The sequence below is a fragment of the Aristolochia californica genome, unplaced genomic scaffold (genome assembly GCF_029961685.1).
Source record: "Aristolochia californica isolate CCGP_79_NKW_82.1479 unplaced genomic scaffold, dmAriCali1.0.hap1 SCAF_12, whole genome shotgun sequence".
Taxonomy (NCBI): domain Eukaryota; kingdom Viridiplantae; phylum Streptophyta; class Magnoliopsida; order Piperales; family Aristolochiaceae; genus Aristolochia; species Aristolochia californica.
Window position 1 is genome coordinate 26,600,382 of NW_027181793.1, and position 121,565 is coordinate 26,721,946.

Below are 121,565 nucleotides of genomic sequence, written 5' to 3' on the forward strand. Positions count from 1 at the left end.
GGGCAGACAAGGAATATTAATCAATTTAAAATATTGTTCTAGAAGGTCATCAAGTTAATGCAGCAACGGAGTTAATTAACTCTAGCTAACTAATGCTACCAACAATCAAACAAAAAGATATATCTTATTTGAAAATTTTCTGGAGAGTTTGGAGCGTTCATCAGGTGCTGCGAGTTCCCTACAATGTCACCTTCATAAGATCTCTTTGATATTGTTTAAGAAAATATCAAAGTCATGTCCGTCTTCACTAACTCCGTCCGTGAATTGCAGATTTTTTATTAGTTCATGTCCCCAGATTAATTAACCAAGGGAGGAGAATCCCTCCCAAAGTTTCTGCTTCGGCTTCTGCTTCTGCTTCTGCTTCTGGGAAAGAGAATAAAAATGGATGGGAAAGGTGACCTTCTAATCCCACTCTTTTCTCGTGTTTTTGAATCGCATGCCCATTCTTTTCTCGTGTATTCCATCTCTCCAACACTTGAACGGAGCACAGTAAGAGTGGAATGATCCCACATGTGTTCTCCTTCTCTTTTGAGCAGAATTTGTTGGGACAAAGAAGGTCTGGTATGGAGATCTGAATGTGTAGGAACTAGGACGAATTGGATTTATTAGTCAGGATTCGATCTTGTTTAATTATTCCCGAGGAAAAACGTTTGGAGTCTTGTTGCCTGCCGGTGCTAAGGAAGAATCAATGCAATCCACCATGACTGCCGCAACGCCCACAACTGAGATTTTTTAGTTTCCGTGGTTGCTACTCAAAAGACAAAGAACTAAAAAGAAACAACAAAACGACTGATGCCAGTGGCAAAACTTCTGCCTGCAGTGCGGTCGAGATCCCATGTGACAGCAATTTACTGGCAAAATGGCGAAAACTCCAACTGTAGTCAGACTCAGACTCGGACTCGGACGGAGTCTTGTTGGAAGATGACAGAAACAGCCTGCTTCGGCAGCTTTCCACCTCCCACGCATGTCTCGTGTGATGCAGGTGGCCATGGAATCCCCGTCTCTTTCCTCCCATTATTAAACTAAATTTACTGGAATGGACACGAAAAAGGACCAAAAGTGGAGCAGAAGGGACCTACAAAATATCAGAGTTAGATGGATGACGACATGCTACCGCCCTTCCAGTAATTGTAAACTCAAGATGGGTTAGTCTCTCCACACACAGCTACCAGTTCTCGAGGGAATTATAATCATGAAGATCAATGAAGAGAAAAAAGAGAATCGTAGGAAAATTAAGATTAATGCACGAGCTCTCAATTGTCTCCAAAAGAAAAGAAAAAGAAAAAAAAGTAAATATAAAATTTAAGAATTCCATCTATATAAGAACCAAGTTAAAGGAGGAGGCAATAGAAAAAAAAAGTACCCAACCAGCATATAAACTCTCGCTCCATTGGCAGCGATCTTCTTCAGCCAGAAAGATGGCTTTCAGAGGGAGTGACAGTTCTTCGGACGACGATTTGGAAGGGAGCCCATCGAGGGTCGCTCGGCAACTGCAAACTCTACAGACGCTCGTTCCGAACATAAATCAGGTTGAAAAAGTACTTGAGATATCTGCACATTACATTCTTTCGTCTTTCTTCTTTCTTCTTTGTTCATCTGGGTCAAACTTATGAGTGACAGAAGTCAATCGATCGTCACAGAAAAATTCCGATAATTATATTTTATTCCGATATGAATTCTTTTTGAATCGAGTCAGACATGAAATGGCCGGGTAGACCTTTTTGTTTAAATTCTTGATTTTGGGAGCTCCACCTTTCCTTTATCCCAAGAAGAATTCAGACAAAACGACGATATGATTTTAGAGTCTGTCCATGTCTTTGAATTTATTTTTATTTCGTCCGCCTTGGTATATATATCCCGATCGGGAATTAAAACTTCAGATATATAATTAAGTTGCCCACGAGGCATTCGTGATGTTTTGAGTTGCAGAGGGAGGAGAGATCGATCCTGGAAGACACCTGCGAATACCTGAAGAGAATCCACGCGGAGAGTGAGCAAATCGAGAAGGAACTATCACAGAGCTCAACGTCCGGGGAAGGCGGGAGGCCTCGCATTATCAGAGTAAGAGTTCCCTTCCTGGAAGAAGAATTAAGCACCCTCTATGATATGTAATTCGGTAGATACTGAAGGAATATAAACGGGATTTTGGGAAATTGACAGGTGGAGACGGAGAAGGTGGTGGGGAGACGATTCGTGGTGAAGATCGTCTGGACACGAGGGGCCGGGATTGCAGGTGCCGTGCAGCGCGTGATCGAGTGCTTGGATGTCCAGACAATCTCTGTGGTCGTCAATGAAACCAAGCCCGGAGAGATGCTCAGTACCTCCTTCGTTAAAGTAACTTTCTCCCACCCATTTTCTTCCCCATTATTCCATTAATTACATCCTATGGAATCGTGGATTGTAATGTGACATTACGCCCTGCCTCAATTCCTGCCTTTAGCAACTTTGCTTTAAATGAATTTTAAAAAACATTTTCCTACCGAGATTTTTATATAATAAAATACAAATAAATAGGTTTCCATCCTCTTCGATTGTCTTCTCTTGGCCGTCTTCTCCACAGACGGTTGCGTAGGTAGAATTAATGCGAATATCAGATTGGATTGGAATCAGAAAGAAGGTCGCCGATACCTGTAGTTGCGTTCAACTTTTATTATTATATATTCTGTATCTGAGAATCGTAGCTTTTTAAGACTCTGCTTCTTTGCATCCCTGCCTGCATCGACTGTGACTCATCTGAACTGCTGACGTTAAGCTTTTTTTGGGTTTAAAGGTAAAGAAAGGGATGACGACGACGGAGGAGGAGCTCCATGATCTGATCACAAGTGCTGCTGAAAGATACGGATTGCTATCTTAATTAACACCAGATCAGACATGAAAAGAATCGACAGACAAGCAGATGAGGACATCGTGCATGGCGCCGTTATTTGTTGCTAGTAGCTTTTTTTGCATAGTGTCCGAAGAAAGAAACTGGAGATTCTTTACCCCATTCTTCCTCATAGTTACTGACATCCCAACAGACTCAGAAGAAATTATAAAGACGTAGAGACTGGATGAAGGGATAAGATGATTATCGCATCGGTGTCTAGCGAGAAAGAGATCTTGAGTAGCTAAAAAAATTCAGCTGTTTTTTTCCTTTTAAACTTTTTCATAAGTTTTTACTTTTTAAAATTTTAAATTTATATTTCTTATGAGGCAAATAAAAAACTCCAGCGGAACCTCGAAAGTCACCGATGACCGCACCTGAGCCATTGCTCGGCCTCCCAATGCCCCGCACTAGCAGTTATAATAACCACACCAGCAGCCACTACTTTTTTTTTTTCTTTTTGTTGTCTCTCTGTTAAACTCTTGCCCGAGCCACCACCGCCGACGATCCCACTGTTGCCGCATTGCCCCTAGTGCTGTCGACGGTATCTCACCACTACAACCATCGACAATAGCTTCCCGTTGGCGTCGCTCAGCGACCATCGCGGGCCATCCCACAGTCGCCAGTACCGCGCTAGAATGCACCCTTCCTTTCCCGCAGGTATTCCCCGACCCTCTTCTGATGTATTTTTTTCCTCCCCGACCTTCGGTTTAATCCGAGGTTTGATTTCATTTAAACCTAGGAAGAAGAAGAACGCGAACGTGTGACTCTCACACATGCGAGTCAAAAAAAAAGGCTCCAAAAACTCAAGTTATACTCATAATACCTGAATATACTCAAATCACTAGTCCCAATATGCCCATGACCCAAACACACCACTTACGGTACTCCACATCCTCAATTCAGTCAAACTCACCTCCACCGATTATTTTGGCTGGAATGTTCAGATGGAAGTTATTATTTTTTATTATGATACCCTCAACTTCATTGATGGTTCTTATCCGTCTCTTCAGCCACAAAGATAGTCAATAATATTGTCACTCTCAATCCATCCTGAATACACTATATGGTTTCGTCAGAATAAACTAATTTTTTGTGTTCTTATCGATTTTCTTCGTGTGATCATATCAAACAGATCAAGGAGTAACTCAAACATACCATTAAGGGGTCTCAAACAATTTCGGAGTATATAAAATCGTGTGATGATGAGTATTTCTAGAAGGAGTATTTCTTACATAGTAATAATATAACAACCTTTTTTAACTCACGAGTGGTCAAATTTTTTCAATAGAGCGCTCAAGGAGTTAATCTTAAGCAATACCTTAAAAAGTTTTTTATTTATAATAATTACTTCGTCCAAACGATCTGCCGACATGGATTTACTAGGAACGCATATACATTGAACTTCAACCCAAAACCGACTCAAGTTCTTCGTCCCAGGGGAACCCGCAGAGCCAGCTCTTCTCTTCCAAATCTTTCAAAGCTGTGATGACCTCCGCGAGCAGTACGTCAGTAGGCTGGCTGTCATCAACCCCAGCCATGTCAGCCAATAGCCTGAGTTTCTCTGTAACGCTCTCCTCCCCCAACACGGACAGATCCTCCTCATCAAAACCATAATAATCATTCTCCTCGGAGTCCTCTCCGTCTGGTAAAGGGTTGACATGACACGTCGCTGCATCGGATTTGGTATCAGGATCCTCGTCCTTCGGTAGAAGAAGATGGTTGTCTGCTTTGGCCACGGGTTCCGTAAATACTCCTTCTTCAACGATTCCGGCCTGGTAGCCATTCCCGACGAGAGACAGAGATCTGCTGGCTCTCGCACTCTCGAGGGCCTGCAAACCCAGAGCTTTCAAGTACTCGTCGGACCCCTCGATCCTGTTTTCGGGTCTGGGGTAAAACGCGGCGAACGATTCACCCTGGTCGAAAAACACGTAATCGGAGCTCTGCAACGCATTACCTTCCGCTTCCATGGTCACCATTCGAAGTGGTGAGGGAGAGTGAAGAGCTGCGGCGTTTTTAAAAGCTTTAGAAAGGGAACGGGGGGGGGGGGGGGGGGTCGAGAGTAAGGTAAAGAGAAACGTTACGGATTAAAGGTAATAAATATGATAAGTAAAGACACAAATTAGGACAAAAGGCTACAGAAAGTAAGTAATAAATTGTGTGAGACGACGGCCGGAACCGTTAGGGTATGACAGGAAGAATCCGGCTCCTTTGTACTTTCGCTGGAAATTAAGGACGTAGGTGTCTGTTTAGTTGACACCTGTCTCTTACCAGTAAATACTAAAACTGAGCAAAGTATCAAACAGTTGTTCCGAGTTAAGTGGGGTTTTTTCCTATTTTATCTCCTTTTATTTCTCACACAAACTTAAATTATTTCTCACCAATAAAAAGAATAACACTAACTATGTTCGAAATAAATAATTTTACAAACAATTAATGTACAATTATCTATTTTTTGTATTGAACCAAAATATAAAAACCCATAAATTAGTCCCAGATCACATCCAACTTTATTATTCAATTGAGTTCGTGACTGCACCTCATGCGTCAAAGACTTGCAATTGTTTAATATTGTATGATTATAACTTAAGATATTTGTCGAAGTTTCTACAACATCTCCTTATATTATACTAACATAATTAGTTCACGTGCACACATTGTACTCTGTTACCAAAGCCCACTACATACTAGTCGACAATCTTTGAGAGATGCATACAATAATAATATTAACATATACATTACAATCTTTTGAATAGACAGTCACAGTTGAATCTAACAGGATAAATACAAGACATTAGATGCTCGTGGGAATTTACCATACTATGAACAACAAAAGACTCTTATGAGGAAGGCTAGTGATGTCCCCAACTACCTTAGCTAAAATTTGATCGAGCATTCTATGTGTTATGCACAATGTTATGATTTATGCTTTCATTTTATCTAAAAATTTACATGTTAGTCCTACGATTAGTTTGAAAATGCTCCTTATTTTAGTTTCATATTAAAAATAAAATTAAAATTTGTATTATGCTTGTTTTTAATGCATTATGTCAAAATTCGTGGCTCTACAAATAATTATCTTCTTATACAGTTATATTGTAATTATGTTATATTTATGTCATTATTATTGTAGTAATCATTTATATCCTCATTTTTTTATTACATTATGTCCGTTCAAACTTCCTAGTACTCTACCTTCCACCACCCAACCTAGTAAATGACTACAGTCAAATCCATGCAACGGTCCCATCATATTCCCCCTCCTTCACATTGGGTGTTTTCTCTTTACCATATGGAAAACATTTCAAATCACTTCAATATCTCAAGCAACATAATTAAAAATCATAACAGATAAAGCTTTAAAAGCATAATTAAATTTGATTAAAAACATGATTAAATAGACCAAACGGCCAAAAAGTACTTATTCACTATAAGTACTCCAACTTTTGCATTGATTTTCGATTAAATCTCTCAGATGAGTGGAGATGCTCTACCTCAAAAAGTATTTGACTATTAAAATAATTAGTCAACTTGTACAACCCAATTTTGAAAATATGAAGATCATTTCCAACACTTTGTTACTAATTGTTAAATTGGTGTGTCTCCCTGCATGCGCACACACACACACACACACCAAGGGTTCAATCGGCACCTCAGCAAGTTGGTATTCATAAGGCTGATCTTATACTATCAATGCAGTCACCATCATTATCTAGAAATTCTTAGCCTCTCAATGTTAGAATTACATTATTTTTCAAAATCGGATACATGTTCCTTCTCAATATCTTCTTGACTTGCCATGATCGATTCTAACAGTCCATACAAAAGAGAAGAAAAATAGTTTATCCTAGAAACCACACCATCCTATTATTCCAACAACACCGTTTGACCCAACAAGAGAAAAGAAAAATAATTTTGCAAATAGCCATATAGAAAAGGCAAGATAGGATAAAATAGGCAAAAGGAGTTGACCATGTAAGAAGTCAGCTACTTTAGCTTGAGAATTAAAGACATTAAGTGCTAAGGGAGTAAAACGCATGCATAGAAATCAAGAAGATCAAATAAAAAGATACAACCCTAAAAGTGGAAAGACAAAATAAGCAAAAGGAGTCGACCCCTTTAGAAGGATTTGAACTCTTCAGGGAGTAGGACTCGAATCCAAGGACTAGAGGAATTGTGAAAAGAAGAAAGGATTCAACCACAAACAATAGGAGTCATCCTTCAGGCAACCGGAAAAGAAAAATGAGCCAAGTCCTAGTTATAAAAACTTTCAAAATTAGAAGTGGATTCGAACCCTATCCTAAAGGAGCATATTGTACACTACAAGAAAATTTACTTTTCTCCCTGATTTTTTTCTTGGCAAAATTAATTTGGCTAATAAAACCACATTTCTTAGCACACATGAATGTCAGAGACAAAAACTAAGAACTAATCCCAACAAAATGTTTCTCCAAAAAATTGTATTTGTCTAAAAAATTTGAATTTCGTTAAGGAATAGATTCTTGCTAAATACCAGAAACGACTTACTCTCAATGAAATTCAAAGATTCTTGGTGAAATTATTTTTTCCAAGAATAAGGAGGAAAAAAAATATCAGTAATAATACTTACTCTTGGAGAAATTCAAAAATCATCGATAGATGTAGTTTATTCTCGGCAAAATTAATTTCTCTTAAGAAGTAGGAAAAAGCAAAAAAATAGCAGTAACAATTTTATTCTTTATTAAATTAAAAAAAACATCAATAAGTGTAAATTGTTCCAGGTGGAATTAACTTCACTGAGAATAAGTAGAAAAAACAACAAATATGGTAATTATACATTTATTCTCGATGAATTAAAAAATCATCGATAAATATATACTATTCTTGATAAAATTATTCCCCCAAAAAAAACTCAAAAAAATAATAAAAAACATCGATAATTATACACTTATTATTGATAAAATTCAAAAATACTAGTAAATGAATACTATTCTCAGTAGAAAATGTTATTCAATATTAACTAAAAAAAATATCATTTATAATTATACACTTATTTTCTAAGAAATTCAAAATTGATCCATAAATGTACACTATTCTACCTGAAATGAATTTCATTGATAATAACTAGGAAAAATCATTGAAAGTTATACACTCGTTGTCGAAAGGAGGGGAGCAGGAGGGAGGGCAGGTCTTTATTTAGAGTTTTTATTATTTCATTCTCTCTACTTCTCCTTCTATTAAATTAAAAGGTACTTTAGAACTAGTTCAAATGAATTGATGTCAGCTAGAGATTCAAAGAGGAGTGTCATAAGCTTTTGTTTTTCTATGAAGTCATTTGTACTTTGGACAAGGATAACAAAGGGGCTTCCAAGATTGATGATAAAAAAGAAACCATTTTTTTAATTGAATTTTTGTTTGATGTAGGTATGGAATAAGTTATTTCTGAAGTAAAAATTATTGTCCTTAATGATCCATTAGAGTGACCCTTAAGTCATTTTATCTTATGGGAAGTACCTTAAGAGTCACCCTTAAATTCATTTTATCTCATGGGTAGGATCTCTAGATTTCATTTATTTTCTTGCATTTTTGCTTGGAAGCTCGGTAATTTTTGGTGATTGGAAGGGGCGACCCATATTTAATGCAGAGACTTATTACTCATGCCCTTCTCTTGGTAAAGAAGTTCATTTCATATGGTTTTCTTGACAAGTGCTATTACATAGCACAAGTATGTACCCCAAAGGGTGATTTAAAGATGTTATGAACTATCACAATAGCTGAGTGGAATTGGAAATTGGTGTCATAACTCAAGAGCCGATTTTCGATGGAATCCTTAAGGGACTGTTTGGAACTCATAGAAAAAAAAAAAAAAAAAAAAAAAAAAAAAAGAGAATTTAACTATTATTATTTTCAAAAATAGTTAGTGAAAATAAGATAATGATCAAATTCTACTTTTCACTAACTGTATCAACTTTTGTCCATTAGAGGACTTCACAGATGACATTTATATTTTTTTTTATATAATCAACCATATAAATATAGTTCTGAATTTATATTTGTCTAATATGTATAATTTATTTTATTAAAAAATTTAAACAGCCAAACAAGAAAATAGAAATAAAAATATAAATATAATAATATATATGTAACTATATATCTATATATATTTTCAATATTTCCATTGACCCTAATCTCATTAGTTTCCATATTTCTTCTTGGGAATTTTACTAAATTACATATTTTTAACAAATATTAACAAAAATAACTAACTTCCAAACTTAATATAAAAAAAAAAACCAACTTTGATCGATCAATTGCACGTGTATAGTCCAAGACGCCATGTCAGCTTTGATTGCTTATGTGGTACAAAATCAGCATGCCATATAACCAATCGAAGGAATTAAAGCCATTTCATCTTACATGTGTATGACATATCATCAACATACCTTTTTTCTCCCATTTTTTTATTAATGATTTAAGTTCTTTTGTAATTTAAAAAAAATTATAAACATTAATTTCTGGGTTTAAAAATCGTACACAATTCATTACCTTCTATTTAATATAATAAAAATTAAAAAAATGTTTATTAATTATTTAAAAAATAATAATGTAATTAATACCTTATATTATAGATTAAAGATATTATTTAATTTAATACAATATTTCATAAAAAAATTAATGCAATTTTTAATTTTCTTAATCGTTGGTTTATATTTTATTACCTTCTTTTAAAAAAAATAAAAAAAATAAAACAAAAACTTAAATCAATAAAATGAGTAAAAAAAGTATATTGGCATGGAGTGCTGACGCATCACATTGATGACATGTCATGATGAGATGTCATACACCTGTCTAATGATGTGGAGTTGTGATAACGTGTCTCATGAAATGGCTTTCATTAATAAGGGGTTAAAATGAATAGTTGACCGGTCAACGTTATCCATTTCTTATATAAAGTTTGGAAATTGTTATTTTTGTTAATATTTATTAAAAAAATAGGTAATTTAGTAAAATTCCCTTTCTTTCTTTTTAAGTGAGTGAAGTACTCAAACAAGTACCAAGGAATAAGTAGGTAATGTTGCCTGTTCAAATAATTGGGTCACGTTCTGGTCCACCCAATCTAGAGCATGTGGGAATTACTGCCATCCCATGCAAAACCATGAATCCAACAGATGAAAAAACACTGATAGAAACAACCAGTGGATGCAACAAATGGTTCAGAAATTCTAGCAATAACTGCTGCTCGTGGTTTCATTGAGCTGACAAAATCAATCTCGCCCCTCATGCACACTCAGATTTGGCACTCAATACGATATAGATTTCATCATCAGCAAATGCAATGAAAACCATGTCTGCTGCTACTACAACCTTTCTAATTACACCTTCAATCTGAAGAGGCCAGAAGGGAGAGTTATTTGCAATGAATGGACGTCCAGAAAACCATGTCTGCTGCTACTACAACCTTACTAATTACACCTTGAATCTGAAGAGGCCAGAAGGGAGAGTTATTTGCAATCTGGAAACTAACTATTGGCAACTATTTTACATCTCAAAGAGCTAATCTCCAGTCACCTACCATTTAGGCTATCATGCAGCAGACAGTGAAAACGGTGCATGGCCTTTTCTACAGTTGGTGCATACCTGCCACTGCAGTATGCCGGAGATTCTAGGCCTTTCTGAACTCTTTCACACAGTGATATGTCTTCAATCTAGAACACATCCCACTTCTATTAGAAATGACCGAGTTCCGTGCCACAACTGTGAATGTCTTCATTGAAGGTAAACACACTATACCTGAACTCTTTCACTATCTTCCAAGCTTTTCTCGATAAAGTCTTTGTCGTCCTGAACAATTGCAAGAAACAGAAACTAATAATTGCAGACAAATTTCTGAATCAACCTAGCTAGGTCTTGACTTCGTTTAGGGAATTCAGAATCTCACCGATACAGTTAATTTAACTCTCCATAGAATATGCACCCTTAAAGAGTTTCTAAGCATGACAAGATGTCGGGGAAAAAGAAAATAATTGATCCATGTTGTGAGCCCTCATCTTCTTTCTCAATCTCTGGAATCAGCATGCTCTAAAATAGCTTGCATCCCAATGAAGAAACTATGAGAATCATCACAAGAAGCCCTCAAATTCTCTCCATTGGAGGGTTGTTTTTTTTTGGTAGGAAGCATGTGGAAGGATTTCATGATGTCCAAATTGAAATTTCTAACCGGCTTTTCAAGATTCGGACTTTTCACCACCGTCTTAGAGAAAGATAGAAAGGAGGTAAGAAGTACTACGAGTTCATGAAATTAAACATATAAATAAAGCAAGCAACTTTACCTTTAGACTGGCTTCAAGAAAGTAGTCAAATATCACTAGACATTTACTGTGGCTCTGTGGAATAACAAGATTAGTGTCCATCCAAGGACCGTACCTAGCAACACCCCAAATAGTCAAAAACAGTGAAAGAGTAATCAGAGAACAAAACCACATGTAAATATATCAGAGAACATAGTTTACCTGTTAATCATAAAATTAGGGTAAATAAAAGCATACACAGCTTTCGAACCAAGTCTATCAAAACCATCTCCTCCTGGTGGAGTGCTTTCACAGCTTTGGATGCTAACCTTATCAAAATTCTACACTCAGCAAAAAAGTAATCTGTCAGACACTTTCACTGAATTTTCAAGTGCCACCATAAATGAGAATTCCTACAATCTTCATGATAACCAGATAACTATACTAACAAATTAAGGTAAGGCAGTGGTGATGAATGGAATAGTTAATAGATCAACTTTAATGCTAACCCAATTTCTTCTAAATATATAAGGATAAACCAGGAAACATTCGAGTAATATGTTGACAACCAATAAATTCAATACAATCACAAAAACACTAGAAAGAATAATAAGGTAAAATTACCACCCCTAAATACAATATTGATATATGGAATCACCTCATCCCATAACCTACACTAAGGTCACTATGCCAAAATCATTTTCTACCCCCATTCCTACATTGGTATGTCAAAACTTCATCTAAGTAACTAGGTTAAAAAATGGTGAAACTTCACCTACCAACAAGAATGATTCAACATATTTATAGACATAAAATTTAATCATCAAAATTATAACCCCGATCAATGCCCAGATCGTCAACATTGATCAGCATTCAAGGTTAATCAACATTCAACCTAATCGCCAGTTGACTAATGGTCAAATCAAAGCTCTCAACGATCAAAGCATAGAGGTTTAGTATGTCAAAATCTAAGTGTCAATGTACCTAAGTACCACATTAGAAAATGAGAGGACACATAAGTGACATGTGGTGCTGCAAGAGAGTTCCACTCAAGTAAAGGAGGTGGCACATAGATGACATGTGGCATCGTAAAAATGCCCCACCTAAAGGAAAGAGGTGGTACCATTTTCAAATGGATAAGATCAGGTGTTATACTCTCATGAAAGAAGAAAAGATATTGCCAAGTGTTCTTCTCCCTTAGCACATGTAACTCATTAAAGGGAGAGGGAGAAGATAAGGGAGAAAAAAAGGTGAGGGTAGTTGAACCACCTCTACCACACGGTAAATAGGGATCTCCTATAGAGTTAAGGAAAGGTCTTTTAGGGGAGAGGAGAACTTTTTGAGAGAGAATAATTGTTAGATATTTTCTCTTCGCTTCGGAGTGTCAACACACTATTTGTTAGAAAAAAGAAATTTTATTGTGATCTGAGCTCTTCAAATCTCAAATTAGTTTGAAGCCCTACGAAGTTTTTTCAGTAAAGGCAACAACAAGCATTCATCCTTGCCCCTACTTCGACACTATCCTTGGATCGGCCACACACTGTACATGATCAACCTTCTTGTCAAGCACCAAGTGAAGGGCTAGTTAAAAAATGAAAGTTAGTCAACCAAGGGAATTCTAATACATCCTTCAGATTAAACAAGGCCTTAATTAAGTTCTTATGGGGAGATCAAATCAAAGGGCTCTTCAAATATCAGAACTTATATCACTTGAAATCTTGTAAATTTTCTTTGTTTTACTAACACTCGTGTTGCTTCACATACTGGATCCTTTTGTATGTTTGTTGTATTATATGTTGTATTATATGTTGTTTTAATAAGATAGATTTCACATGATAATGATGGAAATACGTTCACTTCCATAGTACACAAGTGTGTTCTCACCGACGAAAAACAGGTGTATTTTTACCATAGCTAAGAGAGGGCTCTGATATGAGAAGGACATTAGAAAGTCATGAACTCTCAAAGTATGGGCAGCTTAATACACAAACATATGTTATTGAGTTGCTATGTTTTCAGGCTAACTAAATTTCTATATCCTTTGAATAAGTCACACTCAAGGTCCTTGAAGCACTAACAAAGATAAAAAAGTTCCCAAATGACAACAAAAGTCCAAGTCAAGAACCACTCTACTACTTGCGGAAGACACAACTTACATAAAAAATAAGAGAGAAAAATATGTTGTGTTACTCTAGAGGCTTAAAACACAGGTTTAACACAACACAACAAAACTAATTGTTACAAAATCACGATCTATAAGAAAGCGTGGGAATACTCATTGGTATGAGTGAAAGTGAATGCAAAAAACCTACAGTGATAGAGTAGGACTCAAGTTTGAGACCAAATGCTAAACCTTTGTGCGCATATGGGACATGATAACCACCATCCAAGTAGTTGTCACAATACACCTGCTTTCAGAATCAAGAAAACAAAACAAAAGACATCTTGCATATTTAGAGAAAAATACATAAGATTTACCGGGTCTAACGCAGTTGGAATCAGAAAATATTTAAGAAGATCAAACCTTCCAATTGCACTCAATCGTATATTCGCGTCTACACACATGCTTTAGGGAAGAATTAAATCCAATAGTCCCCAAGATCTCTAAAGAGTTCCCTAGCCATTCACTGCCCACGGCCTTGCTACTAACATCCTTCTGAGGTAGAATGTCTTTGTCCAAATTGATCAGTACAAAGGGGCCCCAAGTGGCAACATTAATGGGTATAAGCCCAAATTCCTGTGAGGCAAAGAGGCGACAATCATCAAACTGTAAAAATAGACCAACAGAAAAAGGACAGCAAGTTAACATCATGCCTTACATTTACTTTGAAGTTATGTAATCCGGAGATACGAGTAGCCTTTAAGAGTGTGCCATCCAACCCATAAGTCCATCCCTACAAAATAACAGAATTTACACCATTAAATTATAGCTTCCAAACTAGCTTGGTTGATATGTTAATTGGCTGGAGCTTGAGAGGCAGTATTACAAATAAGTAATTTCTGCCCTTTAGTATGTCCATTCCTGCAAGGTATTATTCATCATTCATTACATTATCGTTATTAGTAAGAACATCATGAAGCTCCAACAATATGAAAAATGAACATATCATAGTTTAAAAGACAGAGACGGAGAGGAAACTAAAGATATATAATGACAACTCACATGATAAGGACATATATAGCAAGATTTCTTCCCACTTCCAGATGCAAGAAGTGAAGCATGATGGCGACAAACATTGTGAAAAGCATGGAGATTCCCACTAGCATCTCGACAAACCACAAACTCTACACTTCCCAATCTGCTGACTTTCAAGAGGTAAGGGATGATGAATGAAAAGAAAAGAGTTCTAAAAATTAGATTCATCATGGGTATCTATAGTTGTTTGCCAGGGGTACAACTTAGAAGAAACATTCAAGAAGCCAAATCAGACCATTCATTCTGTCCACTCAAATAGACGAACATATAACCCAACAAATCTACTTGGCTCGAGTCCACACATGTAATTGGGCAGCTATTTCTCCTCTTGAGTCTTGTAAGTTGGAAAAAAGCTCAAAGGCATTTCTCCTTTCTTCTTTTAGTTTTGTCTTAACAAATTAACCTAATATAGAATAAATCCAATCCTAGCTATCAGTTACATGTATGATAAAAGTGTAGGATGAAACACAATGGCATGCAGACTAATTAAAAGGTCCAACAATGTTAATGTGTTCACTATTCACTGAAAAGAAAAAAAAATTAAAACATGGTATTCACCCTAACAAAAGTAAGACACACCTGCCAGTGAAGAAGTCCATAGAGTTCGCGATTTGTTCAGTGTACCCTGAAAATCAGTGGCTACACTCATGAAATCTTCAATTTTCCTAATGATAGACCAAAGTAAGACAGACATGGAATGTACAAAAAATTTCAAGATATAAAATATTGTTTTCATACACTTACATATTTTCATCATTCAATACCTATATAAAAAAAAAAAAAAAAAAAAAAAAACCCTCTTGTAACTAAGAACTGTTTTAGTGTATCAAGTTTCGAACGCTCAAGGAAGTTTTGAACACACAAAACCAGTTCGTTTTTGTTCGTCTCAACGAAAACGTCCGACAAGCTCTTTGACAAAAAGCCAGAGCACTTTTCGAACGCTCACTAGTCATACCTACAGCTTGCCACCCCTTGTAGAACACGCTCTCCATTTCGAGATCAAGGAAAGAGGGCTCAGTATACCAACAACTGGGGGGCGTCATGGCTTCCTGCAATGGAATCCCAGGGTCGAAAGCTTCCACCATACGCCGAATATCAGCAGAGACGGCCGAAGTCGCTTTACAGAAAAGCGACGGAGAAGGGAGATTACGGATGACGGGTGCTTTGAGTCTATGGAACTTAGAAAACTCCGTCAGGATCAGAGGCTTGAACGGCTTGAGCGTCGCCATTGATAGTGATTGAGCGAAGAGAGAGGGCGTTCTGATTGATAGTGATCAGTGAAAGGCGAAACAAGTGAGTGAATGAGGAAGGGGGAAGAAGGAGGAGGATGGCTAGCATCGAATTTTTAGATGAAGAACCTGTCGGTTCATCTTCTAAGAACCCAAATTGATTCTATTAGTACCCTTTTTAATCTTTTTAATGAGTGATGATAATTGCTTTTATAGCATGCACCCACAGTCCCTCTTCCTTTTCTTTATCGTTGGAGATTGCGTGTGTTTATGCCAATTGTAAAGAGTAAGAAACAAATTTGTTATCCCTTTTTACCAAAAATTTCAAGAGTTTATGTCATTTTTAGGGAAATTTTCACTTGTTGATGTTTCTTGCATTTGAGAATTGTGAAAAAAAAAAACAAGAAAACGAGTTTTCTATTACTTTAATGATAAACTACAAGAAAATGAGTTCTTTGGGTTTGAGTTGCCATCGGAAACAATAAAATATTGCTTCTTGGGTAGGTCACGAACCCTTGATTGGGCTTCGTGTTCTTGGGTAGAAGCGAGAAAAGAGGTCCCAAGGGGAAGTTATTTGCCATTATTTTGTATCTCACAGAGCCTATCTCCCCTCATTTACCAATGAGGTTCTTATGCAGCCAAGAGTGGAAACGATGGACAGCCTCTTCTACGGCTGGCACATACCTGCCACTGCAGTATGCCGGTGATTCCATGCCTTTCTGAACTGCTTCACACAGTGCCATGTCTTCAATCTGGAACACATCCCACTTCTATTAGAAATTGCTTAGCTCTGTGCCACAACAACAGTAAATATATTCACCGACGGATAATCAGGTAAATTTATCACCCTTAATCCTCCTACTTTCGAAATGCTTAGATCAGAAAGGCACTCCCATTGAGAGACCAGCCCACACAAGTAACTCAAGTACACTACATCCACGGTTACCTGAATTTTGTGACTTTCTTCTAAGCTTCTCTGAATAAAGGATTTGTCATCCTGAACAAGTAGAAAATACAGAAATTTTTAACTGTAGATCAAGGCATCTGATAGCAAGAGTAGTCAAAAGTACCTTTAGACTGGCTTCAAGAAAGTAGTCGAAAACCACTACACATTTGCGATGACTCAGTGGAACAACTAGATTAGTTTCCAGCCAAGAACCGTATCTAGCAGGACCCATAGAAATCGAAAAATACCAGTAAAAGAGTTGCACATCATTACAGTAAATGTTCAAGAATAAAGAAGCAGAAAAAAACATCTCAAATATGATAGAGAACATGTAGGCTTTACCTGCTAATGGTGAAATTAGGGAAGACAAAAGAGTACAAAGCTTTTGAACCAAGTCTGTAATGATCATCTCCTCCTACTGAGGCAGTTTCACAAGTTTGGACGCTGACCTTGTCAAAGTTCTATATTCAGCACAAGGCGTCTATGAGACACTTTCAGGAAATGGAGACTTACAGTATCATCACAAGTGTAGAAATTAGCTTACTGTGATAGAGTAGGAGTCAAGTTTGAGACTGGTTGTTAAACCTTTATGCGCATATGGGACATGATAATCACCTTCCAGAAAGTTATCGCAATACACCTACACAAAATAATAGAAGATTTACGGACTTTGAAGCAGTAACGAATGAGTGATCGTTCAACAAGATCAAACCTTCCAATTGCACTGCATCGGATATTCGCGTCTATGAATGTGTTTAAGGGAAGAATCCAATCCAATGTTACCCAAGATTTGTAAAGAGTTCCCTAGCCATTCATTGGCTACGGCTTCGCTGCTGATATCTTTCTGGTGTGGAATGTCTTTGTCCAAATTTATGAGCACAAAGGGACCCCAAGTGGAAACATTAATGGGGACAAGTCCAAACTCCTGTGAGGCCAAATGGAGTAGATAAAAAGGTGAGCAGAAAAGGAGAATGAAGGAACGACGTTAGTTACATACATTTACTTGGAAATTTTTTATTCCAGCAACACGAGTAGCCTTTTGGAGTGAACCATCAAACCCATAAGTCCATCCCTGTAAATTCAAAATTTTATTACATGCGATCGAGAGTAATAATAATCACATAAGAAGAAATAATCAAGTACGAACACAAAATATTTATACAAGTTCGCTTCAAGGTAATAATTCACTATGATGATAAAGAAATTTACAAGAGAAATTGCATACACTGGAGTGTTTTTTCTCTAACCTCTCTGACACTTAACATATGATCTTCAATCACCCTTATAACAGCACCCCAAATGGTAGGAGAAAATTAGGGCAATCGAAATGCAAGTGTGAAAATTTTAAATTACCCTTAATGAAACAACAATCAATAAATCGTGGTCGATTTGCATATTGACTCTACATAAGGCGTTAAATAGATTCTACAACTTAACAGACTGAAGAAGTATAATTTTAGAAAACTCACATGATAAGGGCATACAAAGCAAGATTTCCTCCCACTTCCAGACGCAAGAAGAGAGGCCCGATGGCGACAAACATTGTGATAAGCATGGAGATTCCCACCAGCATCTCGACAGACAACAAACTCTACATTTCCAAGTCTGGATCACCCACAAAAAGAAGTTCTTATATCATCATAGGAGTGAATAGAAAAAAAAATTCTCTACTAGAGAAATCTCATATCATGGACTCTATTCAAATTCATAATTATTGATGAATAAACTTAATTAAATTAATAAATTATGATAACATAATAAATAATATAATAAATTTTAATATTTATTGAATATTTAATGATCAATTGTAAATGAGAGTTAAAATTCAGTCATATTAATAGAATTAAAATTATTATAAATAGTGGATAGAATATGCGTAGTCCATGAAGAAGCCCTAAACAAAAGCAAGACATACCTGCCGGTGAAGAAATTCATCGACTTCTCCATCTGCTCAGTGTACCCTAAAAATTAGTGCTTAAAGTCATGAAGTGTGCAAAAATTTATCAAGTAAAATTTTCTTTTCAATCTTAGACTACAAGAGCAAGCACATCAAGAGGAAGAAACTAAAGGTCTATTTGGAACCCTATGGAAAAGAAAATGAGAATTTGTCGATTATTATTTCCAAAAATAATTAGTGAAAAAAAGAATAAAGGAACATGTCAAATAAAAAATATTGATTTAATAATATATAAGGATACAAATAACTTATATTTTAATTATGTATAATATTTAGTAATTACTTGCACGACTCATCCAATAAGAAAAGTCATTTGATATGAAATATGTGAAATGACTGAGATAACTATTGATTGGATGACTGAGATAGTCGTCAATACAAAAAGTGGAATTTATAGAAGATAAAAGGTTTTATTGTCTTTAAATATTTTACCTCATGTGACAACAAATTTATGAAGAATTTTAAAAAATTAAAATACATGATAAAGTAGAATTTTCATGAGTTTAAAAAAAAAATGAAAGCCAGTCGCATGTTCATAATAAATTAGAATTTAGATCAAAATCTTCTCAAATGAAAAACGTCTTCTAGCTCACTCTGATTAGTCTATCTGGTTGACCGACGCCACCCGTCGGTCATCATACCTATGACTTGCCATCCCTTGTAGAAGATGCGCTCCAATTCGAGATCCAGGAAAGAGGGTTCAGTATACCAACAACTGGGCGGCGTCACCGCTTCTTGCACTGGAATCCTGGGGTCGAAAGCTTCCACCATACGCCGATCATCAGAGCTCATAACCGATGTCGATCTGCAGAAAATAGGCAGAGACGGGAGTTTACGGATTGGCGCTTTCAATCTGTGAAATTTGAGAATCTCAGTCCGCAGAGGATTCGGTTTGAGCGTTGCCATGTCTTTCTTTGGTTCAAGGAGAGAGGGGTTCTGACTGCTGCCGCTTGAGATTGCCTGGCTGACCGGTTAATCAATTTATTAGCTTACTACAATTGTCATGATGGCAACCGGTGTTTCATCAAAAGTAGTTCTTAGGCACCCAAAAAACATTTTCCCCCCCCGAGGCACCATTTATGAAATTCATTCCTTCCTGAAACCTTGTCGCTATTCTGAGATAAAGCCGTGTTCGGTGTAAGCTGTTTCGCCGTTTCTCTCCCCTTGTCATACACCGCGCTGAGGGGGAATCTGACCTCTCCATTGCGAGGATTGTTTTGTGTTTATTGAGGGTACGTATTGAACCTCTCAATCTTCCTTTTCGTTTTATGCTGGATTCTCTTTCAGAACATGTTTTTTATCATCTGGGTAAAAAGTGTTTCGGTAATATTTGTGTCTCATTCTGGACGCCATGGTTTTGTTCATTTAATCATTTAGGTCATCTTCCCTCTTCTTTTCAATTAAATCTTATCAGCTTTTTTATTCATACTGATCTGGGTCCTTTCAAGAGAAATTTTGCTTTAACACCGATGAGTTCATATTCAGGTTCTCCCTGTGCTAGTCCACGAGTGATTTCTCATATCATGTGGTTGGTCTTATTTGAATTTAATTAAAAAAAAATTAGAGCCTCTTTTAATAATTTACATTGTAAAGTGGCAGTCTCTCTCCTTGCTTTGGGTGCATCACTTGCTCTATCCATTAACCTTAATCATTTATTTTTTATTGAAACGAGTATTATCCTTTAGCTCGCGCTGGTAAGATTTTACCCATTCGTGGTGAAGTGAGACTATTGGTCTTATGATAGTGGTCGTGATTTCTAGGGGCCTGTTTGGAGCCTACAGTAAAGAAAAGAAAAGAAAAGGGGAGAGAAAGGCATTTTTGGTTGTTTGGCAGCAGAGGACCATAGAGAGAAAAGAAAATAACTCTTACGGTCTGTTTGGAACCCATGGAAAAGAAAATGAGAACTTGACCATTATTATTCCCAAGAATAGTTAGTGAAAAGGAAAATTTGATCAGTATCTCATTTTTACTAACTATTTTTGGGAATAATAATGGTTAAATTCTCATTTTCTTTTCTTTTCATTTATTTTCTAGGGGCTCCAAACAGACCCTTAGGGTCTGATTGGAACCCAGAGAAAAGAAAAGAAAAGGGGAGAGAAAATTATTTTTTGTTGTTTGGCAACAAAGAATCAGTGAGAGAAAAGAAAATAAAAGAGAAAGTCATTTTCTCTCTTAGTTAATAAACTTTCTCTCACAAAAAGATGGATTTTGGAGAGAAAATAAAAGAAATAGGAACTTGAGAGAAAATTTTAATCATCAAAATTTTAAAATATTACTGATTTTTTTTCATTTTCTACGTGTATCCAAACAAGAGAAACTATATTTTTCTTCCATTTTCTCTCTCATTTTCTATGGGCATCCAAACAAGAGAAAATAAACCGTTTTTTCTTTTCTTTTCTTTTATCTTTCTCTTCCTCTTCTCTTCATTTTCTTTTCTATCCACTTTCTGTGTTCCAAACACTGCTTTAGTTAATAAATTTTTTCTTACAAAATGATGGAATTTGGGAGAAAAGAAAAGAAATAAAAATTTGTAAAAAAAATTTAATCATCAAAATTCTAAAATATTAGTAATTTTCTTTTATTTTTCATTTTTTGTGTGTATCCAAACAAGAGAAACTATTTTTCTCTTCCATTTTCTTTCTCATTTTCCATGGGCATCCAAACGAGAGAAAATAAACCTTTTTTCTGTTCTTTTCTTTTTCTTTTCTCTTTCTCTTCTCTTTCTCTTCCTCTTCTCTTCCTTTTCTTTTCTCTTCACTTTCTGTGTTCCAAACACAGCTTTAATGTAGAAGAGCTTCTTGCTCCAAAAGTATGTCCTCTCATTATGTAGAACATGTGTCTGCTGTATCAGAACTGGGATAATGCAACATTTGTCCTTTCAATAAAGTGCATAAGCAAGCTTGTTGATTAGTTTGTACGTGTAGCGATATCCATATAGGATAATCATAATAATCCGTTCTTAGAAAATGTTCTGACATTTGCTATTGAAGAAGTATTGCTATATTCCTTTCTTTTCTAGGTTATTGCACCCTTCAGAGTATGAAACTTGATCTTTCTCTTCATTGTTTATCTTGATAGATCTCTCAACGGTCAGTCTTTCTAAAAGTTTTTTGAGAAGATAAATCATCCTGTTGGATCTGTGATAATGGCTAAGGCTGGTGAAGGGGAGGAGCAACAGGTGTACGAATTGCAAGGAGAGCCTGCAGTTGTTATCAATGGAGTCCCACCTCTGAATGCTGACCTTAATGATAGTGCTGCCAACAACGCCTTGGACATTGACACTGTGTCTCACCTTAAAAACAATCATGGCTTTGGGAAAGCATTGGAAGGACGGATTATCAGAAAGATGTTTTCGAATCAATATTATTTTGGTAAAGTGGCTGAATTTGATGAAGAAAGTAATTGGTATAGAGTGGTTTATGAAGATGGTGACTTTGAAGATCTTGAGTGGCATGAGTTAGAAGAAGTGCTCTTGCCGCTTGATGTTTCAATATCTTTGAAACAAGTTGCTATGAATAATTACAAGTATGATAAATCAATTTTTGAGTCTGGACAAGCTGCACCTAAATTAAAAGATAGACTACCTAAAGGTTTAGAGAGTACAAAGATGCCAGCAGACATACAGGAAGTGACGCCAGTAGTCAAGAAAAGGGGAAGGCCGGCGAAGAAGAGTGTGCATCAGGAAACACCTCAGAATGTAGAGAAAAGGTCACGAGGAAGACCCAGAAAATATCCAAAACCTGAGATCCTAACGCAAGGAGAAAAATCTTCATATGAGAAGAGGCCGCGGGGAAGACCGAGGAAAACTCCTCAGCCTGAGATCCATATGCAGAGCGAAAAATCTTTAGCACAGAACAGCTTGTTGCAAGCGATGGAACTTCCTGTAGAAGTGATCTCCACTGAGAAGGGAAGCAGCTAAAAATCAAATGATTCGATCAATCCAATCCATGCATCTCTCGTGCAAGATGCAAGTATGAGTGTAGGGGTCATTAGCAGTTTTCTTCAAAACTTTACTCTTTGTGCTTTTATCAGGATTCCAGATATGTGACACCCCAGTATGCTACCCATAGCTGACATATTGATGATCTTGTGAGTTACACCCTTGTTGTAAATGTACCATGAATGGTCTTGTCCTGATTTAGGCATATATCTAGCATCTATCTAATATTGAGTTACAATTGAACTTGAACGTTTGAGTCTAATTATCTGCTTCGGTATTGCCAATTGAGAAAGTATTACTTGAATAGTGAGTTAGCTCGATTGAGAGCATACAGTTTGGATGGGTGAAGATTGGAGAAAGAAAAATCAGAATGCAGAAGTGAAGGAGAAACAGAGGATCAAGAATAGCATTCAATTACAAGTAGGCACAGTGGACACTTTGCCCAGGTAAGAGAATTTAATTTTTGACATGTTCTACTATTAAATAAATTAATGATTTCCTTCTTTTACTTTTGTATTATATTCAGGCCGTATGGTTGCACAAACTAGAGAAGTGCATACCCTGTCATTCTTTTTACTCAAAAATCCGATATCTACTGCTTAATGCATGGATTGGAGAGACAGGTTGAGTTTAGGTCGGGCTTTTGAAGCCTTGAAGCCCAAAAACCAAACCCTAAACCTGAACCTACTACCCAAATCTCAAAAAAACTCAAACAAGGTTGGAAATCCATCCCTGTTCCCTGCCCTGTGGGTTGATGGGAAAACCTGCAACTGTCTTTCTTCTGGAGTTTGGTTGTGAACAAGGAGAAAGAGAAGGGATTCAGCTGCAACAATAAGGGTCCCCCCCTACCTCCCTCCGGTTCATTGTTTAAGAGACAAGAACTTTTTAACTCCAGCTTTCCTTTTTGTCTTGTACAAAGAGGAGATGAGAAGAGAGTGGTCCTCAACCTTTTTTTTTTTTTTATTTTTTTTTTATTTTTATGCACCTCCCCAGTTTCCACCGTTTTGGCATATCCACTTTCATATTATATATTTCTCCAACCAATTAACCAGACTTTATATAACCATTGGCTACAGATTCTGTAAGCAGGTATTTGCAGCATAAAGTGATCAAGTAAATGTAATGGAAAGGCCAACTATTTACATTTTTTTATACACATCGATGCTATAACTTATTATGGTAGAGAATACTTACTTTTGAGTGCATCAAAGTTGTAGGAACGCAAAAGAGAATTTGATCATTATTATTCTTAAAAATAATTAGTAAAAAAAAGAATTTAATATTATCTTATTTTTATTAATTATTTTTTAGAATAATAATGGTTAATTTTTATTTTTATTAATTAATTACATTGACCCCTTCATCCGTAACATAAAGCCTCTGCATGAGAGGTGTTTTTACCCGCCCACAGGGCTTTTAAAAATGGATTATTGGGGAGTGCAGATCTACGTTATTTATGGGCTCCCGCTGCGAATTTAAGAGCTCATGGACGTGTGAGTTGTGAAGTCAGTAGTCCCACTCAACCCAGTGAACCACTGAATCGGTTTCCGTATAGCTCAAACGAGATTTTGAGCTTAGAGGTCAACGGTCAACCTTAGGTTCGGAATTTGTCTCTCTCCCTCTTGCTCCTGCTTAATTACCTTAAAACGCTCTCCTTTCTTCCATCTGCTCTCTCCCCCTCGGCCAATCCGCAAGCAAATCTTTCTTCCTTGTCACTCTCAGATACACACCCGACGAGTCAAAGAAAGGCAAGGAGAAAAGAAAAAAACAAAATCGCCCGTGGAAGAAGACAGGCAGCTCCTTCACCGACTTCTGCTCCGTTTTCCGACCATGATTACGGGGAAAGACATCTACGATGTCCTTGCAGCGCTCGTACCCCTCTATGTTTCCATGATCTTGGCCTATGGCTCCGTCCGTTGGTGGAAGATTTTCACCCCCGATCAGTGCTCCGGCATCAATCGCTTCGTGGCCGTCTTTGCCGTCCCGCTTTTATCTTTTCATTTCATCTCTGAGAATGATCCTTACGCGATGAATTTTCGTTTCATTGCGGCTGACTCACTCCAGAAGGTGGTCATCCTTGCGGCACTCTTCCTCTGGCAAGCTTTTTCCAGGCACGGGAGCCTGGACTGGTTGATTACCTTGTTCTCCCTCTCCACTCTGCCCAACACACTCGTCATGGGGATCCCACTCCTCAGGGCTATGTATGGGGACTTCTCCGGAAACCTCATGGTGCAGGTGGTCGTATTGCAGAGCGTCATTTGGTACACCCTTATGCTGTTCATGTTCGAGTACCGTGGCGCCAAGACCCTCATCTCTGAGCAATTCCCGGAGACTGCCGGTTCCATCACCTCCTTCAAGGTGGAGTCCGACGTTATGTCGCTCAATGGCCGGGAGCCGCTGCAGGCAGATGCTGAACTAGGTGAAGATGGGAAGCTCCATGTGTTGGTAAGGAAGTCGACTTCATCGAGGTCCATGATATCTTCTTATAACAAGTCCCATGGATTGAATTCCACGACTTCCATTACGCCCAGAGCTTCCAACCTCACCGGGGTAGAGATCTACTCACTCCAGTCGTCCAGAGAGCCCACACCAAGGGCTTCAAGTTTCAATCAGACGGATTTTTACGCAATGTTTTCTAGCAAAGTCCCCAGCCCTCGAAGTGGGTATACGGGAAACTTCCATGGCGGTGGTGGGGATGTCTACTCGTTGCACTCCTCGAGGGGACCTACTCCCAGGACGTCGAATTTCGAAGAGGACATGGTGAGATATGGGAAGCACAGAGGAGGCCGAAGTATGAGCGGTGATTTCATGAACGGAGGGCTGGGTTCCTATCCTCCACCAAATCCCGCTTTGACAACTTCGGCTAGCCTCGGAAAGAAGAAAGAAGGAGGAAACCCCAACAAGGAGCTTCACATGTTTGTGTGGAGCTCCAGTGCCTCTCCTGTGTCCGAAGGGAATTTGAAGCATGCTGTTAATAGAGCCGCTTCTAATGATTTTGGAGCCATGGAGGCTTCTAAAGTTCTTCACAATGAGATCAGTGGTGCCTCCAGAGGTAAAGAAAATAATAATTATAATAATTCCAAGATTTCTGTCTCTTCCTCTTTCCATACTTCTTTTTCGTCTTTCCCCTCTGGAATCTTTGTTACTTTCCGGTCGTTCTGCTCTAACCTTGACCAAATCTTTGTCAGGTTTGCATGAATCTGCAAGTGTAGACGCTAGTCCTATTAGCAAGACAGGAGTTAATGAGGAACTGGAAATAGAAGATGGTGGCCGCCGGAGCCCCAATCAGAAATTTCCTGCGAGTTCAAAGGCTGGCGTGGGAGGAGACGACAAACTGGTTGGCGGATCGCACCAAATGCCACCTGCAAGTGTCATGACAAGGCTGATACTTATTATGGTGTGGCGGAAGCTCATCCGTAATCCAAATACCTACTCTAGCCTCATCGGCGTGATCTGGTCCCTGGTATCCTACAGGTGAGAACCGAGAACAATATCCTTTTTCCCTTGCATTTCGAGAACTCTTTACCAGCCACAGTCCTCTTCAGTATGTGGTCTTACAATCCCAAATAATTTCTAATTTGTTTCCGCAATAACTAGAAGAACCCAAGAAATCTCTTTTCAGGCTTTTCCTTTTTGGGTGGTTCCCTTCAGTAAATGAATTTCTAGTATTTGCTCAGGTGGAACATCCAGATGCCATCCATTGTGAAAGGATCGATATCAATACTATCAGATGCAGGACTGGGAATGGCTATGTTTAGTCTAGGTAACAATAGTAGTTTACCCAGTGACACGAAAAACTTGCAATGAATTAACAAGCTGAGAATCGAACAGGTCTGTTCATGGCTCTGCAACCAAAGATCATAGCCTGCGGAAGATCCGTGGCAGCATTTTCTATGGCAGTGAGGTTTCTGACGGGTCCCGCGGTGATGGCGGCAACCTCTATCGCCATCGGAATCCGAGGCGTGCTTCTACATGTTGCAATCGTCCAGGTGCATCACTTTCTCAGAAAGATCTCCCCTACTGACTGTCAACTTAAATCCCCAGAAACAAAAACGTTAATCCCAATGAATCTGATTTTTATGTATTCTTTCCATTGTCATTGTTCTAATTTTTTATTTTTAACGCCCTTTCACTTCATAAACAAGATGCCCAGAAGCAGATCATTATTCAATTCTAATCTGTCCAAGTTGTTTGTGTTTAGGCAGCTCTTCCTCAAGGGATTGTTCCCTTCGTATTTGCCAAGGAGTATAACGTCCACCCAGACATACTTAGCACCGCGTGAGTCCCAAATCTCTCTCTCTCTCTCTCATCTCTCTCTGTGCGTTTCTCGGATCAAATCATCCCATCAGAACTGAAGACAGAATTGTTTAATTCGTGCAGGGTTATCTTCGGTATGCTCATTGCTCTTCCAATAACTATACTGTATTACGTGCTTCTAGGGCTCTGAGCACATGGAAGAGAAATTTATACTATATTTGAAGAAGACGTAGGAGAAGAAGAAAAGGAAGAAAAGAAGAAAATGAGGATGAATTATGGGAGAAGGAAAGTAAAACGGCCTAAAATTAGCAGAAAACGCCATTGCATTCAACATAAAGCATTATCCGTGTAATACAGTGAGAGTGATGAAACTGTTTAGGTTTGTTATTATTTATTTTTAAAGAATTTTTTAAACCTTGAAGGACAGGCATGTGACTGCATGTGTAGAAACCAGGAAAGGGATTTGGATTAATGTAATATTCAAGCCTTTTAAAGCAAGATAAGGATAGAAAATTTTGGGGTTTAATTTAGCTCAGATTATTAATTCCCTAATTCGATGTTTTAAATGTTCTTGTGCATGTGATTGGATGGATAAGAAAGGGTGTTGGCTCTTATGCTTTTAACAGTCCCAACATGCTCTAATATTAAAATCGTTGCATTAAGGCCAAGCCATTCGATCAGCCGAAGATTAAGTTGAGGAAATTAAATTATGGGTCTAATAGGTTAAGTTACTAACATCACATGCCATGCACATTTACAAATTCGAAGAAGAAAAAAAATGAAAATTTGATTATTATTATTATAAAAAATTAAATCTGACAAGATTGGAACAGAAAAAAAATCAGTCATGTGCCACGATTAGTAAAATAATGGATTCCCTCCTGGCTTTGTAGAAAAAAAGGTCGTCGTTAAACAGATTTGGTTGGCCTGAACCGGATGGTCATCACATGTCAGCCTCCTTCATCTCCGGCGGCCTCTGTAAACCACCTTTGTAGAACATATGTTTGTCAAAAAGCCGACAAGAAAGCCAATAAAAGAATCGAATGGCAGCAAGAGCCGGCAAATCGGAAACGCCCCAATCTCCTTCTGTTTGAATTCCACCCCACTCCATCTGCCTTCTTTCTCTCTCCCATTTTTAATTCCTGGGTACAGTTCCGTTGCCTTTCTCTACAGGTTCTGGTTCCGAGGTTCTGACTCTTTTTGCTGTTTTGGATAAACAAATGAGGGGTGGGTTCTCGGTACAGGATCACAGTACGTGCACTTTGAACTTGTTTTGGCAGAAACATAAAAAGGGAATCCGTGGCCTTCTCTGGGCCGTATATATGATTGAGGAAAGCCTCCAGAGATTTTGCTTTCTTACTTCTACGCGGGTATTCGCTAAAAACTCAAAAGTTTGACCGTCAGCAAGCGTAAGAGTGAATTGTGATTTTTTTGTTTTTCAGGATTCTTTGTTCTGTCGTATATCCCCCAGCAGCAGCTGAAAGTTTCCTTTGATTTTCTTCTTCTCTCATTTTTTCTCCCATTGTTTTCTGTTTCTCTAGTTTAGGTTTTCTTCATTGTAGCAGTTCTACCTATTCTCTCCAATGGCTGATGAAGCCAACAGATCCGTATGTCTTTGGGTTTCTCATTTCCTGTTAGATTTGTTTTTGTGGTATGCTCAAATTCCTGATACCTTTCCAACGTTTTCCTGGCAAAAGCACTAACAGGGCCATAATGTCTATCGGGGCCCTCGAAGGACTTTGCCCAGTAGCAAAATGAGTGTCACAAGCTCTTAACTAAGAGAATGTAGGTCATGGACAAACTAAAATTTCAATTTGACATTTTCTAAACAAATTCTTCGCTTACTTTATATAAACAATTTAACTAGACAATCTTTACAACTATAGGATAACTGAAATGCTTGTTTAAACACGAACCTTTCTGTATCCTACTCCAACGAGAGAAACTTCGAGGTAACCAGAGGTGATCGCATCAAGAATCATGTGAAATCTTCAGTTGTCACAATAACACGAATAGGCCATGTGATTCTTCTTTGAGATATATGGAGAGACAAAATTGGTTGCAGGTGCTGAGGAACCTTGTATTTGAGACGGAACGAGTGTGTTGCCCGTGCCTGAAGCAATTCTTCTTCCTGCAACATTCGCATAAAATAGACCAGAAATGGCGGGCACAAACACATCGCTTTGGGAGCAGATGTGGAAGTCCAGAACCTTCTCAAGATGGGGGCTTTCTAAATCCAGGAATTTTTGCTTCTTATCAGCTGGGACTATACTTTCCTGCAACATTTATAAAAAAGGAAACAGTGACACTGTGTGTTGAAGATATGTAGCCTAATTGCATTCAAGTTTCAATTGTATTGAGCGTCAAGACTATTTTTTTCTTAGGGATCTCCCATCAACTGTATATATGTTATTTTAATCATTCACTTCTAAAAATAGTGCCAATTCTATAGTAAACAAATTGAGAAGAAGCAAGTAACCAGTAACATGTAGTAAAGCAGAGAAGGGTTCCTACCTTTGTATAGGTATTCGGAAACTTGTCTTTCAGAGCCTCCAGACTTTCATGCCACCTAGGCTGGGTCACATAGATGGTGGTCTCCCTTTCAAATCCTATTTTTTGCAAGAAAACTGCAGTTTCTTCTGGAGTATAGCAACTTTTACCCTTCATTCCAGTGTCTTTGCACCCCTTCCCCTGCAATATATCAACCCTCAAATCCACTGCAACAAACTGGCCATCTGATCTGCGGCTAAGAGTTCTCAACCTTGCCAACATCGAGTCAACAGTTTCAATAATCTCCTTTTGCAATTCAAGAGTCCCAAACATTGCCAAGCATGCAACTGAATCGGCTTCCTGATCTGTTTCTCTTATTTTCATATTTATAGAAGGGAAGAATGTTACAAGCCTTATGTTTCTCTTTGTTCTGAGCAGGGGTTCAATGTGTTCAGCAATGTACTTTTCTGTCACCCTATTGGGTATCTTCACAACTGCAAGCTTTCCTGCAGCTACTTCAGCTGGTTGCTCCTTTGCTATCTTGACCACTCCATCCAAGCTCTTTACAAACTTCTCAACGTCATAAATATCCGCAAAGTTCCTAAAAGAATAATTGCTTCTTTATGAACTAAAATTATTTTTACAGGAAATATTGCTTCTTTATAAACTAAAGTATTTTGACTGGAAATAAGAATATAATTAATCAGCACACACAGGACATTACAATGTTTAAAAAATAAATATGGATGTATAAACTTTTGGTCTAGGAAAATGCAACAAATAGTTGTTTCTTTTGTTGCATTACTTACTGGTTAGGAGCTATAGGCATTGAGATTAGAAAAGAGCATAGCCCCAATATTCTTCCAAATTGAGTGGGTGGCCCACAGCATTGTGAGAAATCGTGAATGCCTTTATTATAACACCCTAATGTCTATCTCTATCTCTCTCAAAAAATCTGTGCAACGTTGTCATTGGCTTAAACTTTACAATGCATGTGGCTAAAACTTAATGATTTGAACTCTCTCTCTCTCTCTCTCTCTCTGACTTTCTCATCAAATCAGTGTAACATAGTCATTGTATAAAAGTAACAATTCATGTGTCTCTTTGTTTGTAGTTCATAATACAAACCTCTTGTCACCCAGCTTACTTCCTCTGATGTCAGGGATTACAAGCGTGGCCCCCAGATATTTTGCAACCATCACAGCATCAGCAACCTAATAGAGGAAAACAAGAGAGGAGATAATTTTAGACAACTCACCACAGTCGAGTTCTATCAAGATATAACCGACCTAATAGAGGAAACAAGAGAAGGGATAATATCAGATAAGTCATCAAAATCAATTTCTATCAAGAGTTAACCCTCAATCCAGGACATCATGCATGAAGAAGAAAAAAATAAGCAAAGAACAAAAGGAGAAATTTTAAGACTATGCTCAATCTATGGTTTTCTTTATGATTTTAGTTCATCCCATTCTAACCTTTATAGGGTACCTTGTCCAATATTCATCATCTAATTCACCTTCTTTTATGGATTTGCTACAATTTTAGTGACAGAATAGAAACAGAGAATGCAGCATCTTAATGTTTTACTGTAAGAGAACTCATCATTAAGGATAGAGGACTAATTGTCACCAAAACATGGATCAATTCTCCTAGTTAATTCAAAAAATATATCAAAAGAAATGAAACATTGTAGGCAACTGATGCAGACAAAATAAACCACCATTAAAGTTGACCGGCATAAGATCAATTAGCAGACAAGTTTATTCGAATACCTGAGCTATGTGGTATTCAGGACCATTAGTTAATGAGAATGTAACATAACCCCTTGGTTTTTCTGCCTCTTCTGTGAGTCCTGAAATCACAAAGTCAAGCACACAGAAAGGTTGAATCCGAGTTCAGTGCAGAGAAAGGTTCAATCCACATCATAAAATTTTCTTTATTTGTTACTTCTAAACATCATTCCAGAACTTACTTGCTCCTGGCTGCTTCCAGCAAGGCTTGAGTTCTTGGCTGACCTTATTCCATTGTCCTTTGTTCACCCTGTTCAGTGTGGAGACTTTGCGTTCTTCAATTTTCATCACTTCAAACTGAACAGTAGATAACTGGGGAAGTTGTGTCTAGAGGACACAGAAAAAAATCATTAAAGAACATTCATGTCGCAAGTATTGTCTATATATTAATGCTTTTTTACAAAGGTTAAAGCACCAAATGTTATTAGAAACATAGCAAGGATTCTTTTGACGACTAAAAAGCATGTAGTCATCACATCTTACGGAAGTGCATTACCTGGTCTATACACAAAACTAAGAGAGAGAAAGAGAACATAAACATATAATTTAGCAAACTTATGTTAAGTCTTCTCACTGGTTCGAATTTCTTGTTCTGCAAATTGTTATGCAAAATCTACAAGCTGTGAATTGAGCATTTAGTCAAATGGCACATTGGAATATTTCTTAACATTTGGTCTTGGGTTCAAGTTTCTGGACATACAGTGCACCTCGGGAAGTATGTGCATGTTTCTGAGAGTCAAAGAGGTAAATAAATAAATGAAGGAAAAAGAGCATGTTTAGTTATATTAATAATTGTAATTTCTTACTACAGGCAAGTCAATTTGATAAGAATTTATAATAATCACTATAGTAGGCCTTACAACAAGGAAACCGATTGAGTTCATTTTGTATTCGTTGATAGGCCTCTTGAATTTTCAGTACTAATTGGTATTGGAATTTATAACAGAAATTTACTAATGTTTCATTCTTCTTTTAGTATTTATAGACTTTATCCATATGATTTGATGGAGACCTAAGCCACACAGAACCATGACAATTCCAAGAGCTCCAAAGCTTAGGTCAAAGAGTTTCTGTGTAGGTGACATTATATGCACTAAATTCATTAAATGTGTCTTTCCCGTCATTTTTAATATTTTCTTTCTGAATGGCTCACTAAATCCTTGAAAAGATCAATATAATTCAGGTAAGTCTGTAAAGAAGAAAGAAAATACACATTCCCTTTTGGGCAACGAAGGTAGAGAAAACATAAGAATCATTTTTTTCTCAGAAGACAACATTGAAGTTTGAATTCCACAGAACCATCACTTTCATTTCTATGGTAAACCAGAAAACGTTTTGATAAAATGACAAGTGGCAAGAGGGGAGTGACACTCGGCATGGTATAATGAGAGAGATCAAATAAGGCCAAAAACAACATTATGAAATCAACTGTATGTAGTCTGAAGGTAGTTGCAGGTCCTAGCAGATCTATGCAAAGCCACAACTCGTAGAATATGTGCTAAAGCCCATTTAGGCTTCTGATTGCTTGCAGAGAAATATGCTCCTGAAAGAGTCCTATAAAAGAATAACCAGAGTTTCCAGAGAGAGTGCTCATAATTCATAAACCATGATAAAAAAAATGAGTCCATCATATGATGCCAACAGGACCATGATCTAAAACAACGATTCTATCATATGATGCCAACAGGACCAAATCATACTTGGCAAGATTTTATGTGATCCTTCACCAAATAAACCCTCTACTCAGCATGCATTCTATATGTAAGAGAAGACTTGTTGTGATTTCTGACTTTTAACAAAAATGATACAGAAAGTTAACAATTTCACAGGACCAGACAGCATTTGGTTCAGGACTAACTCAACTCAAATCACATAGGTAGCAAAGATTGGCACTCTCAAATGACTTCCCATGCACAAAACAAATTGAGAAAAGCAAAAGATTACACTTTTTCTCTTTCTTTTTTCTTTTTGGAAGGATCAAAATACTCATATCAGCAAGAATCAGCACAGACACAGAGTGATAGGTCTGACCCTTCATATCTTCCACATAATGACTTGAGATTTGAACAACAAAAATGAAGTTAATTTATCATCTAAGCAGAGGAAGCAAAACAAATATCGATTGGAATTACCAGAGATGTCTGCCTAAACATTTCTAACGGGTAGCTGTCCTGGACTGCTGAACTTGATCCATGCAAAATAATTATCCAGGAAAGAGCAATTCCAGGAAAAAGTAATTGATAGTCGACAAAAACAAGGAAGTTACAAGAAATTAATTTCTTCCTAATACTGCGCTTGGTAATGACATTTCCACCAACTCTTGTAGAAAGAATTAAACTAATCGAATAGCAGCGAGGAGGAAAACGTAGAATGCGAAAGGAAGACGGCACCACAGAATCAACTCATGGTAAGAACCACATGCATGGAAAGTACCACAATTCTCTATTCGAAATCGATAAAACATCATTAAACAACGAAATGAAGTGAATTCTACTGGAGAGTCTACTGGTACTCACCTCAACTGGATCGAAATGATCTTTCTTGATCATGTTGGCGAGCATTGCGAACATTGTGAATGTCAGAAACGCTCCCAAAACGTGCTTCGGATCGGGGGCCATTTCCACTTACAGCAAAAGAGGAACCAAAGAGCCACAATTCAATCCACAAAACCTCAGATCTCTGTATTTGAAGACACCTCCAGGAGCTGAAACGGCAACGTAAGATCCCACTAATAGTGTCGGAGAGCCGAGAAAGACAGAAGGCTTTAAAAGATCCGGACAAAGAGACAGCTAGCAGGATTGGAATGAACCGTAACGAAAGACCCTTAGATGTCGAACAAATCCATGGGCCTGTAAATGCCGCCGCGGGTAGTCGACGCTTGTATTTCCTGCATTGTTTATAACAACGACACATCAAAAGGGAAAACGATACTTCACCTGCCAAACGTTCGCCATTACAAAAGAAACTTTTCCTTGCGGAATTATAAGGCCAAATTTGAATTTGTTTTTTACTCACCAAAGTCGATTTTCAATTCATTTCGTGTTGATCCTTTGACATGTAGGTGTATTATCTGAGACTGAGGACGACGAGAAGATGGATCCGAGAACGGTTACTCGAGTGACACCAGTAGGTGGGTCGCAGCTGCGAAGACGGAGAAGAAGAAAGGGGCTGTTTATACTGAGACTGGTCTCCGTAAAGAGTATCAACAGCACCAGAGTTTATAATCATTAAAAACCTACAAAAAAGCATCCTTCCAAAAACACGAGTTAACTGGTCAGACTCGTGAGCGACTGGGGATTCTCACAGTGAGACGCATCTCAGTGTTGGAGGCGGGGGAAAAGTGACCAATTCGAACTCTTTGTCCAGGCTTCAGGCCTGACGATATTCGGACAGAAGGACAGCGGTTCGAGGTCCGGCCATCGCGGGTCAAAATGCAAAGACCAGTTGAGATGAGATGTGAAGAAGAAACTCCTTAGCAACCTCCTAACCCTATCCCATCCCATGTATCAAAATTTGTGTCCGCCTCAAGCAAGTTTTTCATTGAAAGTGCCTCATTTTTATCCCTAATGGAAAGCCCTAATATCGGGTTTACATAGTAAATTTTAGGTGATTTTTATTATTTTTCCTTTCGACCTGACTGACGGTAAGAATTGGTTGTACCATGATAGCCGAATTCAAACCTTAAAAATGAGAAAATGAGAATTTGACCACAGGAGGATTATAAGGTCGGACTGAAAATGGAAAAGATCCAACCTTTCTAACAATAGATAATATAATGAGAAAAAATGCATCAATGCAGTGTCTCTGTTCCATGAGCAAGCCATTCATGTTGATGTAGTAGCTCTGTACATTGTTGCCAAAATTCACAATCTTTCTATCCTGAGCTAACAGTTTAAAGATGACTAAATATCCCCTGTCAGCACACAGAGAGGATTGGTGACAGTTGGAAGCTACATCAGTCATTACAAGTAAGAACAAGACAAATATAACACGATTCACAAAATCATTAAAAATACTTGGCTTCTCTTTTACGTATAAAATCTTGGATGTAGTTAAACAGGATCTCCATATTTTCCTTAGTAACAGATACAATTTGAGCCAAGGATGGGCTTTTGCTCATATAGATAATTGAAGATTACAAGAAGCATATTCAAGATAAACATGAAAATGCAAACAGGGAAAAAGAATGGGTTAGTAACAGCTTCACAGTTCAGATTATTTGTCAAACTCCTGACGCAAAACCACCTTAAACATTTTCTCCACAGCAATCGCCATTATGAGTGTCGTTGGTTTCTTTGCAAAATTTTGATTTTGCTAAAGAGAAAGCAGATTGACGAGGAGAAGTCCAAGTAGTTTGCTGATGGGAAGTTGGCAAGTTCAGGTACGTATACACAGACATACCAGCAAGGGCTGTAATGGCCCCACAGATACTTATCATGCCTGGATTGGACCCAAAGAAAAGATACCCTCCAAGAAGGATAACACATGTCTTGAACTGCCCAAGAATAACATGAGTAGTTGCAGATGTAGCCCTGTAGCAGGATCAGTTGATTAGAGACAGATGCCACATAAACTGGCAGCAGAACTAGAGCTAACTATCTGATCTCAGGAGTTCCTTGGAGAGAGCATTTATCAGAAAATTTAACATACTTGTGGGTGTTCTCATTTTCAACACAAAATATTAAAAATTCAACATACATAAAAATGAAAATTTCTTGGTAAGAATGTTGGTGTTTTCCTTTAATGTCAGCAAATCTGTATACTAAACAAATGGATTTAAAAGAGCCATACAAACTCAAAAACAAATAAGAGGCACTGCAAGAGAAAACTACCACTTATTGAATGTCACAAAAGAATGTATTGAATATTTAACAGGTTTTAAATCATTTCAAAAAAAAAAAAACAGGTTTTAAGCAATGATAAAACTTTAATGGCATGTATTTCTATATAAACAGTAACATTGAAATTTGCATGGGGAAGATCTACTCACCCTAGGGCCAAAGCACCAGACCACTGAAGCAGAAACCCCAAGATAGCTGACATGAGAATAGCTGATGTATTAGAATAGTTCCACTTAAAAGATAAGACACCTGGGGGATCAAGCCATGGCATCAAGGTAACCAAAAAGAGAACTGTTATTGGTGTGGTCTTCCACATTAACCTGCTACAGAACTGAACATTAGAAAATGGTATAAACAAATTCTTCTCAGTAACCTATTTTTGAAAGTAAATGAAAGAGTAAGGAAAAAAGTGTGAAAAAGAAAACGCTACATACGCCAAAGCAGTCCAGTTTTCTTGCTGTTGTAGATTAGACCATAAAATCTTGTTAGTTGCACTAGGTATTATCCAAGCCAATGCAATACAAGCTCCAAATAAATGAAATTGTAGATCAGTAACAGTAGCAACAGAAACACCTATAGACACAAAAGCGAGGGCTAAAACCTGCAAGATTTCATCAAAGTGACTTCAATTTCTAGAAAGACTATAGTCTGCACATGTATCTAACATCTTAAGCAATCTAACTATTAGAGAATGAAGTGAATACCTTTTGGAAAGTGGCCTTTTTTCTGAAGAGCACAAATTCAGAAAGGACAATTGTTGGGGTTACAGCAATCTTAGCCATCTGATAGAAACCCACACTGGAAGTAGAGAATATAAGTGACTGTAAAGGTTTGAGTTTGTTCAGTGACAATTAAGTAAGAAATAAGAATATTTTATGATAGCTCTCATTGTTATTATCTTATTCTTACTTTCTTCGTATTTCTTTGCCCTTTCGGGCCTTCCTAATGAATTCACCATTCTTACTATTCTTTAAAAAAATATATATGATATTTGATAAATTCCAATATAGAATAAAAAGAAAAAAATAATAGAGAAGTATCAAGATAAGTGTGTGATTCTTGACATGCGTGTCAATCATGAGCTAGCATTTCAGAGTTCAAAGTGATGCCCAATGCTATAATTCAGAAATGTCACCAGCTTGACTTCTAAATCTATCTAACAAATGTTTTTTTTTTTTTTCTACAAGTTTACATAAGAGACTGATTCCTTCTGTGCTCATTTTCATTTGTAGATCATGGCTCAAATAGCTGCGAATTGAGATTGTCTATCTGGAGAAACTTTTGGCAATTAGTCTGGGGTCCTTCATATAACCCACATTGTACACTATTGTATTTCCTACTAAGCTGTATTGAAAGTTATTAATAAAGGGATAACATGTATTACCTATTATACTTCAAGCTGACATTAGCGAGCCCATTAGAGAGAGACATGACGATGCCAAGAGCAAACAGAGAAGAGAATGGGGTTGACCTGGAGGGAGGAGATGCAGGAAGGAGAGCCAGTATATTGAGTATAGCCATAAGGAACCAGCTTACAATGTAGTGGATAAATGTGAGAAATATGGGATAGTTGAATCCAACTTTTCCAAGCACCTAAAAAGTTCCAAGTATAGTTACTGAATTAAATTAAATAATTAAGCAAAAATACTTTTTTAGTAGAGAGATGCAAACAGAGTGAAAAAATATACCAATTTATTCATCATTATAATCCCAACAGAAACCAAGAAGTTGAAGGAAAGAGCAATGGTGGGACCACATATCCGTTGTTGTTGCTGTTTTGCCCCTTCTGATGTGCGAAGCTCATTAAAAAGTGATGAACGTAACTCTTCCAACGCTCTGCCTGATATACCAAGAAAGAAAAATAAATGAATATATATATATATACACATATTTATAGAGAGAGAGAGGGGGGGAGAGATCTTCCATCAGCTTCAGTTTATACAATAAACAACTCTTCTGAACAAGAGAACTGCTATCCCAAAAATGCTGTCTTGACACCTATGACCAACCTGGTTCAACTTTACTCAGTAAAGATTCCCACCTTAAAAAGAGCAATTTAGGCAGTCTACATTTGAGTTGAATCATGCTAGATCCTTAACATTAGGATCCCGCTAAGGGAAACTGATTCCCTCCATTTTGCCCTGAATAGTAAAATGAAGTAGTCGTTTGCAGTTACTTTCTCCATATTTTTCAGAGATAACAAACTATGAATTCCCAAGAGTCAATTACTGAGACTCCATCGCAAAAGTGAATATTTCAGTGTCCTTGCCGATGACCCGGAAAGGATGACATCCCCTTATATGAACAAGATCAGATCTCGCTGCCATTTTTAGAAGCTGTAATAGTCCTTTATTCCTCCTGAGAATCCTATGCAATAAAGAGTGACGATTCACGAGATATTAAAACGACATTTTTTTTAATTATCTGAAGGTTTCCTTCACAAGCAGAAACTCGATATAAACAAGAAAAAAATGGTGGCTTTCTTGAAGCAATATATCCTCTGCATCGAGTCAATAAGGAACAAGCGAAGACAAAGGGACCCCTTTTCTACATTTTCTCAAAGATTCATCAAAGAAATTTCATCAAGGAAAAAATATACTGAAAAAAAAGTAAGAGTTTCTAGGAAGAAAAAACAAAAATTATCGCAGCCTTCCAAAGTTCTGAATAAACCCAAATCCAATCTGACTGATCAACATTTCAAATCAAGAGAAAAAAAATGCAAAGGAAATGCATTTCGTACTAGAATAGCAACATAAATCTCCACAAAACAGTTCAAAACCCGCTCCCCAAAATTAGCAAATTAAACAATCAAGCAAATTGATAATAGTGATAATGACAACAACAACAATAGTTAACTAAAGCACCTGAGTACCTCTTTCTCCAGCGTCACTGTCTTTACGCTTAAGAATCTTCCTTACATCCTTCCTTACAAAAAAGTTTATCATCTTCCTGCTACACAGCGTCCTACCTCCTCCAACGCAAACCCGGTTCTCCAACCCCCAAATCCTCAAACTCGGATGACCCAATGCAGGTGACAAGTCAAGAAGAAGCAAACCAAAAACACCAGATACCCGTGACAGAAGAAAAGAAAAGAAGGGTGAGTAGAAATGGTGAAGAGAAGAAGAAGAACAAAGTTAAGTGACAGACTAACTCCGAGAAAGAGAAAGAGGAAGAGCCACGTGGCAAGAAGAAAACGAGAGAATGAGAGAGATTCCAAGTTGAAGTAGGGAGGCAGCCTTAATTTGGGGATTCAATGTCGGGAACCAAGAGAAACAGAGAGAAATCAGCGAAAGCAGATTGAGGAGAGTATCATCAATCACGGCCTCCGTCAGCCGTCAGTGACAGTGTGTTGAGGGACATAGTGACAAAAGTACCTGCCGACAGTTCAGCAATTGGTAAATCTCTTCCCATTAAATCAAACAAATTGACCCCATGCCACGTCTCTGTCTGCCCAAATGGGTAAAATCCGCAATTTAGCACCTCCCTCCCCACATCCAACATCATCCCTAGGGTTAATTCTCATCTATTATCATAATAATAGGTATAATGACAAAATTTAAATGGTATTCAGTGAATAAAACAATTTAAATGGGTATTTTGACAAAATTCCCCTACTGTTTCGTGAGATTCAACTCAAGAAACCCAAGGCAAGAATAAAAAGTTACTGAGTCTATTAGTTCCCTTCAGTCTTCTTGTAAAGCAGAAAGAATGAAATCCTCAAGAAGCATGCGAGAAGAAAAACAGAAAACGGGAGAACCTTGCAAATTACTCTTTAAATAAAAGTTCTGCTAATTGAGTAAGTCGGATCGACATTTTAATCTTTATTGGGAACATCAGTGTAATACAAATAAACAATCAATTGGTTTCGCTGTACATGTTCTTAAGCTGGCCGAGATCAATTCAAATAAAGTCTCACAGACTCTCTTAGTAAGGCCGATCTCCGATATAATTTCCAGGCGGATAGTACTCGCAGGTGATGAAGCTGTCGCCACTATCACAAATGATCTTCGCGCAGCCGACTCGCTGCGTGTTCCGCCACACGATCTGGGTATAGTGAGAGCAATCAGGGCCGCTGCAATTGTTGCTCTTGTAGTTATAGTACTGCTTTTCAGCCACCCAAGCATCGACGGCATCTTTGGCCGTCCACCGGCGGCCCTGGCCCCAGAAGATGTTCTCTCCAAAGACGAGAGCGGAGGAGTGCACCAATCGGCAATCGTGTCGCCTCTGGTTCGAGTAGACGCGAGCATATGTTGCCAGAAGAGGATCCCACGTCACCGGCGGGACCCCGACGGATTTTCTTGCGTTGTTATGCCCATCTAGAAATTGCTGAATCATCTGAGTCTTGTTCATGGCCCCCCCATAAATGGTGGTTAGTGAACCAAACCAGAGAATTAGGACGAGAAGGAGAGACACATAAAAGTTGGGAAAAGCTCTAATCTTCCAAAATGTCGCCATTGAAGGGGAAGAGAGCAGCTATCATGCAAGAGAAGGAAGTGAGCTTCTTCTTCTGATGGTGTACGTGAGGTGGGTTTTGAGTGGACGAAGGTAACCGTTAGTGTGTTAAATAGGGGAGAGAAACGACGGCTGAAGAGAAGCTGTCTTGTTGCTTTGGAGATAAGACTAGAAGACATTCCTGACCTGGTTCAGCCCTTGAGCAGCTACGCGAAGTGAGCTCTTTGAAGTTTTAATTGTTCTAATAATATTCTACGATCTTGCTTGGGCTTACCAGAAAATCTTCAATTACGTAAAAAAAGAAAGCCTACGAAGGATGGCACATCCCGGGAAAACTTGAGCTCCAGACTTTGGTTCCCATCAATTCAGGCCGTCGGTCCCGAGACTTCCTCCCCAATTAATGGACGCAGTCATGCAACCAAGTGACGTTACCAGACTGCCCTACTATTATAATTCTATTTAATCGAACTTGCTAGGAAAAATCTCATGGGCATTTCTGTCGAAAAAATTAATCAGTCGAAAGCTAGTAACTTAAACAAGCGAAAAAACAAATCAAAACTTTGTATCAAGGACATGAAAGCCTGCTCTCGCATGAGTAGAAATGAAGAAAATGAGAGACCAAATGCCTCTTCATCTCTATATAAACAAACTCATCGTCTTCAAACTTCGTCCCCAGCAATGGCTTCCCCATCCACCTTCTCCTACTACATTCCCCTACTCGCCTTCCTCCTAGCTTTCTTCAACACAGCGAGTTCCGTCGGCAATCGAACGGAGATCATCGAGCAGTTCATCAATGGCCACAACATCGCAAGAAAGGCGGTCGGTGTGCCGCCAGTCGGGTGGGAGCCGATGCTAGCAAGGTACGCACGTGTTTACTCGAACGAGAGGCGGGGTGATTGCAATTTGGTACACTCGCCGGGCTACGCTTTTGGCGAGAACATTTTCTGGGGGCAGGGCCGTCGGTGGAGTGCGAAGGATGCTGTTGATGCTTGGGTTGCTGAGAGGAAGTTCTACGACCATGGTAACAATACGTGCTCCGGCGGTGAGGACTGCAGTCACTATACACAGATGGTTTGGCGCACTACGGAGAGGGTGGGTTGCGCTAAGATTATTTGTGACAGTGGCGACACAATCATCGCTTGCGAGTACTATCCGCCGGGAAACTACGTCGGAGCTCGACCTTACTAATAAGCTGTGCTCGTTAACAAAATTCTTTGTTTATTTCGTGTATTTGTTATCTATCGTTCCAGATATTGATTGGTTATTGTTGTAAAAACCCAAATACTCGTCACCAAGCGAATAAATAATGAAATTCAGGCATAAGAATTGTAGGGATCATCAGGCTGTTGTCCAAAAATATATAATTAAACTTAGACACAGTTTCTGCAAAATAATAATTTCTCGATTTTCTCCTTTCTTCTTAATAGACTTCCTTTCTCTTGTCGAGAAACTGATTGCCTCTAACAGTCTTCCACCCTTACCAACAAATAATCAAAATATCAATCTTGAAGAGACAAATCATGACAAAAATTCCGATCTTCACTTTAACTCGCTCCATGTAAAACGAGTGAAAGTGAAATCCGATGGTTCATCCTATTCGTTTACTTTCACTCGACAGTTTCTACTACCCAACCCTTGTCTCTTTCACTGTTGCTCAGCCTCATAGTCGCCCTCAACCTCACCGCTACCCCCCTCACTCTTGCTCGGCCTTTCGCCCTCATCCTTGACCGTGTCGTTGCTCCCCTCCCTTTCGCTTGACCTCTCGCCATACAAAACCATTAGGATCGTCGAATCATTTTTTATGTATCAAATATCAATTTTGGTGCACAGTTAAAGTAGATCAGTGGGCTGGCCCCTGTGAATCAATTATACCAAAATACCAATTTAAAAAAACTTATTTATGAAAATACCGACGATTCCAACTTATTTGCAAAATTACCGAACTTTGACTAGTTCACTGTACATGTGGACATTCAAAGGCGACATGTAAGCTTTGACCGCTTACGTGTCAACACCTCATCGGTGCAGTATGGTAGTTAAACACATGGGCTACCACGTTATTATTTTACACGCGTGTCGTTTGACACATCATTATCAATTTCCGCCATTGCCCCATCATCTCTCGCCACGTCAACTCATTCCATGTAAGCCCTTCATTTTATTTTTTTCGTTATGTTTCTTCCTCGGTCTTTCTCCTCTCCTCTCATCTCCTCTCGCCCTCGCTCCTGCTGCCGTCGCTAGGCCACGACTGCTCCCCTGCTGCCGCCTCTCGGCCTCGGCCGCTCCCCTGCTACCGCTACTAGTCCACAACCGCTCCCCTGCTGCCGCCGCTCGGCCTCGCCCTCGATGCCCCCCCTCTCTCGTTCTTCTTCTCCGTTCCCTCTGTTCATCCTCTGGCCGCCCCCCTCTGGCCGCCCCTTCTCTCAGAACCGAAGCTCTACTCACCCTCCAAACCCGAATTTGAATTTTAGAAGCCAATTTAGGAGAGTGATTTTTTAGGGTTTTGGTTAATTGAATATAATTATTGTATTTAATTATAATGTTGATTTGAATTTAGGTGTTTAATTACTGTATTGATTTTTTGTGATTTACTATTTAATTTCTGATTTTATGTTAATGAAATTTCTGCCAAATTAAAATTATTGTAAAGTTTTGTAAGATTTTTAATTAAATAATTTTTTTTATAATTTATTATTTTATAAATAAGGTGATAAAAAGTATACAAATAAATTATATTTTAAACACTAAAATAACTTTTTTGTATATTTTTTAATTTATAAATATTTTAAATGGATAATATATGAGTAAGACTTAAGAGTAATTTTTTTATTTATAAATATTTTATATGGATAATATATGGGTCAGACTTAAAAGTAAAAAAAAAATTATTTATAAATATTTTAAATCCATAGTAAATGGGTAAGAGTTAGATTATTTTTATTTATAAATATTTAAAATTTTTAAATATTATTATTTTGTAGATAAGGTGATAAAAAGTATACAAATAAATTGTATTTTTAAACTATAAAATAACATTTTATATATTTTTAAAAAATTTTAAATATTTTAAATCTATAATATATGGGTAATACTTAAGCGTAAGATTTTTTTTCTATTTATAAATATTTAAAATTTGTAAATGTTATTATTTTGTAAATAAGGTGATAAAAAGTATACAAATAAATTGTATTTTTAAACTCTAAAATAACTTTTTTGTATTTTTTAATTTATAAATATTTTAAATCTAATTAATTTACTTATTTTATTTTATTTTTTAAAATATGAAGAAATAAAAAGTGTAACGATTTTTTTAATTAATAAATATTTTAATTGATATTAAATGGTGTTAAATAAGTAAGAGTTAATTTTTTAATTATTTATTAATTTATTAATAATTTATTATTTTAAATATAAGGTAATAAAAAGTATATTTAATTTTTTAAAAATTTATTCAAAATTTTATCAAGTAATGACGTGGCATAATACTTGTCAACTATACTGACGTGGAAGCCCATGTGTTCAACACCATACTGCACCGATGAGGTGTCGACACGTAAGTAGTCAAAGCTTAGTGGACCGGTAAAAATTCGGTAGTTTTGCAAATAAGTTGGAATTGTCGGTATTTTTATAAATAAATTTTTTTAAAATCAATATTTTGGTAAAATTCCCCTAATAATTAAATGTTAACGCGGCTTTCCTTTGTACATATGATTCACGAGCCGCAACTGCTACCGAAATTAGAGTCTTTTTATCTGTAACCAAGACTGATCAAAGTTTTTCAAGGCAAACCCCTCCCATTGTTGGCTACCTTGTTTCATCCATGAATTCAGATCGAAGAGATTTAGGAGCAGCGACTGGGTGGGACGAGGACCATTGGATCATTCAAATTCGAAAAAATCTTGCTCCAGAACGAAACAGTGACGATGAGGACGACGAAGATGATGTACCCGTCTGTGTTTTTGCCGTTGCAAAGTCTCTCATGGCTGACAAACCAGACGCTTATGTGCCCCTCCAAGTAGCTCTTGGTCCTTATCATCAATGGCGACCTCAACCCTCTGATATGCAAATGCAAAGGTACAAACTGTTGGCTAGTAGAAGAATATGGAGGAAACTTGTGAACCTACGCTTCGAGGACATTGTTAATCATTTCATGAAACGAGATCGTAGGATCCGAGCTTGCTATCATCGGTATCTGGACTTGAGTACAGAGAGCTTAGCGTGGGTCATGGGCCGTGGACGGTTCCTTCTTATTGGAGTTTCTCCGGAGCTTGGCATTGGGAACCAATAATATTGACAACAATCTGACTGGAACTTCTTCAGAATGTCTCACGTTATGGATCAAAGTGGGAATAAAACAACCCAAAATGCTATTCTAAGAGATATCATCATGTTGGAGAACCAAATCCCTCTGTTTCTGCTCACAGACCTGGTTAGCTTCGTCTACCACGAAAATCCGCAGGAAATTTTAGCCTCTATTCTACTGGCTCTCTGTAGGTGCTTGTCTCCATTCAAAAGCGCGGCAGACTTTGATGGAAGAGTTCATTTGCTCGAACTTCTCCACTTCATAGCAGTGCCCAAACAAGAAGAAGCCGCCGCAACTCGAAGCAGAGGAAGTTCCAAAGCAAGCTTAAGTGGGGAAGAAAATCTGGGTAACTGCATGGTATCCCTGAACGCATTTTTAACCTTTTTCAAAGTGTTCGTCCATTGCGTGGGTAAGGCTTTCAGGCTTTTAAAATTTAAATCTGTTCTGAAATTTTGTCTTCGAAATATGCGCGTCATCGGCATCTTCGTAGCTCTGAGAAGAACATCAGATGAACCTCTATCTTCACATAGGAACAACCGTACTGCTAATGAATCAAGCAAGAGCTCGAGCACAGAAGCCTCTGAAGTTCCTCTGATAGAGGAACTGATGGTCCCTAAGGTCACACAGCTTCGAAAAGCTGGAGTCAGATTTTGTGCGACTACCGGCGACCTGAGCACTGTAAAATTTGACAAGAGGTCGGGCACCTTCTTCCTTCCAGCCATTGTATTGGATAAGAACTCGGAGGTGGTATTGAGGAACATGGTCGCTTACGAGGCTGGGGCTGCCACCAGCAGCCTGGTTTTCACGCGCTACACTGAGTTAATGGACGGAATCATCGACACAGAGGATGATGTGAAGCTTCTGAGGAAAGTTGGGATCATCCAGAATCACTTGAAGAGCGACAAAGAGGTGGCAGATTTATGGAATGGAATGAGTAAATCAGTGAAGTTGACGAAGGTGGCTTATTTGGATAAGATGATCGAAGAACTGAATGCGTATTACACGACGAGGTGGAGGATTAGAGCAGAGACGGCGGTGAAGAAGTATGTTTTTGGATGCTGGCCTCTGCTCACGTTCTTGGCTGCTAATCTTCTCATTGTGACGACCACTTTGCAAGCTATTTGTTCGATTTACGACTGTAAAAGGACGGCATTCGGCTCTGCTGCCGGGAAGACCAACTCAACGTTAGCGTAGGATCTGGCAAGCTTTTCAACAAGTATAGCCTTTGTTCCTATTGAAATAAATATAAGCTAATAAAATACATACCGACAAAATAAGATTTTAAAAAACTAAAATAATTTTTTTCCAAATATTTTTAAATCAATAATAAAATGTCTTGAATATATTAAAATATGAATTTTTAATTAATTAATATACAAACTTAATATTTTGTTATTCTAAAAAGAAGGTAATAAAATTATGTACCAACAAGTAAGATTTTTAAAAATAACTAAATTTTAATAAAATATTATATTAAATTAAATAATGTCTTAAATCGATAATGTGATGTATTATAAATATTAAAAAAATGTTTTTAATAATTAATAGCATATATATATATAATTATTAAATTAAATATAAGGTAATGAAATGTGTAAAGTTTTAAAAAAAATAAATTAATGTTTATAATTTTTTTAAATTATAAAATAACTTAAATCAATAATAAAAGAAAAATGAGAGAAAAAATATATGCTAATGTGACACCTTGACGAAGTATAAACACGTGTTATATTATAAGGGTATATAATATTAGTATAAACACTAAAAATATTGTAATTAATCTTATACGTTGGTTAACAATTGTTAACCTCCTCCGGCTTATAGAGTCGATTGGAACACGTGTTAATAACTCATTAATACGACAATCCATAATCTCTTAATTAATCAATTAATATTCGCTGTCATGTTACCAGTACGGCCAACCATGCCCCTGTTCGAAGCAGCAGCGCTACTGAAGTTGACCGGCGCCTGCGCTGCTGCGAGCATAAATCAAAAGCGGAAAGATGCCAAAACAAGTATGAAATTTCACCGTAACGCACCAACTCACGAACAGCCCTGAAAATCACGCACTCGTCAGTGAAACAAAAGAGACTGACTCTATTCATGTTAGGGTTTGGATTTCCTTCCGTGGGTATTCTGATCGCATTAGGGCACAGGCTTTCTTTTGCGGATTTCCTCCCGGTCTGACAGTAAGGAGTTGCATCGGAGGCGTTTTCCGGTGTTTTCTTCGAGGTTATGGTTCTTTTTCCACATCGATTTTTCAAATTCTGCTGTTTCAGTTTCCGTCTAGCACAAGTGAACTCCATTTTAACGTGGTCGGGGGTTGCTCGTCTTCGATCAGGAAGAACACTGGTTAAAATTAATTGAAAATGATGATGAGTTTTAAGTAATGGAGACGAGACTTATCCAAAAAAACAAAAAACAAAACAATGGACATGAGAGTTATCAAAAGAAAAGGCAACGGATACGAGAACGAACTTAATTGAATTGTAGCAGTGTTGTCTTTCCTTTGCCGATTGCCATGCAACTTCTTCAGTAATTGGTTGGCCTTTGTTTCTCCAGTATTCCCAGATTTGGAAAGCTTCACTGTCCGAGGGTTTACTTTTTCGTCTCCTCTTTTCTGTGTAAATATATTGAACAGTTATATGTATCTTACACCTCTACCGTTTCTTATTTGTCTACACGTTTGGTTGCAGATGCTAGTTTAACTTCCATCTGCAAAATGAGGACCATCAAAAACCAATTGTACTGAATTAGGACAAGATGCAGGAGAATGTGACTTGTCAAGTCTGATGATCGGTTTGGAGCCCGCTGCCACTACCCTGCGGCCATGAATCAGATGCCTCTCTCCTCTGTTCAGCCCACAATCTCTTTGCCCAAGTTAACCAGGAAAAGGAAATCAACAGATCCTAACCAATCAGAAAGTATTGTTCTAGATGAAGACTCCAACAAGTCTATCAGGGTGAATCCAGAAGAGTTTAATAATGGTCGTCAATTAGATGAATGCCCTCATTATGGGCCGGATGCTTCTAACTTTGCTCTTGGAAAAGATTGTGAGGACATAATTATGAACAAACAGGGTGACCTGGTTACCAAGAACTTTGAGCTTTCACTAGTGGAGAAGAAATCACCTGAAAATTCAATTAATCATTATGACAGGCCTTTTGAGATTGGAAATGATGCTTCAAATAGGTCTGTTAATATGCTCTCGAAGGTCATTGAAAAACTTTGGGAGGGTTCACTTCAGCTGAGCGCTTCCATAGCCGTGTCAGCAGTAGCCTTCTTCAAAAGGTTTCTTCAATTTCTTCATAAAAATTCTTCTTTTGTTATAGGAATCGGTTTATTTTCTGACTCTTATTAGTTATTTGAACGCTTGCAGTTACAATTTTCAGATCACCAGTTAACTCTTCAACACCTCGGGTAGTTGCTAGTTGTTCTGTTTCAATATTTGGTTAAATTGTTGAAAATTTCTGATTACCTGTTAACTCTTCAAAACCTTGGATAGGTGTTAGTTATTCTGCTCCCATTTTTGGTCAGGTTGTTACAGTGAAATTTTCAAATTGTCAGTTAACTCTTCAACACTCTATACTCTTGTGGCATGGGTCATTGGCTCAGTGATCACATAGTGGGGTTCCAAATGTGAGGTCTTGAGTTCAAATCTCACCAGGAGATAAGAGGGGTTTGTGGGTGTGTAATCGACATTTAGAAAAAAATAATAAATAAATAAGCCATCAGATGAATTGAAATTTGTTCATTTAATTCTGTAGAATGGTTTTACCTAAAACTAGTCTTCTCTGCTTTGACTAGCTACCATTGCCTTTTTGAGCGAAGTGGTACCAACGTGCTAATTAAATTAGTCACTTTTGTAAACCTTGTTACATCTCTGGCATGGATATCTGTAGAAACTTAATGATGTTCTCAGTTGGGTGTCTAAATACTCTCACTAGATTGGAGTTCAAGGAGATCATATCAACCACAGATTTGCCAGCCATTAGTGCCTGCTTTTTGCATCTTCAGTTTGTGAGGGTGGCACTGCACATTAGGCACCACTTATGGTGGTTGCAGGTACTGCCACTTTACTAGCAGCAGGATTGTTTTCCTTTACTCTGCAAGCTGTCTTCTGCTTTTCTGGCGATGCAGTGAGGCATTCCTAAATCCTGCTTTTTGACGTATGCCACAGATGTTCCTTCTGATGGGTGCATTGCAGTTCATGATTTCTTTAAATGTTAATTGTGTGAGTACATACTTATTGTCATTGTGCAACAGAAAATATAACCTTTTAATAGTGACATATAGACTGTCAACTTATATGGATAAACTAAATGTATTTCTTAGTCTGGATTTCAACTTGATTGATAATATTGTATCTGTTATTTTTTCTGTTTGAAAACTAAATGATTTTGTCATGCATAATTTGCCAAAATTATGTATATTGATCACCAGTGTTGTAGTCGGATTACTAGTTGGGTTAGAAAAACCTTAGATGTATCACTGCTTATGGTAAAATAAATTTGTTTCTCTGAGTTGTTGAAATAATATAGTTATTATTTATTAACTTCAGTAACAAAATTTCCTTGCAGTGGTGAGAAAGCCTCAAAAATCAAATGGCCTAAAACAGTTGAAGTTAAGGGAAAAGTCAGATTAGATGCTTTTGAAAAATTTATACAAGAGCTTCCTCGCTCCCGCAATCGTACTCTAATGGTAATTACTCTGTTTTCTTATAATTCATGATGCATTGTTATTATAAATAACAATGATTCAAATAGCTTTCTTAGATCAAACAACATAATTATTGACATGGTTTTCTATGAGATGGACAGATATTGTATTGCTGTAGTTACTTGTGAGCTCATTGGTTCCTTTGGTCATTGTTTATGAGCTAGTAAAGCTTGTTCACATTTTCTTGTTTCACATAAACATATCTTGTTTTGTCTTCTTCACTTACATGCATTCTTCCTGATATATAATCGTCACAGTCACAGATATGCCCTTCAAAAAAACAAAAAAAAAACTAAAAGAAGTTGCCCTTGTGGTTTAGTAGGCACATTGACCAACAACCAAATGCCTGCAATAAGAAATAAAAATAACTTTGAAGACAGAAAACAGTTATTTTACGCACTTCCTGATTCTTTACTTCTTTGACAACTTGTTCCCTACTTCAGTAATTTGACAAGAGAACAAAGTGAAAACTTCTTGAATTTCCATTCAGAGTAAAAATTGAGAAAGAAATAAGAGAGTCAATGTCTACAACTGTGTCATGCTCATGTCTTACTGAAATTTTTAGAAAGGTGTTAAGCATTTTAATCATACTTTGCCCGTGAAATTTTTGGTTAGTCTATTTTGTATCCTTCTCTTTTATTCAAGAAAAAACCACTTACAGTTATCTTCTATTTTCAATAAAAAAGAGATTGTCATGTTTATGGATGCCAAAATGTTTGTCTATTACCCTGCCTCGTACTGGGCTAAGAGTTTTCCTTATTTTGTTATAATATTTTCATACCCTTTCTGAAATCAAGAGAAAGCTTGGCTGGGCCATTAGTTTTCCATTGTTAATACTCTGTGAAATGAGTATCAGTTTCAGGAGAAGGTTGGCTAAAGGTGGAATCAGTAACTAACTTTATTAATGTGGTTCTATAGCAGATTATATTATTTTTTATTATCTAAACCTATTATTGAAAAGATACCAGTTGTATGTGAATGTGAGATTCTTCTATTCAAAAATTAAGTTCTTAATATGGATTGCAATAAGAAGAATATTTTTGTTCCTTAAAAGTCCTTGGGCATAGGCTCCGTACTTTGAGTAATGAGGAAAACTAAAACTGAACATGTTTGGAAGGAGCTCCCTTTTTCCTTCCTAAATGCAAGATGCATCTTGTGAACCACTGTCTGCAACTTTATGACAAAGTCCACCTACAGTGAGGATTAGAAACCGAACAGCAAAACAGTGGATAACTTTGATGACTGTGAATACTGGATCTCACTTTGCATTGTCTAATCATGAGAAATAGAACCAAATGCAGCTTGAGATCACAATTTTTGTAAATCCAAAATTAACTTGTCTAAATAATTAAGAGCAGGGAGGATATAAAGCATGTGGAGCAGCTAAAAACTTATCAAGCAAAAATTTCCCTAGTAGAGTAATTGCATCATTCATTTTCAATATAAAGCAGGGAACCAGCCTTAGTTTGTTACTGTTGTAAGAAATAAGAATCACCGAGCAAAATTCTAGAAGCAGCACTCTATAAATATTCTTATCCCTTTTATTGCCCATGCCAGCCAGGGTGTTACTTTCTGCAACAGAATCTCAACGCAGATAAGAAGTATCATTTCTAAGTTCTCTATGATAACTTTGTAAATTTAATGAAATTCTATCCCTAAAAAATAATTAAATCATCTGAACATTTGAGAAGAGATTAACTAGCTGACCTAGCAGAAAAGCAGTTATTGACAATAATGTGCTGAGCAGTAGAGACACTCTCATCATGTAGAGTTGGATCACCGGTGAGTTGGAGGTTCTTAGTCACTAGATTTCCACTCACAAAAGTATAAATAATCTCTATTTGACTTCCTATGATCAAGTGAACACATTAATCTACATCAGCAAATTCCTCAATGTTCAAAAAGCTGAGTATTCTTATCAAGAAATTTCCTCAAATACATCAAACTATATTCTTCATTGGATCCAATGAGAAGCTAGATGTATTAGAAGGTACACAACAATAGAAAAACAAAAGTCAGTTATAGGTGTGTAAGCGATATACGGATGAAATGGAATTAGGCTATATTGAATACTGTTTTATTATTCCTTCTCCAATTAAAAATATGAGTATTCCGTTGAAAAGAATACTGTATTCCATTGCCGTTTTTATACCTGATTACAGATTGTATATATGGGTAAATGGGTAAATAGATGAAAAAATACTAAAAAATTAATAAAATATATAACATTCTTGAAAAATAAATTGAAAAGATGGCATTCACTTTGTAATACCTAAAGACTTCTAGAATCATCATATAATATCATACACACAACGAAATCCTCAAAGAACACATCAACTTTTTTAAAAAAAGTTTATAGGAAGATTATCTTCTTCTTTTTTTAGAGAAATCAGCACAATATCTTTTAGAGTTAGACGATAATTGGGAATCAGGTACAAAATAGCCAATATCCAATTCCACTTGCTTAGTTAACTGTAAATGGGTAAAATTATCCACTTACTTAATTGGGTAAAATTTTTACCGTTTCTAAAACGGGGAAAAGTGACACCTCTACTCAAATAGAATTTAGTTTAGCAGCAGGAATGAATGTCTCATACAAATCAGTTCACTGAGTTTTTGTCTAACACGATGTAAGTCTCTTCTTTGTATGAAATCAGGTTTTGAAGTGCCAAAAAAAAAAAGTCAGATATTGCTGAAATAAACTTTAGAGAAAATTGCTTTTAAGTGTTTTGGTTGGTATGTTTGACACAGATTCCTCATGAACCTAATTATCAAGCTAATTGTTTAGCTAAGATGGATCAAACCTCCAAAATCTTGTTATGAATGATTAATGACAGATTCCTTCCAATCAGCATAAGGAGGCCACCCTTTTTTTTGCTTTTCTTTTTAATTTGATGGAATTATCTTTCAATAGAAATAGGTGTGTTTTACATAAGTTAGTATAGTGGTCCTGTCCAAATCAGCCTATGCCTACTTAAGAAGATCACTTAGGCCAATCATGACTTGAAGGATTAAGCATATGCTAACCTGTCTTGAGTAGAATCAAAACAGACATTTAAGATCTTGTATGTGATAGGGAGAAGTAAAAAGACGAAAAAATCGAAGAAGAAAGGAGTCGAGGTGATTGGGTGTTTATCCAGGCCAATAAGGATGCAAAAAACATGGAATTAGTTGGGTTGATTGACCTCCTCATTTTATCATGAGACATAAGTGCATTAAGTTAATAAAAAGGTCTTGAGCCTGATAAAATATAAGTTATGTAACTAAAATACCCTCAACTCCTAATATTTAAATATACTTCAACTCTCCCCCCAAATCTGGACCTTAGATATTAAGTATCCCAACTTGTTGCAAAGTGACAAAAAAAGGTTTTTTGAGCAAAGACCTTAGTGAACACACCTGATCTTCAAACCAAACATGAGTACAAATCTTCTCGTCTCAAATGACAATTGCAAATGAAATAGCAATGAGTATAATTATCTGGTTATCACACCTTGTCTCCATAGGTTTATCAACTAAAATATCAGATTCCTCAACCATAGAATGGATACTTGCATGCATGTGACTTGACTTCAGCAGATCTAGCGGCCATTGCATATTTCTTACTTTTCCATTTGAGCTGTTTGTCTCCAATAAAGATAAAAAAAAAACTACAGATCTCTTCTTCACCCTAAAGCCTGCATTATTTACATTAGCATCCTTCTATATCCGTCTAGATCCTTTAGATGACCATGTGTTTTATATACCAAACCTTTCCTCCACATTTCAAATACTTAAGAATCAATAAACAACTTGTAAATAAATGTATCATGGATTTTCCATGGAATAACTACAATCTAATGATTAATGAAATATCTAATCAAGTAATTGTTAATAGAGCATTTCCTCTTGAAACTTTTATATTGCTTTTTTTCTCAAATAGCAACTCCTAATCGTCATGCAAGTGGACATCAAATCCCCATCTGTGAAACTATGGTCTCATGACTTAACATGCCAATTTCTTTAAGCAAATCAAAGGCATACTTCCTTCGTGGGATTTCAATTTGGTTCCTTCTTATTTCTTTTCAACGACCCCAAGTTCATTGTTTGAAAAGTTTTCTTGGGCCAACACTTAGTTTCATTAATTCAAATAACATCACTTCTAGAAATAATGTTGTCATCCACGTAAACTATGGGCACCACAATGCGACTATTCTATTTAAGAACAAACTCAAATGATCAGTGCGAACTCTTTTAAGGTAAAACACATAACTTTACTAAACTACTCAAATGGACCTTGTGCTCTTCACTACATAAGTGGTTTTTTTTAGCATGCAAACCTTGTCGCTCCTAAGCAACAAGTCTAGGAAGTTGCTCCATAAACACTTCCTTAGTTATGTGCACTATATAGAAAACACTTTTTGCATCCAACTAATAGAGAGGCCATTTTTTATGAACAATAAAGAAATTAAGATATATATCAAACTGGATTGAGCTAAAAGAGAAAATGTTGCATGGTAGTCCAAAATAAACTGTTTGTGCCTTCAACTTTGAAATATACCTTCTAAGATGATTTTACATTTTGAATGCCACCAATATCAAACCACATTAGCTTGTGGAGGAGCAACAACAAAATCCCATTGTTGGATGCCCTTTCCCAGCTCGGATGTGCGAAGACCTCTGCATAAGATTTAGGAATTGAAAAAAAGGGGAAATGTTAAAGCAAATGATTTTAGAAGACAATGGAGGAGATTCATATTAAACAACCCAAAACATAGATAGTTTAGTTTGGGCCATTACACTGTTATGTTGAGCAATGCATGTGTCAAGATCAGTAGATATTAATCACATCAGAAGGAGATTTATCTGAGATAACAATTCTGTATGTGGACCAGCATTAATAGAGTAGAGTGATATCTTTTTCCTTCAGGTGTACACCTGTAGTGACTTATTGATATGAGCATTCTCAAGATGGAGGGAAAGAGGAAGTGGTGGAGATGACATGGAAGGGAGAAGACAATCTCCATCAGAAGAAAAATATGGTGTATTTTCAAAATTATCATACACAATATGCACAAGATTGGATCATAACAATCATAAATTTTAAATAATTTATGATATGCAAGGAAGACACATTTGAAGGACCCAAAAGACAACTTATCAATGTGGATCTCAACCAGTGAATAAAGTGAATGCAACCAATCTCTTCAAGGCAAAAAAATTGAAAATTAAGGAGCTGGCACTTGACTGAAATCTGCTATTGTAAACTCCAATAGGCATATGACTAGAGCGATATGCATTCGATATGACATCACTCTTTGATCCTTTTGGTATTTTCATGTGAAATGTGTGCCACATCCTAAAGATGTTAACTCTTATGTCTGACCATTCGTTTTGTTGTTGAGTATGAATATAGACTTATGATGAACTATACCATTTTTCACAGAAATCTGAAAAAAAATCTATTTAAAAATATTATGATGCATTTTCATAACGAAGAATTCAATATTTACGCCTATTTTTTTTTAATTTCATGATAGAAACATGACCTACCTTTTGGCTGATAAAGCTAGGTCAATTTTGAAAAATCATCAATAAAGGTTATAAGTACTTGTAAACCAGATGACTCCAAACTCTAATTAGACCTGATACATTCAAATGGACCAACGGAAATGGAAGTTTACTCATTTATCAATTGCCGTTGAAACATAGACCTATGATGCTTGCATTATTTACAAGCCTCACAATGAAACTTAGATGTTGAACTCAACAAAATCAATGTTGGACTTTCTTTCTTTAGTGTTCAAAACAAAAAGATAACCATGCCGTTGATGTTAGTGATATGGTCAGACACTTGGATGCAAGCAAAGATCTAGATTTGAGGGAACTTGTCCAAATGAGCAATTCATTTTACTAAAGCCTTCCACCTATCGTCCTTTTGGTTTGGAGATGCTAAAAAATAAGATGTGTGAGAGAAGCATTTAAACACTTGGGTTAATTTACTAATAGACATTAAACTTCCTGGAACCATTCAAAGAAAAGATAAGAATCAAGGATGGACAAGCTTGTATTTCACTTTTACGTACTACCACTGAAGTGGTACTATAGAGTATATCTAAGAATATGATCAGGATTTGGAATAAAGCATGGGGTGGGTTAATGGAGAACCTGCCCTGAGTCGATGTCCTCCATGCTGCAAGGGTCTTTTCCTTTCACCCCACGAGGTGACATGGTGACATGGTTACCCCAAAAAGCACATGGGAGGTGGGGGTGGGGTTGGGTAAACCCAAAACATTTGACCCAACCCACTTGGTTTAAATTACGTCTATACTCGTTTTTTTTCTATAATGCCATAGTCTTTCAAAATAAAATAAGAATGTCAAACATAATTAGTAGTAGCCTAGGAATAAAAATCTGACCATATGTTAATGAATTGCATTTTTGCCCTTGTATTATTAAAAAATGACACCAGGAAAAGAAAAAACTAGTGTAAAATTCAAAAGTTTTGAGGGTATAAATAGAACTTCCTAAGGATGTGGAGGGTTCGTGGGGACGAAGTGGGGATGGGGTAGGGACTAGGTTTGGGGATGGGGCGGCAAAGTGGGGTTGGGTTTCAAGAAACTTGATCCCAACTTTAAATGTTGCCATCCCTAAATAGGATGCATAAAAAAATTTAAAAAGAAAAAAGAAAAAGAAAGAGGATAATGAGGATAAGAAGACTTACCTATCATATGCGAAGAGGCTCTTGAAATGATGATCCAAAAAGGGTGGATAATTAGCATAAGAAGGCAACCAGTCAACAACAGTAATAACATATGAAGATGCAGGACGCTGGACAAAATCTCTCAGACCAATGCTAGTTAGTTCTGATGAGAATTGAAAAAGATTAATAAGAAGTTCAAGGCATTGGTTCTGCTTTGAGAGAGAGAGAGAGAGAGAGAGAGAGAGAGAAAAGGAAAAAGATGAAAGAAACCAAGAAAACAGTGAAGAAGAAAGAAAGGAGGTGAAGAGGTTGGGTGCTTCTCCATCCAGAAAGGACAAAAAAATGAATTAGGTTACTTGACCTCCTTTTTTTACAATAATACTCTTGATAGTGGGAATAGTCCCACATAGATAAGTTTTAAGAAAGATCATATAATTATTATTTGTAAAATAGTCTTCTAACTTTGACCATTCATTTTGGGATAGACCTGGGAACAACTTTAACATGGTACCATAGCTGGACATCTGCCTTGTTGGTTCATTTTGTGATTTGTTTAGTTTGTACCCTATTTGGATTGTTTACATCTCATACTCGTTGCCTGTTTGTGTCAATCTGGCCGTGAAGGGGAGTGTTTGAGAATTGTTCCACTTAGATAATTGTTAAAAAATATATTTTATTTTTTAGTTGGGAAGCAGCCTTTTATCTTCAGCTAGTTATTTTGAGATGGACCTGGAACTCAACTTTAACAAAGCTAAAATTAAGATTTAAGAATAAATTATATGACTAAAGTTTCCTCAGACTCTTAAAACTAAAATATACTTTTAAGAAAAGAAAGCTAACTAAAAGGAAGAGTGTCAAAATCTATCACCAAAGGTGTTTGGAAGATGATAATAGAGAAAGAAAGAAGAGACAAAGAGAAGGAAGATGGAGCAGAACTTCCACAAGTCTAGCAGTCTTGTTAGGGGTCAGATTTCAACCCCTAATCTGCTTCAGTACTCACTTAATCACTTTTATGATAGAAAGACTAAAGTGCCCCTCATTATTTTACGTCACTTAACATTCAATTTTTATAACATAATGATTCTCCAATTTCTGACTTAACTCAGCTAGGACTAATACTAAAATAAACCTAGACCTATAGGGACTTAAAAACATAATTTGAAATGACATAAATACCTTTACATCATATTCAAAAAGACCAACTAGTATTGCAGAGAGAAGAAGAGAACTGGGACAAGCATTATCATAGCAATCGCTATAGTAATTGTTTCATTGCTCTTACTGTTGCAATGTGTAAACTTTGATAGATTTTCTAGTACTCTAAAAGCAGTAAAAGAAAACAATACTTTTAGACTAGTCGATAACGTGAATAAGGTTACAGCGGGAAGAACAATCAATGTCATATGTGAACTGCACCTGACTCTGGTTGTCTAGAATGGTGAGCATCTTATTCAACAAAAACTACAACTGCATGGTATAAATCCCTCACTAACTGGCAATATTTACTATTGTTTCAACTGTAGCTATCCTTTGTTGGTCATGAAGAATTTCATACCTAAAGGAGCTTAGGATAGTGGGGCCACTTGCTCTTATGGTTCAACTGAAGCTAATCCTGACTGTTCTGAAGTGGGGAAATAGATAACTTTAGTGATTGCTAAATATCTCCATTTACAGCCACATTGGTGCGCCAATGTTGTGTGCATAAATGAAATGGTGTTTTAGAAGTTTACCTGTGGTTGCTTAGATGTAAATCCTCCGCATGCTGCATGGCGGCAAAACAAGCTGACCTGAGATGATCTTGACTTGATTTGAGCTTCAATTCCTTAACAATAGCTTCATTTAGATGGAACTCATGCTTGAGATGTAAAGCTTGTTTTTTCTCAATCCTATCAAGCTTGACTTCTTTTGGTTTTAAATTTGAGCTAAGCCAAGTTTGGCTGGAAATCTGTGAGAGATTACTTCAAGATAAACATAAGTTGCATTTAAGGAGAACACGTAAACCTTTTTTAAGTAAAAAAAATAAGGAGCTGAGCCAAATGAGAGGACTAAATTTATATAACAGGATTTGGTGATTGATAAAAAGCACAAAAAATGTCCCTGTTGAGCACTCCCAGACGTCTGATCTGCAGTTCAACACTCCCAAACATCTGATCTGAATGCAAAGTATGAACAGTTCTTGTGATTGTGTTTGAATGATCACCACAAGAAAAGGGGCATCTTTGGAATGAGATCAGCAAAAATGTGAAAAATGGCCTTGTTCATCTCCAAGATAGGTCACTTTGTCATGGCTTATAAGGTTTCAAGTTTCAAAAACTAAGAGAACTAATAAAACTGAGATTTTTTTGTCAATTCCGTTTTTTACAAGCATCTGCTAGTGAAAAGAATACGTGGAAATGGATAAGTAAACACATGATTATTTATTCATCAGCACAAAGAGCAGTTATATAATTTTCTGTAACTCACATAAGTGGTTGTTAAAAGTCGAGAGATGGTGGAATAATTGCAGTTTAAAAAATTCATTCCTCTCTCTCTTTCCCTTCCAACCCTGTCTTCTTCTTTCCTTCATTTGTTTTCTCTTCTCTCTATATTTCCTGGTTTCTCAATGGGATTTCTTCTTGTCTCACTGTTTTCTCTTTATAATCTTCCTTGTATAAACAGACCTTTTTATTTCCATTTTTTCATTGAAAGGCCATGTGCAAAATAGACACTGACAAAGCCAAAAACCGCAGAAATAAAGAGATGGAATCCCCTATGACAAGGTGTGATGGTGAGCACCATCGTTGCTAAAGAATTTACTTACAAATAGGCTAAGCCAGGGTATGCAAGCACATTTCCTTGGGCTGAGTGCTCTCATGTATCCCTTCACCACCACCAAGGAGGAGCCAGGGATAACTCTCCCGGTGCATTCTGAGAATCACCTTGAGTCATTAAACCAAAGGAGAAGCTGCTCTTGTATATATTTAGATTGTGGAAGGGCCAAGATTCCACCTCCCTGTAATCCAGAATGCCAAAGGACCAGAACAGGCTGAGAGATACTACCTTCATGTTCCTTAACCACACCCCCACAACTTTTTTTTGTTGGATTCCATTTGAAGATACCATCAAGGTCAGTTTTTCTGACATTCACTAGGAGGAATCCATGAAGAAATTATGTGATTGGTTATAAATCTGGAGAACGGTCAACTTTTTGGTCCCCAGATAAGTCTCAAACTCATTACAAGGCCAAAGAAATTTTGATAGGGCAAAGGAATGAAGATCTGTTTTTTCCCGAAGTTATGAAGTCATGTAAGTTTAGTTAATCTTTTTGAAGAAAATGTAAGGATGGAAAGCCTCTATTGCGTGGGAATGAGAATTTTCCTGTACTGTTCTTCATCTTATCAGATATTTTCCCATTATAACATTGGATTCATGTGTTAGATACTGAAGTAGTTTTGAATAAGCTGAGCTTGACCTTTAAGCTTACCTAGCCTGAAATTTGGCCGGCAAAACCTCTTTTCAAGCTTGAGAAGCTTTGAGCTGTGAGGCAGAGTGCTGAGGCCATCCATCCATGTGTATGGAGTTTTTGTGAATCTAACTGTTATTTCTTCTTCTTTCTTCTGCTGAAATTGTTCTCTCTGAAAATGCATTAACATATTATGATGTTGTGATTGATAAATTTCATCTGCTTCATGGTTACTGTTTTGCTAATTCATCTGCAATTCAGCCTATTCTGATAGTGATGAGAATTGCTGATATTTTCAAACATTGGACGGCAGGTAACCTCTCTCTGCTGGAATGTTGGTTCATCTAAAACGGGATTGCTAGCCATGAAGGAGGTGAGACCATTAGAGAAGCTACAGAAATGTCTACCATCCTTGGTTGATCTGTGACCAAAATCATGGGAGTTATTCACACTGCTCATATTCAATGCAATATAAGTAGAAAATCGAATCATCAGCCTCTGGGGCTAATAAAGATCTATTGAAATCTGGTTTCTGAAGCATTTGATTAGTTAAAACAAATCTTGATATTCAAATACATAATGAGATAAAAAAGGAGTCATAAAAAGCTCTCGTCCTATGGTTATAAAACTCTTCTAAAGTCCAAAGTATTGCTAAAGGTAAGTGCTAAATACAAATTTCTTAATCAACTCACAGATGCAGATCAAACATCTCTCTCTACCTCTCTTTTGGATTGGAGCAAAGAAAAGAAGCATTTTGATTCCTAAAAAAAGTAAATATAAGAAATGTAAATAAAAAACAAATCATTTCTTTTAGATAATTTAGTACTATGTCCATATGTGATTTACAGGCTGCCAAAAGCTACAAAGAAGGGAAGAAGGTTGGCTTGGCGGAAATATCTCCCGGTGTTGTCCTATATGTGTGTCCTCGAAGTGACAGTATCATCACAATACTTGCAAAGTATGGTTTTTTCAAGGGAAAGGCTGCATTGGAAGGTGATCAGGATTCATTGATCGGCTGTGTTGTTTGGCGGAGAAATTGAACTTCATCAGTTTTGTCTAAAAACTCAGAAAAGAAAGGTCTCTCACAGGTTGGTCAGTTAGTTGAGTCTCCTCCTGATGGTGTGGTGGTAAAGCCAGAAGTTTTACATGGGCGTCACATTAGCCCTCCATCTGTCAGTGAAGCTACATCTCAATTATCAAAAATAAATGAAATTACAAAGGATCCACCGAGTGTTGATGAGTTGCTCAGCAGGACTGTTCCTATGCCAGCTGCTCTGGCCCCAGATAAGTCTCAGATCAGTTCTGGGGAGCTACCGTCATCATCAAGACCTGATTTGATCTCTTCGCAAGCACCTACTGAGCTTGTAACAGAAACCGCTTCTTGTGAAGTGGAAGAAGCCAGTACAGATGTGGCATCATTAGACCCATTACCTCTTGGTGCATCACAAAAGACATATGCTGCTACCACAGATGATGATGATCTTCCAGAGTTTGACTTTAGCACCGCATGTGGAGGTCTTCTTCCATGTCCAGCGAGCAAAATTGGATTACTCAATGATAAGGATCATTTCTCTGAGAGGAGGGAGGAAAATGATTCAGTGCCTCATCTGCTTCCAACTGCAAAAGTAATGGGGATTAACAATCAAAGTGTATCGCGACCATCTGCTTTTAAGCTGCCTGCAATAAGTCCCAAAGCAGATTCACACATTTCACAAAAGAATATTTGGGATGATGATGACAATATACCAGAATGGAGCCCTCCAGGTCTGGAGCACAATGCAATGTTAACCTCAGTCGCCACTATTGGGCCCCGTATGCCATCTCCACTTACTGCACTGACTGCTCAAAGAGCTCCACCCTTGTCCTTAATGCCCAGAAATTCTACTGCACAAGCTCTTCCTCCTTATTGCCCATCCATGCAAATGAGACCTGTTGCTGGGCCAGTTATGCAGAATTCAACTTATCCTCCTGGTTATGGCAACACTGACCTACCCTTGAGGCCTCGATTCAGTACGTTTGACAGGGGACCTCAGATTAATTGGAGGGGGTGGAGAAGTTGACCCAGTGTAAGCAGAGTAATTACTGAAAATGTTTGCTTGGAAAGACTGTGCTTTGTTTATATCGTAAATAGGCTCATTGAACAAACATAGGTTAGGTGCGAACTTCCTGAATCCAGACTTGTAGTATCCAAAAAAACCTCTTGCTTTCTGTTTTTAAGAGTTAATGCATGTAAAGAAAATTTTCTGGCTCATTGCAAGTACACTCCTAGAAACTCAATTGGACTTATAGCTGTCTTTGTAAGTCAGGTATCCATCTTACAGGTACCATAAAAGCAAGCACAATCCGGAGCTTGTTGAAAGCTGCATGTTTCTGCACCAGTAACGAAGAAAGAGTTCTCCAATTCAAAGGTAAAATTGTACAAGACAAAATGCCATCAGAGCATCAGTCTGTGCCTACTTATACCATCTCAATTTGATTTACATGACTGAAAGCCTTACTGAGAGCTTCTGAAAGCCTTTGTGAAGTGGGAGAAGCCTACTTGAAAGTAAATACAGAATTGCACAAAGGATAGCTCTTTACTGCTGTTGAGAACCAGAATCTGGAAAACAGTTTACAGATGAAAACTGAAGCTGAGCTTATGCAAGTAAATATACCCAGTGGGTACGGCTGAAACTGTTCTCATAAATTATTCTTGTACTTAGTCTCCTGCAGATCAGCAAAGCAGCCCTCTTTGGATTAATAACTGTGGTGGGATGGTGATAAAAAAAAAAAAAACTATTTGCAGGATTAGGCTAAGCTTACTTGACATAGAATCATATATTCAGTTAACTGCATCAGAACGTTAAGCTTTCGGAAATTGCCAAACCAAGCGAACATAGCTCCAGTTTTTTTTGTTAAAGATGCATCTACAAAAGGTTTTGAACGATTGAAATTCCGGAAAGCAGGAACTTTTCCCTGCAAAATGTTAATAACTCGTAACAAGCTATACGTGGAGTATCTGGTAACTCATGATCAATTATGCCTCTGCATGACCTCGCATTGATTTCGTAATGGGTTTAAAACATAAAATAACCACCCCCAAATGAAAAAAAGAAATCATATCATTTAATCAGATTAGAGGTGAGCACTGCACAATCACCGAAAAGGAAAAATTCAATCCATACAATTCAGGAAAAAAATGACCAAAAAACAAAATAACTCGTCATCAGTTCCTCGGGTTCTTATTGGAATCTCCTTTGGACCACGCTACTGCATGTAAAAGGCGAAGAAGGATAGGATGGAAGCGCCGATCAGACCCATGACAGGAGCTGTAGCAGTTGAATCGCTGTGCATTGCTGGCCCTGGCGCAGGTGCCTCGGAGGCAAGGACTGTGCTGACGGTTGCAGCAACGACGAGAAGGCCACAGCAGATTTTCTTGGTATCCATGATATCTGAGATCGGATTAAACACGAAAAAAACTTGATAAGGAAGATGGGACACAGAAATCCGAACTCAGAAATTATTGAAAGAATACTTTATTCACTACAGGGCCTGAGGATCAATGGAAACGTTGCGGGATATTTATAATGAGGAGCAGATTGGGTTTCGATTTGAAGAATATTTTTGACAGTTCTACGTGTTTGAATTGACATGATAAGAAGGAAGTTAGTTTCCTCACATTGATCGGTTCTTACGCTAGTTTAGCGATTTCTCTTCTTTTCCCTGAGAGTTTGTCTCCTGGATTCAAGCTAAAGCAGCCATGCTAATTATGGCTTTTTTCTTTTCATAGAAAGCTAATTATATATTTTTTATATTGAGAGGCTCGCTTGTGACTTTCCTTCCTCTATTATTTTTTCTTTAGTCCCGCATTGCTAAAGCAATTAAGATATTTTGTGTTTAAATACAATTACACACATACATTCGAGGTGTGTGTGCACGCAGTCGCTCCACGACGGCAATCCTCATTTTCGAACCTATTTCACATTTTGCCACTGATTTATGTATTTGGAGTTTGGACATTTCAGTTTCCCGGGTTTTTAGAATAGGGTTTATCTTCAGCTCCGGGAAACAAAATCACTGTTTCTCACTACTTTGAAACCCACGACAGCGAAAATTCCATGGCCCTCCTCAAGCCTCCTCCCCTTTCACTTCGCTTCTTCACTTGGCGTTTAGTCTCTTCTGCTATCAACCTTCGCTATTCTTGCGGTTGTTTGCCTCTATCTGCTTCTCCTGCATTCTTCAGAGCTAGGTTCTCTCTCTCTCTCTCTCTCTCTCTCTCTCTCTCTCTTTCCGCCGTGCACGACTGACAGATACACAATTTCTTTCGTGATGTTTCTCGTTTATTTATCTGCTCTTGTTTTAGGCCTACTTACCGGCCTGTGCGAGCTTCGAGCGGCTTGTTGGCTCGGAATGGCGGTGTTGTTCGGGCTTTTATGTCATCGAGCATCGCACTCGAGGCGGCTCATGGACAGACAGGTTCAAAAACCTACGGCTCCGAACAGATTCAGGTAAGTAAGTTATTGCTTTCTCTGGATTTCTATTATTTTGGAAAATTATTTTCTTATGGTTTTCTGCAGGTGACTGGAATGGAAAGGGAATTTTTGTCTTATCGTGATCATGTGTCTGATATCCACTAACATATTGTCGACAACTTAAAAGAAATTTTAGTCTTATTTTCTCTGCGGAAAACCGAAACTCTTAAGGATGGGCTTACTGTGTCGGATTTCTGGGAGGATTAGATGTTGGACTACATGCTGAATATCTTGTATAGTCTAGGCTTCGGTTGGAAGCTATAAACGTATTGTATTGACTGTTCCATAAAATGACGGCAGTAGTTTAGTCTTGGTGTTGTGGGTTGAAGCGCTGTTGTTGTCGTCCACTAGAACTTTGCTTATGGTTGATGCGCAGAGTAAAAGAGTCAAATGCCTTGCTCCACGTTGGAGATATATCTTTTCAAGGGACAAACACCATTATATGTTCTTGTGGCTACTGCTGTATCTTACTTGCTTAAGAGCTGGTTATGCGAAAATTTGGCTGCATAGCCTAACAAATATAGTTTTTCATTGATTACAAAACTAAAGTGAGACACTAAATGGATTGTTTTCTATAAATTTCGAGTGAATTTCAGTCAAAAGAAAAGAAAAAAAACTATTTCAATGGTTTTTTTTCTCATTAAACCCCTTTTTTTTAAAAAATAGTTTACTTACTTTCCAATATATTTGTCTGAAAAAAAACTGCTGATATTGATGGCTGCTCCCTTTAGTTTGATGTGGGAGTTGTCTGAGTTTCAGACAACTATTTGGTTGTAGGGTAAATTGTTTTTAGTGATTATTGTTCATATGTGTCAATTCAGGTATTGGAAGGGTTAGATCCTGTTCGTAAGAGACCAGGAATGTATATTGGAAGCACTGGTCCTCGTGGCTTGCACCATTTGGTATTTCTCTTCTGTTTCATTGAAATTCTTGCAATATAATCAACTTGATATTCTAACCTTTAATATCCTTTAGGTTTATGAAATATTGGATAATGCTGTAGATGAAGCTCAAGCTGGATTTGCCTCCAAGATAGATGTTGTTTTATGTGCAGATAATTCTGTCAGCATTACTGATAATGGCCGTGGGGTGAGACTCTTTAATGTTACTATTTTTAATTTTGGATAGGAAAGTGTATGAGATTTCTGCTTTGATTCTACCTAGTTTGTAGCAAGCTTAAGACTTATTGCAGAACAAACAGAATTTGGCTATATAAGGGGCTGCACTCATAAAATTGAATCTCTTTACATCCAGCATGTATGGCAAGAGAACCTTTGGGTTTACACTCTTGGTACTAAATTCTGCCAGATCTTGCTGTGATTGACACAACTTTCTGTTAATCCTCACTTGGACTCTTCAAGCAGTGGGTTCTATGTTACTTGTATGTTAAAAATAAATCTTGCATTTCATCTTCATGAACATGAAGTAGAACGGGCAGCATGTCCTTTGTGTGGCTATGTGCCTTTGTATTATATTTTAAATCATCAAATCAAAACGGAATTTTCTTCTGTTCTACGTGCTTGTCAATAGGCCTTTTTGCACCCATGGAGCCATCCAAAGTGCCCTTAATTTGCATTGCATCTTTTTGAATCTTTTTTTTAGGGATCCTTAAGGTTCAGTTTTTGTTCCTTCCATAATTGTTAAATAATGGATCTTTTTTCACCCTTATTTTTTATTTTTTGCTAATATTTGGTTAATTTGATTGTGCTGTTTGCAGATTCCTACAGAATTGCACCCCATTACAAAGAAATCCTCTTTGGAGACTGTTTTAACGGTAGAGTTGCATCTGCCTGTTTTGTTTCTTGTGGAATTTGATTTTCCTTTCTCTGATTGTTGAATTCACAATCTTACCATTTGGATTACATATTTTCAATTTCCCTTATGTGAGCTGCCATGAAGCTGTAACCACTACCAGTTAGTTGCAGATGCTACATCTTCTTGATGGTTGTTCAGTATACTAAGCATTTTAAATATTCACAAAACAAGGGAGAAAATTAGGCTATGATTTATCAGGTTAAACTTGCTGTGTATAGCGGCTCTTGTTGTACCTCAGAAAGATAAGTTTTGTAGTTCAAACATCTTTATTGAAAAACAAGAACAGGGGCTTTTTGGTCATTTTATCTCATTATTATTTATATTTCTTGATGTAATCTTATTCTACACGTCAAACTATGCCAATGGACCAAATTTCATGTAAAAGAGACACGTAAAATAGGAGATATAAAGAATTAGTGTTTTCACTTAAAGTAGGGGCAATGTTGTAAATTGTACTCAACCCACTCAACCCTAAGCTATAAATAGAAGCTGGGGGACATCCAGGTTCCCCTTCTCAGTTTCTTTCTCAATCTTCTCTTCTCCACTTTCTCTCCCTCTCATTCTCTCTCTACCTTCTTTCTTCTTACTTTTTTCAACTTTTTTTTTTTTTTGGAATTATTAGTAGGCTAGCAAAGAGCTGACTGGTTGCCACAAAATGATGACTTCCTGTTCTGAAGTGAAAGTGTAGTTTGTCTGTCTATGTTGTCAGACTGCAAGGATTGTCTTTTGGGAGGAAGCTAAAATTCTACAGTTTTTTAAATGCTCTCTCTAAATAACCTGATGGATTGACCTTAAAAAAATTTTCTGTAAGAAAAGTTAGAGTTCTGTATCCCTCTTTTTAAAATCAGACTCGAGAACAGTGGAAAAAATCAAATATTAACTGAAATTCCAAACTTTGCCATGGTAGGCCCTTTTTTATTTTTATTTTTAATGTTTGGTATGCTTTTTTTTAAAAAAAAAAAGCTTTGCCATGGTATTGAACAGCCATTGTTTCAATTTGATGGAGTGCATGATTGAATCTTCTCTGAGGGTGTTGGGTTTAGTGAAATCTGTAGCTGTGGAAAGTCTCTTTGCATTATGTTTTAGTAGCTGTGATCTGGTTGATGTCTTTAAAGTACTAGCTAATCATGTTTCAATGAACTCTCTGATCATGTAGGTTCTGCATGCAGGAGGGAAGTTTGGAGGTTCTAGCAGTGGTTACAATGTCTCAGGGGGGTTGCATGGTGTGGGCTTATCTGTTGTTAATGCCTTATCTGAGGTGCATATTCCTCTTCTTTTAATGAGTCAAATTTCCTTTACTCAGATGTCAAATGAATGGCATGCATGTCTCATTTATTCTATTGAATGCGTCTAGCAATGTCTTTTAAACTTATTTTCCTTAGTTCTAAGATCTATTTGTGTTTTTTCCTAGGTTCTTCCAGTAGTATGCTATCAAGCACAAATTGAGATGTGAGAGGTTGAGAGACAAGCATACTACTGACCAATTAGTAATTTGAGATTCATACAGTCAACTATCTTTCCTGTTTGGTTGCATTTAGCTTTGCATAGTGAGAGTGAAATTGCGTTGTTTTCATGGCTATTTTATCTGGGTCTGCAGGTGTTCAGAGTTATATTTTCCTTTGTAAGGTCCAACTTCTTAATTGTTATGATATGCAGGCATTAGAGGTCACAGTCTGGCGGGAAGGAAAGGAGTATCAACAGCACTATTCTCGTGGAAAGCCTGTAACAAATCTGACCTGTCACATGCTTCCCTCAGAATCAACCTCTTTTCAAGGCACTCGTATTAGGTTCTGGCCTGATCATGAAGGTCTGTCATCCTTATCTGCTTTAAAGTGTTGCCTACTCCCTTTAACCGTGTAAAATGATTAGTGGAGATAATGTGCATTTATGAAGTTGTCATCTATGATACTTATTTTTCCATCATTTGATGCAGTGTTCACATCATCCATGGAGTTTGACTACAACACCATTGCTGGGCGTATAAGGGAGCTGGCATTTTTAAACCCTGAGGTTTGCTATTACAAATCAATCATGCTGTTTTATTGTGTTTGGTGCTCAATATTTCCTATGCGGTTCCAGGTAGATCATATGCATCACACTCTGAAGATTTGGGTCTTAGTTCCATCTTTGCAGCTCTTTGAATGTCTATTCTGGAGCTCTTCTTCCCAATCCAAATTTTATGGCCTCAAGTTTTATGTTTTCCTTTTAAGACTTGTTGGTCAAAATTTTTGTAGTGTTTATATGGAAGTATTCCAGCATGCTTATCCAGTAAGTACAGAAAAGGTTATCTACCTGTCCTTTTTATTTGGAATAGTTTTGATGAGGAGAAAGATATAGATTAAATAGTTGAAGTGTCTCTTAACATTTCCAAAAAAGAAAACTTATTGTGGTTTGAAATAACTTGCTTAAATAGAACTTAAATATAACTGTGGATTCAACATATTTTTCTGAATATATAAGTTGTTGTTGATTTCGTGCTTATTATTATAAAAGGATTTAAACCTACCATGCATTTGACAGGTCAGATTCGTTATGAGTCATTCAAGATCATAGAAGGATGATGGGGTTAGTTTATGATGATAACTTCTATTGAGTTTTAGGAGAAGAGAAATAATTCATTGACTTGATGTGATTTGAGTACACTGGGTCTCTATTTATAATAGACAAAATAAGTAATCAGATTACAAGTAAACTACTTATGTCCCAGTTACACCTAAAGTCAAATACTTAAAGATAAGTTCTAAAGTAATTAAATAATTGAACCAGAAGAGAATACTAAAATAACTAAAACATTTTTTGACTTAGTCACTTTTGTGAGATTTCTTTCCGTGAGACTCTTGTAAGACTTCGCCACATTGAATCATTGCTCTGTTAGACTTCTTGCTTTAAGAGACATGTAAGACTCTTCTATACTTGTTCTTCAACAACTTCGCATTGTGTACTCTTTGATAGTGGAATTTTGGGCAATGATATATGGGTTGAGACTTCTGCAGCTTTAATTCTCCACGCTTTAGGGGTGAGGGGTCATTGTAATAAGCTGGGCTCCAGGAAAAAGGGTTTCCCCTCCTTGAAGATAGCTGAAATTTTCAAAGAGATTCATGCCTTTAGCTATAAGTTATTAATGCCTGGGCTTATACTCCTCACTTAACTGTCTTGCGTATTTGCTCTGTAAAGATGGCATGCACCGTCAATGTCTTGTTTAGAATGGTTGGACCTCATATTACAGTTTTCCATACGTTGGTGCCTTTTATGCTGCCCTTGTTCTGTTTGTACTCCCCTCTTTCCTCATAAATAAAATTCTTGTGTGCAAAGGAAACAGTTTACATCCCTTACATGCTTAATGTTCCTACTTTTATTTACACGAGGTAGTAGTTTTATAATTGGGTTTTACTTTCTCATCATGTGATAACCTCAATGATCTGCACCTTTTATGCGATAGCTGACTATCACTTTCAAGAAGGAGGACAAGGATCCAATTAAAGCACTATATAATGAGTATTGCTATGCTGGCGGTTTGGTTGAATATGTGAAATGGTTAAATACTGATAAGGTATGAATTTATTTTGCTTCATTGCAATCTAATCATTGTGTTGTAATTTTTTGAAGCGTGACTGTCTGATACAGCTACAGTCTTTGTAATGGAACTCTACAAGTTTGCTTTATGTTACTTATTAATCTGATCATTCTGATCTGAATGCTTTTGTTTGTAAAGATGTAAGGTTTTCTTGGTTAATAAATTTTCATGTTAAAGGGTGATTGGATGTTATTAATTTTGAGCAAGTTTTGTTTCTGTTTTGTTTTCCTTTGAAAAGTTTTTAAAAAGAAAAATGAAACTCTTTTTATGATTGCAGAAACCTCTTCATGATCCAGTATCTTTCAGAAAAGAAACAGATGGCATCATTGTTGAAGTTGCACTCCAGTGGTAAAGTACCCTGCTCTTTCACGCTTCTGCTAGACTCAAGTAACCTTTTTATTTGCTGGGGTTGTGTGACATATTAAATTCTTAAATCATTTTTTCTTTTTCCATGACATAGATTTTAATTTTGAAGAAATATTCACCACCTATTCTATAGTTAGCATAAGATTTCTTCCTGTTTTTGCTTATCAAATTGTAAATTAAAGGATTACATAAACTAAAGGAATTATGTTATTATTGTTAGAACTTGTTGAGTATTATATTTTGTCACAGTTGCTGTTCTTTTCAGGTGCTCAGATGCATATACAGATACGTTGCTTGGATATGCGAATAGCATTCGAACAGTTGATGGTGGTACACATATAGATGGCATGAAGGCATCACTAACAAGAACCATTAATAACCTTGGCAAAAAATCCAAGATTATGAAGGTTGATCTAAATTGTGATAGATATGTACTAATATAAGTTTGTTTGTTGAAAAATTCTAAATTTACCAAATACAGGAGAAGGATGTGAGTTTAAGTGGAGAACATGTGAGAGAAGGGCTAACATGCGTTATCTCAGTCAAAGTCCCAAACCCAGAGTTTGAAGGACAAACAAAGGTTCTGTTTGTGTTACAGTTTTTGTCTTTGGATCATCAATAACTCCTCACTGCTACTGGCTGACAAAGTTGAGTATCTTTTCATTTTAAACAGACACGTTTAGGAAATCCTGAGGTTCGAAGAGTGGTTGATCAGTCTGTTCAGGAGCATTTGACTGAGTACTTAGAGCTGCACCCTGATACGCTGGATTTAATTCTCTCTAAGTCTCTTAATGCTCTCAAGGTATTGCATTTATCTATTTTTGTCGAAGTAAAAAACACTTCTTAATATGAAGATTTTTGGTCAGCTGGCATTGTTGAAATTTTTTTGTCTGTGGATTTATCTCACTCTTTTTCCTCAACCAGGCAGCTTTGGCAGCCAAGAGGGCAAGGGAGTTGGTGAGAACGAAAAGTGTCTTGAAGTCATCTTCTCTTCCTGGCAAGCTAGCTGATTGTTCATCTGCAAATCCTGAAGAATGTGGTATGTTTTGTACTTTTTTCACTGGTTCATTTGGGCCTAGGTTGCTATCCATAGTGCTTTCTAATATACAATGGTTGATTTTCTCCATGTTATTTTCGTAATGGCCTGTTTGATTTGGGAGACCGTAAGAAGAAAGAAATAAGGGAGTTCTGGCTTTTGGAACACTCTTTATTTTCATTTCTTTTATGTGACTTCCTCCCTACTAGACAGGACCTAAATGCAGTTGGAATTCAAATTTTATGGTATATTGTGTTCTTATAGGCTGTTCTACAAATGTTACCTTTTTAATAGTAACTTTATTTAATTTGCAGAGATATTTATTGTTGAAGGAGATTCAGCTGGTGGTAGTGCAAAGCAAGCTCGTGATCGATTTTTTCAGGTGAAATTTTCAGCTAGTTCTCAGTGCCATATTTATTTTGTTTATATCAATATTTATTTTGGAAGTCACTGAAATATCATTAATGCAACTTCATGTGCTAATTTTTATGATTCTCTCATGATCATTTCTTCTATATCTTCGACTGACATTGTATTGTTCTGTCAGCCAACTAAATTGTCATTGTCTGGCGTCTTTGTTTATTCTTTTGGGTCATTGAATGAAGACTTATTGATTGGGCCATAAGCTACATTGGCAGATGGGGTATTGAGTTCAAGTCTTACCAGTTCTTGGGATGTAATATGTGTGCGAAAGCAACATTAACATATACGGACATTTATTAAGTAATATAAGAATGTGAAAGCAGTAAAGATGATCTTGAAATGACACCCCTTCTAGACATCTTGTACTTGCCCTCCTCTTTGAGCTTATAATGTTAAAAGAGGATCTCCTTCCTCAATTGCAGAGAAAATACGCTTGTTATTGAATGACATGTTAGCGTTGGACTAGGAGAGCAATAAGGAGAACAAGAGAGTGGAAAGAAAAAAGGAAGCGGAATGCATGAAAAAAAAAGAAGGGCAGCAAACCTTTGAGGAATAGAACAGCCAGCTGATGGTTGCAAAGTGATTTTGCTACTATTTTTCTTGGTCAATATGGGTTGGGGTTGCTCTGTGTGGAGCTTCTGTTGTTAATGGTAATCTAAGTAGTACTAAACTCTTCATAAAAACAGAAGTTGATTACTCCATAAGAAGTTCGTAATATACTCAAGTTTCTTAATGAAATTTAAGTTTCTACTGTAATATGATTAGGAGTAAACAGTCCATACGAGGTGGATTGAGCCTTCAAAAATCGGTTCAAATACGTTTCTTCCAATTTTTGTTTCTCTTTTGTCTCTTCCTGGTTGTTTTTTCCTGTTTCATCTCATGTGTTTGTTATTAATGATAATGTTGTATCCAGTTACATTTTGACTTATCATACAAAAATGTAAAAATTTCATGTTTCAGTGGAGGTTGCAATATCTATTTTAAAATGAACTAAGAAGATAAATGAAGTTTCTGTGTTCATAAGGACGATGTGTGATTCTTGCTGTTCTATGCAGGCTATATTACCCTTGCGTGGTAAAATTCTCAACATTGAACGTCGAGATGAAGCTGCCATGTACAAAAATGAGGAAATTCAAAATTTGATACTTGGTCTTGGGCTTGGTGTAAAGGTTGTTGTTTCTCCATGTAATCATTTTTAGAGACCTTTGTCCAGTTTCTAAGGATTATTTGTGCTGGCTGTGGTGTTGGTCCATCCTTTTCTATGTTACAGGGAGAGGATTTTAAGAAAGAAGCGCTTCGTTATCACAAAATCATCATTCTAACTGATGCTGATGTTGATGGTGCTCACATCCGAACTCTTCTTCTTACATTTTTCTATAGATACCAGGTAGCTTAAGAAATTTGTTACGTGATGAATTCTTATGGTAGTCATATATAAATTTATCTGTTATTTTGGTTTAATTTGTGAAAGAGATGGCATTAAATAAATGAAGTCATAAAAATGGTTGTACAGATTCACTGGGAAAAGTAAGAAGAGCACAGTAGTCTTGGCAGTGTTGCACAAGAAGAGAAAAATGTAAGAAGGATTCTCTGGGAAAAATGGTTGTACAGATTCTCTACACATTTGACCTGGTGACCAACTAATGGGGCTGAGTAAGCCAGTTTTCTGCTAGTTTCCGGTTTTATAGGTTCACAGATCTGGTAGAAGGATCAGGTTTGGTTTAACCGGCTGGTCCAGTCTGGGTATGATAACACTGCCATGGGATGTGATTTCTGGACATCTAACATGCAGATAATTGTCTTGCATTTTCTTGAACAAATAAAATAGAAGTTAGTACCAGGTGGGGATGTGATACTGCTACCACTAATTCTGTGTTGCTACTTAAATGGATTTGGAAATTTAATTTGTGTCCTAATTTGATTTGGAGAACTTTAGTCACTGCTAAAGCAAACAAATTATCTGGTTGGTGGATTGTGGGTGGGAGATGTAATAGGTTGTCCACTGTCTGGAAAAAAATTGTAATATTATTACCTGATTTCAAGAAGGCCGTAAAATGCTACTCTGGGAAGGGAAATTTGACAAAATTTTGGTCAGATTGGTGGATGGGCCTGTGCAGTTTCAATATCAGTCATGGTTTGATTTCAAACTTGGCCAAGAATATTGAGGCCTCTATCTCAGACCAGCGGACCGAATCTAGAGGATGGAACTTGAATCCCCGGAGAGCCCTTTCGGACTCTGAGGCTTTATTGGCATCCAACCTCCTTACTTGTCTCTCCTCGGTAACTCCCCAGAATGTGCCTGATACACTCATATTGACTGCTTGCCCAGAAGGTACTTTCTCCATTGCACTTGCTTATAAAATCCTTAGTTGCTCCACCTATCCACAAATCGATCATCTTGCAGCCATTGCCTGGACCTTGTTTGCCCCTCCACATGCAAATTTTTTATCTGGAGCGCATGTCGGAACCAAATCCTCACGTCTGATCCTTTAATCCGACGAGGAATCCTTGTCCAGGACCCCTTCTACCCATTCTGCCAAACTTCTCTTGAAACAATCTCCCATGTCCTCTTACTTTGTAACTTTGCCCACACTGTCTGGACTAACCTCCTCAACAAAATTTGTTTCCAGTATTGCCTATCTCAAAATCTTACATCCACTATTCTCTCTGTTACCAGCGCTAGCATCCCAAAGCTCGGGAAATTACTTATCTCTTACTGCGTTGGTCATATCATTTGGGCCTTATGGAAGGAAAGAAACAACCGAAAATTCAACTTAAAATCTATCCCTATTGATATACTAATAGAAAATATTGTTGGCCAAGTTTCCACGTGGATCCTCATGCGTAAGGAATTTCAGAATCTTAACAGCTCCAACCTTAGAGGGAATTGGTTGTTGATAGTTGGCATGACTTGTCTTTCCCGTCCCCTGATTATGGAAATTTGGTCTCTCCCTCCGATGGGCCACTACAAATTAAATTTTGATGGTAGCGCCTTTGGATGCTCCGGTCCTGCGGGCTATGGTGGAGTTATCCATGATGGTAATGGTTGTCTACTTTTTACCTTCGCTGGGCTAATTGGAATCTCCGATTCTACCACTGTTGAGCTCTTTGGTTTGCTTAATGGGCTGCAGAGTTTCAAACGCTATCTTGTAGGGCCCCTCTGTATTAAAGGTGATTCTAACATTGTCATTAATTGGTGTGCGAAGTCAACTCCTCCCCTTTGGCGGTATTGGGATATGTTTTTTGATATATATAATTTAATTTCTCTTTTGAACTGTAATTGGAAGCACATTCCTAGGTTAGCTAACCATTTAGCTGACACTCAAGCTAAATTAGGTGTTTCGCTCCAACACTTTGTTGTGGAGGAAGGCCCTTTTAGCTAGGTATTGTACTTTTCCTCTCTTAATAGTTTATACGTATTCATTCAAAAAAGGACCAGCCTGCTTTTCATTTTGCCATCTTAATCACATTAAACAAATGATTCCAACATGAAAATGTCATTCCATGTGCTCAATCACAAGTGACTCAAGCCTGACTTTTCTAGTGGGAATAACTTCCTAGATTGCACTTCTCCCCACTGTAACCTTGTTGGTACATGGACTTGTTTTTGTGAGCAATCCCAATCCTGAAACTATTTTGTTGTGTGATAATGACACTCCTATTATTTTCAACAAAAAAAAAAAAATGATACTGTTGTTGCTGCCTGTCATTCATTGAGATGCTCTTTTCACAGGACTCTTTCTGGCTGACTACCTCAAACCATTTCCACAGGAGCTCAAAGAGTAGTAATCTGAGTCTGGCGTGTTTAGTTGCAGTCTTCTGTTGTCATAATGTTCTCCTACTTGCCTATATTGTCCCCTTGGTGAAACTAGTTCCACAAATGCTGAATTTCTTACCCTTCTATAAGCTTCAAGTTATACAAGAGGTTCTCCACCCCTCTAATTGGACAGACTGTTGGCCAGTGGTTCTTGTGCTATCTAGGACTAGCTATACATTACTTGGCCTCAGATCCGTAGCCAGGCAATAATTTAGTTTCAGATTTGCTTGCTCTAGGTGGGGATGCCTGGCAAAGCCTTATTTTGGCAGTTCCGTCCCTCTTTACCTTTGTATTTTTATTTGTAGGTTGATTGCTTTGTAGCTTTTCTACTGAGATCTGTTTTTGGTTTCTTGCTTGCCAGTAAAAAAATCTTTTGCCTTCCAAAAAAGAAAATAATGATACTTCTGTTATTACTATTATTTTATATAGACGGATTGATGTTTTTTTGCTCCTCTTCTGCAGAAAGCACTATTTGATGAAGGTTGCATCTATGTGGGTGTCCCTCCTCTTTATAAGGTTCATATTGGCTATCAAACTCATTTCTCATTTTTTGCTGCTTTTCTTGTTTTTTTTTTTTGGGTGGTTGGTCTGTTGGTTGGGTTCAAATTCCATTAAATTCAATTTCAAAAAAATTCCATTAAAATTCATTTAGTTTGGGTCAATATTCCAATTCCTCTTTCATCCTGGCATATTCAGGTTGAACGAGGCAAGCAGATCCGCTACTGTTATGATGATGTGGAGCTTAAACGCCTCCAAAATACATTCCCTCCGAATGCTTCCTACTCTATACAACGCTTTAAAGGTATGTCTGATAGCAGTGGCCAGATTTCCTGTGAAAAAAAGAGTTATTTTACTTGTTTAGTTTGGTCAAGTCAAATACTTTTTTAAAAACTGATGTATTTATTTATGATTTATAAGTTTAATTGCTTTTGCACCATCACTGGATCGTTGTGCGTGATATATATTTCCCGTTATGGAGAATCAAACTCAATTGATGAGAATAATATAGATTTATATTTTAGTTGACGTATACAATACTCAATCATGCTTCCAAACAAAAAAAAAGAAAAAAAGAAGACAAACAACTTTGACCTTGAAATTGAGAGCATTAAGTGCTTAGCAAATTAGAAGTGCTCTTTTTTGTTATTCCTCTCACTTGTGCGCTTTGGATACTAGGGTTGGGAGAGATGATGCCTGTACAGCTCTGGGAAACTACTATGGATCCGACTAGAAGACTGCTGAAGCAACTAGTTGTTGAAGATGCTGCAGAAGCAAATGTTGTGTTTTCTTCCCTGATGGGTTCTCGGGTAAGTGAATTCCATTTATTACTTCTTCATAAATGCTTTGAGAAAAAAAGAAAAGAAAGTTGTAGCTTCTAAAAGGAGCTATACATTACACTTACGTGGCTTGCATGTGTGAGCATCACTTTGGCACTTTCTGATAACTTTCATCCTCCCTTACTTTTTTCTAATTCATTACAGGTTGATGGCCGGAAAGAACTCATTCAGAACTCAGCAAACTTTTTCAACCTTGACCGTCTTGATATTTGATACCAGGTAAAGTCGCTATATTTATACATTTCATCATGTTCACTACAAATGTATGTGAAGTTGTGGTTTAGCAGGTGAAACAGAGATCTGATTATGGGTTATTATTTTCATTCTCATGGTTTTGATGCTATTTAGATTTTAGAATATTTTCTATGAAGCAGAAGCAAATCACGTTGGTGGTTTCTACTTTTATGTATCTTTTTAAATTGTTTCAGTTGGGTGCTTTTTTTTTCCTTTTGAGAAAGGGAGTTATTGATGATCCTAAGTGAGGTACCAATTGTACCTACTAAAATGGAACGCAGAACTTTTGTAATGACTTCTTTTATAGTGTTTCTTGCTAGTGCTCATATTCCTTCGATCAGAAGTTCCATTATTTTCTTTGCCAAAACCAGGGTGGGTGAGGGGCATCATCATTGCTGAAGTCACAGTCTAACGTACAGTGACATACCTCCAACAGTGAAATACTGTTTTATGTTGCTGTTTAATCTTTGGTGGGTGTTGAGGTCAGGGGCATCTTCATTGCTGTAAGGCATGGAATTTAAAACTTACAGTGGCCTCCCAGCCAACAGCATGTTCTTTTATGTTGCTGTTTAATCTTTGTTGGCCAGTGTGACTTGGATTGTGTCGTGTAAAAAGTTGCATTTAGAAAAGATGCAGGATTTTGATTAGCAATTTGTAAAATGCCTTTGGCCTTAGTTTTCTTGTAGTGTTTTTGTATTCTGCTCTCTCAATATGGAATAACCGTTCATAACCTTCTTCCATTTTTTAAACTAGCATGAAGCCTTCGAGCAAGCGTTGAGCATTACTTCCATAATGCAGGCTTGGATACCTATGATATATTTAGGAGAGTTTCGTTCTCTGAGCTTTCGCAACTGAGGTAGTGCTGCTCTTTTTTGGCCTAGGACCATACATCCTACAACGCCTGTGTAGGTCAGATGACAAGTGAATTGAGTTAATCCAAGGTGACCCATGTTTCTGCTTATGATATTTTTTTTATCAAAATTGATGCATGTTTGGCCACCTAATTATGGCTTACGTGGAGCTTAACAGTCAACCCTTGAACATAATAAAATCTTTTGGTACAAGACGTAAGGTCATTTATACTGCAATATTTGTAATATTGTCCGATATGTTTTGTAGCAACTTGTGGTAAACACCTTTGTAAGAGTTTATCTTGTAATTATATCATTCGTTGCTTATGAGTTACAAAAACTTGTTTGTTGACGTACAGATGCTTTGACCAAAAAGGTTATGCACACGCAAAAATTCCTGTAGGTCGCAGGTCGTACATGCGAGTACGTTCCCAATGTGCCCTTTTTACTCCAGAAATCATGACCTGCATCGTTTCAGATCAAGCTTTTTCTCTTCTTTCTTTTTGTTTGAAATTGTGCTTTCAGATGACCCAAATGCCCTGATTGTATACAGAAGTGTGTCAGGCACGGGCCTGTGCTAGGGGCTTTGTGGGTCATTAAGGGGATGAGTTCCTCAAAAGTCCCTGTGTTTATTTTATCTAAAAGACTAAAAATTATGCAAAAAAAAAAAAAAATTTCCCCTATAAAACAACATATAGTGGTAGATGCAGATTGATAAATAGGTGGCATATTTTCAGATAGAGAAGATTTGAAATATGTTGTCTGAACTCTGTCCAATTGTTCATCTCCTTCTATATAGGCAATATATGATAAGATCGACAGTCATTGCAACCCTAGTTAATGCCAATCAACTGTTCCATGTGAATTGATTGGCCTTGATTTGATGATGATGCTAACACATGGCTCGCTTAATACATTTCAACAGAGAACGGAATCTAAAGTCGATCCAAAGAATTTCATTGTATTCTATATCCTACAAATAACACAAACGTGGAAAATGAAAGATCCTATAGTGGTCCATCAGTCAGGTTTCGAAAAAATAAACACGTAAAATTTGTCATTTGATGGAAATAGTTATGTGACTTAATGTTAAGCACGGTGCTTAATAACTAAGAGGAAGCAGACTTTTCATTTATTTCAGAACAAGACGTTTGATACTAGAATAAAAGAATTACTCAGATAGCATCTTGTTACTGAGGTGAATGATTGTCTATGCTTCTAACGAAGATGCCTTCACACCAAAATCCTACTGACCATCTCTAATAGCTGAGGGTTGAGAATGAAATCACCTTATGAAGTTAAAGAAATAAAGTCATAAAATTATTATTTTCCCCCGGCAGTATCTTCATCTGCGGCAAAAAAATGATCCAATGGCAAAAATGCAGTTGTTAATTGACACTACTTGAGATGAAGAAGTTTGGATGAACTTCAAATAAGTAACAGTATTTCTTTCACTTACAAAGAGTGTAACACAAAAGATAACCCCATGCAAGACGGCTACTCCTTTTCCTCCTGCTACATTAAATCGGATCCGCCATAGGTTTCCAGAGGAATAATTAAGGATGAATATCATTGCAATCTGCAGGAAACCCAAGCATATTAAAAGTTGGCATCCTCCAAGATCTAATAAAGGTTATTTTAAGCTTTCCAGCAACGCTGTATCCTAGTTTTGAACAAGATGACTGCTACAGTTTGCTCTTGTTCGATTCAGGAACAAGCACCAGCATCCATGAGCTTCAGCATGGATTGTAATCCCAGATCTAGTTCATGCAGGATGCCATGGCAGTATGGGAGGGGATTCCTTGGGAAGGGGACAAAGTAGTAATACTGAACCTTACCTAAACCCTGAACTCTTTAACTTATTAAGGCTAACACTGAGTTGAGGAAAGAACTACCAAAATGGACAACCTTGAACAAACCATTCAATGATTGACAAAGTGAGTGGAATAAAATATAATTGTAAAACACAAACCTGGAGATGTGGTATAACCTTTGGTATCACCTTCAAGTTTGATTTATAGAAATGCTCTCAAAGAATCAACAACTTTCTCTGGCCTGTCAATAGATATCACTAGGGCATGAGAGAGAGAGAGTGAGAGTGAGAGAGAGAAGAGAATATAATCACCAATCCTCCTGTGGCATATGACCCGCCCCTTCTAACACCTTAAGTTGAATGCTAGACAGGTTTCCTTTTTGGAACTCCTCTGCCACTGACTGAGGCAAATATTTATCTGATACTCCCCAGGCTACCAATGTCGGCTTATTCCATCTATATAAAGACTTTAAATAGGTCATTATTGAAATTCGAAAAGAAAATTTGACTAGCTTTTGGTTAGAAACATGATGTAAATAAGATGAAGAACTAAAAAGACCTTAAACTGGATCTTTCTAGAATAACTTTTAGTCACACATGCTTATGTTTCTGTTAGCACCAGACATGTCCCAAATATGAAAACAGCTTGATACTCTGCTGGTTTATGAGGTTGAACAGTAATTCTCCTAAGTAGCCAGTCATTTGGGGTTAAAACATGCTAAATTTAACAAAGTATCAAAGCCAATTGGAGCCTCTGTTATGTGCCCCATCCATACAATTCATGCGACTCGTCCGTCTGTCTATCTATTTAAAGGGCTTCGACATGGAGGGAGTGAAAGCATAGGCAAAAAGTACAACATCCAAAAATAACTTGGGATTTTATTGGTTTATAAGGTCGGACAATAGGTTTCCTAAGAGGTAGAATATAGATGAGATCCAAACTTAACCGTTTCAATGGAGAAAAAGAAGGGTAGGGGCATAAACAAGTTTGCTGAAGCACTGTGGTATAGCAATATTACCTAATACCATTAGCTACTGGACATTATTGATGTCAAATCAAAGGCTCTAGGAATCTAATGTCCATCATTGCGTAGCACCCTTTATGTCACTAGAGATCTTATTTGCTCATATTTACAGTTACTATAATCCCCAAACAGTGGATGAGTGCACATTTTTATTTTGTAATTTTTCTTCCATTTCCAATCCTTTAGAAGGTAATAAGAAAATTATCTCCTTTTCCTCCACTTCTTATCCCTGCAACCTCTTGAATTCCATTAGGTTGCCTTACATGTTTTAAGCTAATTCAACACTAGCTTTTGGCTTTATAACTGTGTCATTCCTTGTTCAACAATTTTGTGTCTTTTCATAATAGCAAGGAGTTGATTAGTTTCAATGCCAATCATTCTCCATCTTTTGCTGGTAATAATGCCAACTTCATAGACCAAGGAGGAGTAAAAGTGATAGCACTAACTATTCTTCCACAAAACTATGTAATACTTTAATAAGACCTACTATCACAGAAATTTTGATACCTTTCAGATGAAAATCCAGTTGCTATCCGGCTTGATATATCCTTGAAGTTTGCTTTTCTTGCAGCTTCAAGCAATGCTGAATATTCATTAAAGTAAAATAAATTAATAATTAGAAATGAAAGAATTCTGCTATTTAATACATGATGCTGCAGAGACTGAACCCAGATTTGCAACATGCCCAAGGTTCTCTCAAATTGTAACATTATACATGCCTGCATCTTACTCCAAATGCTCTTTATAAGAAAAATGTTGGCCCATCACCTCATAGCATGGTCAGAGGATTACATTCTACAGAGTCTTGAAGTGTGTGAGGATAGTGTCAGCAAGATAACCTCTTAGATCTACTGCTTAGTCCTCCAAAATAAACTTATATAGTCTTAAATTACAAAATTTCATTATATTTAACTCCTAAACAACCTAGACTTCATGTGACAATTCAGAATTCAACAATAAGAGTACTAACCAAACCCAGGTCCACTACTTGATAAATATGGTAGTCTATAAACGTCAGCCTTTTCCAACTTCAATACATAGCTGTAAAGATGAAAAAATGCCTTGTAAGACAAGCACAACAAAGATACCAAACTGAAGTACACAATGAACTTAGTCCATCTTCCTTTAAAAGAACTAAAATGATAACAGAAGCAAAAAAGTTATGTTTTAAAAATTAACTTCTTCCTGAAAATAAAAAAATTGCTGGCAACATAGGATATCATTTAACTTTTGAAAATAGATATTTCTTTAACCATTCAAAGAAAATAGAATTCAGTTAAATTTATGTTTGGTCTTCTTGAAGTCGATCAAATACTATTGTTTTTCTAGGTGGGAAGGAATGGAAAACCAACTGGAAAGGATATATACTGCATTGATTTTAAAGGTCCCCAATAAGTGTTGTTTTTAAGCTAGGGGTGGCCAATTTGGTCTCCATCCATTAATCTGATTGGAGCCTGACCCATTTATTTGACCCAAGCTCAACCCGAAATATAAATGGGTTGGATACAGGTTTATTCACCTGACCCAATGAGTCATGGTCTAATTGATCAAATGAGTAAAAATCAAAACTAAACAGTCTAGTTCAATATATTTAAACTAGACTAGATGCTTTATTTTTTATTTTTCACTACTTAAAACTATTTATTTACAAGTAAATTCATGTATAAAATTTACATTCGATAATTTTAAATAATTAAACTTTAATATTTTTTATTTATTAAATTTTTAAGTGGGACTCAAACCTGACCCGAACTGAAAGGTTTGGGTACAGGTGTACATTTTACACCCATTTAATAACAAGTTTAAGTTAGCACGACTTGGATCCTACTTTAAGCCATCAATGCTCTAGTAAATATTCTCCTTTATCACAGTTAAGATTTGTTGCTTTCCTTTTGAATAATAACATATTATCATTCCATACACATAAGCAGCATGTAAATGTGTTCCAAGTTGATAATGTTTTCCACGACAATTGGAAAAGCTCTTTTTCTCCAATAAATTTCCCTAAACATCAACATCTTGGAACTCTATGATGAAAAAATACAACGAAAATGAACATCACATTAACTATAAAAGATATCAGAATGAAACTTGTAACATCATAAAGGTAAGTTGAAGTCCTTGATACGTACGCGCTACCTGCTTCAATGAAACGCTCAGCCATAACAGCATTTTGGCAAGTAAATTCACCATAAAGTGGAATTCTGAAAGGAAAGAACACAGTTGTCAACAGTCAACTTCGCAAGAAAAAGTAGTGAAACAAATGCCAAATCATATACAACCCTGAAGTTATTATATTTAGTCTAAGAAATAACAAAAAAAAATAGTTTAACAGGAAACACGCCCCATTGTTGCATCATGTTTATATAGGTAGTATTAAGTATTCTGGAATCACTCCAATCTGCTTTTGAAGTCCTAGAGCTAGGTCATCACCAACAGACCATCATCAAGGCTCGCCGGCTCATTCTTCAACAGGCACGCGGTCAGAGATCCAATTCTCCTCCCACTGCTTGGGAGCTCACGGTTTCATGTTCTATTTCACTCCCCGATGGGGGTTCTTTTCACCTTTCCCTCACAGTACTACTTCGCTATCGGTCACCCAGGAGTATTTAGCCTTGCAAGGTGGTCCTTGAGGATTCACACGGGATTCCACGTGCCCATGCTACTCGGGTCAGAGCATAAGCTAGTGATGCTTTCGGCTACTGGACTCTCGCCATCTAGGGTGCAGTACTCCACTGCTTCGCCTAGCAGCACGACGCTTGTATTGCTCTCCCACAACCTCATTTTCACGGTTTAGGCTGTTCCCATTTGGCTCGCCGCTACTACGGGAATCGCTTTTGCTTTCTTTTCCTCTGGCTACTAAGATGTTTCAGTTCGCCAGGTTGTCTCTTGCCTGCCCATGGATTCAGCAGCAGTTTGAAAGGTTAACCTATTCAGGAATCTCTTGATTCAAACTATGTGAGGTTCAGCTAAGTGAATCCTTCTCCTCCATTTTGATCTATCACCCAAGATCGGCCTCTTTGAAGTGCTTCCTTCAACTTCCATACATGTAATTTCAACCTTCCTCTATGTCTTTTCCAGTCCAGCAACACACATTGACAAAACCTTTTGATCACTAGCTGAATATTTAATTGCATCAAATACCCTTCTCACCAGAATTTCAATGTTTAATTGTATTAAGGGGATGTTTGGACCTTAGATTTTGAAATAATCCAGGAATGGGTGATGTGGCAGTTATTGGACTGTTAAGAATCACAAGCTTCGCAACCATGTCTGGGTTTTTAAGTGCCCATGTCAACCCATATGAGCCTACAAGAAATCCCTACAAGATAAAAAACAAAGCCATTTAAAAATAAATAAATAGAAATGCATAGAATACATGTTTAGAAGTGACCAACAAAATAAGCCTATTTAGAAATAAAATTCCAATTCAGAGGAAGGATAACAAAAACCAGAAGTCTTAGGTGCTTCTTTCTCGGTTCCCAGCAATAGGAAGCTAAGAGAAAAATGTTTGCAGTAATTCACTTTACCATCTACTTTCATAGCTTGAACGAGCCTTCTGAGAGTTTTACCCTAATTTATTAAGATTTCTAGACAAACTAAACTGGTTCTAGAAACATAAAAAATCAATGAGAAAAAAGAAAGGATTTGAGAAGAAAGAGAGAGAAAAAGAAATTCTGAAAGAGAGCAAAGAGGCTCTTGTGTCTTGGAAGTCGAGCCCAACCTTCCCTCCTTTATAACTTAAGTGATAAAAGCATAAGGGACAAAAATGACCCTTAGACACTTACAACCCTATAACTCAATATATGTAACTTCAAATTACATAAACATGCATTAGACATTTTAAGAAATGCTGATAATGATGGAGCTACCACTAGACTTTACAGGTAGGGTAAAAGTACCAAACTACCCATCATGGCATCTTTCAACACAATGTTTATATGGCACATAGGTCGAGAAGTGATCGACTATTATAAAAACTTGCAACTGTTGCCTAGACTTTCCAACCTGCGCCACTAGGAAAAATGGAGATGTGATGTTCAACACTTCAAGGAGCTTGCTCAATTCTTCATGGAACTCCTTTTCTACATTTTAGGCAGCAAATCCATAAACTTTAAATGTCAGAGCTGGGGGACAAAGAAACTTGCCAGAGCCTAAAGAAGAAAATACTTAAATGCACAAACCTGTGTAAGAAAATCCATATCCAGGCTGAGGCTTATCACTAAAACCAAATCCAATCCAATCAGGTGCAATGCAGTGGAAACCAGAATCTGCCATCTAAAATAGAAAAAAAAAATTATCCTTAATTCAAAGATTTTCAAGTATAGATTGCACTCGACATATGATTTTGCATATAAAACTTTAGTCCCAGTATACTCTCTTTTTCTTTTTGAAAAATTCATAGTTTTTGTGGGTATCTCATTTCCTAAATATTTTCATATCAAGGAAGCAGAGCTCAAAAAACAAAATGCAAGGTGTTGAGAAAACATACTAACAGATCATCTCACCATTTTGAAGGAACTAAAACATGCTTGTGAATTTTTAGGAATACTATTGTTTGAGAAGTCAACCCTATGAAGAATGTCATGTTATCAATGGCCAAAATTTCATTGGGAAATCAAATAAATAATGCATCAACTAACAGAAGAAGAAAAATAAACAGCCATAGTAAAACAGTGAAGTATCTATGGAATGGTTGATTTACTTTCCCCATAAATTAGTTGGACTCTGCAGTTCAAAAAGGGAATGATCAACCACACCTGAGCCATAACCACTCGATAGCTATAAGACTGTGTTGGAGCCCCATGAATGAAAACAATAGTGCCACGTCGACTGTCAGAGGATCCTGTCAAAATAGATATTCAAAAAGATTCAATGAAATTCAAGAAAAAAAAACAAAAACTAGTATCCAGATTCTACTACAGAAGCTAGTGATCTACAAAACTGCAAGTCTACCATGAAGCATATGAAGAAATTCACAATGAAAAGATACATTACCAACAAAAAAAATAAAAAAAACTATCCTGTTTCTGCTAAAAAACAATAAATAAAGTTAACCTACTCAAGACTAACAACAAGCAAGAATGGGCCTTTAAAGCCACCTTATTGACTTAGAATATTTTGGTCACCAAAAAAGAGTAATCAGATTTGGCCTACAGTGCAATGAGGAATTTAGTTTTCTAAGGATTATTGTAAGAGTATAATGTACCTGTTTCTCTAACAAACCATCTCAGCTTCCCAGATCTGACATAAGAACCATAATCTTTCCCCTTGTCTTCAATCCTCTGCATGCTAAAACCAAAGTGAGAATAGAATAATATTGATTATGGAAAGATGACACTGTCATAAGCAAAATAAGACTATGAAATTCAAAATTACTAAACAACAAGATGAGTAATTATGAATATCAGCAAATATCATCTTATACTTCTAACACATTAAGGTGTTTACAAAGGAATAGATAATTAGATAATGAACTGCATTATCGGCTTGATTGGCGGATGGTGCCGCCTTCTGCAAACAGCAAACAGCTCCGGTTTGAAGAATCATAATCTTTTACTTGTTGGAGCAGAATGATTTGTTGACGCAGCGATTTCTTTTGTCACCCATAGATCGGACCGTTTACTTTTGTGTGCCCACAACGATTAGGCCCTCGGCAGATGACCAAAGCACCCAGTAAGCGTTTCCTTGTGAAAAACATACCTTTAGTTGTTTTCCAATTATAGGAACACCGACTGCTTTACTCAAGAATTTCATATCAGATTTGTAATTCCTTCTCACTCAATTTACAGTAAGTAATATGCCAAAACCTAAAAGCTAATTCAAGCAATTACTCCAAATAGCATTTCTCACTTCCGCGTATTTCTTAACATCAAATATCTCCCAATTGACAAAATTTTCGGACATTCGGTGAAAGACTCACATAGAGCATTTGTCCGACATTTCCAGCCTCCGCGGGAGACTCAGGCAGCTGTATCGCTGACCTGCTCGATGGATTATCAGTCACAAACCCAAATGGATTGAAAGCCAGCTTCTCTTCCTCGCCCTTTCCCTTATTATCCTCCGAAGCGGCCGCCTTCACTACCAATGTTGGCCTGCTGATTCCCATGGCAGCGCCTCTTCTCCTGGCGCCCCTAGTGAACCCTGAGAGTGGAAGATGGAGAGAAGAGAGGGGGGTCGCAGATGCCATTCGTCCGTGTGGGAGGAGCAGCGAGTGGAGGGAAAGCGAGCTCATTGCTGAGTTTCATTTTAAATTTTCGTTAGACCTTGGGAAAGTATTTTTTGTGGCTTCGGTTTCAGAACTCCCAACGGATTTTTAAACAACAGCAAAAAGGGCTGCTCTGACCATCACTAAAATATATGCGTGGGCGTGGGCAGCCATCGTCCCAGCAAAATTCAGAGGTTTTTATCACCATTAAGGCACTCACTGTTTAATGATTTCATTAATAATATAAAAGTATAAATTCCAATGCCGAGTTAGTATTATCAATTTCCCACATAAATAATCACTTCTTTTATATTGGCTTTATTGGAGTTACCCAGAAATCTTTGCTTGAGAAGGTTATTTACATGTGAAAGAGCACTTTAAATTAGAATTTCTAATTGACATTTGAATTTGAATATTTACTTTTACTAATTTTTCAATTTATCAATCGAATCCATAAATCCAGAATCTCTTTAATCCCGAGTTCTTGGTAACTCCAAAAAGAGTTTTTGGATTGTAAAGTAATATTATAAAAATTATAAAAATGTAAAGAGAGAAAGCGGCTTTAAACACTCGCATAATCCGTAAAATCTACCGCGAAAACTGCATGACTACTGTTCCATAATCTTGATAAAATTTGAAGGAAGAAAAGGAACAATCAACTATGCGCAGATTAGAGTGATAAATGGATAATAAACCTCTGTTCTCACTTTTTAAAGTAAACCCTCTTCTTCTGAGAAGCTTCTCCGAGAACTAGATCCAAACCCTATCTCCATCCTCCACTTCTTACCAGCAACCTGGACGGCAGCTCAGTCGTCACCGTACGCGCGGAACCGATAGCGCTCCTCGTAGGGGCCATTGAAGAAGAGGTCGGCTTCGAACCACTTTGGATACCGGACCAGGTCTCCTGCCACGAATCGCATATACCGGTCGCCGCTTCCACCCTCCGGCACCACGCGGACCTCTCCTTCGACGATGTACACCTGCTGATCCACGTGCCAGTCCCACGGCAGCTGGCACCTGCCGGTTTTCCAAGTCGACCACCGCGACACGCCCAGCTCCTCCAGCCGCTCCGTCGACACGCCTCTCTCCACCCGCACGTTGTACAGCCCCTCCAGCGGCTTCTCGAACCTCGCCGAGATTGAGGACGAGTACGGCGCCGCCCGAATACTCCTATTTTGACAACGTCCGGAGGTCGGGATGGAGTTGGAGGATAGACGGAACGACGCGTTGAAGCTCAGAGTTCCGCTGGCCATTTCTCTGGCTTTGATAAATCTGTAGGCGATTAAAGCCTTTACATAAATTATAAGACCATTTCGGCAAACCTTACCCTTTGGATTTGGTTAAGGTTCAAGTTAATTCATTAAAAATTAAAAGTTAAATCTAATATTTATAATATATATATATATATATATATGATTTGAAGCATATGGTTTAAAGACCATGTTTGAAGGGAAAAAGAATGCCAATTTGAGGATTATTTTAAATAAATTAGAAAGCCATCTCCGTTTATTCGACCTAAGCAATATCATCTAGTCCCCACGATCCATCAAATTCTGTATTCTAGCCGCGTTCTTCGGGAGGAAGTCCGGAAAATTTAAAGCTGAGACAAGCTACGGCTAGTCGGCTACCTGAAGAATCACTTCCCGGCAAGTTGTATTTCAAAAATAAATTTCGCTGGTCATCCTTAATCAGATAATTGTGAGTTGCAGTCTTTTCTTTTCTATTTTCCCCTTATAATGCCTCCCATTGATGGGACACTTGATCCATTTCTTATTAACGATATATCTGAGTAATTAATATTTTATTATTATTTTTTGTTTTGTTTTTGGACCTCGCTGACACCAGAATTTCCTGATCTTCGTCGGTACCTCGTCGTCTTCTGGTTTTCTTTGGTGGAATCGGGATTGTATTAGATTGAAGGGAGGAGATGGCGATTCTCTACGCGCTGGTGGCTCGGGGATCGGTGGTCTTAGCGGAGTTCAGCGCGGCTCCGACGAACGCCAGCAATATAGCGCGACAGATACTGGAGAAAATTCCTGGCAACAACGACAGCCACGTTTCTTACTCTCAGGACCGTTACATTTTCCATGTCAAGCGGACCGATGGCCTCACTGTCCTCTGTATGGCCGACGACTCTGCTGGAAGTAAGCCTTCTGCTTGCTTTCGTGTTTGATTGCATTAGAAGTAGAGGTGGCTCCGTCTGGGATATGAACGATTCTGGAATTGGAAGTATTAGTAGTTGTTATATCCAGGGACGATTGCCCGATCTAGGTGTGATGAACCTAGAAAACAAAGAATTCGACTCGGTCCTCGGTGCAATTTTCTTGTCTTGTTTCAGCTTAGGGCCCATCGAAGGGCGACTAAACGTGGTTGTCTTCGGTAGTGGCTTATGAGCTTTTCGTCTCAAGTTAACGTAACTTCTAGATTCCGCCTTCTTAGGCTCTGTTCCGTTGGCGCCATTGACGTCTTCCTCTCTACCGACAAGTCGCTCCATCTTACTCTGTAACTTGAACAGTTTAGGAAGGTTACTGGCAACCCTAAGACAGTATGTTGACCCATACGAATCTCACTCTCACTTGCAACAGAGGAGCCTTTGGCTAGATTGATTTGAATTTGGAAATTCTTTTTAGTTGTTGATTTAGATGAGGTTCGTACCCGATTAAAGGGTTCAGGTGCATGAAATTTTTTTTGTGGGAAAGTGTAGCCGTGCACCTCATGGCGCAGAGTAGAGGCTTTAAACTGCTGTAGGCTGTGGCCTTTTGTTACCAAATGCGTGAAAATAGGAAGAATAAGGATCAGGTTTGATTAAACCAGTTTTTACCTTGCTTCTCTATCTGTTTGTATTAGAAAATCATTATGTAATCAAATAAGTTTTAAGAATCGTTAACAAAAGTTTTAAGTAACTAAGAATTAAGAGTTGGTTATCATACGAGGTATTATTTTTATACCATTATATAGTCTGAATTATAGATAAAAGGATTGATTTAATTGTGCACTCAATGACCTCATTTGGTGAGAGCAGTTGAATTAATGCCAACTTGCCTATATTTCCTGTAAGCCTTATGTGTGCTTCAAGTTTTTTTGAAGGATAAAGGACAAATTTTGTTTTCCAAAATGATCTCCCGGTCTCCTTGACCAATGAGTTTTCATTCCTCATTTTGATTTTTTCCCTAGAACTTTGGATTAGGTAATGTTATTAAAGCAGATTTCCTTCATTCATATAGAGCTTATTTTGTTTGTTAACATTGTATTTTAGAAATTCTCAAGAGTTGGCTAGCCTGAGCTATTAACTCTCCACAGGGGAATTCTCCATTATCTAGTTATTTACATCTCCTCTGAGTTGTAGGAAGTTGCCTGATTAAGCAGCCGTCTTCTACATTCAACATTGGCTTATCGCCACAAAGTTTGTTAGCGGAATAGACGTGTCATCATGCATCCAAGCCATGCCTTTTAAACAATTGGACCCATGTATATCTGAACCAGACAGGCCATACTCTAGGGCATTATTAGTTCCAACCTTGTATCAGTGACCACACAAGTTTTTTCTTTTAGAGAGATTACTTGATAACTTGATAATTTATAACGTCGCGTCATTAATTTTCCAAGGATGAATTTTTATCCTGCCTTTATCTTTAGTTTTATCTTTTATGAAGGACCTCAAAATTTGACATAGATATCCTTTTTATTATAGGAAGAATCCCTTTTGCATTTCTGGAAGATATCCATGAAAGATTTGTGAAGACATATGGCCGAGCTGTTCATACAGCTCTTGCTTATGCTATGAATGATGAATTTTCAAGAGTTCTGAGCCAACAAATGGAGTATTTTTCAAATGATCCAAATGCAGATAGAATAAATCGCATGAAAGGTGAAATGAATCAGGTACGCCTCATTACTGATATAGCAATTGAATATTATTGCTGTTAATGTAGATTTTCACCTATCTCTTCTGAAGACTTTATATATCTTTTTTAGCTCTTGCTATTGGCTGTATCTTTGCCCTTGTTATTTCTTTGGTATGACTAAGATTGCGTAAAGAAAGGAGCTGCTGCTTTTCTGTTGTTTTACATTAAGTAGGGTTTTAGATTTAGAGTTCCTTTTGGAGACTGTATCAGACAGTATTTAGGCAGGATTGGTTGGGAAATTGAAGTGTCAGAGTTGGTCTTCTAGTATTGCCAACTCAAAGGGTATGTGACATTTCTTTTGTGTGGGTGATCTGAAAAGATCCAAGTAATTTATTTCTGGAGAAAAAAGAAACTACAGTTCGTCAGGCACTTAGTTTTTTAACTATTTGGATTCTAGTTATTGACGACTGTAACTTGAGGAATTAAAAATGATAGTGAAAGGGGTGTATATTTATTGGGGGAGTTCTTAGGTTCAAGTCTCATGATTGTGGAAGATATCTTATTTATACATGTACCCACATGTGTGTGAACTTGTTATTTTAAAAATTGAATTATCAAACTGCAGCAGAAGTGATATTATCACAATAAGTGTTTTGACGATTGGATCGCATGATTTGGTAGGTTCGGAATGTCATGATTGAGAATATTGACAAGGTTCTGGAAAGAGGAGATCGCTTAGAACTGCTTGTTGATAAAACCACCAATATTCAAGGAAACACATTTCGCTTCCGCAAGCAAGCTCGTCGTTTCAAGAATGCAGCTTGGTGGAGAAATGTTAAGCTCATGTATGTGCTGAAATCTGTATCATTGTTATATCTGTCTTTTGTGGCATCCTTTTTTTATTTTCATATGCCGAAGAATGAAGTTCAATTCATCTTCATGATTTTAACTGGATCATATATGTATGAAATGGTCTCTATTTATCGTCACTTTCTTTTTTAAAAAAAAAAAATCACTTTCTATTGCTTTTTCTGTCTTTCAGAGATTTTTCTTGCACAGCTGCTTGAACTTATTAAAATACTGCTTATTATGATTCTTTAAAGGTACTATTCATTGTAAGCAATGTGGAAAAGATAGATTAGACAGTCACCTTTTTTTTTAAATAGGATAAGAAAAAAGATCACTAGAGACTACCTAAGGAGTATGAACAAACTAAGACAGAACCATGGATGATGGATGAAAAGTACTAGAAAAAAATAAAGACATAAAGAGGCATTAATCAAAAAGGCATTTCCCTTGATTAGGTTCTGTCGGGATCCACCGCCTCTAGCTGATGAATTAGCTAGGCAGTTTGTTTTTCTGGGGCGTGAGTCCATGAGATGGATAAGGAACCACGACTGTTCTTAGTCTCATGAAAAAAGCTGAGGTGCCATCCTATCGTGCAATGAGTAAACAATGGCTGACAAAGCGGTAGAGTTCCCATGATGCAACTGATGGTGAATGTCAAATTCCCTTCAACCAATAGGGATTAAAGAAAGTCCATGGTAAATCCTGAGCTCTTGGAGTAGGGCCTTTACCTCTGCTAAGTGGAGTAAAACAGAAAGGGTTTGTGTAAAACAGAAGAATGTAACCAATGAGAGTCCTGTATAGTACCATCGCCACTAGGTGGCCCAGGTTTGCCCATGGGATTGCCATTAGAAAGCTTAAGACATTCTACTTGGGGAGGCATCCACTCCAGGGGGTTTATAATTCTTGTTTCTGGATAGGAGGTAATCTAAAGTTGGTTCTATAACAAGGCTGGGCAAGCAAATTTGTTGGCCTTGAAAAGTATGTGACTGATAGACTTCTTCCCATCATCCCACTGATTGAGTGGCCTTTTCCTTCATATGATCTCATGTTCCTTTCCTTCCAGATGCACCAGGATATTGCTGCTAGCTTGCCAGTTAGCCAGGAAGGTTGGTGAAGATAATGTGTTGGGGGAGTGTGTATGTGTATGAGAGGGGGGGGGGGGGGGGGGAGCATCCTCTTTGAACACCACATGGAAAGTGTTTTGGCAGCAAAGAAAGAAAGGAAGACTGATTTCATCTTCTCTGTGACACATTACAGTTTGATGTACAATTACTTTTCCCTTTTCTTTAGGTAGTAAATATTGGGACTTGCCTTTTGCGATATACATAAAGATGTGAAGCAAGCCAGATGATAACTGCCACTCGGTGAGAGCTATGGTCTAGGTCAATCAAGTAGCTATATTGGGTAGTCTGTGTATGACAGGAAAAGACTTCTGTTCCACACATAAGGTCTTCACTTCTCCTCTTGCTTAGGTGTTCTTGGAATGCAAGTTACTAGAGTTGCGATGGAATCAGAATTGGAGTGACAAAAACTGAGGTGTTTTCATCATGGTGAGTGGATCTTTGGACCCTTTTTATTTATGAGAATAAAAATTTCATTAAAAGGGATCTCTCCCAGGAGGAAATTACAAAGGGAGGTGATATTCGGTACACCAAATGCTCCAATTTAGTTTGTCATTAACTTTTACCAACTTAAGAATGATCCCTAAATGGCCACTCTTGTGGAAGGGGTGAAGAAGCTCATGAGCCTTTTCTGGTTCTTTGATAGAGGCGCAGATGAAAAAACCAGTCTTTAATAATGTAAAGAGGCTTTCCCATCAAGCAGTCCCAAGCCAAAAGAATGCGACTCAAAGCGTGGGCAGCTCTGACATAATTAGAATCCAAATGTTGAACTCCCCCACCTAATCTGTCTCATGATTTGCTGGAAAATGGAAGAAATCTTATTTTTTGTATGAGCACCAAAGACGGGTGTCTCACATGATGGCCCTTTTTTGAAAGTCACCCTGTCCCTTAGAATACTAATTGATAAACTTTATTGCTAACAAGAGGATAAAACTGCAAACTCCACTTGCTAGATAATTAGTTCAGGAGTTGCAAATTGGCTGTCTCAATTTGGTTGCTGGCTGAGCCAGATCATGCTATGCAAGTCGGGGATATAACGGCAATTCTCTGTCTGGATGGCATATTTGTTTCTATGGGTTGGGCATGGCTGCAAAAGTGGGAGTTGACGGGGGAGGATAAGATGGGAAGTGAGTGTAAGAGGACAAGAACTCCTTGGTTGAGGGTTTAGGATTATTGGCTGGATAGGAAGAGAAATTCTGAGGGTTTAGGGTTTCTCTAAACCCTGGTGTAGTCAACAGTTTCTCTAAACCCATAAACTTGGTGTTATTGGCTGGCTAGGAAGAGAAAATTTCCTTTTCATGGCGTCACATGGTACATAATTCACATTTTAAATTTTAAAAATTCCACCAAGGGTTCCAGGGAGATTAGATGGGTGACCTAGGTAATAAGGGAGCACCATGAGGGTACCGATGGAACAGAGTAGCACCTACCACCAACAACCTACCACCCCCTCTGTGGCCTTTGTGCTAAATAGTTCAAGGAGTGTAAGGTTAGAAGGTCAAATAGCTTCACTGAAAGCATGAGCAAACTCACAACCTTTTCTTTGACCAATAGCACTCTTGACTTTACAAGACGAAGAACTAAAAGTTACACCCAAGAAGTGGATGGAGTTACTGATGCAACATTAGTCTTCTTCTATTAAGTGTAGTCAACATCAGTGATATGATTGAACAGATGTGTGAAGCACAAGTGATAGGGGTTATTAGTCCATGACTACAAGAAGGAAATAACAGATACTAATATCTTGGAATAGAAATATTGGTTTTAGCACTGTGGTATAAACTTCACTATAGTGTGGTGAGACATGATTTTATCATACGAATTTAGACATTATTGTTGCTGTTAATCTCGTGAAGAAGTTTCTTAATGAATCATTTCCTTTCACGCAGGGTTGCCTTGATCGTCCTCCTGTTAATCATTATTTATGTAGTAGTGGCTTTTGCTTGCCACGGAATCACTCTGCCCTCTTGTATAAGGTGAAAGTTTTCCTTGTGAATGTTGGGTTTCATGTCATTTGGTTAATGCAAGATATCTAGAACGTTATTATTCTACTTGGGTTTGATGGGATCTGCTCTATAGTGCCAAAGTTTCACATAATTTTAGCTTGTGATTGTCCTGAAACCTTGATCATGTAACAACCCTTGTTTAGGCTTCTATTTATTTCAAAGGGTTTGATTTGTTGTCTTTGTTCTCCATAGAGGCTTGTATCCTGGAGTATGTGTGAAGGTGCAGAAGTTAATGGCACCTGGTTTCTTCACAAATTCCTGCATTCTTGGTATTTCTGTTTTATATCTAGTTTCAACGAGTCTTAACCAACTTGGAAGGGACTGACCTGATCCGATCATTCACCTGGGTCACAACTTAGAGACATATGTAGCTAAAAAAATCCAATTGAAGTAAACTTGGTTCACGACTTTGGCTGCGGTTCAATGGTTAAAGCAGGTATCAGTCCTATATATTTAGAAGTGAAGATAGATTTTAACTTGTCTAAATTAATTTTAAAAAATTAAAAAAAAATAAGATTAATTAATTAATTAATTATAAAAATAAAATGTTTAAATAAATGCTTTCTTGTACAATATTCAAATGGTTAATCGAAATTATTATTTTTATAATACCTAAATTCTCACTCTTAAATTAGTAATTAAGAATAATATTAAAAACCATGAATTTATATAAAATTATTTTGATAGATTTAATATTTATAAGATAAATTTATTTAATTTTTCTTTGATAAATTAATATAGATTTTCACTTGTCTTAATTAGTAAATGATTAAAAAATTAAATTAAAAATAATTAAATAAAGCAAGAGAATGAGAGTGAATTCTCACTTAGGGGAGAGATTTTGCTTTTGCCCATTTTTCACTTGAACGAGCAAAAGTGAAATCCCAAAATAATTCATTTTCACTCGCTACTTACTGTATGCACTAATGAGTTTTGGGGTTACTTTGAGAATGTACTAACATGTAAAAACAAATGTTGATGAACAAGGAGTAAATATTATCATTCACCTCAACATGAAAATAAAAAAAAAAATCAACAAAATTGTTAGGAAGAGACCAGAAGAACTCAGATGAGATGAGCAAATCCTCTTCAAGCCCACCATCTCCTTCCACACTTTCCGAAGGGTCGGAACAAATAGACTGAAAGCAAACTAGCATACAGAAAAGGACGTAGACGTCTCACATGCCTTCAATTACATCGTCTTCTTCCTTCTTCTGGAGAGCATCACCTGCATACAGAGAGAAATCAGAATTTGTCCCAATCAGAGAACTTGGAACAAAATATGTGATCATCTAAGGCCATGTTGAAAATTTTGACATTTTCTACATAAAAGCTCTTCTGAATTTTCGAAGGTTTTTGCAGTAAGTATGTGAAAGAGAAAGATAGTTCCAAGACGAGATATTTACAGAGTCTAGCTTAAATAGAGCAAGTAAAGCCAGGAGGAGTCGTCTTGCCACAGGTAGCAAGAAGTTGGAGTGCCAGAGGGACATAGACTTTGAGATTGAGAAGCTTGAGCCTAATGGTGGAGCACAGGCAGAGAGCAGCGTCTAGGCCCACCAACCCCTGCAAGACTGGACAGCAAGTGTTAGTCAGAGATTCCCCTACGCCGATGTGGACGAGACCTCCCAAGAGATCCACGCATGCTTCCAGCTTGAGTGTATTGACAGGGCACGTCTTTTTCTTTGCGGGAGGGGGGCTGCAGCCAGGCTTTGTCGTTGGCGGCGTTCCGGTCACCGGGGGGAGCGTTACTGGTGGAAGAGTCACAGGAGGAAGTGTGGTCACTGGAGGGAGAGTTACAGGAGGTAGTGTGGTTACTGGAGGGAGAGTTACAGGAGGAAGTGTGGTTACTGGAGGGAGGTTTGTAACAGGAGGAAGTTTTGTGACAGGAGGGAGGGTCACCGGGGGAAGCGTCACTGGTGGGAGGGTCACCGATCCCTTTGGCGTGCTGGTTTTCGGTGACTTGTGCTTGGGATTTGGGTTAGAGCAGGACGGACACGCTAGGGATGATGGACTGGAAGAGATGAAGAGCATGAAGATTATGAAGAAAGCTGATATCTTGGAGGAATCCATACTAACCACTACTTCAGCTCTACTACTACAAGTTAGGAGCCACAGTGTTGTGTAGTGAAAGAGTGTACAGGCAACGGCAGGAGCAGAGGAGAAGAGTCTCTTATAGAGAATGAGAATGGAGGCCAGAGAATCCCTAAAACCAATCACGTGAAAGCAGTCAAGCCAACTGGTTAGCTGCCAAACTTGCTGCTTGGCCTCATCTTCCAAATTTAATGAAACATACCCATCATTCCAACCTATATTATTGTTAGTTGCTGAAGTTTTCTTTCATGGCAGCTGGATGAACCCTTGGAGTGTTCTTTGTGAGCTAAGAAGGAAGTCCCACAGGGAAAAATGCCCTTCCAGGATTAATATGACCCTGACCCACATGGTTGAAGCTCACTCTGTTCAATTTCAACTGAAGAAACCTTAGTCAGGACGACGAAGATTAATCCGATTGAGAAGGTACAAACACGAGAAAACCAATCTCAGAGACCAGAAAACGGATTCTGGAGACCTCTTAAAAAATGTATCAATTGATGTTGACCATACAATCGCATGTTGGATGTAAAAAACGTGAGAGTGTACAGTTATAGAGAGCTTCACACCAGGGAATTATTGGGAAGAAAAAAGGAAGGCAATAGTGACCATCCCAGCTATAGCATGAGCAAAGTGCATGTGGGTTGCAGAGAAAAAAGTGTCACTGGGGAGGGGTGGCCTGCCTGGCACCCACGAACAGATTCCTGTCCTCTTTAGGCTGGCTCTTTGGAACTTTGCCTGTCCATGAACCTTCTGCTTTCACGTCTTGATGTGATCTGCCCGACCAGTTTCTCCTCTTCTCTTCTCTTTTCTCTTCTCTCTTCTCTCTTCTAATATAATAGGGGGGAGACAGAGGGAGAAGCGGCTTTCTCTTTTCTTGTCTAAATTTGTGGTCGGAAGGGATGGTTTGATTGGGATTCTTTGCCGCTGTGATGATGTGGCAGATTGATTCAGATAGATCACTATCCTTTTAATGATGTTTGAATGAAACCAAGTCATCCTTTTTGTCCTGGTTAAGAATTCTCAAGTTTTTTCACCTCGACACAATAGCAAAGAACTACGTTAATCTAATAACATCTGTATGAACACCTTTTTGTCCAGTTTTTTTTATTGTAATACAGCAAGCGCCTTAGGATTCTCTAACAGAGAATGCAGCCATTTCTATATGCTCTATAGTTCATAGAGAGGGTTTTCAAGGTTATAAACTAATGTAATTAGTTTCAAATGATCGTCGACCTCTAGTTGAAAGATTAATCAGGAAGTAAACAATCCAGGTGGATTGCTTTAACAATGAGGACCTGTTTTTGAAAGTGGTGCAAGTTTTGACAGAATAATCCCACATGGATTAGAAGACAGAAGCTCAACATGGCAATTTAGAATACGTTGACGACACTCGTACAGAAACATTACCTTTCCATGACATGTTAACTGTAAACCTATCTTCTGTTGATACCAACACTAATCCATTCATTGAACTTCTTTTTGGGACTATGTATTCTTGCTTTTCTTATTTATTTGACAGAATTCCAAAATGTGCCATTGATAATGGGACTGTGTCCTACCGATTCAAATCGAAAATAAACCAAAACGCAAAAACGTGATAGAATTACCGAGGCTACTGATAAAATGACAAAGGCCAACCTGAGACGAATGACAAGGGGCAGTATCCTCAGTCACTTACAATGGATTGATTTCGTTACATGCAGCTCACTTCTACATGGACTCTTCAACTAGGGTTAAACCAGGGACCGACTGCACCGCCGTTTATATGCCCATTGCTGTGGATCCCAACACCATTAGGGATCAGTGATGGTGGTAGTCCAACAGCCACAGGGGGAGGGCCCGGGTATAAGCCATGGGTATGACTATGCGTCTGAGCATGAGTATGGGGAAGAGTGTGAGGGGTTACAAGAGGACTTGTACTTCCTTTTCGTTGCTGTAGAGAATGAATTTGCCTTAGTCCCTCTTCATGAATGCGTGCCAGAGTCTCCAGCTCTTTCATTGACAAGGCTTCTAAACCTGCTCCATACAATGGGGCATGACGAGACATTTCTTCTTGAAGCGAAGCCTCAAGAGTATGGATGTATTGCTGCAGAGAGAGCGAAATTTTCAGAAACCCATCATGTTCATGCAAACAAATGAGAAGAGAAAAAGACCATATTCCAACAATATCGGCAACGTCTTATACATTCTCATAAATATGACACGGGAACGAATACAGCAAACAAACACCTCAAGTCAGCATACCCTAGTTCTAACCTCTTAGCTTCTATAACACTCTTCAAGTAGCTTTTTCAGCTTCAGACCAAGGATGGGATTAGTCGGGTTGCAAAAAGCATAAGAAGAGCCCCACAACTACTTAAATACTCATGAGACCTCAAACTAGAATTTTCAAAAAGATCATGACGTGGGATAGATGTAACAAAATGCAAAATACCTGGCAGGCATGCAACTTGGCTTCCATTCCATCAATATAAGCCTCACAACGAGCAACCTGCTCTTCCTTCTCTCGTTTTTCTCCTTCAGTTTGCCCAACAGTCTGTGTCAGCCGTCGGACTTCATCCTCTAGCGATTGACGGACTTCTTCACGAGTCACTGTCTCTGTAGCATACCTTTTCAACTCTTCATCAAATCTCTTTCTAGCAGCTTCTGCATTCTTCAACCTCTCAGCCAGCGCATTTTTCTCTTTGACTACTTTCTGCATCATCAGTTCAGTTGTATTATGTCACTGACTAAATCAACCACAAGTGCAACGCACCTTCATCAACTAAGACTTGATTAATAGACCAGAAATAATAATCAGACATTGTTATTGTTGTTTATAAATTAAATCTCGTGTTACAGTATAAGTCGGTCCCCTTTCAGTTTCAATAATCATAACTTGCATTTAAAGCAAATACTGCTTTTTGTATAACATCTAATGCTTTTTTTTATTGAGAAGGACGTAAATACATTTTAAGAATGCCATTAGAAGATATAGCAGGGTATTTACTTTAAAGAATCACATGAATGGATACCAGAGTAAAAATCTGAAAAAAATGTTAAGTAGCTTGAAGCTAAAAGCAGTGAAGAGATCAATCGTGTGAGAAACCAAATAAACTGCTAGAAAACTTACATATAGACTCTTTTCACGGAGTTAGTTTTTCTCCACTTAGTAGTGTCACAGGAGAAACATTGACCTCTTGCTCAGGCAAGATATAGAGGCTTTCCACAAATAAATTATACCAAATTTTATTATTTCACCAAAAAAGGCAACTTAATAGAAAAAGTAAGCTGCTTATTTCAGTCTTATTCTTTCATGTTTTTCTTCCTTTAATTAACATTCAATTGGTTAGGATGACTTGGTCTTTCCTCCTAGTTTTCAGCAATTTCATCAATACTAGAGTCATGTACCACAGCACAAGGCTTATAGGCTATAAAACATAAGGTGATTACAAAAATACATTGAACTTTGTAAACAGATGAAGCAAGTACTAAAAATATAAATAGCAAGGGCTTAAGAAAGATTAATCACCTAAACTCCTTGGAACGACAACTTTAAAAGGTCATTACTTTTAGCAGATGAAAATCCTTAAGAAAACCAAGAAGATCCATATATTCTGTAGAGGACTATTATGATCCTGGGGTTAAGAACTTGGCTTTCCGCTACCTATCAGGCCGATCTTTTGGGCAGTATTGGCTAGGTGCTTAACATTTGGTATCAGAGCAGGCACCACGTTGCGGGTTCAAATCACGGAGGGGGCGACCTAAAGGCCGGATTAAAATTACTGGTAGACCAAAAAAGTGGGCCGGGCCAATGTCGCTAGAGTGGGCCGCCGAGGACATCGGCTCATAACGGGGGGAGTATTGTTATGATCATGGGGTTTAAGTACTTGGCTTTCGACTACCTATCATGTCGGTCTTTTGGGTAGTATTGGTTAGGTGCTTAACAAGGACATGCAACAACAACAACAACATAGAAAGGCAAAAAGCTTTGCTTTTGTATCAGCATATCACTCTTCAAAAGAGTATTCTTAAAAAGGTAGAAAACATCTGAACTTCAACCATGCACTTAGTTTTAACAGCTACTTGCAGGCTCATTCAAAACTAATGCTCTAAAACTAACTCAGTAGACAAGTTGCCTTGATGACAAGACAATCAAAAGATATAGAATGAGAAGAAAAGAAACACCAAGGCTCCGCTACTACGTAAATTTTAGATTACAAGGCTAAATGAGATTTAGGAGAGCACTGTCCAATGGATCCATTCAAAAGTGGACCACAAGTTTCCAAGGTTGCTCAGACTGATCCTAAATGTTCAGATATTTTCAGCTGCTCCAGAAGCAGAAAAATGATTTACTACTATTAACAAAGACCTTTGTTTAAGCAGCTCTGCTTTCCCCATTCCCAGAATTCAGTGCTTGATGCTCCTCTTGGAAACTGCCCACAACTGGCCAGCACCTTTAGAAAGTTTCCATTGCTTCTGTTCCATCTTCAGACTAATCTTTGGAAAGGTCCAACGTGAAGACCTCCTCATAGTCAGAAAATATTGCAGGTTAGTCGCTTGGTTCTCCCCTCAAGTATGTCTGCAGCATCATGGCCTCCCTCCTCAAGGCCCCCTCAAACTGAACTTAGATGGAAGTTCAAAAGGTAATCCGGGTCCAGTTGTCATTGGGGGCTAGTTCAGGATCATTTTGCAGTACACTTCTTGCCTTCTTGGGTCCCATTGGCACTAATGGCTCAGCAGAAGACAAGATCAAAAAGCTGCTTTAGGGCTTAAACTCAATCTTCTGAATTTTTCAGCTCCATAGATTATTGAAGATGAGTCAGCTATAATAATAAGCTGGATAAAAGGAACTTCCTCCCCTCTGGTTTGGTTATTTTTTATGATGAAATTATAGATCTTTGCACTTCAGTTGTAGCTTCATCGCAGCACGGGGCTGCTAATAATGCGTTTGACGTACCTGCAAAGGAAAGTCTCTCACCCATCTCTAGTAGTGGGTCACTCCTTCCCACTATTGACTGAGGGCCTCATCTGCCCCTGGACCTAACATTCTTTTAAGCAATAAAAGTCCTCAACATTTTAAAAAGGAAAAAAGAAAAAAAGAAAGAAACATTTTTATTTGTCTATTATAGAAATTGAGCCAAAAAGAGATGCTTTATCACCACTAAAAAAGTATCTATCAAATTTGACTCAATGCCCACATGTTTGATAAGTCTAATGCAAGGTCTAGGGTTCAAGTTCCATTGGTGTTTTGGGCGTAGTATACTTGAGTAATCAACAGTCAAAGAAAAACAAATCTCAATGTTCTCCTACAAGTAACAAACAATTTCATAAGCAGGGAGACTGATGCACAGAAGTTTTTTTTTTTTTTTTTTTTTTTGAGAAAGTGTAAAATACTTAAGCAAAGCCAGGAAAAAAACAACCAAATGAGGCCTAGGCAAAGCCCCTCTTACAACAAGAGACTGAAGGAGACTTGGCCAAAGAGTCAGCTAGAGAATTAGCTGACTTTGGGAGATCAGTCCAAATATAATCTAAGGAATTTACTATATTAATAACTTCATGAAAAATTCTTCAATGATGCCATGGAGGGTCAGAGGCTTAAGAGTGCCAACTAGTGACAACTTTAGACTCACCTTCACTATGAAGCTTGGCACTAAATTGGTTGCAGAAGAGGAGGCGGCCTGGGAGGAGAGCATGGAGCCCAACTGAAATTGAATCAGAAATTCCAAAGGGGCAAAATAGGAGAAAAGGTTGTTCCTTCCCAATTTCTTAAGACCCCTTCAAACCTGCAACACCAGGATTACCAAGGGCATAGCCATCGAAGTTTAGTTTGAGGGATCCATTCTTCCAAGGCTGTTGGCCGAGAAGGAGCTGACATTTGGGCGACAAGGCGCCAGTTTTCTCTACCATGAATGCCATTAAGGCCTCAAAATTCAGGCCTCCTATGAAGCCAAGCGGCTATTGAGCCAATTATATGAGTCTTGACTTCTTCAATTATGGAGAACTTGCCATTGAATCTTCTTCTATTTTTCCTCTTTGTCCAAAGACCACAGAGAACATGGAGGGCAACGCAAGCTCAATACAGAGCTCTTTCCAAGCTAGGGAGATGACTTCCATGGCTCATTTGGTTGATCAAGTGAAGGTTCTCAAGAAAGTAGCAAATAAGACCCAGCTTAAGCAAAAAAATAAGTCCAAATCCCCCAAGTGAAGGATCAAAGGACTAGAAGGTGGGGAAGCGACTCCTAAATTTTCCAACAGAGGTCGTGAAGTGTATTGGGGGCTGGATTTCGAGCTAGGTTTCCTCGTCTTCTTAGGTTGTTAGTCGTGAAAGTGCAATTGAGAAAGGCACTCCAAAGAAAGAGAAGGACTTTAGGAGTTTATCATTGGTCGGAAAGTTTCCTTCACTAGTATTCAGTCTCTGCTGAAATTTCGAAAGTTCTTCGCTGGCCTTTTTCCTTCTTTGCTATCGCCTCTTGTGACCAGATTCGTTTTTTGGGAGGTTTCCTTCTTTGGCGTCGACTCTCTGGTTCGTCGTTGTCCCACTCTGTTCGGAAGCAGGGACAACGACTGCCAAATTGAATGTTTCTTGAGTTAGGAAACTTATTTAATCAAGCGCTAGATTAAACCCAAAAAAAGCCGAGCCGAGCCGAGAGTCATCAGTTACACCGGGTTAACCTAGTGGGAGGGCGCTGACTCATTCTGTTTCTACAATGGGTTAACCCAATGGGTCGGGTCAACTCAGACCGAATCAACCCAGTTCGGGTCAACCTGACTCGGTCCACTTGTTTCTGCCTCGATATACGGGTTTGGGTCCCAAGTTCTATGCCGATTCCTCCAGCGACTCAGTAATATTGGTCAGATATTTGAGTCGGCTCGACTCGGTCCTCTGTCTTTGGCTGGATTATTATTTCAAAATATTGGCAGCATATTCCTTGATAAGCATAGTATTTGGTGTAGATACTCGTATCGGATTATTTCATGGGTCTTTTTACAAGGATTTTTATTATTTGGTACGTGTTATTGGGCCCAGACCCATTTTAGTTGCTGCTATTGTGTCTCTTGGGATGAGACATTATTATTGAAGGACTTCTCAATTGCTGATTTTTATCAGCACTGGATATTTTGATGATGAAGAAAGCCAAGGTGGCCCTAGAATATTATCTTCTGGGTAATTACCCGTTACCCCTCTTAATTGATACTTATTACACCTACCATTTGAGAGTCAGTGTCCTGTGGAGGGACACGGTGATAGAGGAGTTTTATTACACTTCTGAGCACTACGTATAGACCCACTACATACAGCAGATAAGGAGTATGCCCTACATCCAGCATGAGTTATGACTAGAGTATGGCACGATGTCATACAGCTTGGCGTGATTTACTTATCTTATGCCAGTTAGACCTCATGGAAGAGACCACCAGTGTGAGGGGGAGTGTTGGAAGATATGGAGGACTGCCATTTTATACGAGAAAATCCTATACACCATTTGCTGCAAGTTGGGAGTTCATGATGTTCTCTCACCCCCAGCTTGAGGGGGAGTGTTGGAAGATGGACCCAAACTCATAAAACCAAGAATAGCCCATACATCTAAGATATGTGGAAGATGGGCTCAAGGCCCATAGACCAAGGAGAAGGCTCATAGGCCCACAGAGTGATGACAGGATGGTAAATAAAAAGTCATCTCATAGAGATGGCATTGATGTAATTAGGTTAAAGTTCTAGAGGCATAATTGTAATATTGAAGTATGATGAATCTATAAATTGAGCTTAGGGGAAGGGTTAGGACAATAAGTCCATAACCTCTTCTGCCTCCTGTTTTCTCCCAATGGGTCTCTTTCTCTTTTTCTCCATAAGCTAAATCCATGGAGTTCAGAAAATCAACAATTTTCCAGCAATGGCAGCATTGCGGGGCTGGAAGTTGTTGCTTTCCTTTAGGTGCAAATAGGCTGAAGAAACAGTCAATTGCTGTTATCATCTCAAAACCATACCAATTTGTCTTCTAAGTTAGTTTTGACCCATTTTCCGCTCGAGGTGTATAGGGGGTTGTTGGCCTCAAGGGCTTCCTCTTCAGTTAGCCCCCTTCGAAATCCAAGATTCCAATCCCTTTGAGGTATCCATGCATCAAGAAACTAGCAAGAACAGATTTAAAAAAAAAAAAAAAGTGAGAGAATAAGGCACCGTCCCAGTATCATGTGGTAGGTCAGTTTCGAGATTAGTGTCTTGGTCATTAATTGGTTGGTCAAAGGTTTTCTTGGGTGGTGGAGCCTCATGGTGGGGTGTAACCAAATTATGAGGAGTTGGGATCAGGCCAATGTTGCTATCGCTAATCTGGGGTCGTTAGTTGTTCTAGTATCGGGTGGAAAAAGGTTCACGGGTTTTCCGGTTTTTCTATCAAAAGCACAGGGGTGAGATGCCATGCTATTGAGATGAGTATGATTTTTGAGATGTAGTAGGTGAGGACTGTCAGGTGCTTTTCTGGAGTGGAAGTGGAAAGGGGAGGTTTTTTTTTCCAAATTAAAAACTAAAAAAGCACATTTAAAGAAAACAACATCAAAGAGGAAATCTCTTACAATGAGATATTGAGGGAGATTACATGTTTAGCAAGAGAATCAGCTATACAATTAGCTGATCTACGAATATGATTCTAACTACAAACAAAAGGATTAGTAATTTCCTAAATTGAAAAAAAAAAAACTCCAAAGCCACCAAGGAGGATCCTTTCGGCCTCCACACCACAAAATCACACTCTTGGAATCTCCTACCACATGCAGCCTAGATCGAATTTTTCATGGAAAATGCGGAGACCTTGTCTAAGGGCAAAAAGCTCGACAATGGTGGAATCAGAAATGCCAATAGGTCCTGAATAGGAGGCTGCCATTCCACCAATTTAGGATTCTTCACAGTAACAACAAGAGAAGTAACTTGATCCCAGTTACTCCACAGCAAGTCACCTGAAATATCAGAAAAAAGATCCAATGTTTTTAACCCTAATATGATTTGAGATGAAGCTTGTTTAATGAATGTACCCCATGAGGAACAGGTTACATGCCTTGAATTTGACTCGTTCCAAATTAATCAAGGAACAAAAACAGCACACGCTTGAAGTATGACTTTCCTAAGTCTAGGACGATGAGTGCCCGAGCAGATGCAAACCAGTTCAGAGGTAGAAGCCAGAAGACAAAGAGGCATATTGAAGAGGTTGCAAAATGATTCCAGAAGCTCCAAGAATAACGACAATGAAAAAGAAGGTATAATCTTGTTGCTTATGTTCTAGAGCCTATTTTGCCAAAACCCCACACTTGAGTGTCAAAAATCATCACATTCCGAGTACAAAATTTGACTCGTTTGGTCTGCTTTCGTTTTGAGTCGTTTGGTCTATTCTCGTTTTGGTTCGCTGCTGGAAAATTCCTTATTCTTGTTTGAATTAGTTTCGAAATAACTCAAAGAAGAATACGAGTGGATTGGTGAGGGAGTGTGGTGAGGTTCTTGTTTTTTATTTTTTTCTTTGCATATATTTTTGTGTGTCTAACCTAATTTGCAGAGTGTCCAAATCATGTCGTATAATCAAGGGAAAAATATGGACGAAGAGAGTCCATCGGCCGCTATTTCGAAGCTACAAATGCAAGCATTATTGGGGGAGATGAAACGGATGATGAGGGCAGAGATGGAAGAACTGCATGGGATGTTGGCAGAAATGCAGGGGAGGTTGGAAAGGGTAGAAGAGGGGACACAAAGGGTGCAGTCTCTACTTGTTCCAAACACCTCAGTGAGTAACAGGCTGCATCAAAGGGAAGTTGAGGATATGGGCGAATTTGAAGGTGACAATTTAGGGGAGTCTGATAGGATTTCAGGAGGCAGCCATAGGAGATATGGCCGGGATAGAGAAGCTAGGAACAGGGTAGAAAGCAACTTGGGAAGTATCAAGTTGAAAATTCCTGCTTTTCAAGTAAAAAGTGATCCTGAAGCCTATCTCGAATGGGAAAAAAAGATGGAATTGGTTTTCGATTGTCACAATTACTCCGACTTGAAAAAGGTAAAGCTCGCTGCCATTGAATTTAATGATTATGCTATTGTGTGGTGGGACCAGTTAGGCATCAATAGGTGACAGAATGGAGAACGTCCTATTGACAATTGGGATGAGATGAAGAGGGTGACACACCACATAGGAGACAAAGGTGGTTGTTAATAGGTATGCCACAACGCATGAAATAATGTCTAATTAGAATCTTCTTATGCATATCACTCCAAAGGAAGAGTTTGAAGAAGGCATTTTAAATTTGAATTTGAAGAAGCTGGCGGGTACGTCATTCTCAGACTGATTGGACTCGCCGAGTCATTCTATTCATCATTGTCACTAGTGTTGGGTACCAAATCTATTTTTCTTCTGTTGGGTGGATCAATGTCGGAACTATTGACTCGTTTTCTCCTTCCTTTCGCCATCTTCCTCTTTCCATTTCCTTCCTCACTGGTGCTGAATTTCTCAAAGATTGTCTAGATCCAGAACTTCTCTCCGACCATCATTTTAATCATTTTGGGTCTGTGCAAATGAGTTTCTGGGATGATGAAAACTCTTGCGCAGTCGAGGCAGATCATTTTTGGCAATAGAGTTATCCAGTTTCACCATGCAACCAAAAGTGTTGGCTATTTCTTGGATAACAGGGGGACTGTCATAGCTCTGCAGGAAGACCCTGGATGCAAATCCGTTGGCCAAAGGAGCAGACTAAAGGTGCAGAACAAAGGTACACTCACTAGTATCTGGTTGCCAGCATTCGATCATGGTTAGGAGGTCCCCTGGTTGAGAGAACAATTTTACTTGCACATTCTTTGTCCTCTTTGTTGGCAAACCGAACCAGCCCTAGGTATTGTCCCATGAAGGAACAGTTGGCCTTCCAGGAGACTTGGGTGTTCAGCCATCCAATGTGAAATATCATCTTCTCCAATATCTTCGCTGCTGCAGTGGCTACTAAGCAAATACTTAGTTGTTTTCTACATTGAGTTAGAAGTTAGGAGGGGAGGGTGATGGTGAGACCATTCCCATCAACACAACTTGTTCCAATTTTGGTATGGCAGGGGTCTATGTATAGTAACTGTGGGAGATGATGGGCAGGTTGTGAGTGGCAATGAGGAGGATCATGACACCAGATCGAGTTGGTAAGGGGGGAAAGTTGGGATGTTCTGGTTGGTTTGGTATGTCTTGAGATGCAGAGTCTGGGCAAAGGTGTTTCAAATTCAAATTTTCTATAAAGGTGTTTCAACCAAAACCAGCCTTGATAGCTTCTGGAATATAGATCCTGGCCATGATCATATCCTTACAGCACTACACAACTTTTCATTCCAATTGCCCCCAGTATTGAGATATGGAGAAGTAAAAAGTAAGCTGGCCTATCCTGAGCTCCTTAGTATTAACTCCACTGCTTCGGTCCATCAGAGTATTGCGAAGTTGCTGAATGAAGCTTGCAGCAGCCTCTATAAGGATGTTGACGAAAGATCTTTTGTCTGTGCTTTTTACAGTAACTAGGATTGCAGTGTGTTGTCCCATCCTCTGTTCTTCTATGGTGAGAACAGTGCTCCCATAGGTGTGGGAGAGCATTTTCCAGATTTTATATTTGTCTTATCCAGCCACCAGTCCTTCCTCTTCTAGACATTCTGCCATCCATCTGCCTCGTCGTCTTAGCCTTCAATCACTCAAGCTGTTTGCCGCACCCTGCCCTGCCAGAGTCTACCCCTGCGCTCCTCCTTGCTGCTGACGATGTCGCCATCTTTTCCTTCATCTCTCTCTCTCTCTGACTCTCCTCTCTGGGCTTGCAACTCACTAGCTCCCTCTCTCACTCATCTTTTTTTGATGACTCTGTAGGCTCAAGGAGAGAAACATGACAATACAAAAGCACACCATAACAGGAAAGGAAAAAAAGAAATTCATTTCAAGGTCATGTAAGTTATCTAGAGCATATACTGTCTTTCTTACATTAGCACAAAGGATAATGAAAGTCCAATTGTCAATTCACTTTCTCTCAGTTAGTTTAGACAAGAGAAAATGAATGTTAAGTAAATTGCTCTCCCACTTTCCATGATGACTAACTCATTTTTGTTCTACTTTCTAGAGAAAGTGAATTTTGTAGCAACTTCCCTTGTGCACTAACAAGCTAGGGGAAAAGAAAAAAGATAATATCAATACAAACAATAAAAAATGGAGTCAAATTTATCAGAGTATTTTGATTGCAGAAATAAAAACCAATGAAGTAACCCCAAAATGAATCTTAGGAGCCTGGGCTTCACCACATAACCTCAAAAGATTCCTAGGAGCCTGGACATCACCACATTTTTTATATATCTACAGTGTCTCCGCTAGAAGTAATGCCCAAAATAGAAACAACAAAAAAGGTAATGCACCTTGAGTTCATCACGTTTGCGAGATTTTAATTGCAAAAGCTGTGATTCTGCCTCGTGAAGGCGGTCCTGGAAGACTTTCTTGTCTGCAGAAAGTTTGGCAATCTCGTCATCTCGTTCTGATCTCAGCCATTCCAGTTGATTTTCGACCTCTTGCATCTGTTCAGAAAGGTCTTTCTTTTCACGATTAAACCGATCCATCTCCGCCCTCATATCAGACTGCACTCAGTAATCAAATTCGAGTCAACATAAAGGATCTTGCCAGAAAATAAATGTCAACACTGTGCTTACATAATAATTTTAGCAGATCAAACAAAATTGTTACCTTAAGTCGACTATTAGTTGCTTCTGATTCATTGAGTCTATGAGACAAAACAGCTTTTTCTTGGATAAAACTGGACAAGTCACTCTCTCTTTCCTCACGAACTCTGATATTTTCATCCTCACTTGCACATAACTGATGCCAAAGCGCTGCACGATCCACATTGGCAAGTTCTGCTACTTCACGCATCATGTTCAACACTGGCCTGGCAGTCCCCTCTTCCACCCTAACTAGGATATCCAAAATATCCAAATCTAGATCCACCTCATGACAGTGATCCGTGGTGCTGGTGGCCCTGTCCACAAGTCCTTTCAACATCCTTCCACGGTAACTTTCATCCTCATACATTTTAAACAGAATAACATATAAAGTCCTCACAAACTCTTGCACATGGCCATCCCTTGAGAGAGCCAAAGATTCTGTCAGACCAAGAACTAGAGTGAAATCATCATCCTCAATAATAATTGGTTCTTCAGTTCTCCCCTCTTTATTAAGTGTATTATCAATAGAACTGTTGTTGGCATTAGTCCTTGATCTCAGTGAATGACGTCTTTCCAAGACCAAGGCTACTGATTGATCCACAAATGCCCCTCGAGCTACAGCTCTCTCAAAGACCTGTGAAGCTTCAACAGCAAAGGAAGGAATGGACAACAACTCAATCAATAAGTAAATATCTGAGAAGTGACACCCAATTTGGTCCGTTTCCTGCAAATGCAACACTTCACCAGCCGCAACATTCTCACAATAGGAAAAAGGTGCCCTACAAGGCTCGAGATCAGAATCAATATCTTTTAAAATAAGTTCAGCTACCTCTGGCCAACTATGCACCGTTTTCCTTAGAACATTGAGCACATAAGGCGAGACTTGAGAACCCAAAATCTTCAGCCTAGATCCGACCGCTCTTACCTACAATTGAAAAGAAACACAGTTTCAGATAACAATGTCAAATGATAAACTTTAGAAGTTAAATCTGTAATATCATACAGCTTGAGGGAGGCGTTGGCACTGGGATGCAGCTTTGAAGACAAAATTTGCGGCAGCTGCAAGTGGCTCATCGTTAGAATCAGCCAACAACTTAAAAGCTTGTACAAGCACACGTTCCCACACCTCACTGCCAAATTCCAACTGGCTAAGAGCACCCAACACCTGAAGAAAAGACGAGTAAAATCATCTGTAAAAACTTGCAGAAAAAATACTTAGAAATGCCCTCATCAAAAATTTTCCCATGAAGTCGTTTTATCTATGAAGGTAAAAAAAGTCTAAAGATAGCCAACACATGAACAAATGAAAAATATAGATGTAAAAGTACTAATCATGTTGAAGGTCAGATCACCAATTGGCTTATCATTCAGTAGGCCCCATTGTTAGCTTCCTAATGACCAAAAATCAACCATCTAAATCCATTTCCTAGAATTGACAGTTGTCTGTACTTCATAAACGATAATTGCAGTGACCAATAGTTGGGTATCATTAATCACATTAGTGTCACATGACTGGTAAGATAGACCAGCCTATCAAGTGGAGCATCCAATTCCATCATTAAACCAATCTCCCTGTTTCAGAACAAAACTATGAAGAAGTGCAATGTAATGCAACTGTTGAAGTGGAGCATTCAACTCCATAATTTCATCCAATCTCCCTGTTTCAGAATTCAACTACGAGGAACTGCAATGTAATGCAACCATTGGCATTTGATTACCGATCTATATATAAAAGTCAAAAAGTCCGTACAGGTATTTGCAAAGCAGGCTCAGCATCAGGATTCTGCAGACGATCAAGAAGTGTACTAGCAGCAAGTGGGTGTTCTGAGTGATCAACTAATTTTGGTACCAGAGCCACCAGATCTGGTTGAAGATGCTTGGGAGCTTTGTCAAGTACAAGAGCAATTTTCTGTGCAGACTGAGGCCTTCGCCTGGGCTCTGGACAACCTTGTGGTACTGCACCATCTAAGGCTCTTAAAGAATTTACTATTAATCCCAGAAGCTCCTCAGACTGCTCTGGCCACTTTGTCTACAACAGAGACATTAAAAAGCAGTTAGTACAAACTTCTAATCGATGCACCATTTATTCTAGTAACGAAGTACTCCTGGTGGACATACATCAAGTAGAACCATTGCTTCTTTTGAAAGTATTTTGCCCTTCTTTTTCTAGATTACGGTCACAAATAGACAGAACAAGATGTATCTCATGCTTCATGTAATATCACCTAAAAGATTCTATATCAAAAGGTCAAAACATTGAATAACCAAGAAATTGCCAGTATATATGCCATTGGTCATCTGTTTTATGAAAAAAACAATGACTGCAAGCTCATTTATCAAGCATTTCCAAACCTATCAATTACTGAACTCCACTACTCAGTTAAACCATCCACAAGGTTTGGCATATACCTTGGGAGCTCGAACAAAGCTATCATCCATAAAGAGATCACAAGCAGAGGTTTCAGGAGGAGAAATAGGTCGTCCTGGAACAGCCTTTTCAGGCACTTCATAGGTCCTATTCAAGTCCGAGCTTTGAACTGCACTGGCACTAATACCATCATCAACCACTGAATCCAGTCTCTGACTTACACAATCTGTGGCTCCATGTTGCCGGATAGATTCTGATTGACTGGTGGATCCATTATCATCAGAAAACGAAGGTTTCAAGATCCTGACATCAGAAGAATCATCACCCACCTTACCACCTTCAGATGGTTGGCAACACTCGACCATTATATCCAAGAGTAGATCAATAATAGCTTGTTGCAAGACCTTGACTCCCATCAAAAGGTTCAGCAAGCTAGGGGAATTTGTGTCATTCTTGGTGACCTCCTTCTTCCCACCATGAACACCAGATAGCTTTGTGGGAAGAAGTAACCTCTTTACCTTTGCTGGATCATCAAGATAAACACGAAGACCAGTAAGAAAACCTGCTATGGCCCCAGCATCCATTAGAAGTTTTTCCCTCAACGTGACCTGAGGTTGTGAAGGATTATCCCCATACGTAAGGTGGAAACCTGCCCTTGCAAGAAGATTCCTAAATATGTCCTCTTCATCTCCACTGATTCCTTCGCTATCCTCCGAGTCTATAAGCTCATCAGGATCAGTTGATAATGCATCCTGATCATCCTCTGAAGCCATCACCTGATACTAGAACAGCCAATATATATAAGCATTAAACAAAAAATAAAATTAATTTCAAGAAAATAAAAAAGTAACATCATTATGATAGTGCAAGCATTGTCCCAACTACATGATAACCACATAGATCCCTCATGTATAAGCTGCAGGCAGGAAACTACATGTAATCATCACAGCCCTCTCTTCTGCAACATTGTGAAGTAATAACAAACACAAGCAAAAGCAGCCACAGCAAAGACAGCATTTAAACCATTCAATCAAATTATTGAACTTTTTTAAGGAAAGTAAACAGCACTAAAAAGAAAGTCATGCAGATAATTTTAAACATCCATGAATCAACTCTGGCATCTCAAAAACAGAAAAAATAATATAACACAAGTATTCTTTTAGAGATGAATATAATACTTCATATATTTTGAATTGTATTGTAAAATTTCCTTCTCACTGAAGTTAAACCCAGCTCATTTGTCAAGACAGAAAATATAGTTGAAAAAAAGAGAAATATGAAGATTGTAGAGAGAGAAAAGAAAGAGAAAAGAGTCTCTGAATTACTCTCCTTGGGGGTCGTGCATGATGCCCATCTTCTTTTATTCACTGAAGTAAGATACAATTTACAAATATGCCCCTATTCACTTACATTTCACTTAAACCCTTATATCTCCCAATATACATACTCAAATTATACCAAATTTGAATTATAGGTAGATTTAAACTTGCTGAACAATATAATGTCTACTCTGAAGACTATAGCTAATGTAAAATGATAAAACTACCCTTCAGCTGATTATCTAATTCCCCCTCAAGCTGGAGCATATCCATGAGTCCCAACTTCACAAAAAGATTCAAACTCATATTTACCTAATGATTTAGTAAACATATCTGCCACTTGGTCGCCAGACCTAACATAGGGAGTGACAACTTCTTCATTACTGCATTTTGGATGAAGTGACAATCCACTTCAATATGCTTAGTTCTCTCTTGGAAACCGGATTTCCTACAATGATTATGATTGTCTGGTTGTCACAGTACATAGTCATAGGTTCATCCTTCTGTAGGTTAAATTCTCTACTCACAAATTTCACCTACATCAATTCACTGACAATATGAGCCATGGCTCTATACTCAACTTCAACAGTTGATCTGGCTACAATGTTTTGCTTCTTACTTTTCCAGCTAACCATATTACGCTTCAAGAACACACAATAGCCTATCGCAGACTTTTTGTCATGTTTTGACTTTGCATAGTCAGCATCTAAAAAGGCTTCTATTTTCAAATGATCTGAGTCCCTTTCCAGGTGACCCTTTTAAATAACCGCAATATTCTCTATGCAGCCTCCAAGTGAACCTTCCGTGGGCAACCAATAAATTGGCCGACAACACTAACAGCAAAGGAGATGTCAAGGGGAGTAACTATGGCTGCCGATCTACAGATTGAGTGAAGGCATGTTCCTACAGATGCCAACTCCCTCGCCGATCAAGAATGGGTCACAACCAAGATGAGATTGTAATCAATTATTCAGCTAGTCCTCGGAATTCGATTATCTCAATCGTACTTGGTCTCTCCATCTCGGTGGGGCTTTATTTGTCTCTATGCTTGTTTCTTTAATAAAATGTTGCCTTTTAAAGAACACAAAAAACCAACGGCCCGTGCTGATAGATCCAGGTGACTCTGAAAAATGAACTTTCAACCAATCTTGACAATAACTGACAATTAATGCTTGAATATCTACTTCAGACTAGTAGTTTATACTTCTCATATACAGTTGTGAATATTCCAAGTCCTATGTATGTCTAATTTTGTAGTATAAATCGATAATGGAAATGCCAACACCCACAAAACAAATGCATCTTACACAATCAATATGGTCTACAGAAGAAGATATTTTACTATTGATCAAGCCCTAACATGTAACCCATAGCAGAAATTTACATCAGAATCTCCAAAGATCTATTCCCTCATTTGATCAAGAAATCTATAAAAATGAACTCAAATCGTTCATTTAAAAAATTCAAGAAAATATATTTTGTGGTTGCTTAGTCTTTAAGCCTCTGGAAACTACAAAAATGCCTCTGAAACTATAATAAATCCTTTTATAAACTACCATGTAGACCAATGCACTGATGCAACACTTCTTATAACCACCCAAAAGCATAGACCATGAAGAACTAATTGAATTTTGCTTCAGACCAATAAGCCTTGGTAGCTCCCATATTTTAATGCACTCAGACGTTCATGCAGGTATATGGCCAAGTTTTGACTTACCTATCACCAAACATCATCCTTTCAAGCTTTAATCTAATGATCAGCATAAACGTAGAGTTCCCTCAACTAAAATTATGAGTGGAAAGACATGAGTGACCAGAACAAAATGAAACAAAAAAAAAAAAAAAAGAAGAAGAAGAAGATATAGGATGGGGAATAAAGATCATAGATAACTAGCAAAATTTTAACACAAACTGTTCATTATAGGCACAATTAAACGCAACGACAGATCTTGACAACATTTGTCATTAAGAAAACATAAATTGATGTTTCAGATTTCTTTCTTATAAGAAGATTGGTATTCGATTTCAGCAACTTTCCAAACCCACAAGAGGTTAGTTTCTAAAAGCATAGTCCAGTGACATGTGGCAAAATCAAAAGGGCAGTCCAGTAAGCAGACACTAATTCCAAATCCTTAACAATCAGTCTTTTTAAAAAAGAATATCTATAACAATTAGCTAAATAAGGATCCCCAGAAAAGGAACATTAGACACCTAGAAGTCACTATTCACAGGAACATATAAATGAATAAAAAGTAAAGTAATAACAAAAAGAGTAAGACACCTAATTTGTGTATATTATATAAGACTCAATGTCATTAAATATTTATGCAGGAATAATCTATATAAGTTAGAGTTCGGAAAAAAATTGTGGTTATAAGTTGAAAAAGGGCCTCCTAACTTCAGCTAGTCACTGTGGGATAGTCCTGAATCCAACTTTAACATGGCACTGGAGTAAGACATGTGCTGTGTTGAACGAAGTTTGGGGCCCATTTAAGTTTGTACAGTGTCTATGTTCTAGGCATATCATCTGCTTGTTTAGACCTAGACATGTGGGAGTGTGTATGTCGGAATATTTGCTCATATATTAAAGTTTGGAAAGGTCTCGAAATTATTAACTCGGGAAAAACTTTTTAACTTTGGAACTGGACCTGAACTTTAAAAAAAGAGAAATAATATAAGAGGAACCAAGGACGTAGCATGCAACAGCTAAAGAGATATCTGTCTAAAGAGGGAGGGAAATAACCGAGAAAACAAAGAAAGGAAAAGAGGACAAGAACATAATATACTGATCCAAGGCTTGTCCATACTATGTAGAAGCCACAAACAACTTTTTACTTTCATATGAAAATAGAGTGAAAAAACTCACCTCTAAATCACCGAACTCAAACCAAGGGCAGCAATCAAGGATTTCACAAACAAATACAACAGTATCACGCACTAGAAACCCTGCATCTGCTTCTAGCATATCAGAGACCTTCATGAATTGGAGTACTGAGTTATTCCATGTCTTCGTACATATGGATGACTCCTTCCAAACAGTTTTTGCTGGGTTCTTCTGATTAACCACAGCCATCCTATATCTGACCCAAAAGTTTTTATCAGGATCACTTCCAACCGATTGATCACTCTCCAGATAAATACAGATGGTGTCAAATGACTCATAAACACCTACATTAACATTACAATCAGACTTAGTGAGGAATTATGAATGCCACAACAATAAATTCAAAAAGGAAAATAGAAATACAAGTTTTACCTATCCTGAGCTCACATCCACCTGCTTGAAAAAATTTGCTAAAGATCTTCCTTGTTTCCATTATTTCTTTAAATGACAGGAAGTTCTCCACCTTCCAGGTGAAAGAACTTTTTTTCCCAAGATCATTCACTTGAGAGCCTGCATTATTATCTGTCTCTTGATCAGAGAAGTCCTGCATTATAGATGTTTCTTTTAAGATAAGAACCTCTGCAGAGAACACAACTGTGTCCTGGACAAGAAAACCTGAATCCTGATCAAATAGGCTTGTAAGGGTCACAAATTCACGCCAACCCCAGTCTTTAGCAGCTTTTGAGTACCGATTTTGTGATTCTTTCGTTACAGATTTCTCCTCAATTTTCTGATTAACCACTGACAACCGGTGGCTCACAAAACAACTCCAGTCACTAGTGGTATTACGAGAATCGGTTACTTCAAGAAAAACAGATAGATGGCAAGGTGGTTGGGACTGCCCTGGCATGCCATCAAACATATAGGGAATACCATTAGCGGTCTATCCTTTTTGTATTAGAATAAACACATACACGAGCATACACAAACACAAACAAAAAACAAACAAAAAGTAATAAGAAAGTGTGGCTCTTGATATGCACCAATATATGAACTACATAGGTGAAGAACACTGTAGAACTGGAGAACCAGTAATACATTCATTTGCAGGAAAGAAGTACGGACCTAAGTTTATCCAAGTTAGGTGCACCAAAGTTTTAATCAACCATTAAATTTAAATTGAAAGACCAAAAACTTAATTTCTGCTACACTTATTCTTTTTCCATGCATTAATGATTGATGTTTGTTTTAAACCTTTTTCTTATTTTTATTATTTTAATCAAATAGAGATAATGGCATTGTTTTACTCACAATGAAGCAAATGACATTCTAGTAGTATGTCTTTTCTAAGGAAGAAAAAGTTGAGTGCAGTTAAAGGTGGCTGGACCTAAACCCAGCCACCTTTCCCTCTACTTTGTATATGTGATTCATCATATCGCACAAATAAATCCAAGGCAAAGATTGATATGCAAGATATGAGACACATATACCCTTTGAAAGTGTTAGAGAGAGAGAGAGTGCTGCTTTGCACGGGGAAGAACTGTACACCAAATGGGAAAGCAGTCAGGAACTAACCAACAAAGAGAACAGGACACATAACCAGGAAAATATGAGAACTCCGAAAGAGAGAAGTCATTTGCAATTCAGAGAGGGAGAGAGAAGTAAAATGTAATCAAGAGATAACTGTCACAAAACACAATTGCAAAACAAGCAAGAAACATCGTAAAAAAACATCAGAAACCTGAGAAAATAAGCCAAAACTAAAAAATGAAGATTTTTTATGAAACCTTCAAATACATGACAGTTCATATTTCGTTGACATTTTCTATACACCGAAGTCTGTTCCTGAGTTCCTCCATACAAACACCATAATACAATTCATGCACGAATCAGTTATAGTCACAAAAACATTTCTCCCAAGTTTTAGAGAACTTTCTCTATAGCCTTCATTTCAAAGCAGGTTTCTTCCTAAGAGGCTTTAACAGCCTTTCCAATAATGCAGTGAAACTAGAGGGTCATATGGAAGCTGAAGTCCTGAAAACTACAAATAGTGGGAACCAAACTCCTAGTAACAAGTTGATGTACTAAAGTAAGAAATGCAACATAAGTATACGGACGTATGACTATAACAGATCACAAGTCAATAGAAAAAAGTAAAGCTACTGTAATGGTAACTTTTTACAACGTGAATAAAAGAGTATAAGATATGTTCTTTTTATGAGTGAATCATTCAAGTATGTTTACCTCTTGGATAGACAATGAGGCGACAATCCCTATTTCCAATCTGAAATCTCCTGCTCTTAACACAGAGACCAGTAATCTTCCTTTTCTTCAGAAGATCTTTCAGTCTCGTGAAATTCTCAATTCTCCAAGTGAACTTCCCTAAATGTCCATCAGATTTTCGTGCCCCACCACTCCCACTTCTTCCACCGACCAATCCTGCGTTCTTTGAGAAGCTATTGGACTCCTTAATTACATGAAAGGAAGCACTAAAAACTGCAGTGTCATCCACAAGAAACCCCATATCCTGGCCCAGAAAATCCAACATTTTCATATAATCATTCCATCCCAGACTAGTGTTATCCCCACTCTTATTGTCCGCGGCAAAACGCCCATATGAATCCCTGTGCATATGATTGAGACCAGGCTTCTGGCTCAAAACGGACATCCTAAACAAACACCAACAGCTACGCTCAGGGATGAGCGATTTCTCGGTATCCTTACTCTCTAAGCACATAGACAGGTGGTCAACTCCGGCAACGGTACTCTGGTAGACACTTATGCGGAGATTGCACTCTCCGGCAGGGAAAATAGGGCTCATTATTTTCTGCGTTTTTATCATTTCTTTGAACAGGCTGAAATTGTGAACTTTCCAGGTGAACTTTCCGGATAGGACATCGGGGGCAGGACTGACGGAGGAGGACTGCAACTCATTGTCCCGGGAGAAGGAGACGGACTCGTGGAGAATTAAAATATCTGCGGTGATAAGAACAGAATCGTAATTGAACAGATACCCGGCCTTGGAGTCAAGAATGGTGGAGGATGGAGTGAAATCGCACCATCCGTGGGATTTCTTCTTGCTGGAGAACCGATGCCATGAGTCGCGCTGGATGGATTTGGACTCGTCGAGGTGGTTGATGACGGAGAGGCGGTAACTGGCGAAGCAGTCCCACTTGGAAGAGGAAGAGCCGCGAGGGTCCATGATTTGTAGGTAAATGGAGAAGTAACCAGGAAGCGCCTGCGAGTCGCCCTTCGGATAGACAAGAAGGCGGCAGTCATAGCCGCCGACCTCAAAGTACCTGGACCAGAGCGCCCGTGCCTTAACCTTGTGGAAACCAGAGATGGTCCAGCGGCAGAGCGCGGAGTGGTCTCCGCGGCGATCGACAGAGATAGACTCCTGCCCTCCCTCCCTAGATGGCGTCGGGTCCTCCGGCGGCGAGGCCGACACAGACTGCTGCGACGGCGGCGGCTCCGTGAATGGCGACACCGACGACGACGACGTCGCCGCAGCGTCGGACTCCTGATGATGATTCCCGCTCGGCTTCATCTATCTACCAAACAATCAATAAATCAACCAACCAATCAATCAATCAATCAAGCGTCCCTCACTCGCAAGGGTTTTACCCTTTCCTCTCCAACCGACAGTGCAGAAAAATGATCTCTCTCAATCTCTATCCCTTCTCTCTATCTCTCAAGTGCCTGCGCTTAGAAATCCTGATAACGAGGCATTCGGCTTAGGAGACCGTGTTGTATGTCTGTGTCTCTGTGTGGTACGAGAGAGAGAAAAGAAGAGAGGAAGAGAAGGATGTGCGGTGCCAGTATGCAACTGTATTTATATTATTATACAAATTATAATTTTTCATTACGATGAGAGAAAACGAAAAGAGAGAATCAGCGTGAGAGAGAGATTTTGAGAGGGGTTGAGGAAGACACGGAGGCGCAGGATATTAAGCTGCGCACCACAGCCTATCGCCAATCTCCCCTCTCTGGTGTGCCCTTTGGGTCTAAACTTAAATACCACCTTAACAAAGGACTAACAAACAAAATGGGTAAATCGAACGTACACGCGCCACCGTAGCTTCTTCGTCTCACATTCCGGTCCCACAGGGTTGGTGGACCCTTTATTTCATGTCTCAATGTGATAATATCTCCAATCTCCTTTGTTTTATAAGATACATTCCTAAGTATCTTGCCTCGCTTAACTAGACTAATTTATTTTACGTCAATACCCTCTAAGATCTTCCATTCCTCAATAAACGAACGTTGTATTTAATTATTAATTTATTCAATTATAGTCTGCTTTGTCATGTATATGATGAGGTGGTCCGGTTCTATCAAACTTGATATATTCTGATGAGGTAGGGGATGGGAAGAGTTTACAAGCAAGAAACTACTTTGAACGTGACTCGAATAAACTACTTTGAACGTGACTCGAATATAACTCAGTTGGAGTCCGTTAGACCTTTGATGGTAAGGCGAGCCCAACAAGTCCAAACTTTTGTAATGGAGCATACTAATGTATAATAACTAATTTAATAGACAAAACAAACACCTTTATCAATAGAATTTATTTTATTAGTAAACAACAATATTAGATGTTGAGGGACCCAAAAAGGTTGAAAGATCGATTGTCTTTGAGGTTTGAGGTAAATAAGAGCAAATATTAACCAACTAAAGAGAGAATTGTTAAGAGCAATTAGCGTAAAGGGTATTTTCATAAAAAAAAAACTATGCTAATGAGGTAGTTCCTTAGCTAAAAAATCGAGTTTTATTTGTTATATTTAACAAGCTTTATTTTAAGTTTGAACTTTACCCCTTTATAGGCTTACATTTTACGTACTAAAAAATTAAATTAGGATAGGTGGTAAAAGGTAATGTGACATTTTTTCCCATTCATCTCTTATTTAAATTAGGAGTTAGGAATATAGGTGACAAGCTTCAACCCCATTTGTAACCTAGTCCGAACCATAGTCCCTATGGTAAAATTGATTTTTCAACCCATCGTTGCCTTTCAACCTTAATTAAGGTTGATTTTAATCTTAATTGCATCTTGCCTTATATAATAGTTTATAAATCAAATTACATAAAAAATTAAAAATTAATTTAAATTAAATTATTCAATTAAAAATAATGAAGGGTACATGTAGGAAGAATCAGGGGCCGCCGGCGGAGATCGAAAACCCATTCCCACCCCAAATCCACACGTGTTTATAGACTTATTTTAGTGGTGCCTCTACATGATACGAAGGCGGAGCGTGCGAACGGAGTTCCGTTTAATTTGTGGGTCCCACTTTACCCTAACAACAACAAAAATCGAGAGGCCGCGTTTGTAGCCCACCTGAACTTAGTTTCCACTTCATGCTCGGTCTCCGCCGGGCCCGATCAGTCTGGAGCAGGGAGGGTCATCGTGATTGACCCAGATTACCACACGGGAAGGAGCAAACTCTGATTTTCATCATAGACTCGGCGTCGTTCCCACGGGTTTGTCGGTGTCGGTGCAGAACCAGAAGCTGCTGAGATTTAAATTAATTGACAGAAAGGAGGTATCCATAAGCTCGATTTAATTTATCAGAGAAAGGATCGATTTCTTGGTGAACAAGCAAAGCCGAAGAGAAAGGATCGATTTCTTGGTGTCCCATGCTATGAACTACTGATCCTTGTGCAGAACCTGAAATTCATCCCCGAATTCCACCACCTCGCGATCCACCCCTCCTTTTCCAAACATTCCGTCTTTCCATCCTCTCATCACAGGGCCATTCCACTGCATCTCCACCACCGTCACCTGTCCTACGAGTCCTATGAGTCCCTCTCTCATCACCACCGCCATCTTCTCCCTAGTGCTGGCCACACTAACCATTTCATCGTATGCTCGAAAGGCTAAGACCCCACTCCCATTTTCCTCTCTACGGTTCTGGTAATGGATAATGGTGTCAGCTGGGCCTCCACCGAAAAGCGGTCCTTTCCACGGGGACCCATCACGAGCGGAACTAGCCCACTTTAATTGGGCCAGAATAACCGCACGTGCAGAACATCCAGTAACACGAGTTACTGCGTGGACGTGTGTGAAAAGTGGCATTGGTGAGTG

General features: G+C 38.0%; 17 protein-coding genes across 29 annotated transcripts; 8 read left to right on the forward strand and 9 right to left on the reverse strand.

Annotated features, from left to right (window-relative positions):
- Positions 1-1,418: 1,418 nt before the first annotated feature.
- Positions 1,419-3,182, forward strand: LOC137946792 (uncharacterized). The gene is made up of 4 exons (XM_068793090.1): positions 1,419-1,529; positions 1,930-2,061; positions 2,161-2,334; positions 2,771-3,182. The coding sequence occupies exons 1-4, from the start codon at positions 1,419-1,421 to the stop codon at positions 2,852-2,854; spliced, it is 501 nt and encodes a 166-aa protein (XP_068649191.1). The 3' UTR covers positions 2,855-3,182.
- Positions 3,183-10,032: 6,850 nt separating this feature from the next.
- On the reverse strand, positions 10,033-15,713 carry LOC137945624 (choline monooxygenase, chloroplastic-like). 2 transcript variants are annotated; one of them, XM_068791570.1, is made up of 11 exons: positions 15,282-15,713; positions 14,906-14,951; positions 14,294-14,429; positions 13,950-14,024; positions 13,655-13,867; positions 13,443-13,541; positions 11,353-11,471; positions 11,173-11,266; positions 10,634-10,684; positions 10,416-10,548; positions 10,033-10,322 (listed from the first exon to the last, which is right to left on the reverse strand). In XM_068791570.1, the coding sequence occupies exons 1-11, from the start codon at positions 15,553-15,555 to the stop codon at positions 10,306-10,308; spliced, it is 1,257 nt and encodes a 418-aa protein (XP_068647671.1). In that variant the 5' UTR covers positions 15,556-15,713; the 3' UTR covers positions 10,033-10,305. The 2 variants fall into 2 exon arrangements, with proteins under 2 accessions (XP_068647671.1, XP_068647672.1); XM_068791571.1 differs by having other exon boundaries at positions 10,034-10,322; positions 13,443-13,538.
- Positions 15,714-16,166: 453 nt separating this feature from the next.
- On the reverse strand, positions 16,167-19,376 carry LOC137945540 (choline monooxygenase, chloroplastic-like). The gene is made up of 10 exons (XM_068791475.1): positions 19,100-19,376; positions 18,417-18,462; positions 17,971-18,106; positions 17,499-17,573; positions 17,214-17,426; positions 17,046-17,141; positions 16,844-16,962; positions 16,626-16,719; positions 16,502-16,552; positions 16,167-16,307 (listed from the first exon to the last, which is right to left on the reverse strand). The coding sequence occupies exons 1-10, from the start codon at positions 19,362-19,364 to the stop codon at positions 16,167-16,169; spliced, it is 1,236 nt and encodes a 411-aa protein (XP_068647576.1). The 5' UTR covers positions 19,365-19,376.
- On the forward strand, positions 19,080-22,906 carry LOC137945541 (uncharacterized). Its single transcript, XM_068791476.1, has 2 exons — positions 19,080-19,690; positions 21,537-22,906. Exon 2 carries the CDS (start codon positions 21,604-21,606, stop codon positions 22,375-22,377), a length of 774 nt encoding a protein of 257 aa, XP_068647577.1. The 5' UTR covers positions 19,080-19,690; positions 21,537-21,603; the 3' UTR covers positions 22,378-22,906.
- A 1,322-nt stretch (positions 22,907-24,228) lies between these two features.
- On the forward strand, positions 24,229-27,109 carry LOC137945817 (auxin efflux carrier component 2-like). Of its 2 annotated transcripts, none has more exons than XM_068791861.1 (6): positions 24,229-25,438; positions 25,611-25,872; positions 26,076-26,161; positions 26,230-26,387; positions 26,600-26,676; positions 26,779-27,109. In XM_068791861.1, exons 1-6 carry the CDS (start codon positions 24,229-24,231, stop codon positions 26,843-26,845), a joined length of 1,860 nt encoding a protein of 619 aa, XP_068647962.1. In that variant the 3' UTR covers positions 26,846-27,109. The 2 variants fall into 2 exon arrangements, with proteins under 2 accessions (XP_068647962.1, XP_068647963.1); XM_068791862.1 differs by having other exon boundaries at positions 25,638-25,872.
- Positions 27,110-27,962: 853 nt separating this feature from the next.
- LOC137945625 (protein MANNAN SYNTHESIS-RELATED 1-like) lies at positions 27,963-34,129 on the reverse strand. Its single transcript, XM_068791572.1, has 7 exons — positions 33,954-34,129; positions 33,455-33,825; positions 31,121-31,265; positions 30,921-31,000; positions 30,274-30,359; positions 29,170-29,746; positions 27,963-28,931 (listed from the first exon to the last, which is right to left on the reverse strand). The coding sequence occupies exons 2-7, from the start codon at positions 33,554-33,556 to the stop codon at positions 28,647-28,649; spliced, it is 1,275 nt and encodes a 424-aa protein (XP_068647673.1). The 5' UTR covers positions 33,557-33,825; positions 33,954-34,129; the 3' UTR covers positions 27,963-28,646.
- A 761-nt stretch (positions 34,130-34,890) lies between these two features.
- Positions 34,891-38,805, reverse strand: LOC137945700 (nucleotide-sugar uncharacterized transporter 2-like). Of its 3 annotated transcripts, none has more exons than XM_068791682.1 (7): positions 38,652-38,805; positions 37,468-37,619; positions 37,164-37,372; positions 36,484-36,577; positions 36,214-36,380; positions 35,929-36,102; positions 34,891-35,470 (listed from the first exon to the last, which is right to left on the reverse strand). In XM_068791682.1, the coding sequence occupies exons 1-7, from the start codon at positions 38,722-38,724 to the stop codon at positions 35,185-35,187; spliced, it is 1,155 nt and encodes a 384-aa protein (XP_068647783.1). In that variant the 5' UTR covers positions 38,725-38,805; the 3' UTR covers positions 34,891-35,184. The 3 variants fall into 3 exon arrangements, with proteins under 3 accessions (XP_068647783.1, XP_068647785.1, XP_068647784.1); XM_068791684.1 differs by having other exon boundaries at positions 34,892-35,470; positions 38,644-38,697; XM_068791683.1 differs by having other exon boundaries at positions 34,893-35,470; positions 35,929-36,099.
- Positions 38,806-39,703: 898 nt separating this feature from the next.
- On the reverse strand, positions 39,704-40,234 carry LOC137946793 (pathogenesis-related protein PR-1 type-like). The gene has a single exon (XM_068793091.1). The coding sequence runs from the start codon at positions 40,232-40,234 to the stop codon at positions 39,704-39,706; it is 531 nt and encodes a 176-aa protein (XP_068649192.1).
- Positions 40,235-40,909: 675 nt separating this feature from the next.
- LOC137946794 (pathogenesis-related protein 1-like) lies at positions 40,910-41,419 on the forward strand. Its single transcript, XM_068793092.1, has one exon. It carries the CDS (start codon positions 40,910-40,912, stop codon positions 41,417-41,419), a length of 510 nt encoding a protein of 169 aa, XP_068649193.1.
- A 2,632-nt stretch (positions 41,420-44,051) lies between these two features.
- LOC137946795 (putative UPF0481 protein At3g02645) lies at positions 44,052-45,728 on the forward strand. Its single transcript, XM_068793093.1, has 2 exons — positions 44,052-44,470; positions 44,552-45,728. The coding sequence occupies exons 1-2, from the start codon at positions 44,052-44,054 to the stop codon at positions 45,726-45,728; spliced, it is 1,596 nt and encodes a 531-aa protein (XP_068649194.1).
- Positions 45,729-46,576: 848 nt separating this feature from the next.
- On the forward strand, positions 46,577-61,628 carry LOC137946326 (uncharacterized). The gene is made up of 5 exons (XM_068792574.1): positions 46,577-46,766; positions 47,231-47,825; positions 49,115-49,235; positions 59,691-59,750; positions 60,226-61,628. Exons 2-5 carry the CDS (start codon positions 47,365-47,367, stop codon positions 60,415-60,417), a joined length of 834 nt encoding a protein of 277 aa, XP_068648675.1. The 5' UTR covers positions 46,577-46,766; positions 47,231-47,364; the 3' UTR covers positions 60,418-61,628.
- Positions 61,629-63,361: 1,733 nt separating this feature from the next.
- Positions 63,362-78,014, forward strand: LOC137946027 (DNA gyrase subunit B, chloroplastic/mitochondrial-like). 5 transcript variants are annotated; one of them, XM_068792183.1, is made up of 22 exons: positions 63,362-63,605; positions 63,720-63,864; positions 64,710-64,790; positions 64,864-64,977; positions 65,606-65,662; positions 66,860-66,961; positions 67,360-67,510; positions 67,637-67,713; positions 69,143-69,253; positions 69,555-69,625; positions 69,909-70,050; positions 70,125-70,223; positions 70,317-70,445; positions 70,568-70,682; positions 70,994-71,061; positions 72,158-72,271; positions 72,373-72,489; positions 75,382-75,435; positions 75,616-75,721; positions 76,096-76,226; positions 76,401-76,475; positions 77,701-78,014. In XM_068792183.1, exons 1-21 carry the CDS (start codon positions 63,475-63,477, stop codon positions 76,467-76,469), a joined length of 2,184 nt encoding a protein of 727 aa, XP_068648284.1. In that variant the 5' UTR covers positions 63,362-63,474; the 3' UTR covers positions 76,470-76,475; positions 77,701-78,014. The 5 variants fall into 5 exon arrangements, with proteins under 5 accessions (XP_068648284.1, XP_068648280.1, XP_068648283.1 ...); XM_068792179.1 differs by lacking the exon at positions 77,701-78,014 and adding an exon at positions 77,289-77,375; XM_068792182.1 differs by lacking the exon at positions 77,701-78,014 and adding an exon at positions 77,244-77,359.
- A 367-nt stretch (positions 78,015-78,381) lies between these two features.
- On the reverse strand, positions 78,382-86,482 carry LOC137945796 (uncharacterized). 3 transcript variants are annotated; one of them, XM_068791826.1, is made up of 13 exons: positions 86,103-86,482; positions 85,389-85,464; positions 84,940-85,025; positions 84,364-84,457; positions 84,188-84,264; positions 83,374-83,501; positions 82,312-82,383; positions 81,150-81,220; positions 80,687-80,762; positions 79,467-79,610; positions 79,344-79,396; positions 78,801-78,853; positions 78,382-78,690 (listed from the first exon to the last, which is right to left on the reverse strand). In XM_068791826.1, the coding sequence occupies exons 1-11, from the start codon at positions 86,412-86,414 to the stop codon at positions 79,357-79,359; spliced, it is 1,176 nt and encodes a 391-aa protein (XP_068647927.1). In that variant the 5' UTR covers positions 86,415-86,482; the 3' UTR covers positions 78,382-78,690; positions 78,801-78,853; positions 79,344-79,356. The 3 variants fall into 3 exon arrangements, with proteins under 3 accessions (XP_068647927.1, XP_068647926.1, XP_068647928.1); XM_068791825.1 differs by having other exon boundaries at positions 78,801-78,920; positions 79,314-79,396; XM_068791827.1 differs by lacking the exons at positions 78,382-78,690; positions 78,801-78,853; positions 79,344-79,396 and having other exon boundaries at positions 79,491-79,621.
- A 517-nt stretch (positions 86,483-86,999) lies between these two features.
- On the reverse strand, positions 87,000-87,669 carry LOC137946545 (uncharacterized). Its single transcript, XM_068792887.1, has one exon. It carries the CDS (start codon positions 87,638-87,640, stop codon positions 87,194-87,196), a length of 447 nt encoding a protein of 148 aa, XP_068648988.1. The 5' UTR covers positions 87,641-87,669; the 3' UTR covers positions 87,000-87,193.
- Positions 87,670-87,920: 251 nt separating this feature from the next.
- On the forward strand, positions 87,921-94,497 carry LOC137945941 (vesicle-associated membrane protein 711). 2 transcript variants are annotated; one of them, XM_068792051.1, is made up of 5 exons: positions 87,921-88,085; positions 88,301-88,531; positions 90,079-90,269; positions 90,914-91,077; positions 94,092-94,497. In XM_068792051.1, the coding sequence occupies exons 2-5, from the start codon at positions 88,315-88,317 to the stop codon at positions 94,180-94,182; spliced, it is 663 nt and encodes a 220-aa protein (XP_068648152.1). In that variant the 5' UTR covers positions 87,921-88,085; positions 88,301-88,314; the 3' UTR covers positions 94,183-94,497. The 2 variants fall into 2 exon arrangements, with proteins under 2 accessions (XP_068648152.1, XP_068648151.1); XM_068792050.1 differs by having other exon boundaries at positions 87,922-88,085; positions 88,233-88,531.
- Positions 94,498-95,187: 690 nt separating this feature from the next.
- LOC137945732 (36.4 kDa proline-rich protein-like) lies at positions 95,188-96,434 on the reverse strand. The gene is made up of 2 exons (XM_068791727.1): positions 95,615-96,434; positions 95,188-95,436 (listed from the first exon to the last, which is right to left on the reverse strand). Exon 1 carries the CDS (start codon positions 96,276-96,278, stop codon positions 95,625-95,627), a length of 654 nt encoding a protein of 217 aa, XP_068647828.1. The 5' UTR covers positions 96,279-96,434; the 3' UTR covers positions 95,188-95,436; positions 95,615-95,624.
- Positions 96,435-97,874: 1,440 nt separating this feature from the next.
- LOC137945532 (uncharacterized) lies at positions 97,875-119,276 on the reverse strand. Of its 2 annotated transcripts, none has more exons than XM_068791469.1 (10): positions 117,725-119,276; positions 115,913-116,383; positions 115,523-115,824; positions 111,379-112,113; positions 110,720-110,998; positions 109,973-110,134; positions 108,992-109,894; positions 108,670-108,885; positions 98,734-98,994; positions 97,875-98,385 (listed from the first exon to the last, which is right to left on the reverse strand). In XM_068791469.1, the coding sequence occupies exons 1-10, from the start codon at positions 119,025-119,027 to the stop codon at positions 98,023-98,025; spliced, it is 4,995 nt and encodes a 1,664-aa protein (XP_068647570.1). In that variant the 5' UTR covers positions 119,028-119,276; the 3' UTR covers positions 97,875-98,022. The 2 variants fall into 2 exon arrangements, with proteins under 2 accessions (XP_068647570.1, XP_068647569.1); XM_068791468.1 differs by having other exon boundaries at positions 111,379-112,119.
- Positions 119,277-121,565: the final 2,289 nt, after the last annotated feature.

Excerpts from the sequence above, each read along its gene's own strand:
- LOC137945700 (XM_068791682.1), bottom strand. The coding sequence starts at position 38,724 with ATGATAAACTTTTTTGTAAGGAAGGATGTAAGGAAGATTCTTAAGCGT. Across the intron at positions 37,373-37,467 it reads TTATAATGATGAATAAATTG|GTGCTTGGAAAAGTTGGATT; the intron begins GTATATTTTTTC and ends GGAACTTTTTAG. Across the intron at positions 36,381-36,483 it reads AAAAGGCCACTTTCCAAAAG|GTTTTAGCCCTCGCTTTTGT; the intron begins GTATTCACTTCA and ends GAAATCTTGCAG.
- LOC137945540 (XM_068791475.1), bottom strand. The coding sequence starts at position 19,364 with ATGGCAACGCTCAAACCGAATCCTCTGCGGACTGAGATTCTCAAATTT. Across the intron at positions 16,963-17,045 it reads TTGACTCCTACTCTATCACA|AACTTTGACAAGGTCAGCGT; the intron begins GTAAGCTAATTT and ends TGCTGAATATAG. Across the intron at positions 16,308-16,501 it reads AAGAAAGTCACAAAATTCAG|ATTGAAGACATGGCACTGTG; the intron begins GTAACCGTGGAT and ends GATGTGTTCCAG.
- LOC137945817 (XM_068791861.1), top strand. The coding sequence starts at position 24,229 with ATGATTACGGGGAAAGACATCTACGATGTCCTTGCAGCGCTCGTACCC. Across the intron at positions 26,162-26,229 it reads AATGGCTATGTTTAGTCTAG|GTCTGTTCATGGCTCTGCAA; the intron begins GTAACAATAGTA and ends AGAATCGAACAG. Across the intron at positions 26,677-26,778 it reads CCAGACATACTTAGCACCGC|GGTTATCTTCGGTATGCTCA; the intron begins GTGAGTCCCAAA and ends TAATTCGTGCAG.
- LOC137946795 (XM_068793093.1), top strand. The coding sequence starts at position 44,052 with ATGAATTCAGATCGAAGAGATTTAGGAGCAGCGACTGGGTGGGACGAG. Across the intron at positions 44,471-44,551 it reads TGGGTCATGGGCCGTGGACG|AATGTCTCACGTTATGGATC; the intron begins GTTCCTTCTTAT and ends GAACTTCTTCAG.
- LOC137945541 (XM_068791476.1), top strand. The coding sequence starts at position 21,604 with ATGGCTAAGGCTGGTGAAGGGGAGGAGCAACAGGTGTACGAATTGCAA.
- LOC137946027 (XM_068792183.1), top strand. The coding sequence starts at position 63,475 with ATGGCCCTCCTCAAGCCTCCTCCCCTTTCACTTCGCTTCTTCACTTGG. Across the intron at positions 69,254-69,554 it reads AATGGTTAAATACTGATAAG|AAACCTCTTCATGATCCAGT; the intron begins GTATGAATTTAT and ends TTATGATTGCAG. Across the intron at positions 71,062-72,157 it reads CTCGTGATCGATTTTTTCAG|GCTATATTACCCTTGCGTGG; the intron begins GTGAAATTTTCA and ends TGTTCTATGCAG.
- LOC137945625 (XM_068791572.1), bottom strand. The coding sequence starts at position 33,556 with ATGGCCCCCGATCCGAAGCACGTTTTGGGAGCGTTTCTGACATTCACA. Across the intron at positions 31,266-33,454 it reads ATCATTTCGATCCAGTTGAG|ACACAACTTCCCCAGTTATC; the intron begins GTGAGTACCAGT and ends TGTGTCCTCTAG. Across the intron at positions 31,001-31,120 it reads CTGGAAGCAGCCAGGAGCAA|GACTCACAGAAGAGGCAGAA; the intron begins GTAAGTTCTGGA and ends TTGTGATTTCAG.
- LOC137945941 (XM_068792051.1), top strand. The coding sequence starts at position 88,315 with ATGGCGATTCTCTACGCGCTGGTGGCTCGGGGATCGGTGGTCTTAGCG. Across the intron at positions 90,270-90,913 it reads TGAAAGGTGAAATGAATCAG|GTTCGGAATGTCATGATTGA; the intron begins GTACGCCTCATT and ends ATGATTTGGTAG. Across the intron at positions 91,078-94,091 it reads TGGAGAAATGTTAAGCTCAT|GGTTGCCTTGATCGTCCTCC; the intron begins GTATGTGCTGAA and ends CCTTTCACGCAG.
- LOC137945796 (XM_068791826.1), bottom strand. The coding sequence starts at position 86,414 with ATGAGCTCGCTTTCCCTCCACTCGCTGCTCCTCCCACACGGACGAATG. Across the intron at positions 83,502-84,187 it reads CATTTTTCCTAGTGGCGCAG|GGATTTCTTGTAGGCTCATA; the intron begins GTTGGAAAGTCT and ends TTTATCTTGTAG. Across the intron at positions 80,763-81,149 it reads AAGTAGTGGACCTGGGTTTG|CATTGCTTGAAGCTGCAAGA; the intron begins GTTAGTACTCTT and ends ATGAATATTCAG.
- LOC137946792 (XM_068793090.1), top strand. The coding sequence starts at position 1,419 with ATGGCTTTCAGAGGGAGTGACAGTTCTTCGGACGACGATTTGGAAGGG. Across the intron at positions 1,530-1,929 it reads TCGTTCCGAACATAAATCAG|AGGGAGGAGAGATCGATCCT; the intron begins GTTGAAAAAGTA and ends TTTGAGTTGCAG. Across the intron at positions 2,335-2,770 it reads TCAGTACCTCCTTCGTTAAA|GTAAAGAAAGGGATGACGAC; the intron begins GTAACTTTCTCC and ends TTGGGTTTAAAG.
- LOC137946326 (XM_068792574.1), top strand. The coding sequence starts at position 47,365 with ATGAATCAGATGCCTCTCTCCTCTGTTCAGCCCACAATCTCTTTGCCC. Across the intron at positions 47,826-49,114 it reads GCAGTAGCCTTCTTCAAAAG|TGGTGAGAAAGCCTCAAAAA; the intron begins GTTTCTTCAATT and ends ATTTCCTTGCAG. Across the intron at positions 49,236-59,690 it reads CCCGCAATCGTACTCTAATG|GTAACCTCTCTCTGCTGGAA; the intron begins GTAATTACTCTG and ends ATTGGACGGCAG.
- LOC137945532 (XM_068791468.1), bottom strand. The coding sequence starts at position 119,027 with ATGAAGCCGAGCGGGAATCATCATCAGGAGTCCGACGCTGCGGCGACG. Across the intron at positions 116,384-117,724 it reads CCTCATTGTCTATCCAAGAG|GGCAGTCCCAACCACCTTGC; the intron begins GTAAACATACTT and ends ATGGCATGCCAG. Across the intron at positions 112,120-115,522 it reads TTGAGTTCGGTGATTTAGAG|TATCAGGTGATGGCTTCAGA; the intron begins GTGAGTTTTTTC and ends TGGCTGTTCTAG.
- LOC137945624 (XM_068791570.1), bottom strand. The coding sequence starts at position 15,555 with ATGGCGACGCTCAAGCCGTTCAAGCCTCTGATCCTGACGGAGTTTTCT. Across the intron at positions 14,025-14,293 it reads GCTATATATGTCCTTATCAT|GGATGGACTTATGGGTTGGA; the intron begins GTGAGTTGTCAT and ends GTTATTTTGTAG. Across the intron at positions 10,685-11,172 it reads TTCTTGAAGCCAGTCTAAAG|GACGACAAAGACTTTATCGA; the intron begins GTAAAGTTGCTT and ends GCAATTGTTCAG.
- LOC137945732 (XM_068791727.1), bottom strand. The coding sequence starts at position 96,278 with ATGGATTCCTCCAAGATATCAGCTTTCTTCATAATCTTCATGCTCTTC.
- LOC137946794 (XM_068793092.1), top strand. The coding sequence starts at position 40,910 with ATGGCTTCCCCATCCACCTTCTCCTACTACATTCCCCTACTCGCCTTC.
- LOC137946545 (XM_068792887.1), bottom strand. The coding sequence starts at position 87,640 with ATGGCCAGCGGAACTCTGAGCTTCAACGCGTCGTTCCGTCTATCCTCC.
- LOC137946793 (XM_068793091.1), bottom strand. The coding sequence starts at position 40,234 with ATGGCGACATTTTGGAAGATTAGAGCTTTTCCCAACTTTTATGTGTCT.